The following is a 144,179-nucleotide window of genomic DNA, read 5'->3' on the forward strand; positions in this document are numbered from 1 at the left end:
AATGAAATATAATAAAGAGGCATTTATGTATTTTAAAAGGACAGAGAACAAAAGACAAATAATGGGTTCTTTTAATGCAGTTAATGTTTGACACAGATAGTTTGCTACAATTCTGCTTCAAAGATTAATTCAACCCATTCTTCTCTAATCGTAACAAATAAAGCAGATACATATTTCTAAACTGTAACTTCTAACAATTTAGTATTTTATTGCCTTCTCCATTTTCAAAGAGGGTGTTATCAAATATCTCTTTGCCTTTCTTGAATTTCTAAGTTTTCTAAAAGAGTACTTTATCTGAAGGGAAATTATCCTATTGACACTATGAATTTGCACACAAATGTATTTCAGCACAGACATGTGTCAATCACAGAGGACGTCATGATAAAAATGTCACCTCAGTTCCATTTCCCAATTAGAAAAAGAGTATCAATATGGTGACACTGGTTTAACTAACATAAATGTATGCTAAATGTCTGCTAGGCTTATCTCTATAATAAATACAGGCAATGCATTTGTAGTAAAACCAAAGCTTACTCTATTTCTTGGATCTTTATTAAAATACAGGCATATTATAAATGTTGACTGAAGAAATAACTAGAAATTTGATCTGATGTAATATGATGCAAATTAAGTTTAAACAGTTTGAACTTTGATATTTCTGAATGCATTGTCATATTCTGAATTTTTTTATAAAAGTCCTAGGCGAGGGCTTCCCTGGTGGCTCAGTGGTTAAGAGTCCGCCTGCCGATGCAGAGGACACAGGTTCGTGCCCCGGTCCGGGAAGATCCCACATGCTGCAGAGCAGCTAGGCCCGTGAGCCATGGCCGCTGAGCCTGCGCGTCCAGAACCTGTGCTCCGCAACGGGAGAGGCCACAACAGTGAGAGGCCCGTGTACCACAAAAAAAAAAAAAAAAAAAAAAAAAAGTCCTAGGCAATAATAAACTGACAACCAGTGTCTACTTTCTCTTCTAAAACTCTTATTTCCCCTTTCACCATTGACAAAGGATGCTTCTTAAGTTTATAGGGAATATACAGAATATACACAGCTTTGACTATAAATATTAATCATATAAAAGCTTGCTGGTTAAATTGAATCACAGGATATCATTAAAAGAACAATATTTCCAATTCTGGACACTTGGTAACACCCTAAATATGCCAAAGCTCATGTTGTATCAGGTATTTATTTTCTAATATGTTAGACATGTGATCATGTTTTAAAAATCAGCCGTATAAATGCTGGGAAACAAGACACAGAGTCTTATATAATAACAAATAAGCCATATGTATCTGCAATTTTTAAAAAGGTCAGTTATAAAATTCAATATAGGTTTCCTGCACACAAACTTCTTGGCTAGGTACTAATAAAACTACTTAGAGGATATAACATCCAGACTTAGATTTGTTGTGTTTGCTCTTGGAAGCAAGAGGCAACACTGCTAAAATCCCTCTTCCTTCCATAATTTTATGATTCCACTTTGAAAGGAAGAACAAATTATATCTTTAAAAATGGGTCCAGGAGTCTCAAATAGGAGATAGGAGACTGGTGGCCTATGACAACGGTGGTGTTGTGGAGGTGAAAGTGACAAAAATACCTCTTTACATTCTTGACCAAAACCATCATCTATATCACCTTTTTCTTTTCACAATAGTATGTGGTGGGGCTTAAGGAGATTAAAAGAATCCTCTAATTTTCATCTCTTTCTTTCTGTCTTGGGTTTTCTTGCCTGCTACCTGTTTGGTTTATGGATTGACAGTTTTGATAAGCAAACACCATGTAAAACACATAGGATAGTTCTTTTAAAACAAATCAGTGGTTATGAAAGTCTAATTATCATATTTACTTGTAATCATTAAATCATTTTTAAAAATCTATCTTTCTGCTGTTTTATTCAGTTTTCTCAACAAATTCCGAGCCCGTGAAGTCAATCCTGCTGAAGTAAACATAAGTAAGCATAACTTAATTTTTTCTGAAAACTTTTTGTTGCACACATATAGAAAGACTAGACTGCACATATACTAACACAATATGGTATATATCATAACTAATATACATATATGTGTACACACATACACAACACACACACACACAGACACCCACACACCTGTTAATTCACTGTTGAAATACCAGGGAGAAAGTCCTCTATCAGAGGCAATATAGCATAGTGGTTTATAGAGCACGGATCCTAAAGCCAGATTCCAAATCTTGAGTTCCTGGCTTTGCCACTACTAGTTGTATAACTTCAGACAAGTCTCTGGACTTCCATCTTCTCATTTGTAAATGACAATGACAATTTTACCAATCTCATGAAGTTTTGAGGATCAAATAGTTTGGCAATATGAAGCACATATAACAGCACCTAGCTTATAGTAAGTGCCCAATAAATACTTTCTGTGATGCTAAGTATTATTAATGTTACTATTATTAATTATATCACCGTCTACCAGAAATAGAAGACAGAAGCACAGGTAAGGTTTAAATTAGCTTTCATCTATCACCAGACACTTTGGTTTACAAATAAAAGAAGAGGTAGCCTAGGGCCAAGTAATAAATACATGTGCTTCTAAGCAAGAAAGGAGGGACTCCTGTGGTATAATTTGAAGGATATAACCAAAGTTTTCTTACTCAAATTTGCTTCTCTATCTAGGTGAACTTCAGCAACTCACTTAAGCTTTCTGGGACTCCATTTCCTCACCTATAAAATGGAGAGATCGAAGTGGATGATTATTAAGCTCTTTCTAAACTCAATGATATTTTCTTTGTTATTATTCAATAACAACTTACATTTTTTACAAGATAATGCAAAGTTTTTAAATCCTCAACATATAAATGTCTGAAACAAGACATCTATACTCCTTAGTCTGCATTTTTCTTTCTTGAGTTTTAGCAAAGGACATAAGAGGAACAGTATGGCTTACATAAAGGGAAAGTGGCCAGATTTACAGAACATGGGGACATTATTTTGATGTAGAGATGAGGGCCCCTAAATACAAACTACACGTGCACTGCATCAACCCTAAGGGCTGACAAGCATTCTGGGATGTGTAGAAATCTCCTAGCCAACTTATCAAAGAAAGAAGACATCAAGCAAAAACAGTTAAGTCTTCCATGATTCCTGCAATCCCACTCCTGGGCATATATCCGGAGAAAAACACGGTCCAAAAGGATACATGCACCTCAATGTTCACTGCAGCACTGTTTACAATAGCCAAGACATGGAAGCAACCTAAACGTCCATCGACAGAGGAATGGATAAAGAAGATGTGGTACATATGTACAATGGATTATTACTCAGCCATTAAGAAGAATGAAATGATGCCATTTGTAGCAACATGGATGGACCTAGAGATTATCATACTGAGTGAAGTTAAGTCAGAGAGAAAGAGAAATAGTATGATATCGCTTCTGTGCGGAATCTAAAAAAAAAATGATAAAAATGAACTTATTTACAAAACTGAAACAGACTCACAGACTTAGAGAACGAACTTATGGTTACCGGGGGGGAAGAGTGGGGGGAGGGATAGTTAGGGAGTTTGGGAATGACATGTACCAACTGCTATATTTAAAATGGATAACCAAAAAGGACCTACTGTACAGCACAGAGAACTCTGCTCAATATTATGTAACAACCTAAACGGGAAAATAATTTGAAAAAGAATAGGTACATGTGTATGTATAACTGAATCACTTTGCTGTACACCTGAAACTAACACAACATTGTTAATCAATTAGACTCCAATATAAAATAAAAAGTTTAAAATAAATAAATAAAATTCAAAAAAAAATTATGTCTTCTAGAACACTCACTGTGATCCTGAGAATCATAATAATGTCTTTCTAACTGGAGCAAAACACTGAAACCAACAGAAGAAGGAACCAAGAACTTCTTTGTCAGGATGAAATTCAGTTGTGAAAAGTGTATTGCAAAAAGACTGGGAGTAGGGCTTCCCTGGTGGTGCAGTGGTTAAGAATCCATCTGCCAATGTAGGGGACACGGGTTCAAGCCCTGGTCCAGGAAGATCCCACACACCATGGAGCAACTAAGCCTATGCGCCACAACTACTGAGCCTGCACTCTAGAGCCCATGAACCACAACTACTGAAGTAGGCGCACCTAGAGCCTGTGCTCCGCAACAAGAGAACCACTGCAATGAGAAGCCTGCGCACCACAACAAAGGGTAGCCCCCGCTCACTGCAACTAGAGAAAGCCTGAGCACAGCAACGAAGACCTAACGCAGCCTAAAATAAAATTAAATAAATAAATTTATATTAAAAAAAAAAGACTGGGAGTAGAAAACATCCTGTGTTTTTGGTGAAGACTCAAGCATCACCCCTGTATTAAAGCAGGCCTCATAGTGTGGATAGATCCGTCTTTCTGAATCATTTGAACTTTTTTCATTCTCTTGCTTTTAAGAACATAACCAAAATAGATGTAGAAGAGCATATGCATTTGTGATGACAGCTAAATATATGTCTTATCCTTCCCAGACACAGAACCCCTTATAAGGCAGAAACCTATACTTTGCAGAAAGTGAGGCACATCAAATGGCAGTAGTCTAGTGGCTAATTAAGCTGGGTGTCATGCCAACCTGGGTTTGAATTTGGCTATGCTGTATTTCCTATCTGTGTAGACAAGTCATCCTTTCCCTCAAAGACTCATTTACTCACCAACAAAATGGGAATAATGACAGGGTTGTTGTGACCTAATACTTATGAAAGGCTTAAAGTAGCTGGCAATGGGTATTCATTAGGAAGAATGGTAGCAGTATTATTAAACATTTTTAAACATGGAGCATTTTTCATTTTAGATGCAGAAGTATGGGTATAACAACCCTTCAATCTATAGAGAAAAGCAGTCAAACCACTTGTTTGCATTTAGCAATGGTCTTAGGAAAGCCTGTACTCTCTCAAAATTATCTCAACTTGCTGAAATGGGGGATTAAAATCAACAAGACGAAAGTTAATAGAGATAAATGTAAGTACTGCACAGGAGATTATTACAGGGGAGACTTGAGACTTTTCTTCATGTGAAAAGAACATGAGAATGGGACAAGGCAGCAAACCCAGGATGTACTGATGAAGATACTGTGTCCAGATTAAGGAAGGTAACATCTAGCCATTTGAAGCATGAATAAAGTCTGAGGAAGACTTAGGCAGAAAAAAAAAAAAAAAAGACTTAGGCAGGAAAGAAGAAAAGAGATAAATGTGTAACAGTTTGCTATTATCCCTCAATAGTCAAAACAGTATCATATTCAAGTGGTAGTATACTAATTCTGTATCATTCTAGAGGCCATAACTTGAATCAAGGGAATTAAGAGGAGGCAGCTTTTGCCACATGTAAATTTAATAGTCAAGGTTTAGACTAAACTGCTGTAACAAAGAAACTTCAAAATACAGTGGCGATGGAAGGAGATGGAATGGTCAGTGGTAGGGAGGTGAGTTCTACTCTACAATGTTATCCAGGTATTTAAACTGGACAATCAACCCAGCCATCTCCAACACATGGCTCCAATCCCTAAATCTAAAGCTGTCTCTGCAGTTGTTGGCACATCCCAACTACCAGGATATTCAGGGCAAACAGCTTTGTCTTTAAAGAGATGACCTGGATGTTCTACATATTACTTTAGCTCACATCCCATCGGCCCAAACTTAATTTCATGGCCACATCTAACTGTAAGAGAAGTTTGGAAATGTGGTCTCCAGATACATAGTCATAAACCAGCCAAAAGTCAGTGTGTTGGGGTGGGAGTGAGTTGTGATCATTAATTAAAGAAAGAAGTGGAGAATAAACCCAAAGAAGGGAGAAGTTAGAAGTTTCTGCCACAAGGAAGAGTTATATAAACATTATAGTCATTCAGTACTAGAATTAGCAGTCTTATCAACCTATTGAACTTTCTTAGTATTCAGAATTAGTCATGGATACAATAGAAAATATTCCTGAATTCAACAGTAGATGACACTATATGGCAAATGTGGTTCCTTCTAACCCTGACATTTTGCAATTTTAAAATGGCCCTTTCAACAAGCCCTATCTGCTTAACACACTGTTAGATGGAATTTGAAAGTGACTACTCTAAGCCCTGACATCTCATTCCCCTTCTTGTATCATTAGGGTATATGGCTATATCCTTAACTTCTGTCAGTGTAGATACTATATTTCATTCATCTTCATAATTTAAAGGGTTACTTATTTTTAAGATAAACATAGATGAAATGTTAGCCAAATCTCAGACCTCAATTCAGCCATAACTCATAATATTATTCTTCTAATGCATTTTTTTCAGAAAGTTAGTTTAAAAAAAAGTGGTAAAAAAAAGTTAATAGATTACTTTGTAGCATATATTGGGGTTAAAAAATCTATAGCTACTGCCTTCTTTAACTATTAAGTTATATGAGTTATATTAAGGATCTATTATAAATATCTGTTATAAACCCTGATTTTACAAACAGGTGAAAGTTTCTTCCAAGTGAGATTACACAACTTTTTTAGGGGTAATATGTGAAGGAAAAAATTAAACCTTAATCTTGGCTGAATCTTTCTGAACTGAAGTTGTGACCTTACCACAAAGACATGATTTAAGTCAACAAAATGGGGGCAGAAGGAGGAAATCAGTCAAATTTGTCAGTTTCATTCTACCGGTTACTTCTTTCAAGTTTTGACCTAACCATCCCATAAGCATATAGTCTCAGAAGGCTTACTTTATAATTAAAAATTAAACTTGGATTAAAACTACACAGTGTCTATATGACACTTTTGTGGGAATTAGAGAAGGTGGAGGATGCTTCCCCCAAAGCAATGGCATGTTCAGTTGAGAAAAGGCTGGATTTAGAGTTCCACCCAGACCTTCAACCAGTCATTTTTGTGCAGTACACAAATGTACAACCTTCTGTAGCAGCTCTAAATCATTTTTTTAGTTGAGCAAAGAACTAAATTAAATGTAAAGCTTTTCTTCAAAGGGTTATGTTGTTTCTAATAGAGTACATTTACCCTCTTCTTCAGGTAAAATGGTAAATTGTGGCAAATAAACATGATTGTTATCTGGATTCACTTTTCAAAATAACAGCAAATCCAATGAGAATTTCAAAATAACTCAAGAGTAGATTCTCTGTCTCCTTCAGAAGTTAGGGGAATCTTTACTCTCACTCAGACTTTATCTTTTAAAAATCAGATAAATGCTCATGAAATTTAAACTCTGGTAAACATTGGGAAACTTACCCTTAGTGACTATTTTGATTATTTTCTCACAAAAATTAATTTACTCACATAAATCCTTACCTTTCGTACACTGACAGACTGTATTGGGAGATGAATTAGATACATTTATGATTGAATTTCAAAAGCTAGAAAACGTGTGTATTTATGTATATGTAAATACATGCACAACAGGAATTTCTTTCTCTTTAGAATAAGCAATGTTAGAGAAAATTTATTATTCAACTCCAGACTCAGAGTTGAGTAACCTAAAGAGGACTTATTTCTAAATAACACAGACAAGTATTCAGAATTAAAATTAAATATTTTTCAGAATTTTTCAATCTGGCTGCAAATTAACACATTCATTTTTCCATTGTTTCAAGTAAAAATGATTGAAGTACTCATGAAAGATCATGCTTCATGTGTGATTAAACTGATTTATTTCTAATTCCATTTACTTTAATAAAATGCTAACATTAAAAGAGAGATCAAGGCTTAAGATGCTGACAGGAAGTTTAGTTTGCAAGTAAAATCATGGGAATGGAACACATCCTTGTCTACACCATGATCACTGGCATTTACAGGGAGAAATTTGTGCAATGGGCAGGAAGATTATTGCTAACGCCTTCCAGAGATCATGAGGCTTGCATTTAACAAACATAACTTTATACTTTCCAAGGCCAACCTCTAGCTAGGAGTCAGGATATAGCCCCATGGCAATTAGGCTGGGGACACGGGTTATTGACTGACATACCATGAAATACCACCAGGCCTTAGAAGGATAGCTTGCTGCAGAATGTGCTGACACTTAATTGGGACAGTAAGATCTCCATGGCAAATTGTTATATGTAATTTACACCATTCATGTATCTGCTGCAAACACTCTAATAAAATATGTTATTCTCTAGCACTGAGAAAAAGCACAAACTGCTGTATCTTATATGAAGAGTGCAGGATTTATCTCTACCTATGGCCTTTGGAGTTTTGTTCCTTAGTCTTGCTTAGCAATCTTCATGACCAGTATTTGACTTCCATCCAATATTTAATGTACATACTGATATTTTTTTTTTTAGCATTTCCGTTGTAAGAGTTAGCCTGACAGCCCCTTCTCCACAGGATGCCTAAATGAGTGACACCCAACTGGCAGGGGTAAGTGGGTAATCAAAGTGTCTACAGAGCTCCTTTTATTTGCTTCTTACCCCATACCAACTCTTCCAGTTCGGTAACTGACGTCTTCTCTTGGTAACTTAGGAAAAGGAAAGGAAATGTACAGATGTGGTCATATTAACCCCTATCAAAACTCCTACTCTGATGTATTCTTAAGTTTATTTCTCACTTCTTATGGTGGAAGGAGGGAGTTTACACATGAAGTTCCTCCACCCTCTCTCTCTACCTTGTTGGCAGATTTACAGAAACAGCCAGGACTACCCCAACTGCAGACAGGTTTCTCTCACCACTATAGAGCAGAACTTTCCCAAGTACTGAACTCAGAGAGTCAATAGCATCACATTGATCCTGCCTGAGGAGGGAAACCCATACCACTCCAGGGTCCCCCTAATGGGTCAGGCTCTCACTAACAGGGCCCCAGACCACAGACCTTTCCCTCTTTCTTCCTTTCTTATCAAGCTTTCCTACTATATCTCATGTACCATTCAGGGTCTGATATTAGGTTTGTTGATATCAAAAATTAATTCACACTACAGTCTTAGGAATTCACCAGAGTTTAAAAGTTTTATCTTTCCCCAGGGACATCAACATTTCAAGAAAGACTTCCAGGAACACAATTTCCTCTGTCTACTTGTAAGGCTGATGCAGATCCAGCATTATACACACAGTATTTGGTTCTAAATCTAACTTTTCCTGTCCTAGGCTACGAGCTATGGCTAACCTGAGTGGTTTAAGAATCATTTATTTCACAAAAGTGCTTTGTATGTCTATTACTGCCTAAGCTTGAACTAGTTTCTAATGACTCAAAAGTGAATTATACAAGATTCATGAAATTTAAGGATTTCCCTGTCCCGTAAGATACAGATTATAGATATATTATATATGTATTATTACAAGGCAAGCTATTATTACAACCTCTCTAGTAACTCTTCCTGCACTAGTGAAATTGCTGTTTACTTCTCTGCTCCCTGCCCACACCCTGATGTCCTTGTGGGACAAGACTGTGTCTTACCCATCTTTGTAATTATACTTACTTAACTTCAGGATACAAAACACATTAGGTAAGAAAGGAAGGTGTGGATAGAGAAACTGATACTCAGAGATGTTAAGGGCTTAGTCATAATGAAAATCTACTAAGATCAGAAATGGGTTCAAATCTAAGTTCTTTGGCTCTAGGTAACATGCTCTTACCTCAACATCATTCGTCCACTGACATTCCTTTTAAGGAGTCAACCTGATAGCAATGTACATGTAAGCATGAATGCTAAGCACATACACCTACAGTCATGTCTAGTAATCCACAGATCACTTACATGTTAATTATCTACTTCGTAGCTTATCTGTTAGAAATGATTGCTATCAGAGTGTCTTCCATTTGCCATCGGAATACACCTCTGAACCTTTTACCCGATTATCGCTTGCACAGGAAATGTAGACCACTGAGATTCTAATATTACCCTAGGTGCAACATAATTTAAATAACAAATCTGATGCACTCCCCCATTGCCAACTGACAAAATTTAATATAAATGGTTCTTAAGAGATGCACCCCTGTATTACCACAGATAATTTAGAGTTAATTGTACTTACTGTGTTGTAACTTACATTCAGAGATTCTGTTTTGGGTAGGAGTATTTAAGGATATTGATGTGTACTTTTCTCTCTGAAGCTGCCCACCTCCAGGACATACTGTATAACCTTCACTCTTGGAGGCTCAAAAACTCATATAATCTTAGAAGGTAAATCTGGGAAACGTAGCCCTCTCTATTCGAATGGCCATGATGCCATGCTATGGAAAGCCTTGCTAGTGACCTGCCAATAGTAAAGCTCCCAGGTGAGCAATAGCATCTTTCCAAACACAAAGCAAATTCAGACTTGTCACAAGTGGCCATTTAATCAGGAAACAATTCTCTAGAGTTTAGACATCACTTATGTGATTTATTTTTCAATATGTAAGCTCTCAGGTATCATTGCAAAAGACCAACCACAACGAAACTATAAAATTAAACATACACACACACAGAAATAAGCCTCTGGTGACTTTAAACAACTAAAAAAACTTTTTTTCCACTTCTTTCATCAAACTTTTTCCTATTCCATCCAAATGGAGAGCACCACAGGACATCGTGAAGGTAGCAGAGGTGTCACCAGCACAGTGCTGCTCTGAGAACCACTGGTAGAGTTTTCAGGAAGACTTATGAAGACACAAAGTCTTTAGTCCCTTCAGAATAAAAAGTCCAGTGCACTTGACAATGAACCTGTCATTTGAAACCTTGAGGGTTTTAATTTTATACATAATGGAGTTTGGAAATGAACCTATTGTACAGTTTTGCTCAGAATTCAGATTTATATTATGGACTCCTACAGATGCCCTAAAATGTACTCAAGTAGCAGGGTGTTGATGACATATACTAAAGTGGCAATTCTAATTGCTATCTGTATTGTGTAAACTACTTTAGCAAGCTAATCCAGGAACCCCTTTTCATTCAGTGCTAAAGACAAGCAGCTAAACATATATAGTAGCCCAGCTGGTTAATCATCATCTTGCTCTCACTGAGAACAGTCATGTTTCTCAACACAAGCATATGCAAATTTGGGGTGGGGAGAGAGAAAGAAAGAGAAAGAGAAAAGTATATTCAAGGTTTTCTAAGGCAATATATTCAAGATAATTGCCCTCCTATTATCTGTTTCTGAAGATTACAGTGCAAAGACTAAATAACCCTAATATATACTATATATATATATATATATATATATATATATATATATATATATATATATATAATCACATACAGCAAATATAGTCATTAATTGAGGGAACAGAACAAGTAGGGTACCTGACCATAAAAAAGACAAGATAAGAAACATTAATCAAGCAGCATTTAATCTCCATTTACATCAACTGCCTGTAGAAGCACCCCCAAAACTAATATTTTAACAATCTATAACTAAAGGCTTCAATGCCAATTTATCTCTCAATTTTTAATGTAACATTTGTTCAATGTATGGAACTAATTTTTTTTAACATCTTTACTGGAGTATAATTGCTTTACAATGTTGTGTTAGTTGCTGCCATATAACAAAGTGAATCAGCTATATGTGTACATATATCCCCATATCCCATCCTTCTTGCCTCTCTCTCCCACCCTCCCTCCCTATCCACCCCTCCACGTGGTCACAAAGCACCGAGCTGATCTCCCTGTGCTATGTGGCTGCTTCCCACTAGCTATCTCTTTTACATTTGGTAGTGTGTATATGTCAACGTTACTCCCTCACTTCGTCCCAGCTTACCCTTCCCCCTCCCCGTGTCCTCAAGTCCATTCTCTACATCTGCATCTTTATTCCTATCCTGCCCCTAGGTTCGTCAGAACCTTTTTTTTTTTTTTATTAGATTCCATATGTATGTGTTAGCATACGGTATTTGTTTTTCTCTTTCTGACTTACTTCACTCTGTATGACAGACTCTAGGTGCATCCACCTCACTACAAATAACTCAGTTTCGTTTCTTTTTATGGCTGAGTAATATTCCATTGTATATATGTGCCACATCTGCTTTATCCATTCATCTGTTGATGGACACTTAGGTTGCTTCCATGTCCTGGCTATTGTAAATAAAGCTGCAATGAACATTTTGGTATATGACTCTTTTTGAATTATGATTTTCTCAGGGTATATGCCCAGAAGTGGGATTGCTGGGTCATATGGTAGTTCTATTTTTAGTTTTTTAAGGAACCTCCATACTGTTTTCAATAGTGGTTGTAGCAATTTACATTCTCACTAACAGTGCAAGAGGGTTCCCTTTTCTCCACACCCTCTCCAGCATTTATTCTTTGTAGATTTTTTGATAATGTCCATTCTGACTGGTGTGAGGTGATACCTCATTGTAGTTTTGATTTGCATTTCTCTAATGATTAGTGATGTTGAGCATTTTTTTTTATTTTATTTTTTATTAGTTTCTGCTTTATAACAAAGTAAATCAGTCATACATATACATCTGTTCCCACATCCCTTCCCTCATGCATCTCCCTCCCTCCCACCCTCCCCATCCCACCCCTCCAGGCGGTCACAAAGCACCGAGCTGATCTCCCTGTGCTATGCGGCTGCTTCCCACTAGCTATCTACCTTACGTTTGGTAGTGTATATATGTCCATGCCTCTCTTTCGCTTTGTCACAGCTTACCCTTCCCCCTCCCCATATCCTCAAGTCCATTCTCAAGTAGGTCTGTGTCTTTATTCCCGTTTTACCCCTAGGTTCTTCATGACATTTTTTTTTTAATTCTATATATATGTGTTAGCATACGGTATTTGTCTTTCTCTTTCTGACATACTTCACTCTGTATGACAGACTCTAGGTCTATCCACCTCATTACAAGTAGCTCAGTTTCGTTTCTTTTTATGGCTGAGTAATATTCCATTGTATATATGTGCCACATCTTCTTTATCCATTCATCCGATGATGGACACTTAGGTTGTTTCCAGCTCCGGGCTATTGTGAATAGAGCTGCAATGAACATTTTGGTACATGTCTCTTTTTGAATTATGGTTTTCTCAGGGTATATGCCTAGTAGTGGGATTGCTGGGTCATATGGTAGTTCTATTTTTAGTTTTTTAAGGAACCTCCATAATGTTCTCCATAGAGGCTGTACCAATTCACATTCCCACCAGCAGTGCAAGAGTGTTCCCTTTTCTCCACACCCTCTCCAGCATTTATTCTTTGTAGATTTTTTGATAATGTCCATTCTGACTGGTGTGAGGTGATACCTCATTGTAGTTTTGATTTGCATTTCTCTAATGATTAGTGATGTTGAGCATTCTTTCATGTGTTTGCTGGTAATCTGTATATCTTATTTGGAGAAACGTCTACTTAGATCTTCTGCCCATTTCTGATTTGGGTTGCTTGTTTTTTTGATAATGAGCTACATGAGCTGCTTGTATATTTTGGAGAATAATCCTTTGTCAATTGCTTCATTAGCAAATATTTTCTCCCATTCTGAGGATTGTCTTTTCATCTTGATTATGGTTTCCTTTGCTGTGCAAAAGTTTTAAGTTTCATTAGGTCCCATTTGTTTATTTTTGTTTTATTTCCATTTCTCTAGGAGGTGGGTCAAAAAGAATCTTGCTGTGATTTATGTCAAAGAGTGTTCTTCCTATGTTTTCCTCTAAGGGTTTCATAGTGTCTGGCCTTACATTTAGGTCTTTAATCCATTTTGAGTTTATTTTTGAGTATGGTGTTAAGGAGTGTTCTAATTTCATTCTTTTACATGTAGCTGTCTAGTATTACCAGCACCACATATTGAAGAGGCTGTCCTTTTTCCATTGTATATCCTTGCTTCCTTTATCAAAGATAAGGTGACCATATGAGCAGGGGTTTATCTCTGGGCTTTCTATCCTGTTCCGTTGATCTATATTTCTGTTTTTGTGCCAGTACCATACTGTCTTGATTACTGTAGCTTTGTAGTATAGACTGAAGTCAGGGAGCCTGATTCCTCCAGCTCCGTTTTTCTTTCTCAAGATTGCTTCGGCTATTGGAGGTCTTTTATGTTTCCATACACATTGTGAAATTTTTTGTCCTAGTTCTGTGAAAAATGCCCTTGGTAGTTTGACAGGGATTGCAATGAATCTGTAGATTGCTTTGGGTACTATAGTCATTTTCACAATGTTGATTCTTCCAATCCAAGAACATGGTATATCTCTCCCTCTGTTTATATCATCTTTAATTTCTTTCATCAGTGTCTTACAGTTTTCTGCTTACAGGTCTTTTGTCTCCTTAGGTAGGTTTATACCTAGGTATTTTATTCTTTTTGTTGCAGTGGTAATTGGGAGTGTTTCCTTTGTCTTACAGTTTTCTGCTTACAGGTCTTTCGTCTCCTTAGGTAGGTTTATACCTAGGTAGTTTATTCTTTTTGTTGCAGTGGTAATTGGGAGTGTTTCCTTAATTTCTGTTTCAGATTTTTCATCACTAGTGTATAGGAATGGAAGAGATTTCTGTACATTAATTTTTGTATCCTGCTACTTTACCAAATTCATTGATTAGCTCCAGTAGTTTTCTGGTACCATCTTTAGGATTCTCTATGTATAGAATCATGTCATGTGCAAAGAGTGACAGCTTAATTTCTTCTTTTCCGATTTGGTTTCCTTTTATTTCTTTTTCTTCTGTGATTGCTGTGGCTAAAACTTCCAAAACTATGTTGAATAACAGTGGTGAGAGTGGGCATCCGTGTCTTGTTCCTGATTTTAGAGGAAATGGTTTCAGTTTTTCTCCATTGAGACGATATTTGCTGTGGGTTTGTCATATATGGCCTTTATTATGTTGAGGTAAGTTCCCTCTGTGCCTACTTATTGGAGAGTTTTTATCATAAATTGGTGTTGAATTTTGTCAAAAGCTTTTTCTGCATCTATTGAGATGACCATATGGTTTTTATCCCTCAGTTTGTTAATATGGTGTATCACATTGATTGATTTGCGTATATTGAAGGATCCTTGCATTCCTGGGATAAACCCCACTTGATCATGGTGTATGATCCTTTTAATGTGCTGTTGGATTCTGTTTACTAGCATTTTGCTAAGGATTTTTTACATCTATGTTCATCAGTGATATTGATCTGTAGTTTTCTTTTTTTGTGGCACCTTTTTCTGATTTTGGCGGCAGGGTGATGGTGGCCTGGTAAAATGCCTTTGCAAGTGTTCCTCCCTCTGCTATATTTTGCAAGAGTTTGAGAAGGATAGGTGTTAGCTCTTCTCTCAATGTTTGATAGAATTTGCCTGTGAAGCCATCTGGTCCTGGGCTTTTGTTTGTTGGAAGATTTTTATTCACAGTTTCGATTTCAGTGCTTGTGATTGGTCTGTTTATATTTTCTATTTCTTGCTGGTTCAGTTTCGGAAGGCTGTGCTTTTCTAAGAATGTGTCAATTTCTTCCACATTTTCCATTTTATTGACATATAGTTGTTTGTAGTAATCTCTCATGGTTCTTGGTATTTCTGCAGTATCAGTTGTTACTTCTCCCTTTTCATTTCTAATTCTATTGATTTGAGTGTTCTCCCTTTTTTTCTTATGAGTCTGGCTAGCGGTTTATCAATTTTGTTTATCTTCTCAAAGAACAAGCTTTTAGTTTTATTGATCTGTGCTATTATTTCCTTCATTTCTTTTTCATTTATTTTTGATCTGATCTTTGTGATTTTTTTCCTTCTAACTGGGTTTCTTTTGTTCTTCTTTCTCTAGTTGCTTTATGTGTAATGTTAGGTTGTTTATTTGAGATGTTTCTTGTTTCTTGAAGTTGGGTTGTATTGCTATAAACTTCCCTCTTAGAACTGCTTTTGCTGCATCCCACAGGTTGTGGGTCGTCGTGTTTTCATTATCATTTGTTTCTAGGTATTTTTTCATTTCCTCTTTGATATCTTCAGTGATCTCTTGGTTATTCAGTAGCATATTGTTTAGCCTCCATGTGTTTGTTTCTTTTACAGTTTTTTCCTATAATTGCTATCTAGTCTCATAGTGCTGTGGTCAGAAAAGATACCTGATACAATTTCAATTTTCTTCAATTTACCAAAGTTTGATTTGTGACCCAATATATGCTCTATCCTGGAGAATGTTCTATGAGCACTTGAGAAGAAAGTGTATTCTGTTGTTTTGGGATGAAATGTCTTATAAATATCAATTAAGTCCATCTTGTTTAATATATCATTTAAAGCTTGTGTTTCCTTATTTATTTTCATTTTGGATGATGTGTCCATTGGTGAAAGTGGGGTGTTAAAGTTCCCTACTATGATTGTGTTACTGTCAATTTCCCATTTTATGGCTGTTAGCATTTGCTTTAAGTATTGAGGTGCTCCTGTTATATCTTTACAATTGTTATAAATATTTACAATTGTTGTATCTTCTTCTTCGATTGATCCCTTGACCATTATGTAGTAGCCTTCTTTGTCTCTTGTAATAGTCTCTATTTTAAAGTCTGTTTTGTCTGATATGAGAATTGCTACTCCAGCTTTCTTTTGATTTCCATTTGCATGGAATATCTTATTCCATCCCCTCACTTTCAGTCTGTATGTGTCCCTAGGTCTGAAGTGGGTCTCTTGTAGACAGCATATATACGGGTCTTGTTTTTGTATCTATTCAGCCAGTCTATGGCTTTTGGTTGGCACATTTAATCCATTTATATTAAAGTAATTATCAATATGTATGTTCCTATTACCATTGTTTTAATTGTTTTGGGTGTGTTATTGTGGGTCTTTTCCTTCTCTTGTGTTTCCTGCCTAGAGAAGTTCCTTTAGCATTTGTTGTAAAGCTGGTTTGGTGGTGCTGAATTCTCTTAGCTTTTGCTTGTCTGTAAAGGTTTTAATTTCTCCGTCAAATCTGAGTGAGATCCTTGCAGGGTAGAGTAACTGGTTGTCAGTTTCCCTTTCATCACTTTAAATATGTCCTGCCAGTCCCTTCTGGCTTGCAGAGTTTCTGCTGAAAGATCAGCTGTTAACTTTATGGGGATTCCCTTGTATGTTATTTGTTGTTTTTCCCTTGCTGCTTTTAATATTTTTTTCTTTGAATTTAATTTTTGATAGTTTGATTAATACGTGTCTTGGTTTGTTTCTCCTTGTATTTATCCTGTATGGGACTCTCTGCGCTTTCTGTACTTGATTTACTATTTCCTTTCCCTTGTTAGGGAAGTTTTCAACTATAATCTCTTCAAATATTTTCTCAGCCCCTTTCTTTTTCTCTTCTTCTCTGGGACCCCTATAACTCGAATGTTGGTGCATTTAATGTTGCCCCAGAGGTCTCTGAGACTTTCCTCAATTCTTTTCATTCTTTTTTCTTTATTCTGCTCTGCAGTAGTTATTTCCACTATTTTATCTTCCAGATCACTTATTCATTCTTCTGCCTCCGTTATTCTGCTGTTGATTCCTTCTAGAGAATTTTTCATTTCATTTATTGTGTTGTTCATCATTGTTTGTTTGCTCTTTAGTTCTTCTAGGTCCTTGTTAAATGTTTCTTGTATTTTCTCCATTCTATTTCCAAGATTTTGGATCATCATTACTATCATTACTCTGAATTCTTTTTCAGGTATACTGCCTATTTCCTCTTCAGTTGTTTGGTCCAGTGGGTTTTTACCTTGCTCCTTCATCTGCTGTGTATCTCTCTGTCTTCTCATTTTGCTTAACTTACTGTGTTTGGGGTCTCCTTTTTGCAGGCTGCTGGTTCGTAGTTCCCATTGTTTTTTGTGTCTGCCCCCAGTGGGTAAGGTTGTTTCAGTGGCTTGTGTAGGCTTCCTTGTGGAGGGGACTTGTGCCTGTGCTCTGCTGCATGGGGCTAGATCTTGTCTTTCTGGTGGGCAGGGCTGCATCCGGTGGTGTGTTTTGGGGTGTCCGTGAACTTAGTATGATTTTAGGCAGCCTCTCTGCTAATGGGTGTGGTTGTGTTCCTGTCTTGCTAGTTGTTTGACATGGGGCCCCCAGCGCTGGTGCTTCCTGGCTGTTGGGTGGAGCTGGGTCTTAGCGTTGATTCAGAGATCTCTAGGAGAGCTCTCGCCGATTGATATTACAGGGGGCCGGAAGGTCTCTGGTGGTCCAGTGTCCTGAACTCAGCTCTCCCACCTCAGAGGCTCAGGCCTGACACCAGGCCAGAGCACCAAGACCCTTTCAGCCACATGGCTCAGAAGAAAAGTCAGAAAAAAAGAAATAGAAAAAAATAAAAATAAAATAAAATAAAATAAACACAATAAAATCATTAAAATTAAAAAATTAAAAAGTAGTTAAAAAAAGAAGAGAGCACCCAAACCAATAAACAAATCTACCAATGATAACAAGTGCTAAAAACTATACTAAGATAAACATACATATCAGAAACAAGTCAGTCACAGAGAGCAAACCCCAAGTCTACAGTTGCTCCCAAAGTCCACCACCTCAATTTTGGGATGATTCGTTGTCTATTCAGGTATTCCACAGATGCAGGGTACATCACGTTGATTGTGGAGATTTAATCCGCTGCTCCTGAGGCTGCTGGGAGAGATTTCCCTTTCTCTTCTTTGTTCACACAGCTCCCAGGGTTCAGCTTTGGTTTTGGCCCCACCTCTGCGTGTAGGTTGCCCTCAGCCTTCTGTTCCTGACCAGACACGATGGGGTTAAAGCAGTGGCTGATTAGGGGGCTCTGGCTCAGTCTTCCTGGGAGGAAGGAGGGGTATGGTAGTTATAATTGGAATGTGCAGCTAGCCTGTGGTGGCAGAGGCCAGCATGACGGTGCACCAGCCTGAGGTGTACCGTGTGTTCTCCCGGGGAAGTTGTCCCTGGATCACGGGACCCTGGCAGTGGTGGGCTGCACAGGCTCCCAGGGAGGGGGGCATGTGGATAGTGACCTGTGCTTGCATACAGGATTCTTGGTGGCTGCAGTAGCAGCATTAGCGTTTCATGCCTAACTCTGGTGTCCGAGCTGATAGCCACGGCTTGCGCCTCTCTCTGGAGCTCGATTAGGTGGTGCTCTGCCTTCTGTGGGCACACAGGGAAGGAATTCCCTCTCCTCGTGCACCCCAAAACTATGGTCTCTTGCCTCTTAGTCAGGTCCAGAGTTTTTTCTGGACTCCTTCACAGCTACCTGTGGCGCACTAGCCCCCTTCAGGCTGTGTTCATGCAGCCAACCCCAGTCCTCTCCCTGGGATCTGACCTCTGAAGCCCGAGCCTCAGGTCCCAGCCCCCACCCACCCCGGTGGGTGAGCAGACAAGCCTCTCAGGCTGGTGAGTGCTGGTCGGCACTGATCCTCTGTACAGGAATCTCTCTGCTTTGCCCTCTGCACCCCTGTTGCTGCGCTCTCCTCCATGGTTCCAAAGCTTCCCTCCCACCCACCCTCCATCTCTGCCAGTGAAGGGGCTTCCTAGCGTGTGGAAACTTTTCCTCCTTCACAGCTCCCTCTCAGAGGTGCAGGTTCCGTCCCTATTCTTTTGTCTCTTTTTTTTCTTTTTTCTTTTGCCCTACCCGTGGGGAGTTTCTTGCCTTTTGGGAAGTCTGAGGTCTTCTTCCAGCATTCACTAGGTGTTCTGTAGAAGCTGTTCCACATGTAGATGTATTTTTGATGTATTTGTGGAGAGGAAGGTGATCTCCATGTCTTACTCCTCCACCATCTTGAATGTCCCCCTCTATGGAACTAATTTTTTATTTCTCCATTTCATGTTTGCAGAAAAGATCCAGTGCAGCATTTCAGAATTTGGTTTGGCTCTGCCACACTGGAGTTACCCAAGCCAACAGATTCAGCATAACACAGTGTTTTAATGTAATGATATACCACTGCTTCTCGACCCAGCAATAAGATGAAAATCCAAGAACAGGCATAAAACACCCATGAAGAAATGACAGAGCTTGAAGTCAGCTTGAATAATTTCTGAGTCATAAATTCATGAAAGCGGAGGGAGAAAAAAAGAGAAAAAGAGAAGCAAGGAGGAGGTGGAAAAAGGCAAGTGAGTGGCTCATTCTACCCAACTCAAACACTGAATTTAGGAGCTTTATGCACATTCCTATTTCTTATTGACAGGACTCCAGGTATATATCAACTGACCCACAATCATGGATGCATTAGAAGCTCTGCCTCAACTGTGTTGAGAGGGTAGAGTGTGCCCAGTTTGGCAATCATGCGTTTTTCACTTTTGCTACATATGTATGTGTATGTGCTCAGTTGTGCATAATGGATAGAGGTGCATGTTTTGCACCATTCACATTGACTTCCTCCAAACTTCATTTTCCTTCCCCAGATATCTGCTGCCTGTCTTTGCTCCTGCAGAACATCATGATTTGATGGGAACTCTGTAAATCTATATTTAGTGCCTGGGATACACACTTTTCTCCTAACACCCTCAAGACAGCTGATGAGATCAGCACTTCTGTCAATAGTTTCCAGGTATGACCTCTGGGGAACTAGGCTACCCCTGGAATTTACTTTTCCTTACAGACGAATAAAGCTTGAGGAATACCACAAAACACATCTTTTCTGATTAGCACATCCAGATAGAAACCCTCATATCTTTGACCACTCCTTTCCTTTTTGTCAATATTTAAATTGGAATTTAGGATGGGTATGCTGCTAAAAATCTGGAATTTTTTTAAATTAAAAAATAGGAAATATAATGCTACACCACCATACACATCTAAGAAAAAATGCCTGTCTGATGGACAAATGTGATGTCCCCATTGGCATGCCTGGCTGGTGGTCCTTTGTACTACTATGCATGTAATGTGCTCAGAGGGCCTGTCATCTCCCCCTCCATACTGTAAACCTTGGCAGCTGAAGGCACACACAGCATCAAGAACATGGGAGGCTTTCAGTAAATGTCTATTGAATTAATTGGAAACATCAGGAGTCTCTTTAAATATTGGGGGTCTGACTCCACCTTTCTTGACTGTGTTTATTATTTTTACTTAGGATTATCTAAGAAGATATATCTTTCCATCCCAAGAACTGGATGAGTGTCAGGGAAGAAAAATCAATAGAGAGAAAAGAGAATTCTACCACCACTTCCATGCCCCTGACTTTGAACCCTACAGATTGCTAAAAAGTAGGCAGTGTATTGGGAGCCAGCTACCTCCATTTTGATCTGCAAGCTTAGTTTTAATATTAACTACTATGGCAGACATTAAAAAGACCCAAGAAGCACAAAGTATCTGCAGAGCTAAGCAGCGGTACTCCCTGCACCCAAGGTGAACTTTCTCTATACAGGTATTTGTATACTGGATTTACCTCTGAAGTTAAGCTAGATATGGGGGTAAAAGGGAAATTAGATATCTGAACAACTATTACTTGGTGAGTGGAAGTTGGAGCAATTATAAACAAGCAGAAGAAAACCCAGGTATTAAAGTGCCTTTAAGTGTAGTTTGAAATTGTGTAGTAAGCACCCTAGGGTCAGCACAGCTTTCTGGAATGAAGCATGTCTCTGAACAAAAACTTTTCTGTAACTTATATTGTGTATACCTGCATGTTTTATTTTCAACACAGCACTGTTGGTAAAGAGTTCTGAAAGGCATAAGAAGACTTAAATAATGCTACACAATGAAAGACTAGATGGCAATTAGAATGTCCAAGTTTGTCATTTTTGCTTTAAAAGGAACGTTAGAAATATGATTTCTGTAATGATCTCATTTTCTGAAAGGAATCTGATTGCAGACAAAGGAGTGTTCATCTAGAAGTTAGGGATGTATAGCTTGAGAAATATTGATTTATAGTGAATACTTAGAATCACATTAACCATTGTTCTCCTGGAAATACCAAGTGAGTTATTTATAAACAGCCTGATGTCATGATCAGGTTCAATATCCAGGGCTCACTTCTGTTTTTTGGTGACCTTCTACATCAATAGCTATTCAAATGTTCAGGTGGCTTCCATTTTAGGTTTTATTTATTTTGGTTTACATTTTTTCTCCTTCATAATAGGGCACAAGGTCATTCCTACCTGCATTGTTCCACAAAGGTTATTCAGCGCACATCAGAAGCGTGTGGCCCGTGAGCCAAATATAGCACATGGCTGTGTTTGTTTTGGCTTCCAGGTGTTTGAAATGTATGGATTTCTTTAGATATGGATATGTTTTCCAGTTTGCAAGAGTTCTTACCACTCCCTAATGTTCTTTTTTTTTTTTTTTTTTTTTTTTTTGAGGTACACGGACCTCTCACTGTTGTGGCCTCTCCCGTTGCGGAGCACAGGCTCCAGACGCGCAGGCTCAGCGGCCATGGCTCATGGGCCGAGCCGCTCCACGGCATGTGGGATCTTCCAGGACCGGGGCATGAACCTGTGTCCCCTGCATCGGCATGCGGACTCTCAACCACTGCGCCACCAGGGAAGCCCTAATGTCCTTACCTGCATATTTACAAGTAACTTCTTGGTCTCTGTAGACACTTGATTGGAAAGCTCTAGCCTAGAACCTAGGCTTCTCCTGATGCAAGAAATAGTCCTTATTCCATGCTATTCTTTACTTCACACTGTTCTTGTACTTGACTTTGATTCAATTTAGCACTAAATTTTCACAGGCATTCATTCATTGTTTGTTGAGCTTCTTCTAAATGCCAAGTACTGTCCTGGGCACTGGTGACAGCAGTGTCTACTGGTGATACATCATGCCCGCTCTCACAGAGCTTTTATTCTTATTGGGGATAAGAGGGCACATGGACAATAAATAAATACTTTTAGGTGGTGATAAGTATTATGTAAAGAAAAATAAAGCAGAGGAAGGAGGTCGAGCATGACAGGGGATGTTATGTTCAACAGGGTATTAGGAACATTCTCTCTGATGAGGTGACATCTTAGCACACACCTGAGTAAAGTCATAGGATAAACCACACAGATATCTGTGAGAAGAACTTCCCAAGCAAACACAGGTCTCCTCCTAGAGACAGCTCTATCTTTATACAGGTAAAAGCTTCTAACTCTAGCACACTCTTTTGGTTTCCTCAGCTGAGTATAGAAGACAATTGCTAGTGGTTTTCTACTTAATTCTGTCACTATGTTTTACACATAGTTTTTTAATACCAAGTGGAAAATAAATCAGTAATTTCCAAACTCTTCCTTCACTATTACAAACTTCATGCTTCTGTTATCACTGAAACAATAATAGATAATAGAAAGTTGCTACTATAAAGGAAAGTGTCTACTGAAAAAGCTGCTTTTAGAAAACTCTCCCACCAAAAATCCCAAGGTTACTTCAAACAGCAACAACAATGACTAACAAACAATGGCATGATTATGTAAAAAAGAATCATTACTTTTGCGAGTACCTTTTAAATAATAGAAGAAATGAACATTCTACTTACTTTTTAAAAAAGAGTAAGTGGGCTTCCCTGGTGGCGCAGTGGTTGAGAGCCCGCCTGCCGATGCAGGGGACACGGGTTCGTGCCCCAGTCTGGGAAGATCCCACATGCCGTGGAGCGGCTGGGCCCGTGAGCCATGGCCGCTGAGCCTGCGCGTCCGGAGCCTGCGCTCTGCACAGCGGGAGGGGCCACAACAGTGAGAGGCCCGCGTACTGCAAAAAAAAAAAAAAAAAAAAAAAGAAATGATCCCTGAACTCAAAGAAGTTAGATTTAACTTAGAGTTTCAGTTACATGTCAGAGGCCTGATAATTTTTTATTTGTTCATATTTTATTTAGATTGTAGTAAATGTCACCCATCCAGAACTAATCCAACAACAAAGGCCTTATGCTTTAGGTGTATGCTATGGACGTGTATAATCGCAATCATTTGAAGAAAGTGAAACATGCTATATTCTGAGGAGGACATTTGGAGGGGAAGTTTTGGCTTACACATAGCAGGCTCTCAATAAAATTCTGATGATTGAACAGTAACTCAATTCTTCTGTTCCAACTTGGGAACCAAGGAAGACATCTCCCACAATGAAACCTTTAAGAGTATCGGGAATCTCCATGCTGTACCTTCTCTGACACTTCACACCACCTGGCTCTGCCACAGTCATGGCCAGGGATTCTGAAAATCCAGTGCTACAGAAGGGACTAAGAAGGCAACATAATTATGTGGAGTTTCTGACAGCAGTGAAATCAAAAGCACTTGGCCGCTGTATACAAGAGCCATTTGAAATCAGACATTGTTAATTTGGGAATGGTCTGAATACATATTGTGCGAATACTCATAAGGTTCATGTTAAGTTTTAGTGTATAACCTTTATCCTCTGTAAATCCTGAGAAGCAAAACATTACAAAATGATTTATTCTAGAAATTGAATTGTCAGAAAAAACAATCAACTCTTTCTCAATTTCTGAAGGAAAGCATTGTAACATTTACAGAACTTTTAGATTAAATAAACAAAGCTTAGTTTTGAATGTATTTTTAAAACCAAAAAGGCAAAAACCTTTAAGAAATTTATGGGATCATCTTACATTGAAAAATCGGATGGAACAGAGATAAAATATCCAGTAATGTTCTTTTGTCCCAAAGAACTTTCTTTTAAAGAATTTGTGGTTTGGGGAAGGGAATATAATTTATCACTCCCAAATAATTGTTTTACTTTGTTAAAAATCTATACATCTTTATTTTGATATTTCTAATGGCAACATATATAATATATATTGATAGTTTGTATTCCATTAATAATAAAATCTAAAAGAAATCTATTCAAGTAAAAAAGCTATAAATTTTTTTCTAAATCTAATAATGGCTTATGGATTCTGAGCTATAGCAAATATCCTGAAATTTTAGGTCAATGATATGAATATTCAATTAAAATTTGTAATAATGTGATATGGCCTAAATGTATCCTGCAAGGACACCAGATGTTTGAACATACAAAGACAAAAATTCAGATATACTATAGTTAAAATATTAATTCAAATATAATATGAAATAATATAAAATATTAAAACTTGTTGGAGTCTACAGTCCAGCTCCTTTACTTTAAAATTGAAGAAACAGAAGCCAGATAATTTCTTTCATTCACTTTTACAAGATTGCATAGTTGGCTAGCAGAATAGAACTCAGCTTTTGCTGATGCTTACCACTAAACTGTGCTATCTCTAATTAGGGTACTGGGTTTTTAAATTATTTTTAAATAATAGTGAACTGCTGATTAGGCTATACCTTATTAAAAATGAGAACACCTATTTAGACTTTTCCAATAAGAACTTTTTAAACAAAATGGTATCAGCAGTTAAGAGCAAGAAACTGCCAAAAAAAGGCAAAAAGAAAAAATCTGCTTCAGTATTTTGACCAATTCTGGACTTCTCAATAATTTCACATTTTGTCACCCAATTTAGACATTCTATCCAGTGATGCTAAATCCAGTTAGAAACAATGATGATCAGTGAGGAGAAAATCCTCAATACTAATCAACACAGGATTTTTTGTTAGCTTAAGTTTTATACCTAGTAAACATTGTAGATAACAAGCTAATTCTGATATGGGTCGATTGAATTAAAGTCCACAGACGTTAGCATTTTGAAAGGAAAATGAATTACCATATTTTGGAGTTGTATCAGTTGGCAGCCCTGGAATTTGTAGCCACAACAAAGACCACAATGTACAAGGAAGAAAAGGCACAATGTTAGATAGCATCTACCAAACCAGGCCTACTGCAATTGATTCTGTTTCTAGCTTCTCTCTGACCCCACTGTTACCCTCAAATCCCTCTCAGCTTCCATGCCGAGTTTTTTATTCTGCTGCTGTTTTCTCTCCACATAGCTTCTTTCCAAACCAACATCCATGTTCCACTCATCAACCACTGCTTTAGAAAGCTTCAGGCTGGATGGCCAGGCATGAAGTGCTGGCAGGTGGTGTAGCTGTTAGGCAGCCTTGTGTATCACAAGAGATCTGATGCTATCAAATTCCTTTTCCCCCAAAGACTAAAGAGAGCAAGCCTTTGTGAGCATGCAGGAGGGGGATGAAAACAGTTTGTCTCCTGAGCAGCTAGCCTTTGTCATATTACAAATGAAATCACTTAGGAAATTTAGAGAATTAATATCATAATGAAGACGGGAGTACCCATTAGGGTGGTCTAATGTTGCTCTGGAGAAATGTGATGGATGCCCAGTGGCTGCAAGCCCTTATTTGCAGAGAGTTACCTCTGCAGTTGCCATTAGGAAGATGTCTGAAGCAGAGGATCAGACACAACCATTGCAAGATGAGATAGTGTTTGACTGGTTTCCAGGGAACGGAAGGATACAAGCTTAGTTGTACCTGTCACTACGGCTCCCAGCATTTTCCCCCCTTAATGTCTTTTTTAGCTGTAGGAAGTTTCTCTTTAAAGATTCAGTGCTTTCCTAATGACATAAAGCGAGTAATGGGGAGCATATAAAAATGTTCTATAGATTGCAAATGGATTCAGTCTATTTTAAGACAATGTGTGCCAGCCCTAAAGAATGATTTTATTTAGCTTTACTTTTCTCTTGAAAATAAATTTAGCCCAAAATTCCGAAATGAACACACCACTGGCATCCCCATGTTCATTTAGCTTTCTATGTAAAACATCTCTCACTTTTCATGGCAGTATTTGTGCCTACCCAAAATCTGATCTGCATTTGATGCTCTTCTCTGCACTAAAGCCTAGAATATGGTACTTCCAGAAATTATTGTAAAATGTAATTGAATCCTCCTTTCTGGTACTCAAATCTCTTTCTCTCTTGTACTGCTTGCCAGTGACATCAGTATACATAATTGGAAATGGGAAATTTCCAAAACCCCACATCAATTCCAGACTAGATAAAAAGGAAGGATAATTTCTCTGAGAAAAAATTGGAATGGTGTAAAGGAAGGGAAAGGCTAAATATTTCCTGGAAAGTAAGACTATCTACCTACTTTTTCTCCACTTCACAACTAATCCTTTTTTTTACATCTCTATTGGAGTATATTTGCTTTACAATGGTGTGTTAGTTTCTGCTTTATAACAAAGTGAATCAGTTATACATATACATACATTCCCATATCTCCTCCCTCTTGCGTCTCCCTCTCTCCCACCCTCCTTATCCCACCCCTCTAGGTGCACAACTAATCCTTTTGTCTCTCAGATCGGAATTTTCACAATTAGCATTTCTTGTTACTGTGCCTGCCATCCACTGAGTAATATCCCTTCTCTGCAATATTTTTCTTCCAATGTCTATCTCTTTTCAAGACAAGTTTATAGAGTAGTTCATTCTCTTGATGGAGTCAAATGCAATTTTTTATTTGAGTCTGCTGTAAAGACACAATCACCCAGATTTTGGAAATCTTGGTCAATTATAATTAGGAACAACTCAGAAATTATTCCCAGTTCTTTTCCCAGCATGAAAAAAAAACAAAATAGCTAAACTTGCTTAATTACCAATTAGGGAGCAAACCTGTACTATTGTAGGATTTGGTTCAGTGAATATCCAGGTTCTTTCCATTGAGCTACTTTTGATTTCCTATTCTCTTCTGTATTCAAAACCTTTCAGGACAGCCAACCTAAAGGGTCAATAAAATCTCTTCCATGGAAAATGGTAAACACCAAAAGCAAGGTTCACCAAAAAGCTGAGCTAACTACTGTCTGGGTTGTCTCTGGTCCCTTTTGAAGGGGACACAATTAACTTCATTAATAAAGCTTTATTACCGTTCCAAAACAGTAAATTCTACTCACTCCCCAAACACAAAAGCTTGCTGATGATCCACATGTACACCTTGCATATCCATTTGGTACTTACTACATTTAAAATTTTCATTTCATCACATATCATATGTCTTTAACCTTATCACATATCCAAGTCATTTTCCCCCCAGCTAGATTTTAGTCTCCCTAAAAGCAATACATATTTATCATTATAGTACTGAGTCCAGTATTAAGCAATACATATTTATCATTATAGTACTGAGTCCAGTATTAGGCCTATTGTGAGTACTCCATAAATATTTGCTAAATGAAATCAAACTGATATAACCAGTAAATGCAATGAACTTTCTAAAACTCAATATAGATAAACAAATCCCCTGTGTGGAAGGGAAGGTATATGGCCACTCCTCTGTATTGTTTTACATTTCCTTCTGAACTGTTACATGCAAATTCCACTAATAAAGAAACGCATCGTCCCTAAAGTGAATAAAAACATCCTAATGAAAGTAATGTACCCCACTAGCATTCAGACCCTGAAAACACAAATGTGATCTTGGCCAGAGAAGAATCTAATGAAAACAATCACATTAAACATAGCTCTTCCCTGCTCAGTGCTCAGTAAGTGAGCAGCAGGCTTTCTCTGTCTAGCTTACAGAAAACAGGAGGTAGCAGTTTGCAAGGAGCAGCGTTTTAATGTGATTGGACTATAACAGACAATCTATTTACAGCATGCTCTGGGGAGCTTATAAACAAATGTTGAGTAATTTCAGCCAGCAGTAATTACCCTTGCAGCTGACAAGGATAGCATGAGACTTTCTCCTTCACCTTCAGCCCAGTCCAGAAGGCAGTGTACACAATGCCACTTCTAATTATTTCTGCATTTCTATGGCTAAAGACCAAAGTGTGTTATTAGTGAACATTTTAGAAGCTTTTTAAAAGCTTATTTATTAGGACAATTAAAAGGCATCACTATGACAGCAAATAAAAGGTTCCATTCTCAGGAATGCAGTATCAAATGAGCTTCTGCCCACTTACCTTTAAAGCAATGTGGACTTGTTTTGTGTTGTGTATTGTTAAGAGCTGAGACTAAAGCTTGGTAATAAAAAGAAATAGTATCTGGAATGTATTTGGTTTAATTCTGAGATATGCCTTTTGCTCTTAACAGTTTTTAAGTAATGTAGAGCATATAACTGAAGTTAGTTCTCAAAAAGCATAGAATTTTGAAATGTGTGTGTGTTGCTTGATTACAGAGCCTGTTGGAGATAAAATACACATAGTCATACTATCTCTCTTCTTCTACCTCTCACGGGAGGCACTAGATTACCCTGGCTGGTTAAAGGATTTTATCTGGAGGGGTCACTGATATTGCATCAGTTTGACATAAGGAAGATGTTAAAAATTCAAAGATCTAAAAATAAACCTTTGGCAGATAAGTTCCTAATGGATGCTGAAGGAGTAAAACAATTATGCAGAGCAATCACCCTGAGCGTTTGTAATTAACAATCAAATTACTTCCCAGAAGTGTCCAACAAGAGAACTTTTGTTGAACATTTCTATACGTGCCAAACTACCCCAAAGTAATTGGGGAAATCAGTGAACTGTGGTGTGTGCTGGTTCTCAAACACCACGGCCAGTTTGGCATTCACTGAGCTTCTGTCCGCCTCGGTAGGTTCTGTTCAGATCCCTACGATAGGAATTGACAGCAGGTATCTAATCCCGCAAAGTATATTATTTACATTTTTTGATACGTTACATTACATTACATTCTGTCATGTTGCATTTCATCAACAACAGATAGAATGTTGCATAACTTCATGTGACATGATGACAGATTCTCTCTCACACACACACACACACAAGCACACACACACACACCCCACAAAACTTTTAGAAGGTGGGTCTGAGGGAATGCATTTGAATTTGGCCCTAGAAGGATCATAGAAGCCATCCAATCATGACCAAATCCATGGGTCTTTCATGACAATAACATCATGTTGCCCTGCACAGCGACATCTAAGCTTATTCATTACGTATGTTGCCACTTGTTTGTAAATATTTTTAAATGTGTCATTAAGATATACAATGGACCACAAAAGCAGGTTCTCAATGTTAAACAACAATATGCTGAAAATTGCCTTCCTTGAAAGAAACATCCAGAAGACAAATTAGAGTTTAGCAATACACCATCAGATGCACGTCCCTGCCATTGCTCTGCTCTCACTGCTGAGACGTGGTTAGCAGACGGACAATAATTTTTCCTTGTTCTTTAGACTGGCAGGTGTCACTTTGGCCAGTGTGGGATGTGAGTGATGGATATTTTACAGCTGAAGAAATGAGAATGTAGAAATTCAAGAGTACCTCTGGGATTTCCCTGGTCATTGTGGGCAACGCAAGGGCAGGGCGGGCCGCTGTGCTAACGCAGGACTGCTGGTAGTTGCCACTGCTGCAAGCTGCTGCCGATTCACAGCGTTTTAAATAATATTTCTATTAGCGAGGGTATGTTTCTTCTTTGATGGAAGCATGCAGAAAGCTGCTCTCTAGGCTGTCCATTGTATACTAAACTGCTCTAATTGTTTTCCTGTGCTTTATTCAGAAATCTGGTAAAAGCTATTTCAGTGCAAAATTGCTTACAGACTTAGCACTTTTGAACATGCAAGTTTTCATACACATTAATATAATTTATCAAAAAGCTGGAAGTTTGTTTTCCTCCTCCACCCAAAAGTGTCAAATTATTTTAGTTTTACCAAAAAAAAAAAAAAGAAGGAAAAACTTATTAGAAGATATTTAAGCTATGATAGTGGGAAATAATAATAATAAAAACAGAATGCAATACAAGAGCAAAAATAAGATTATGGTTCTCTTCTACCCGGATGTAATTGGGAACTTATGTTTTCTTGGGTTTAATCTAATTTTTATATATTAAAATTAAAGAGAAATTAAACATTTAAATTACAATGTAAAAAAAGCTAGCTATAAAGCTTCAAGCATATCTAAGCTATATTTTAAACATGGATTTTCAGGCTTACCTTTCTCAATTAGATAAGTTTTTTAAAATATAATTACCCAAATACATTAATATGTAAATTCTGTAGTGTTTGAGGACAAGAATAAATGGTTAAAATCAGCAAAAATCTAAAGATTTTACAAACAAGTTATTCTCCAAAATTTACAGGTATATGTTTAAAATAGAAAGATAAAAAATTACTTCTTTTTAAAATATGATGCAAAACTATTAAGGAACTTATTTTTTTTTAATACTGTTTCTGATGTTAAGATTACAAAGAAAGGAATTTCTCTAGTTAAGTCTGAGTTATCCCTGAAATTTATATACCATAAACACAATATTAGAATTGTGCTTTTTCTTAAGACTATAGTAGCTATACTAAGATATACCCTTGTCCATTAAACTTGTAGAACTCAGAGAGTTCACTCAAACTAATTTGATGTAGAGAGGATACATTTTTAAAAAAATCGAAGTTCTTAGGGCAATTGCTTAAAAGAATCATTATATGCAATGATACACAACAACATGAACACTAGGCTTTAGTTACAGGGATAGTTATCTGCCTTCATTTTGCATTAATTTCCTCCAGACCACTGCTGAAATATTACCTTGCAAAATTAAAATGGAAACCATATGTTGATTAGGGAAAACAATGTCAGGGCACATTTCAACATTCACTGGAAGAGTTAACGCTGAAACTATCTCCAAAGAGAAAGAAGATATGTTGACTCAGATTGATGTTAGAATTTGTTGTTTAATGTCATTTGCCAAATGTTGTTTCATTTTTAAAGTAATTACTTATGTTAAATAAATTGAAGCACGCATGCAAGCAGCATGATATGAAATTAGCACTTTACTGTAATTTTAGGAACACAAATAAGATTTTTCCCCATGAATGGAATAAAGCTTTTCCATAAAAACCAATAACATACTGAAAATCATACAGTCACAATTACTTTTTTCCCTACTTACTAATGCAAAGATAAATTCTTCTTCTTTGGAAATCAAATATTTTCCTAACCACAGTGTTTCTTTAATTAAACTGTATTCTTTATAGTGATCAAATATAATTAGCAGTAACAAGTATTTAATGAAAACAAACTGCTACTCCCAAACCTTTACTACATGTTTTGTCTAAGTCCCACAGATGCTCCAAGGATCCCTGTCTCCATCACAAGTACAAAAACAAGCCCCCTCCCACTTTACCCAACCCTATTTGCCAGTAGCATTTAAAACAACAGTAAAAACAACAACAAAAACTTTTGTAATTCTAAGCACTTTAGTTCACATTACATCTTTCTCCTCTGCTCAAGGCATTGCTTCCAAAGAAGCTTAACACTTAGCAGTCCAAATATTTTATCGATTTCTTGTTTAAAAATCCCATATGATATCCTCATATAATAAAGCATTACCCTGGTATCTTTATTAGTAAGTGACCAAAATAAGAAGAAAAGTGCCCATGCTGGACCCATTGACAGCTAGGTGCTATACTACGTCCTCTGTAATTAATTGTGAGTGAAAGGGGGTTTGATTTTGCAGCCTCGTAAAACTTTTCCCACATGGCTGAACCCGCGGTCAGAAGACGTTAGGCAACGTTAACTGCCTGCACATTTCTGCAAGGCTCTCGAGGAACAGCTAGGCACTGGGGCTCCAATCCTGAGAACCCTGGGACATAAGACATCAGTGTCTACCTTTCATCTTTGCTGAGATTTGGAGTGGGTTCAGACCACAGAGGCTTCTTAATTCTCACTAATTCATTTGCTTTTCTGATTCACTTGGCTTGGGATAACCTGAGAATGATAATGAACCTGCAAGGGGAGGTCTTAGTCCCTTGCCTTTGAATGTGCTCGGCATGGATTGAGGGCTTTCTGTGAATCTTGCAAGAGGAAAAGAATCTTATTAGCACTGATTGCTAGTCATGAGGTTTCCTCTAAAAATTGCTTTTGTGTTTTAACTCTTGCTCGCTTTCTGCAAAGCTGAGTAGCAGGGGAGAAAAGTTAGATTATTTATACAAATGATGTATATTTCTGGAAGCTGGGGTGCTATTTTTGGGGTGTGATTTAAATGAAATCCTAGCCTCTAGCTTTTTGTTGGTCACCAAAAAGCAACCTCAGTGTTTCCTACTCTTTTCTGCAACTGATACTAAGTTCTTTTTGCATTCCCCATAGATAAACACACCCCTGTACCAGAGAGGGAGAGTTTTCCAAAGAAATACCCAAAGCTTCTTTAAAAAAAGAAATTATTCTTAGACTTAATTTACACAAGAGTTGTCAAGTTCAGAGGCACTTCCCGTGGTTTTGGAATTCTGTTGAATTGGCACTTTGGCTTTTACAATTAGTGTGTTGTGGACGTTTAACTTCTACCTAGGTAAGAATTTGTGCTTGAGATGTAAAAGTCAATAAATGAACTGGGCAAAGTGGTGTGTTTTAGTGAAGCAATAAAAAGGGCCATTTGCGTCTACTAGTCTAGCCGAAGGTGATCTTTCTTTAGATCTTGGGATGCTGAACTACTGACCAAATTATTCCCTTGTTCGACTGTAATTGTGCTTTCACATGTTCAGTTGTACAGACTTCCCATGCACATGGTCATAGAAGTTATATTCAGCAGCTGCGATGAAATAGATGCACCAAGCTGCAGAAGAGGGCTTGACTCAAGAATTAGAAAGGGACCTTGGTGGCAGAGCATAGTGTTAGCACACTCTGGTCCTTTACAAAAGGTGTGTAACCTCTGATGTCATGTGCTTATCCCCCATCTGGGGACTCTCTTATCAAGATTTTAAATTTCCTACACAGTCTGAGTGAGCAACCCATGACATCCATACATGATGTTAGTAAATGAGTAGCATGGGCACAGGCCACAAACCTAAGCCATAAATCGTCACCACGTTTTGAGCATACAGAATATAAGAATGCTAAAGCAAGGAAGAGCCCTGGAGCTCATCCAGTCCCACTCCCAGGGATTTAAAGATGACAAAACTCAGGACCAGGAAGTTTGGGAGATTTGTCCAAGGTCAAATAGCTGTTTAGTGATAGAGCTAGGAAGGGAATTCAGTATTCAGATCCCAAGTCCAGTGCTCTGTCTGAGACTGGGCATAAAGAGTGCTAGAATTTCCATGAAACTGTTTTGACAATACAGTGCACATGTTCAAGGGCTTAATGCTGAAGGAAAGTATTTCAGCAGTAAGCTGTCCTCCTAAGCCCACCACTTCTCCATTGACTTCCTATTGCCTGACACCATTAGCTCTGTTTCCATTTTGACTCTTTCCAAGGACACCCCCTTTTATGTCTTCCCTGCCAGAGAATGTCTCCACTTATTAAATAAGTTGACAAATCAGAGATCAAATTTTCACCCATTTGCTTTCTTCATAATCACACTATGCCCCTCTCTCCACATTGGGACTCTCTATTTCTCACTGAACTGGACAAATCTTTACTAAAATAAAATTTATTTACAATTTATTTCTAATTCCACGAAATCACTTGTTCAGTGCAATTTCATAAAATCTGTGATTTGACTTTTTATTTTATATTGGATTATGGTTGAAAGATATTCAATATGAGAAATACTTATGAAAAATGCATAAATGCTTCCATCAAGGAAACACGATCAATTCAAACAATATAGAACAGTGCATGGGTTTGAAAGCTGACAAATCTGGGCTCCTGACCTTGAGTAAGGTATTTAACCTCCCTAAGCCTCAATTTTCTCTTCTATAATAGATAAGGCTTATGAAGTCCTTCAGAACGCCTAGCACATAACAGGCTCTCAACAAATGTTAGCTATTAGTGTTGCTATTGTTGTCATTATTATTATTATTAGTGGCCTTGTTATTCTATTGGTATAAATAATATTTAAAAACATGCATGTATGGAGCATTGCAAAGCTAAAGGAACTGAGGACTGAATGGATTGGGGGACCATTCTAGAGAAAGAGGAGGGAAATAAATGTGAAAAGCTAATTCACGGCTCCAGCTCGAGAGACTGAAAGTGATGACATTACTTGTCACACCCTGAAGGGGTGAATCTTGGAAGCAGATTCTAATGAAGTGGCTTTGATAATTGTGGATTTGTCAGGTGAGGGCAACAGAGAGCTATCCAGACAGGCAACTCCGGAGGCCTGGAAGACCATGAACTTGGTTTGATAACCCCTAGGGGAAGCAGCAAAGCCAATTAGAGCTGAGGAGAGAGCCAAGAATGCACCCTAACCAGGACCTAGAGTCTCCACTGGGTCCAGAAGAAAGTCAAGAGTAGAAGCTGGGAACAAGCTAACTCACCAAGCAAAAACAAGGTAGCACACTTAAAACAGAGCTACAGTGGTATCAAGAGAGATATCAGCAGCCCCAGATATGGAGATTCCCTCAGAAAATCTTGTCTGTGGTCCCCTGAGAGGCAGCAGACGAAGAGCCTCCAAAGACCTGGCAGTTGTCTTTCGTCTTTGGGAGGGCCCTGATGACTCTGGAAGAAAAACAGAGTTTTAGAAGGGGAAGTTTGGGGTGGCGGTCATGGGAGGAGAAAAGATGGTGTGTGCCTTAACATTCACAACTGAGGTGGGAGTTGGAGCATACAGTAGAAATGACCAGCCAAGAAAAAAATATGACCAAAACTTAGCAGGAAATTCAGGAAATTATTAGGAAGGTCAAAAAAACTAACATTTATTGAGCATTCACTATGTGCTGCTCATTCTCACTTAAACCTATTTATCCCATGCAGAAGGCATTATCATCCCTCCTTTTGAGATGCAGAAACTGAGGAGTCAAGAAGTTAAGAAATGTATCCAAGTTCATATAGCTCAAAATGGAAGAACCATATAGAATTAGAATTGATATCTGCCTCATATCAAAGCTCTTTCCATCCATCCCTGCTGCTCAAAATTGAAACCGTGAGAACGCACAAGTTCTCTGAAGGACAAAAAAAAAAGGTAAGCAAGAGTCAAAGAAGTCAAGTAAGTGTTTAATGCTACAGTGATTTCAGGAATTAGGACTGATAACACACTGTTGGGTTAGGCAATTAGGAAGACACGGGTGACCTTGGGAAAAGGAATTCCTGTAAAGTGATGAGGCTGGATGCCAAACTGTCAGCGAGGGGGTGGTGAGGGAATGATGGCTGGAATAGTAAAGTGCCCATTGGAGAAACTTGGCAGTAAAAGTAGTAACTCCAAGGAGTACCACAAGCTGGAGACATCTTTTCTTTCACTAGAGATGTGAAAATATTTGTGGACAGTGACGATAAAGCCACTAGAAATCAATGTTCATTCACAAAAATGAGGGAATAATTACAAAGTGCAGTTATGCAGAAGGAAAAGGAAACCTCTGCCTGGTAAAACTGTCCTTAAATAGTAGGAAAGAAAGAAAAGAGAGCTAAAATTATATAGACTTACTGAGGTGGTATGAAAGACACAAGTATAGAGATATTTGGAAGTTTGGGTGAGATGGAAAATAGGAAAAACAGGGACTTCCCTGGTGGTCCAGTAGCTAAGACTCCGTGCTCCCAGTGCAGGGGACCCGGGTTTGATTCCTGGTCAAGGAACTAGATCCCACGTGCTGCAACTAAGAGTTCACATGCGGCAACTAAGATCCTGCATGCTGCAGCTAAGACCTGGCACAGCCAAATAAATAAATAAATATTAAAAAAAAAAAAGAAAATAGGAAAAACGTGTCAGATACCTTTGATCAGTCAAGTGAAAGACAAAGTATCTGCTGTAAATGAGATGTCTTGAAGTGAATCTGGGGGCCCAAAGACTGTGGATGAATAAACAAATGAATGAATGAATGAATGACATAGGAGAAAATCTAGAGGCACACTTTGCGTAGTGTCAGAAGGGAGAGGATTCACCAAATAGACAGAATCTCATTATTAAGTGAATCTGAGTACTGAACAGCCCTATGTGTGTTGAAAGTTGGCAGGTCAGAGCTGTTATAAACTGACCCTTTTAGGGCTATACAATCCACCTTGTAAAATGCATCCCACTGTAGCCCAAGTGGGAGACACAGTGATTATACAAGCAGCATCAATCTGGCCTCTTTGAGATGTGGCACTTAATATGTTGCATTGAAACCAAGACAGATAAAATTGTTTGCAGCCACCTTCTCCTCCTACCATATACAGAATAAACGGCCAGTGCATCACTTCCATAGGCAGAATATAGCAGACTCTGTCTTGATGCCTAACCTCCACCGTTAAAGCAAAAGCCTATTGTTAAATCTATATTTATTAGAGAAAAAAAGAAATTTTCCAGGACGCACAGTGTGGACATTTAGAAAAAATCTTGCCCGGAATGAATAGATTTAATAACTCCCTTTGAAAGGGCAGGAAAACCTGGCTAATATATCAACCTAGCTATTAAAGAGATGAGGCAGAGTAAGGAGAGAGGGGGAGGGCTTCTGTTTCCTTTTTCTTTTACCCTCAAAAATCTATGACAGATCAACTTCCCTTTATTGATAGAGTATTATCTAACAACTCAGTCAACATCCAAAGTACATACTTGAACAAGATAGGAAAAAAGAAAATGACCTTTTCATCAGTCTTAACACTGAGTTGCTTGAATTCTAAAATTCAAATCTAATTTTGGGAAAAGAAAAAACTTTTTTCTCAGTACTGATGCCATTTATTCTGACGCAATTTGGGGTTCAAAAGGTTCTGTTAGCCTGACATTCTAGACACATCCATGAATTCAAACTTTTTCAAAAACACTTCTACAGAGGCACATGTTGATTTAGGAAGTGTCCACATGACAGTAAAACAACCAATCAATTCAGTGAAAAAAAAATCAATTGATTCAATAAAAACATCAAACAGGCTGTTTGCTGTCATGAAGATCAAACTACAGTTTGACAGAACTTTTACTTTTTAATCAATGGTATTGATGTCCGTAAAACAGTCCATGTTCACTGTATGAAAGAGGACCAAGTTGCTATTTGTGAGGTTATTTCAAGAAAAGAGCACAAATGAAAACCTCAACTTCAGGGCAGAATTTTAACTTCCACTTTGCATCTCTTCCCATCATGTCTAATTTCTTTATTATTAACCTCCTTCAAAAAGAAATTTGTTTTGTAATGTGGTGCCATTCATTATACAGCACGATATACTCAGGTAATGTTGCCATCATAGTGAACAGCATCTTATATGTTCATCTTTAAAAGAAAGGTGGTAGACTTTCACCTTCCTTTCTTTAATGCATCCTTCTTCATCCTTCTTGGCTGATATGTCTAGAATTTGTAGCATATCCATCATTATCTAACTGCCAACTGTTTTCAGAGGAGCTGTTGCTTTAAGCTCATTATTTCTTCCAATTGGAGAATCTGCAGAGCCTCTTTCTACAACGCAGCAGCCAGCATGGTACATGTGTACAGATGAATGGTCGGGTTGTCCTTCAGAGACTCTTTGTACCCAGCTTTGCTCCCGAACTACAGCGCATAATGAGCAGCAAATGCATACTCACGTGCCTTAAAAGTGTACAGTGAAACCGTTTAAAAAATGCCAAAATAAAGACCACGTTCCATAAATAAGCTGTTAGTATAACCATGTAGTTCCACAGGGTTTCCTACTTAACCTAGGAGTTTGGGGATTATCATGACTCTTCTATAATTAGTTTCCTCAAAACTTCCTTGAAGTCGAGTACAGTTGATTGGGCAGTTGCCTTTCAAGAGGAGTTATATGAGCTACACTTTGGGAGCATTCCAAATAAATCTGAGAGCAAATGATGAAAGAACCAACATGCAGATTGTGGGGAGAGTAGGCGAAGACTCTATGAATGTTATTAATTTAGAAGTCTGTGCAATCCTACCCATAGGCACTGAGTTACAATCAGAGAAAAAGATGTGTGTCCCATCCCTTTCTCTATAACTCATTATTTAACAACTTAAGTTAACAGATATAGATGTTTCAGAGTTTCAGAATGCAATTTTTGGATTTTTTTTTTTAAGACTGAATGGTGCTTAGAAATATTGAAAATGTAAAATCTGATCTGTCCTGATCTCTAAAGCCTATCTGGGGACATGAGATAATGGGGAGGAGATCTGCAAATAATGCGAGGTAACCAAAATAAAGCATGTTTTTCCCCTCCTTTTCTCACAACATGGGTCAAAACAAATATACGTTAACACTCCACCATGATCAAACCTGGTCTTGTACATTATGTACTGTTATTGTTTTCATTAAAACAAAAAAAAAAAGAAAAGCCAAGAGGATTAGTTATCTCAGCTGTAAATATCTGAGTTACAGAAACACAGCTGGAGAGGCATGGTTTACTCCCATTCCACAGTCTTTCCCATGGTTAAAATCAGCAAGGCTCTAATGAGGTCTAAAAGACAAAGACGTATCGTCACTGACTCCTGCCATGCTAACACTCAAGTGCACCGCCTATAGTGATCTAGAGTCATTCTGGATCTTTAGGTATTGATAACAATTCTTTATGATCACATGAATGGATCAAAATCATTTGTTACCATGAAAAATATGAATCTACACACTATGATGTTAGCAAGACTATTAAGAAAATCTGTCATGGAAAATAAACAAAGGCATTATACCCTAAGCCATCGGGTGTTAAAGTATCAAAAAGGACAATCAGAAAATAACTATTTTTAACCTCTCAGCAGGACTATAAGCTGCTGCTGCTAATAGTTATATATACATCGGAGAACTGAAAGATGGAAGCTGTTCTAAAATTTTAGATTTTGTCACAATATATCATTCTATTTTAAAAATACATCAATGGAAGATGCTCTTCTTTTGAAGACATTTCTGTGCTGCTTTATACGCAAATTTCTTTTGTGGATTCTATTTATCTTCTGGCCAATTCTTTTTAAGTCCAAAAGTAAGGAATGTCCCAATTTCCTAGGTTCTTATGAAAGAAAGAATAAGCTATCTATAGTAGTTCAGTCAGTAAATATCATGTTTCTATGAAATTTAAAGGCCATGGACCAACTAAAAGTTTTGATTGTAGAAAATATCACCAATGAAACATCTCATTTAGACTCCATATAAGTAATGAGCAGTTGAAGGTGTGTTGGAAATGTCCTTTTAAATATGAGGTCATTAAGAAGATGCTTACCTTTCATGTTTTTAGTTAAAAATTTTATTGAGATAATTGTAGGTTCATGTGCAATTGTAAGAAATAGCACAGAAAGGTCCCCTCCTCACACACACTTTGCCCAGTTTTCCCCACTGGCAACATCTTGCAAAACTATAGCATAATACCACCATCAGGAAACTGACATTGATACAATCCACCAATCTTATTCAGAGTTCTCCAGTTTTACTTATACTCATTTATATGTCACTTTATGTTTTAAAGATTTCAATATTCCAATATATGAATTATTTTTATTACACTTTGTTAGAGTATGTGATGGGTGGGTGCCATTTGGTGCCTGATTCTAAAGTTAACCATCTCCCTGGTTCTTTAAAATAGCTAGTTATTATGTTTGACCAAATTTAACTTCAAGAACTGATTTGTCACATGACAGTGATGGTAGCATAGTCCAAGACCAAGACAAACGTTAAACAAGAACACATAAATGTTTACAAGCAATGTGGCTTACTTGCCCCCTCCACCCAAGAAACTGGGTGCTTTGAAGAACACTAAAAATATGAGATAGATCTTTAAGTTCACTCCTGTGTGCAGCAATGGGTTGATTTTTGTCATTATTTTTATTGAGTGCCCTCTAGGTATATAGTTCTATATGAGTGAAAGGAAATAGTTTTATGAATAGAGACACATCTGGAGGACCCAAAGTCCTGAATTCTTGGCTGAATCCTATTGCAAACCTCCTGAATATAATCCCCAAATGGCAATTTCGATTTTCCCTGTTTCTCCACCTGTGAGTTAAAAATTGTGCAGTGTAATAAGGCAGAAAGTACTGACACAGTAAAATGGAAAAAAAAGTCATTCAGTTTTTTCTCCTCTGCTTTTAGAACATTCTGTCCTCAGTCATAATAACAGTAAAACCTCACATTTAAGTATTTACTATATGCCATGTTCTATTCTTAGCCCTGTTTATGCACTACCTACTTTCATTACTACCACCCCCCAAAGTAATCTAAGAATTAGAGACTGTTATTTCCATTTCATAGATGACACAACTGAGGCCTGGATCATTTAACTTACTCAAGGCCATGCAACTGGTAATTGGCAAAGTGGGATTTTGAATTACAGTTTCTTACCCCAATATCCCTGCCTTGCTCTTACCCACTACATTGTAATGCTTTCCTCTCTATTGTCCAAGTGTTCTCTCCTACATTGGGTCAAAAGGAAAAAATGACTTCTGGGAGCTATCGTTGTGTTCTGAGGACAGTCACTGAGATTTCTCTACATTGTGAAAGCACTACACAGGGATCTGAAAGAACTAATAATATGAGAAGAAACCTCCCCCAACCAATCCACTTCTACCTGGAACAGGAAGACTAAAAACAAACAAACAAACAAAAAACCATGAAAATTAAGTTTCTCAAGACTAACTCTGATAATTCACAATTCTGAAGCAAAATTACAGTTACAGTGCTAGTTTGAAAAAAAATAACACGAAAAACCCTAGTGGGTGGTCATTTGCACACCACTTGATAACCAGCAGGAAGAGTAAAAGTAGAGTCTTTTTCCAGGAAAAAACCATAGGGTAACTAAATGGTAGGCACATGCATATCCTATGCTTTAATCCAGAAGCACTGAATTTATGAATCCTCAGAGGCCTTTTAAAAGGTAGAAGAAGAATCCAGGGCTGGTAGTCTTCAGAGGACACTGTGCAGAGAACAAAGCCCTGGATGGCATCAAATCAAGGGATTCCACCCCCCTAAGAGGTTATAATAAATCTCAGGAGAGACACCCCACAGCACCAAATGGATCTCTCAGGGCACATACATAAAATGCCTTCATTCCTAAGGCATCAACATTCCTGCCTAAAGAGCCTTCATCATAAAAGAAGGTAAGTACACTTCTGTCAGACTCAGGGACCGGCTGCCTGCAGCCTGCAATCCTGAAAATAAGGAGTCCTTGCAGCGCGGGGTGTTTGATGAGTAACTCAGCAGCAAACTGAACCTCATGGCCGGAGACTGCTGGTGTGCACGCCCCATCGTACAGAGAGACAGATGGAGGTGATGAGCTGGGGATGGCTTCCAGTACAGATGGGGTGTGGGAAAGGTGGCTTGTTAATAACACTGCTGCTCCAAGCAACTTCTTGTCAGCAGTCAAAGTTTCAGGATCATGGACCTGTGGCTTCTTGAAAATTGCTGCAGGGCTGACATAATTCCTAATGTAATTCCTGGTGTCGTTCCATAAAAAAATAAGAAAAGTCTTACAACACTCCAAAGGGTTATGGTAAGGCCAGTGGTATGAAGTGACTGACATTTGATGAAATCTTCTAGTCTTGCAGTATTCATACTGTTCAAGAATGAGATTTTTAGAACTGATATTCACGTTAACCACACCTTTTTTTTCTTTTTTCTAGCAGAAGCAATCAATCCCAAAGCACTTTCTTTTTTGAGATCTTTTTCTAAAAAGATTGTCAATGCATGCTGCAAAGCAATTTTTGATGTGAGAACAATCAAGTATGTGGCTCATTGTAGAAGGAGTTCATTTTCAGACAAGGTATCAGGCCAGAGTACTGAAATTTCTGCACTAGGTCAGGTGATCTTTACTTAAAAATATGATTAATACAAAACCAAATAGGAAGATTAATTTGAGCATTGTTGGAATTTGACAACGTAATTACACACTAGCTTTTTTCTCTCACACTATCAAAGATTATACTCTTACAAAATGATGATATTCTTTTCTTTTCAAAAACTACAAATCATAATAAACATTCTAAATATCTTCATGGGATAAGCCATACTGAATAAATGTCTTACTGAGACATTTCTTACTGAGAAGGTTCAGAACTGACAATGAGTATGACAATAATTTTTAACTAATTTATTGATCCTACAAAATGGACAAAGTTTAAAGTTTCTAGAAACGTTCAAACTGGAGCTTCCTTTTGTCAAAAATTAGATGCTGGTATTCAGATACTGATAAATTATAAAATGTATTCCATAGTTTCCCTTTTTCTAAAACTACTTTTTTTTTCCCTGCCATTGTGAACTTTAACAGATGGATATCACTAACAGAGTGCTAGATAGAGGTCCACTTATATCCCTAAGAACTAGAAAACCCTAGCTTCTCAATGCTTGAGACTATACAAAAACAACAATAAACCCTTATATTTTTGGTGAAGCGTTCATATAGGTCAGCCACACATTAGCATGGAAACGTATTTCTCTAACCAAATGAGTCAGTCATTTGAAAATATTATTGTATTATTTAAAGTTATGTCACCATTATGCTGTTTTTAAAAAATGGTTGAGGGGAGGATGTACAGGGTGTACACTATATCAGTCCAAAACGTACAGAGAAAAATGCTGGTCATTCAACTAGATAGTTGAATGTGAACTAAACCATGAGATGAAATTAAAAGACACAAAATACGCACATGGATTTTCACTTACTTGAAGACCACCTCAGCACAAGGGAATGTTAGCTCCAAAAGAGTATGGTTGCTTCTAAAGCTAGAGAAGACAGACATCTACCTGATTTGATCTCAGTAAACGTATTTTATTTCCTATTTTCTTTGCCCTCTTTTAAAATCAATAAACATAATTCATTTTAAATGGATTCTGGATTCCGAGTTCCAGTTCCTCTTCTATTGCATGATACACATATGACTTTGAGTCTTTCAAGCTCTAGGAGTTTCAGTAATTCATGTTTAAGTAGTCTTGGGGATCCCTGGAAGAGTAAAGTGAAATAATGGATACTACATATCTTTGATATCTGTAAAGCACTATGTATATACAGATTGCTTATTATTATGATTAATATCAAGATTTAGGATTAAGGCATTTGACCCAACAAGAGGCTACTATGTGCATAAATTTACATGATAATAGTAACACTTCATTAGGTTAGTATCAATGGGGGTAGTTCATTAGAATCTGTAGGAACGGTGCCAGTTGATTAAACTAATGCTGGCTGAACACATCATATGTACTGGGTGCTATGGGAGGCCAGTTAACATACAGATGGCACTTAATCCCAAACTAGTACCATTATCCCCATTTTACAGATTAAAATATGAAGGTTCTGAGAGGCGGAGTGTTTGCTCAAAGCTACTTAATTGTTAGATTTTAAAAGGAATTATCTACAGCTAGAAGCACCACCAGAAATAAACAAAATCATACTGGATACCTAAAGTCAAGTTACATGTTCTGACCAATGTAAGAGTATTAAGGTGACAATGGGACGGCATTGTTTTGTTTTGTTTTGTTTTTTGCGGTACGCGGGCCTCTCACTGTTGCGGCCTCTCCCGTTGCAGAGCACAGACTCCGGACGCGCAGCCTCAGTGGCCATGGCTCACGGGCCTAGCCGCTCCGCGGCATGTGGGATCTTCCCAGACCGGGGCACGAACCCGTGTCCCCTGCATCGGCAGGCGGACTTTCAACCACTGCGCCACCAGGGAAGCCCAGGAACGGTATATTTTTAAATTGGTTCTTTCCTGCTTTAAGTGTAGTACATAAGAGAGAAACATTGCTTCCATCCCTGTCTCTCCCTAAAAATTAATGTTATTACATAAAGCCACCTACTATGAACTAGTCGGGATCACCAGAGGGGAAAAAAAAATCTATAAACTGTAGTCATGCTGTATGCTAGATATCTGTTGGGAGTGACTGCAGCCAGAATCTGTGGGGTCTATGTGGAGTGCTTCAGAAGCACAGGGCTAGCAATCAAAAGTTAAAAAAAAAAAAAAAATTAAATAAACATAACCTACTAGGGCATTTTATCAAGCTGTAAGACAAATAGACTTCTTTTTTAAAAGAAAAAACGTTGACATATTTTTCTCTTTCACTTAATCTTTGACTGCCTTTCAGGTGGGGGAAGGGTTGAAGTTGGAAGTGAGAGCAAAGTGATGAAGGAAAGCAGCCAGAGTCTGTCTCTCTAATATTGCTGCTAATCTGCTCCCTGCTGCCAGCCCTGCCACTCAGCAGACTCCTAGGGGCTGAGCAAGTATTACGGAGAGCCAGGAAAGGGAGCTGTGGAGGGAGAAAAAAGAAGAGAGAAGGAAGAAATGGATGTGGTTGGGGGAAAAGGAAGCAGTAAAATCTTGTTTGTAGCAGACAAACATGTACTCCCCCCCAAATCCCTAATTTAGTCATGTTTCAGTTCAGTGTCAATCTCTTTTTATGTATGTATGTAGGTATCTATTGGCTATATATATATTGGCTATATCTATCTTTCCAGTTGGCTATGTATTTACTGTAAATTATAAGTGACTTCTCACTGAGAGCATGTGGGCTTATTATTTTTTATTCATATTTAAATATTTCATCCCCAACTAGCTAGGTATACATACATAAATAGGCACACACACTCTAGATTAAAAAATCAGATAAATCTACTTATAAATAGTTACTAATCTGCTGCTCTCTGCAATGTTGCCAGTTCACACATTAGACCCAAATGATCTGTTTTGCTTCTGGACCTTTGGTTTCACTGAAAGATGATGAAAATGATGTGCTGCTAGAAGGTAGCCTATTAGGTTTTCGTCCTAAGGACACTGAAGAATAGGAGACAAGTAGGTGAGCTAGAATCATACTCTTGCTTGCTCATTCCCAGTTAATCTGCAAGACTCTTCTCTGGGATAAATCATCCGACAGGACTCTTTACTATGGAAGAACAGCCCAGCAGGTAATACACACAGTCAGTAAGCTGCCAGCTTGTTGACAGCCAGTGGGGTGGATTTCATACTCTATGGGGATGTCAGCTTCTAGGGAGTTCAAAAAGAAGCCCTAGTGAAGACAAACTCCAAGATAGTAATTTTGCCTGTCAGGAATGCATACCAGCCACATTTAGCAGTGGCCTGACTTGTCCAGACTCTAAAGAAGATTTTGAAAGGACAGGAAAATCACCCAGGATTCCTTTTCTAGCCATTCCCAGCCATTCCCAGCCATCAGAAACCACAGCCTTAAAATCAAGCTGGTCTCAGCAGGAGAGCAATGGGTCACAGGAAGAGAAATTTCCATGTGGCAGGGGCAGACGGTCTACCTGGAACTCTACTCACTTCCAGTGAGCTGTCTTCATTTTAAACCTGAATCCCTCTCCTCCTCAGAATGCTTCTTATGGCAGGTGAATCCACTCTCATCGCAGCTCACGACACATTCCACTACAGATTTTTATATCGTGCATAGATTTCTAGAAACTTTTTCTTAAGAAAAGGCTAGAAATGACAAGAAAAGTCTTCTGAATAAGAAGAAAAGAAATTTTCCTTGCAATGAAAACCTATGTTCACCCCACAAATACACAAAATATTTTTACTTTCCCTCAGTGTCTTGATCTTATTAGAGACAGACAGAAGGCATTTAAAGTGCTTAATTATAAAAAGCAGTTACTAATCAAAATGCGAAGGACCTCACTTCTCTACAGTTTCTACTGACTTGAAATTTTTACTTTACAATGATTAGCAAATAAGAATATTTCTACAAACAGCATTAAATTGGATTTTTTTTCTTCATAAAGAGAAATGTCACATGGATGGCAGTTTAGCAGTGATTGTCCTAGATTCTTAATTTATGTAGATTATCCGCCTTAATCAAATCAACCAAGTTTTGTGAACATGGTCCATGTACCTGAACATGGAGATCAATTTCTAATATAGAAACTGGAACATACTGCCTGTAGTTATTATAAGGCATTGTGGATATATCTATAAAGTGATTTTTTTCATAAGTGGGTTTCAGGTAGATAGAAAAATAAGTAGGTAGAAGACAGATTAGATAGATGACTGATAAAGATAGTAGGTAAATATTGATATATATATAGATAAAACTAGATATAGTGATAAATATTCCTCACATTTTACTTTCATGTGCCATTAGTGCATAAAGGTCATGTATTTGAATCTGGAACCAGCAAGTGAGACTGTTCTTAACCTCAGTCCTAAACACCAGTATTTTATCCTCACCTTTGAACTACCCACCCTGGCCTGCCTTATAAGGCATCAGCAGTATCATACATTCTCATTCTAATCTGGCCTTGTTTAGAATTAGAACTCCCTGGAGGATAATAAGCATTTGCCCTAAGGCGATGGGCGGGGAAGGTGGTGGGAGACAGGGCAAAAATATCATGGTGCTTCAGGAATTCCATCAAATGGCCCAACTTCAGGGCAGAGGTATTCTAATCTCGATCCTATCTGAACAACAATTAAACTGTACTATTTGCTGAGCACTATCTTTGCATTTACTTAGTATCTATATTTTATTCATGTATTTATTCTTAATGATTGCTCCATTGTTCTTTAGTTGTATGGAGTTAGTCTTAGCTTGTAAACTACTACAGGTAAGAGAATATGTTAGTCTAACCCTATCTTACCCCCATTCCATCTTTCAATTCTGTATTTAAAGAATAAGCACTTGATAATATTATTTATGGGTTTGGTTAAATACCTTATTATGATTTTGGAGCATATCATATTCTTCTACCTTAGATAAGTGCCAATACTGTAAAGCTCTCTTTATTTATCTGGGATTTGATTATTTTTTCCTAATTCTAATAGGAATATAAACCCTTCCATAAACAAAATGCTTAGCAAAATACCTGTTAATAGCAAGGGCTCAATATATGTTAATTAGCCTTTTGAGACAGTATCCATAGTGGTAAGTTCATGGGCTTCAGGTTCTATCATTCCCACATTAAAAACTCTACTATATAACCTTTTGCTGTTTGAGCATAGACAAGTCACTTGATATGTCTACAGGTAATATTACATTCTTCATAGCCTTTGCCATGAACTAATTCATGTGCAGCACTTAGTACAGTTCTGACTGTATGCCACAAACTTAAAAAATACTATCTTCCCAATAGTTTTTGTCAGGCCATCTAACACTGACTCTCCTTTTGGAGACTTCTGGAACCTTTTCTCTTTTCTATTACAACCCAGGTTTTTTTCTCTCCTTCTGTTTCTGTGGCCATCCATTCTGATTCTTCTGCACACACTTCTCTTTCTCCCCTGGATCCTTAAATGTGCAGATTCTCTAAACTTCTGATCTCAGAACATTTTTTTTCACAATACATTCTAGATTTAGACCACCTCATGAACTCTCAAAGGTTGCATTTCTATGTCGTCATGTATGACCTTGCTTCACAAATCTCAGAGGAAAAAAGATTTAGGCAGGAATACCTCCACCCTCCCCCCATAAAATCTCTAAGCCCACCTGCATCTGCCCTGTCCTCATTGTGACACTTCTGTACAACAGAGGTGTAGTTTTTTCCTACAAAAAAACAAAGACCAATTCCTTCACCTTTACTCCAGATCTCATCAGCTTCAGCCTTCTCCGAGACTTTGTTACATCTGTTTTCATCTCTTGTTCTACTTAACCTCTCCCTTTCTACTAAATTCTTCCCCTAGGTGTTCAAGTATGTTTTAACAGTTCTTCCATTTAAAATAAAATGCAACCATAATAAGCTTCCCTTTTCCCCACATCTCCTTCCAGTTCCTGCTTTAATTTTTTCTCTTTTACAATCAAGCTTCTGGAGGGTGTTGCCTATTTGCATGTTTCCTCCACTTCCTCATCTCCCATTCACTCTTCAGCTCAATCCAGTCTGACTTTCGGCCCCATCACACCAAAACTATTTTCCTTAAGGTCACCTATGATATCCGTGATGATATCTAATGGACATTGTTCTGCACTTATCTTTCCTGACTTATTAGAAACATGTAAAATACTGGTCTACATAGCTTGTTTTGCATGACACCAGACTCTCTTGGTTTATCTCAGACACTTCTACATAATTTTAACTCCACTTTGACTAGTATCACCTTACCCTCTACCCTATCTCTAAATGCTGATGTGCCTCAAGTCTTGGCTCAGATCTGTCTTCTCACACTTTAAATACCTTCTGCATGCTATATATTTCCATATCTCCATAACTGCCTACACCCTGTATTCTGAGCTCAAAAAACTTGATAAGCTACCTACTTATTATTTCCAATTAGAATTGTTATAGGTGCCTTAAACTTATATTTTCAAAAACTGGGCTCTAACTAGTTTTAAAGGTTCCCAGCCTGGTACAATGGCATCTCCATCTACTTAGTTGAAATAAGAAACAGTCTACTCAATTATTCTTAAAAGAAATCCTCTTTCATACCTCCTTCTCTCTTATTTTCCATCTATGATTCATCACCAAATCTTCCAACTCTACCTCCACTTTTCCTTTACACTACTACCATGCCAATCCATTCACTGTCATCTCTCACTGGTATTATTATTATTATTATTTTGGCCATGCTGTGCAGCTTGTGCGATCTTAGTTCCTTGGCAGTGAAAGCACAGAGTCCTAACCACTGGACCACCAGGGAACTCCCTCTCACTGGTATTTCTGATATAACCCCGTAATTAAACTATCTCCTTTTTTGATCTCCATCATCCACCCCACCTCCTAGAAGCCACACAAAAAAATGCAAATCTTGGGCTTGCCTGGTAGCACGGTGGTTGAGCGTCCGCCTGCCGATGCAGGGGACGCGGGTTCGTGCCCCGGTCTGGGAGGATCCCGCATACCGCGGAGCGGCCGGGCCCGTGAGCCGTGGCCGCTGAGCCTGCGCGTCCAGAGCCTGTGCTCCGCAACGCGAGAGGCCACAACAGTGAGAGGCCTGTGTACAGCAAAAAAAAAAAAAAAATGCAAATCTTAAAATTCATCTATAATTTGCCACTCTCTTAAAATAAATTCTAAACTTCTTAGCATGATCTAAAAAGCCTTGTATGATCGGGTCTCTGACTCCCTTTACAATTTCATCTCAGGGTTTTTCTCTCTTTTATTCTCTAGGCTTCAGCCACTCTCAGATTCTTTGAGCTCCACGAATACTTACAGCTTTCTCTAACTTCAGCATTTCCATACATGCTGTTCCTTCTGCCTGAACTACCCTTCTATTTTTATTTCTACTGCTAACTTCCCATTCAGGCCTTCATCATCATTCTCCTAGACCGACTGAATGGCCTTTCCGCATCCAATACTGGACTTAGTCACTGCATTCTCTACATTGGAACGACTGAGACAGCATAATGGTTAGGAGCATGGATTCTGAAGCCATTATGCCTTGACAAAACTCTGGCTCTGTTTTTTCCTAACTTTGACTGTTACCAAATTGCTTAACCTCCTTGTGTCTTATTATAAAAGGAGGATAATAATGATAACTACATGTGGAACTATGGCGAGGGTTAATGAATTAATATACATTACACATGTCCAGCAATGCTTGGCACTTACTAAGCACTCAAATAAATATTAGCTAGTACTATTGTATTGTTAAGACTAATATTCTAAAAATTCAGACTAAATCATGTCACTCCTGTCCATGCCCCCCCCCCACTGCCAACAGAACAATACTCAGACTCCTATTTAAGACACTCAACAATCTGAACTCAGCCTATATTTATCACTACCCAGTTCAATCTTCCTAAACTCCAAAAATACCAGATAAATTCAGTGTCCCCAATTACAACATGTACTTTTATGTTTCCATGCCTTTGATTATGTTATACTTTCAACCTGCAATGCCTACTCCACATCTTAAAACACTTATATATTCAAAGTCAAGACTATTTTCAAGGATATCCCTGAGTCTCTTAGGCAGAGTTACTTACTTTTTATTGTGTCTCCCCTAGCACTTGTGCCTCTATTTAGCACTTATTTTGGTTTGCTTTACATTATTTATTTCATTCTTTTCTGCTTCCTTACCAACTATCCCCAATGATGCAATAAGCCTGAAAGCTCCATTATAGTAGCAGCCATGCCTTAAGCACCTCAGTGTATCACACAGTATTGGTAGTGGTATCTGGCAAGTTTACCAGCCAGTAGCAGATACTCAACAGTTATTTGCTGACTTTAATTGAAAAGGAATTGAGTAGTTTAAGGATTTGATAAAAATAAGACACTTTGCCTTTTTGGAGACACTACCTAGATAGCATAATGATAGAGTAGTACTTATTATTGACATTATTGCCAACTATTTAATCATACCTTGTATCAGTGGAAAAAAAACATTATTTTAAACACTCTGTTAATATAAACTATTATTGGGAATTCCCTGGTGGTCCAGTGATTAGGGCTCCGCACTTCCACTGCAGGGGGCACGGGAACTAAGATCCCGCATGCCACACAGCACAGCCAAAAAAAATATATATATATATACACATATATACATACATATATGTATATATATACTATTATTTTCTAATTTAAAATAAATTATCTTATATTATGAATATTTAGCTTATCAGCAAACTATTTCCTTATAATAAAGACCAGGGATGTGATAGCAATCATTCAAGCATTTTATATTTTAAACGTTGACTAATAAAGCATTCTGAAGCCATTTTTTCCCAAAATAAAAAAGAATGCTTTGTTCACTCTCCTACGTAATCTGTTTACCAAATTTCAGAACAGTGAGAGGTTTGACTTTTTCTCTTTACAGTGAAATTATTAACCTGAGGAAATGCAGTATCTTCAGGGGTTAGTAATGGAATCCTGAACAAAACTTTGAAATTGCATAGAGATGTAGTGTCAGTTAACCAGAAGTTTTTATTTCCCCACTCCAAACTGCAATTTGTCTCTATTTGGAGCAGGATTTTTGTCTTTTTGGCAACCTCTTTGGCCAAACTTGAATATAAGCATCCAGTGCTCTTTTAAAATAGTTCAGCAAGGCCAGAAAGGAAAATTGTGCCAAACAATCCTCCTCTTCCAAGACCTATGATGCTTGATTTTTAGACCCAAAATCAGTCTAGTCAGGGTATCTCCTGGCTAGGACCTCATCTCATTATTTTTTCAATTCATATTGGATCCACTGTTAAGCTATTTTCAGTCATACATATTGACCTAGATTCTCCCACAGTGTAAGCCATTCCCCAAGAGTATGCTAGGTACTTGAGGAAACTGCATTAACACTTTCAGGTATGGTATGATAACTGGTTTTCTGATGGGTGAAAAGAGCTACCTCCCAGGATATTAAAAGGTACCTTCATATCCTGAAGAGGATTTACTCAACTTTGCTAAGTGTCTGCTGTACAAACCAGGGGAAACTCAGAAACTAGGAAAAACTGTTCACTAAATAGAAGGAAGGCAAATGTTTAGATAATAGATTTTTTAAATCTTCTAACAGAAATTACAGTGAACGTTTATAAGCTAGCTCCTTATTACAGAAAAGTCTTTGACTCAATACTGAAGTTAGCACAAAATTAAAGTCCTATTTTGAAGATCATAAATGATAACTTCCTCCGAAAGCATCCTTCTCCCAGTCTCTGCCACCCATCAAAGGGTCTTCTATGATCTTTTAAAGGTGGTGCTTTACTTTCTCTCAATTGAGCCTTAAAGCAGGTATGTATTCATTTTTTTAACCACATTATTAATTAGTAGAGAAACCCAACTCAAACTAGCTTCAGCATGAGTAGCTGATTGTTGTTGGCTCTCCTAACTAAAAAATTCAGGGATAGATGTTTGAAGAATGGATTTAGGGGTTCAAATACCACCCAGCTCATTTGATCTTTCCACTCTTTCTTCATTTCTTCACTTCTCAGCTCTTCTTTCTTCTGTTTTTGGCTTCATTCTCTCGTGTGTTCTTTCTTCACAATGGTGGCCCTTGTACAACCCCAAGCATATCAGCTTAGCAAATCAGCAAAAAATAATGTTTCACTAAAAGTCCCAGCAATGAGTCTCAGTGAACTGGCTTGGGTATTTTTACCTTCAGTATTTCACCCATACAGTGTACCTTCTACACTGGGTAGACTGAAAGAGAGTAAAGCATAGTGGTTAGGAACACCCACTGAGGAGCCATCATGCCTGGTTAAAACCCGGCTCTGCCCCTTCCTGTGTGACTTTTGTCCATCCCTGAATGAATAACTGCAGCCAGAAGACTGTATGACCAGGCCTGCATTACGTACCCACCCCTGGGCAGGTACAGGTAGAAGTAAGATCTGTTCCTCCTAGTTTGAGATAAGGGAAAAAAAAAAAATCAAGAAGCTGTTATAAGAAAATGAGCAGAGATAAACTACAGGTGTCTATTAAACTGCTTTGTGAAAATACTTGACATGCATCTTATGGTTAAATACAAAATGAATGCTAAAACTGTAGATATCCACATCATCATTTTCTCATACTGTATAGTTGTTGCTTGTTTACAAGCATATCTCCCTCAATAAACCCTGTGCCTCTCATGGTCAGAAGCTGTTTCTAGTGAGGCAAGGAGTATCTAGTATGTGGAGAGATTTAGTAAATGTTTGCTGAATATGGGAAAAGTGGCTCCAACTTTAAACAAAATACTTTCAACAATACTTTTGCAAATACACTTGCACATTCATTTTACTCCCAAGATATATGTGGCAATAGTTACTTAGAAGGAGACCACACAATTCAGTAGGATTTAATGGCCTTCCTTTAAAAACAGTACTGATGGATACCACTATCTTTGAGGTTTACTGCTACTTGAAAAAATGCTGGTACGGGGACCATGGAGATGAATTAGAACTTGACTTAAGCTAAGGCTGTTGATGATTCAAATTTATTACCATCAAAAAAGTAAAAAGCTGTTTACTTGCTTCTTTGAAATATGCCAGTAGGTTTAACCCTGTCCTAAGCTAAAATTTGTTCTCTCTTCATTAGAATCTCTTCTAGGCAGGAACGGAGGTGTACACAGAGGTCCACAGTTAGACTTGAGTTTTCAGTTTTGGTGGCATCCAATTCTTATGACTCCAAAATAAATTTGCTGACTAGGATTATCCATTCATTTTACAGCTTAACTTCCTTTTAAAAATGACCACACAGAAGCTTCTATAAAGATCCGGCTTGGAAACAGGCAAGACAGGTGCAAAATGCTCTTCTGAGGTGCTATATAAACTCCTCTAAACCTTGAAGAGGTTATTTGCTAAACATCTAAAAGAGTTAATGATCTTCCAAAAGGGAATAAAGATCAAACTCTGTGTCCTCCAAGCAGCACTAATGGCCCAGTACACTAAATCTTATACTCTTCTCTAAGTGACTTCAGTTTCTTTCTTTTTGCCTATTGAGAGCAAAATCTTACCCCTTTAAAAGGGACAAAGGATGAAACTACTTTTAGATTGCATTAAAACCATATGCTGCCCAGGAAATTCAACATTAGCAGGCAGTAAATTACACTTTTAATCTGCTTGTTGTTCCTGGGTGTTGCCACAAACATATTGCAGTATGTGGTACCACTTAGTGGCTGGATAACCTATCTGTGCCGTTTGGAAAACATGTTGTATTAATGATGGACTTCGGTGTTAACTCAATCTCCACCCCCCCAAGCTGGTTTAGATCATAATGCATCATTTTATAAGTATGAATAATAAGCACTTTAGTGCAAATTAATTTAGATGCCACCCCACCCCCATTTTGCAAAGTGAAATTAAAAGAATTTTTTTTAGCCTAACCTCGACTGTCTATTAAAGTTGTGTATATAAACAAGCCAGGTTATCTTTTTCCTTGTGACAAATGTTGTTTTATCTAACAGCCGCTTTCCTAGCAGTTCAGTGTTCCACCACCCTAAATTAGGACACTTTATCTTAAGGCTTCATAATCTTATGAGACTATAATTGGAAAGTTTATAAAAAAAAAAATCCTGCTTTGTAAGCTTGGCAGCTGAGATAGGAGGGAATGAGAAGGGCTACAGCAGAATTACACCATCACTGCTAGCCTGACTCTGCTTGACAGAGCCGTTTAATATTTTGACAAGACAAAATATAAAGCAGCATTTTATTCTGTAGAGACTTCACTAGACACAAGCATGGAAGTGCCTGTGATCAATAAAGTTTGCGGTGGAGAGTGATTTATTTACAGCAGGGTATTATGTAGAGAAAGAGCTGTGATATTTCCACAGGCTTTGACGGCATAATGGGCCCCTCTCAATCCTTACATGGAAGGGTTAGATTGTCATGGTTGCTCAGGCAGTATTCAAAACGTTATCTGATCAGCCTTAAAGACTTCAGAACGAGACAGATGATTAGTTACCCTAAACGATCCTCATCATGCAGAAATTGATGATTTAATATAGTCAATGACAGACGATTCCATTTGTACTAGATAAAGTGTCTGCGGTTTGTATCAATCATAATAGAGTTATTATTGAGCATAAAAGAAAAGCATGTTTAATATCATTAATTCCAGATATGTCGCTTTCCACATCTGGCATTCATCCATAGACCAGAACCACTCCAGGCTATCATTCCTGCCTCTATGCCAGCAACTCCAGTGTTTTTTTGTAATTTCAAAATGTTTTTCAGCACCTCCAGCTAGGCGCAATAACAGTTTACAGATTACCTATGTCATCACATTTTGACAAACTTCTCAATCTGATGTGACCTTCATCTTTAGCCATCTGCTTGCCTCTGTTTCTACTCTTTTTTGATAAACCTCCACAGCTTAAAGCTGTAGTAGTTTGTTCCATACACTGTATTTCTAGGTCAACATTTCACCTGTGTAAATCCAGAAACACAGACTTCAGTGTAAAGATGGTGACCTGGGTTCAGGTCCCCAGGTACCTGACTCTCCCTCACCCCCTTAGTTATATTTTTCATCATTCATGTCAAATTCATTTTGATTGTGTGGAGGAGAAAGCACACAATCAGAAAAAAGGAAGTACAAGTGGGAGTTGGGGTGATGGAAGAGAGAGAAAAGAATAATTAGTAAAACTGAGAAGTTAGAAAAGATAGGAAAAAAATGTCATTTCTAAATTTGACTTCTCTGAAAACAATGTAACAGTGGGAAAGCCATATAAATAATGAAGGAAGAGACACAAACTCTCTAGGAAACAAAAGTATGGTTACCTAAATTATATGCTGTTTCTTTTTTATTTTAAATATTTTAATTTCCAAGTGATATGTTGAAATAACAAAAAAAAAGCCCAGCTTCAAATATTGAGCATCCATTTTTTAGGGAGGAAAAAACTCAGTAAAAACAAAGAAGTCTCTCAGATATAAGTTACTTCTACTCATGAATGTTTATGCAGTCCTCAAGGCCGTAGAAGACACTAGGGTTTTTTTTTCTTTTTGTAATAAGAGTTGATTTGCAGATAACTTTTTATGTATTTACTTAACAAATACTTATTGAGCACCTACTATGTGCCAGACACTGTTTAGGCACTGGGGATACATCAGTGAACAAAAGAGACAAAAAGCTCTGCCCTCATAATGCTCACATTATAATGCTGATTACAGATAAAAGGGATTGTGAGAAGCTAAATGGTTAAAAGTAGAACATTTTAAAAGATTAAGGATAGGATCAAAATAACAAACCTCAGGAAAGATAAACAAAAATCAAGATCTCCCTCTACCTTCATAAGTATTAGGTGTTAGGCATACGTACATTGGGAAGCGAAAAAAAATGTCATCATTCCTAGATGAATTTAGTCCAACTAATTATCAATTATCAACACTAATATATTTGTTTCCTCTCATTTTGCTTGGCGGGGTAAAGTAAAAGAGATTAGTACTTCCTCAGGGACAAAGAGTAAGTTTTCAAGTTTAGCTCCCATTGACTCATCAATATGCTTTAGTTATCCCTGCCTCAACATGACTGGTTTTCCAGACAACGTCCAAAATCTTCTCCATGTATGAACACTCCTTGTTAATTATAGAGGCAACTAATAGATTATGTAAGTACACATATAGCTTTTCAATTCTTTTATTGAAAACTACTGATGACATCTAAGGTGTAAATATTAAAGTATTCAGGGGAATAACTTAGCAGATTAGCCAAATAAGATTTAAGTATACAAATCTTATGAAAGACCCTCTATAATAGTAAAACATTCAGATTTCTAGTATTGAAGCTGGGCTCCAAAATTTTCTAACTATTTGACAAACTCTAAACCTCAGGTTTCTTGTTTTCAAAGTAGGAGAAAATATCTGCCTTGCCTTCTTGCAAAGGGTTACCTTAGGGGTGATTTTTAAAAGTCAACTATTTTGCAATAAGAAAAACCTGAGATACAACCTAGTCGAACTCCTCCATTTCATTAATGATAAAATAAAGGCCGGGAAAATTTAAGAGACTTAATCCAGGTCAGTCAACTTAATAGCAGAACTGAGATTAGATCACTGTTCTCAATTTCTTATCCAGTGATTTTTCTTTTCCTCTATGAGATAATGTAGTAAAAATGCTTGGAAAACTATGACATGCAGAAAGAATATGGTATTATAATGATGGAGCAAAATGATGTTATCTTTCTACACCTGAGTTTTTATATTTGTCAAAAAGGCATTCCTGAATATCTCATAATGGATTCTATTAAGAATTAAAAGGAAATTTATGCAAGAAACATTAGACATCTGATAAGAATGATTTCACACCTTGTATAAAATTTTATATGCAGATAAGACTAATGAATGTCCCTCAATAATCATGTTAATAGATCATGCCAAGTTTGACACTTTAGTTCTCTATCTAATAATTTATTCAACTGCCAGTATCAACATCATATTGGTTGAGTCTTATAAAATAATAAATCATGGCTGTGTTTTATTTTATTCCCATGACTAAGGTTAGGTTTTAATATCTTTCTGATGATCTAACACTCTCAAAGCAGACAGCAGACACCAGTAAACAAATACACTGTTATTTGAGAAAGACTTTCTGTTCATTGATGGGTTTAGCCTTGACACTAAAATGTATATAGAGAAAGTGTCACTCAACTTTTGACATGTAAAATGTTTGTGTCAGACTCAGAGCAGTTTCAGAAAGCAAGTGACCATAAAGTCACCTAAAGCTAGAAATCAAAAGCTTTCTGAATCAGAGTCTAAGAAGAGCACCCTTTGGTTCTGTTTCAAGCTCGTTACTGATTTTATTTGACCATTAATCAATTCATCTGTCCTCAAAATATTTTATTATTAAACTTTTTAAAAGATTTTTTTGATGTGGACCATTTTTAACATCTTTATTGAATTTGTTACAATATTGCTTCTTTTTTTTATGTTTTGGTTTTTTGGCCATGAGACATGTGGGATCTTAGCTCCCCAACCAGGGATCAAACCCTCACCCCCTGCATTGGAAGGCGAAGTCTTAACCACTGGACCACCAGGGAAGTCCCCTGTGCTCAACATATTTTAAATGCCCACAACTATTTGCCTGCCCCAAAATCACTGTGTTGACAATTACTATCTAAATAAGATTTTAACTATATAATTGTAAATTTGCAAGTATAAAGAAAATGGAATCTATATGGTAAAATCAAGGCTGTAGTCCTCCATTTTACTTCACAAATCTAAAAGGTTAACTAGATCCACTTTGAATTTGATCAGTGGGCATAGATATTTAATTTAGAACTAAAATTATGCAAAAAGTCATTCTGATGTAAAGGGAGGAAAATGCAAAAGGTTTTCCAATCAGTTTTCCACTTCTGAACAACAGTCATTATAAGTAGCAAATAATGCTTCAAATAGAAAAATAAAGAATTCTGGTTTGGATAACTTTTCTCATTTCTCTTTTAAAAACAAGAATGCAATTTTAAAATGCTTTAAGTTTCTTGTCTGTAGTTACAAGCCAGCAGGAAACCTGAAGTTCTAATCTTTAGAAATTTCTCTTGGCACATACAATTTTAAAAATTAGGGCTAATTCTAAAATTTGTTATTTTATCAGTAAGTGTTTTGTTGTATATGGATGTAAGGCATTACTTTTTTTAATACTCTGTACTCTGATTTCCCTCTCATTTTTGTATCTTTGTTTATGATATACCTTTGTCCTAGAATTTTTTTCTTTTCATCTTCTCCTATCAAAATACTGCATTTCCTTCAAGTGCCAACTTAAATCTAAATTCAACCACAAATCTTTCTCTGGATGCTTCAGGTTTATTTATATTTCTTTCTTTTTTTTTTTTTTTTTAAATTTCTAAAGCAATTGTGGTCTACGTTACATCCTCCAGGAGCATGCATTATTCCCTAAACACACATTTAGTGCCTGGCCTAAACATAATTTGTATTAGGCACCAAGACTAACTAAGAGGTTAACACATGAGATAGTATTCCACCTTATGTGGTAAAAGACGGGAAACCATGCATCTGGTTAACTCAGAAGAAATGTTTTTACATATTATCTCATTAAATCTTCATAGTATCTCAGTAAGGTAAAATTATTGTCCTATATCTCACCTATATCATTGCTGAGAAAACTGAGGCATTAAGAGATTAGGTTACTAATCCAAAGATTCCAGAGATAGATTGCTTCCTAATCATTCTAGGTTTACAAACCTCATCTCCACAACCACCGTGATGCCCCAGCTCTCTGAGAATTTGGGGGCTATTTTTTAAATTCTTTTCCATTCTACGACTTGCTGGATAAAAGAATATACAGTATGTTCACTTAACTATTTATTGACTGATTGCAGAGTATGAGTTCAATTCAAGTCTTAGTGAAGATCTAGATAGATTTTTGTCAAATACATATCATAGTTGTAATGTTTTTCTGTATTACTAATAAGGATATTAAAAACCATTTAATAGTCTAATCAGTACTCTCATAAGACTGAAGGAAAATGCAATAGATAAAAAACTGAAAAAGCAAAACAATAACAAAACCTAGATTCTTTTCTCTATGATAAAGTTACAGAAATATACAACCATAAATTCATTTTGGAATTTTGCAAATTTAAGAGGTCAAATTCACAGATACCCTATCTTACCTGTATACCAAAAAAAATCAGAAAATTCTAAACCTTTCAAGCAATGTACATTTCAAGTATAATAGCAACTTAGATATGTATGTTTACTATCTTAAAGAAAACCAGGCAATCACCAAAGGCAAAATTCCTCCTTCAGATCTCTATGAACAATCTGGACTCAAATTCTGTACTTTCTTTAAATGGAAAAAAAAAAAATCTCATTTAAGATCAACAAGAGAAACGCAAATCTGAAATATGGCTCATTATCCTTTAATGATACTTCATATTATATGTATATTTTCACATATTCACATATATATTGTTAGTAAGCAAAAATATCAGATGCCATTTGAATGTTACAATAACATTACATGAATTCAATGATAAAATTACTAAGGGAAAAGAAAAACTGTGGGAATGGAATCTCAAGCGTTACAGATATATTGGGTTGGCCAAAAAGTGCCTTTGGTTTTTAAGTAAAAATAAAAGACACATTTTTCATTTTCATCAAGAACTTTATTGAACAACATATACACCCTTTTGTTCCACTACCTTCTGCCATTTTTCAAGCAACTTCATAGTTCTATCTTCCCAAAACTTTTTATCTTTTTGAGCAAAGAACTGTTCCAGGTGCCTTTTACAGTGTTCCAGAGAATTGAAACTTTCCATTAAGAAAATTTTGTAAAGACCGAAATAAATGGAAATCCGAAGGTGCAACATCTGGTTGAATACAGCAGACGAATAAGAACTTACCAGTCAAGCTGTAACAGTTTTTGCCTGGTCATCAAAGAAACATGCGGTCTTGCGTTATCCTGATGGAAGATTATGCGTTTTCTGTTGACTAATTCTGCATGTTTTCATAGAGTGCTGCTTTCATTTGGTCTATCTGGCAGCAGTATTTGCTGGAATGATCTGTTTGGTTTTCCGGAAGGAGCTCATAATAGAGGACTCCCTTCCAATCCCACCATATACACAACAACACCTTCTTTGGATGAAGACCGGCCTTTGGTGTGGTTGGTGGTGGTTTATTTCACTTGCCCCACCATCTCTTCTTTTCCACATTATTGTACAGTAACCACTTTTCTTCGCCCATCACAATTTGTTTTAAAAACAGAACGTTTTCATTATGTTTAAGTAGAGAATCGCATGCGGAAATATAGTCAAGAAGGTTTCTTTTCTCTTAACTTATGTGGAACCCAAACATCAAAATGATTAACATAACCAAACTGGTGCAAATGATTTTGAATGCTTGATCTGGATACTTTGAGTATGTCAGCCATCTCTTGCGGGGTATGACGTTAATTGTTCTCAATTAATGTCTCGCTTTGATCGCTATCAACTTCAACCATGGAGCATTGTCCAGCGAGAAAACTCCAGCATGAAACTTCACAAACCACTTTGACACGTTTGATCAGTCACAGCATCTTCTCCATACACTGCACAAATCTTTTTTTTTTTTGCATTTCAGTTGTTTTTATCTTTCTTGAAATAATAAAGCACGATATGCCAAAAATGTTGTTTTTCTTCCATCTTCAATATTAAAGTGGCTACACAAAAATTCACCAATTTTGACAAGTCTTCTTTTAAATGCACGCTGATATGACAGCTGTCACATACGATCTAACAAAATTGTTTTGAATGAAGTTGAAGACAACTAAATGCTACTAGAATGCTTACGGAAAAAAACAGAACGAACCTTTTGGCCAACGCAATAGTTATGAAATATTCCTATAAACCATGCCATATTCCTAGAAATTAAATTTTTATTCCTGCCTAGTCTCCGTATGTGTCAGGATTAAATTTTTTTTTTTTTTCACGGTACGCGGGCCTCTCACTGTTGTGTCCTCTCCCATTGCGGAGCACAGGCTCCGGGCGCACAGGCTCAGGGGCCATGGCTCACGGGCCTAGCCACTCCGCAGCATGTGGGATCTTCCCGGACCGGGGCACGAACCCGTGACCCCTGCATCGGCAGCAGGACTCTCAACCACTGCGCCACCAGGGAAGCCCAGGATTAAATATTTGAGTTTCACACCAAAAATAAACTTTACCTCTCTAAAATATTAAAGTAAAAATTAAAAGTAGAAGTATGTAAAATTAAAAGGAAAAAGTATATTATTAATTATCTGTATATTAGACGTCATTTAGAAAATATTTAATCTCAAGTTGCCTTTTTTATCCCTGACACTCAGTACCCTATGTATCTATTTCTCTTTTGTCAGGATCAACATGCCTGTGAAGGCTCTAAACTGCCAGGTGCTATGGCAGAGAATTACACACATGCCACCTGGCCCGTCCTCCTAAGGTATGTAGATATAGTGACTAAGGGTGAGCTTGCAGGGCTTAAGCTGCCTCAGTTCAACTCCTGGCTCTACCATTCATTAGCTATGTGACTTGGTATGGATTACTCAATTTCTCTGGACCTCAGCTCCACGATCTTAAAATAAAGCCAAGTACTTCATGTCTCATGAGCTTGCCATAAATATCAAATGAGATAATGCATATAAAACACTTAGTACAATGCCAGGCACATAAATAAATGGTCAAGAAATATTAGCTGTTATTACTACTATTATTAGCCAATAAGAGCTTATCAGTAAAGCCAACATGCTGTTAGGGATTAAGTTCTTCAATAGCAAGGTCATGTCATAACTAGTTTTATATTCTTGATGCATTAGTGAATGTGGATTGAATGACAGGCTAAGTATGTGAATAAAACCAATGAATGCAAATATATTTAAGATATAAGATATACATATTCATGTACATATATACACACATATACACGGTAAAAGACATATTATACATACATAATATAAGATATTTGGTAACATCATCAATTACGTAGATTTGGTCAACTCATCAATTAAGTGGAAATAATAAGCAAACCAGACGGATATTTGACTGAATTGACCCACTGACTGATTAAATTCATAGGTTTATTCTTGTGGTTCAGAGTGGTAAAGCCTCACTAATATTTAAGGAAAAGAAACATAATGTCAATTGAAAAAGGAGAGTGAAGCATTTAAATCATAAGTAGAGCAAGGATAAGCATACAGAAGCTAAAGAAGGGGGTAAACAGCATATTTATACACTGGTGGGAGAGGGGAGATTGAAGAATATGGCCACAGGGAGTTTAGGCAAAAAATGCAAAGTAGAGGAGGCAAAGGATTTGAAAGTATAAATTCACTTTCTTTCATAAGAATAGCATTAGAAAGGTGAACATACTGTCTTGGAAATATTATACCAAGCATTCCAAAACCACACATAAACAAATACTGAGGTAGCTAAGTATTTGTTCCTAGAAAGCAATCCCTCAACTTTAAGCCTTACTGAAATTATTTGTGCATTAAAGACACACACACAAAAACATGCATGCAAGCAAACATGTACATACACACACATATTCTTGGTTGCCTAAACTAAAATTTTAAACCATTCTCAAAAGTACTGAAACTATACATTTCAGTACAAACAAACAAGAAACACTGACAACAACAACAAATCTAACAGATAATCTATAAAACAACCTCTGTATCTGGTTTTTACAAATTAGTAACAGACAAAAATCTATGTTCTTAATGGCAACTCTGGCACAGATGTGATTGTAGTGACTACTACCACTCACATATGGTATTAATTTTTCCAAGGTCAGCTATTAATGGCCCACCATCACAGATAATTCCACTTCTATGAATTTTTTTGTATATTTGAATTTTATTTTTTTATACAGCAGGTTATTAGTTATCAATTTTATACATATAGGTATATATGTGTCAATCCCAATCTCCCAATTCATCCCACCACCATGCTCCCCCCCAGCCCCCCGCTTTCCCCCCTCAGTATTCATACGTTTGTTCCCTACATTTGTGTCTCTATTTCTGCCTTGCAAACCGGTTCACCTCTACCATTTTTCTAGATTCCACATATATGTGTTAATATACGATATTTGTGTTTCTCCCTCTGACTTACTTCACTCTGTATGACAGTCTCTAGGTCTATCCACGTCTCTACAAATGACCCAGTTTTGTTCCTTTTTATGGCTGAGTAATATTCCATTGCATCTATGTACCACATCTTCTTTATCCATTCGCCTCTTGATGGGCATTTAGGTTGCTTCCATGACCTAGCTATTGTAAATAGTGCTGCAATGAACACTGAGGAGCATGTGTCTTTTTGAATTATGATTTTCTCTGGGTATATGCCCAGTAGTGGGATTGCTGGGTCGTATGGTAGTTCTATTTTCAGTTTTTTAAGGAATCTCCATCCTGTTCTCCACCGTGGCTGTATCAATTTACACTCCCACCAACAGTGCAACAGGGTTCCCTTTTCTCCACACCCTCTCCAGCATTTGTTTGTAGATTTTCTGACGATGCCCATTTTAACTGGTGTGAGGTGATTCCTCATTGTAGTTTGGATTTGCATTTCTCTAATGATTAGTGATGTTGAGCATCCTTTCATGTGTTTGCTGGTAATCTGTATATCTTATTTGGAAAAATGTCTATTTAGATCTTCTGTCCATTTTTGGATTGGGTTGCTTGTTTTTTTGATAATGAGCTGCATAAGCTGCTTGTATATTTTGGAGATTAATCCTTTGTCGGGTGCTTCGTTTGCAAATATTTTCTCCCATTCTGAGGGTTGTCTTTTCGTCTTGTTTATGGTTTCCTCTGCTGTGCAAAAGCTTTTCATTTTCATTAGGTCCCATTTGTTTATTTTTGTTTTTATTTCCATTTCTCTAGGAGGTGGGTCAAAAAGGATCCTGCTGTGATTTATGTCAAAGAGGATTCTTCCCATGTTTTCCTCTAAGAGTTTTATAATGTCCGCTCTTACATTTAGGCCTTTAATCCATTTTGAGTTTATTTTTGTGTATGGTGCTAGGGAGTGTTCTAATTTCATTCTTTTACATGTAGCTGTCCAGTTTTCCCAGCACCACTTATTAAAGAGACTGTCTTTTCTCCATTGTACATCCTTGCCTTCTTTGTCATAGATTAGTTGACCATAGGTGCATGCATTTATCTCTGGGCTTTCTATCCTGTTCCATTGATCTATATATGTTTTTGTGCCAGTACCATACTGTCTTCATTACTGTAGCTTTTTAGTATAGTCCGAAGTCAGGGAGTCTGATTCCTCCAGCTCTGTTTCTTTCCCTCAAAATTGCTATGGCTATTCAGGGTCTTTTGTATCTCTATACAAATTTTAAGATATTTGCTCTAGTTTTATAAAAAATGCCATTGGTAATTTGATAGGGATTACACTGAATCTGTAGATTGCTTTGGGTAGTATAGTCACTTTCACAACATTGATTCTTCCAATCCAAGAACATGATATATCTCTCCATCTGCTTGTGTCATCTTTAATTTCTTTCATCAATGTCTTAGAGTTTTCTGAGCACAGGTCTTTTACCTCCTTAGGTAGGTTCATTCCTAGGTATTTTATTCCTTTTGTTGCAATGGTGAATGGGATTGTTTCCTAAATTTCTCTTTCTGATCTTTCCTTGTTAGTGTATAGGAATGCAAGATATTTCAGTACATTGATTTTGTATCCTGCTACTTTACCAAATTCACTGATGAGCTCTAGTAGTTTCCTGGTGGCATTTTTAGGATTTTCTATGTATAGTATCACATCATCTGCAAACAGTGACAGTTTTACTTCTTCTTTTCCAATTTGGATTCCTTTCTTTTTTTTCTCTGATTGCCATGACTAGGACTTCCAAAACTGTTAAATAATAATGGTGAGAGTGCACATCTTTGTCTTGTTCCTGATTGTAGAGGAAATGCTTTCAGTTTTTCACCACTGAGAATGATATTTGCTGTGTGTTTGTCATATATGGCCTTTACTATATTGAGGTAGGTTCCCTCTATGCCCACGTTCTGGAGAGTATTTATCATAAATTGGTGTTGAATTTTGTCAAAAGCTTTTTCTGCATCTATTGAGATGATCATATGGTTTTTGTTCTTCAGTTTGTTAATATGGTGTATCAAATTGACTCATTTGCATATATTGAAGAATCCTTGCATTGCTGGGATAAATCCCACTTGATCATGGTCTATGATCCTTTTAATGTTGTTGGATTCTGTTTGCTAGTATTTTGTTGAGGATTTTTGCATCTATATTCATCAGTGATATTGGTCTGTAATTTCTTTTTTCTGTAGTATCTTTGTCTGGTTTTGGTATCAGGGTGATGGTGGGCTCATAGAATGAGTTTGGGAGTGTTCCTTCCTCTGTAATTTTTTGGAAGAGTTTGAGAAAGATGGGTGTTAGGTCTTCTCTAAATGTTTGATATAATTCACCTGTGAAGTCATCTGGCCGTGGACTTTTGTTTGTTGGAAGATATTTAATCACAGTTTCAATTTCATTACTTGTGATTGGTCTGTTCATATTTTCTATTTCTTCCTGGTTCAGTCTCGGAAGGTTATACCTTTCTAAGAATTTGTCCACTTCTTCCAGGTTGTCCAATTTATTGGCATAGAGTTCCTTGTAGTAGTCTCTCAGGATGGTTTGTATTTCTGTGGTGTCTGTTGTAACTTCTCCTTTTTCATTTCTAATTTTATTGATTTGAGTCCTCTCCCTCTTTTTCTTGATGAGTCTGGCTAATGGTTTATCAATTTTGTTTATCTTCTCAAAGAACCAGCTTTTAGTTTTATTGATCTTTACTATTCTTTTGTTTCTCTTTCATTTATTTCTGCTCTGATCTTTATGATTTCTTTCCTTCTGCTAACTTTGCATTTTGTTTTTTTCTTCTTTCTCTAATTCTTTTAGGTGTAAGGTTAGGTTGTCTGAGATTTTTCTTGTTTCTTGAGGTAGGATTGTATTGCTATAAGCTTCCCTCTTAGAACTGCTTTTGCCGCATTCTATACGTTTTTGGATCATCATGTTTTCATTGTCATTTGCCTCTAGGTATTTTTCGATTTCCTCTTTTGATTTCTTCAGTGATATCTTGGTTATTTAGTAAAATATTGTTTAGCCTCCACATGTTTGTGTTTTTTAGGTTTTTTTTCCCTGTAATTGATTTCTAATCTCACAGTGTTGTGGTCAGAAAAGATGCTTGATATGATTTCAATTTTCTTAAATTTACTGAGGCTTGATTTGTGACCCAAGATGTGATCTATCCTGGAGAATGTTCTGTGCACACTTGAGAAGAAAGTGTAGTCTGCTGTTTTTGGATGGAATGTCCTATCAATAGCAATTAAATCTATCTGGTCTACTGTGTCATTTAAAGCTTGTGTTTCCTTACTAATTTTCTGTTTGGATCATCTGTCCATTGGTGTAAGTGAGGTGTTAAAGTTCCCCACTATTATTGTGTTTCTGTTGATTTCCTCTTTTACAGCTGTTAGCAGTTGCCTTATGTATTGAGGTGCCCCTATGTTGGGTGCATATATATTTATAATTGTTATATCTTCTTTTTGGATTGATCCCTTGATCATTATGTAGTGTCCTTCCTTGTCTCTTGTAACATTGTTTATGTTAAAGTCTATTTTATCTGATATGAGTATTGCTTCTCCAGCCTTCTTCTGATTTCCATTTGCATTAAATATATTTTTCCACCCCCTCACTTTCAGTCTGTGTGTGTCCCTATTTCTGAAGTGTGTCTCTTGTAGACAGCATATATACAGGTCTTGTTTTTGTATCCATTCAGTGAGCCTGTGTCTTTTGGTTGGAGCATTTAATCCCTTCACGTTTAAGGTAATTATCGATATATATGTTCCTATGACCATTTTCTTAATTGTTCTGGGTTTGTTTTTGTAGGTCCTTTTCTTCTCTTGTGTTTCCCTCTTAGAGAAGTTCCTTTAGCATTTGTTGTAGAGCTGGTTTGGTGGTGCTGAATTCTCTTAGCTTTTGCTTGTCTGTAAAGCTTTTGATTTCTCTTTCTAATCTGAATGAGATCCTTGCCGGGTAATCTTGGTTGTAGGTTCTTCCCTTTCATCACTTTAAATATATTGTGCACTCGTTTCTGGCTTGTAGAGTTTCTGCTGAGAAATCGGCTGTTAACCTTATGGGTGTTCCCTTGTATGTTATTTGTCATTTTTCCCTTGTTGCTTTTAATACTTTTTCTTTGTCTTTAATTTTTGTCAGTTTCATTACTACATGTCTCAGCGTGTTTCTCCTTGGGACTCCCTGTGCTTCCTGGACTTGGGTGGCTATTTCCTTTCCCATGTTAGGGAATTTTATGACTATGATCTCTTCAAATATTTTCTTGGGTCCTTCCTCTCTCTCTTCTCCTTCTGGGACCCCTATAATGTGAATGTTGTTACGTTTAATGTTGTCCCAGAGGTCTCTTAGGACATCTTCATTTCTTTTCATTCTTTTTTTTTTAGTATTCTGTTCCGTGGCAGTGAATTCCACCATTCTGTCTTCCAGGTCACTTATCCGTTCTTCTGCCTCAGTTATTCTGCTATTGATTCCTTCTAGTGTATTTTTCAATTCAGTTACTGTATTGTTCATCTTTGTTTGTTTGTTCTTTAATTCTTCTAGGTCTTTGTTAAATATTTCTTGCATCTTCTTGATTTTTGCCTCCATTCTTTTTCCAAGGTCCTGAATCATCTTCACTATCATTATTCTGAATTCTTTTTCTGGAAGGTTGCCTATCTCCACTTCATTTAATTCTTTTTCTGGGGTTTTATCTTGTTCCTTCATCTGGTACATAGTCTCTGCCTTTTCGTTTTGTCTGTCATCCTGTGAATGTGGTTTTTGTTCCACAGGCTGTAGGACTGTAGTTCTTCTTGCTTCTTCTGTGTGTCTTCTGGTGGATGAGGGTATTTAAGAGGCTCGTGCAAGCTTCCTGATGGGAGGGACTGGTGGTGGGTGTTGCTCTGATGGGCAGAACTCAGTACAACTTTAATCTGCTTGTCTGCTGACGGGTGGGGCTGAGTTCCCTCCCTGTTGGTTGTTTAGCCTTAGGCGACCCAGCACTGGAGGCTATAGGCTCTTTGATGGGGCTAATGGCGGACTCTGAGAGGGCTCATGCCAAGGAGTACTTCCCAGAACTTCTGCTGCCAGTATCCTTGTCCCTGCGGTGAGCCACAGGCACCCCCTGCCTCTGCAGGAGACCCTCCAACACTAGCAGGTAGGTCTGGTTCATTCTCCTACGGGGTCATTGCTCCTTCCTTCTGGATCCTGATGGGCACTGTACTTTGTGTGTGCCCTCCAAGAGTGGAGTCTCTGTTTCCCCTAGTCCTGTTGAAGTCCTGCAATCAAATACTGCTAGCCTTCAAAGTCTGATTCTCTGGGAATTCCTCCTCCCGTTGCCAGACCCCCAGGTTGGGAAGCCTGATGTGGGGCTCAGAACCTTCACTCCAGTGGGTGGACTTCTGTGGCATAATTGTTCTCCAGTTTGTGAGTCACCCACCCAATGGTTATGGGATTTGATTTTGTTATTGCGCCCCTCCTACCATCTCACTGCAGCTTCTCCTTCATCTTGGGATGTGGGGTATATTTTTTGGTGAATTCCAGTGTCTTCCTGTTGATGATTGTTCAGCAGTTAGTTGTGATTCCAGTGCTCTTGCAAGCGAGAGTGAATGTACGTCCTTCTACTCCGCCATCTTGAACCAATCTCTCTATGGATTTGTTTCTTGTCACAGCAACATCAAAGGAAAAAAAAAGCATGTTAACAGTCAGCACTTAAGGGTTGCTGAAGTGGCAGATGGTTCAGTTCCTTTAAAACAATGACTCTCGTTTTACGTTGTGTGATTGTAAGGTAAAATATTGTCTTACCTGAAAGAGGCTTTGTCTATAGCTGAAAGGAAATAGTGTTTCTATTCTTGAAAGTGAAATATGGATCTGCAATTTTATGAGAAAGTGTGTCATTCGTCATCGAATATATTCTGAGTATATTTTTAAAGTTATTTCTGTTCTGTCTTATAAAAGATATTATGGGCTCTGCTCTCTACAGTTCTCTGTCTCTGTCTCTCTCTCTCTCACACACACATACACACGCCAAAATCATGCTCTACAGCTGGTATTCTGGTATCCAAACCTTGGTGATACTGAATCTGCAATGTGTTTGAAGAAGAGGTGTCACATTCTTCACACTGAATGGAAGACTGAATCAATCACTAGAATGTAGTCGGTCTACCAGGACTGAAGTACCACTTATCAAAATACAATTCCATGAAGATGGATATTTGTAGAAAATAGATGTAACAAGACACTAAAACAACTGTTGCATAGTCATTAGGCTGAAGTAGAAGAGGTAGAAGAAATGCTGTAAGGAGTCACCTGGAAAATAATATCCAGGAGGACATCCTGGATACCCAGGCCTTTATAGTATGAATCTTTCTGAACCAAATCTTCAAGCCAACATGGATAAAAGAAGAACAAAGAGTGAGTATACCTGCAAGAAGGATCTGCAGTTATGAACGAAAATTTCTAAAGTGAGTCCAGATCTCAAGATCCATTGTGATCAAACCTATGAGATTTCTGTTCTCAATCACTGTCATGCCATCCTCTGTGATAAAAATTAGCAATGTGTATCATCATATTTGACCAAATCATGATTAGTTTGAGGAAAATTACTAGCTAGTATAAAGAAAAATATAGAAACAAAAACAAAATAAATTCGGAAATCTAAATAATAGGCATAGAAAAATATCTTTTTTAAATGGTTTGCTCCTCAAATGAATAAAAACATACTTCCATATTTTCATTTGCAATGAAACAAGTTTGACTTCTGGCTTTAATCTATCTTCCACCAACTTAAGACTGTCTCATAAAATAAATGGATCCAGAGAGGCTCTACACAGGGTCCTGCTCTGGAACTCACTATCATTCCTACTTGAACTCAATTCACTTCAAGTTTTTCCACTGTACCTGCTCCTCCTTTTTCCTCTATCACAAAAAAATCACTGTGCCAGCTGGCAGCCTCTCACCACGTCTTTTTTTTTTTTTTTTTGGTGGTGGTACGTGGGCCTCTCACTGTTGTGGCCTCTCCCGTTGTGGAGCACAGGCTCCGGATGCGCAGGCTCAGCGGCCATGGCTCACGGGCCCAGCCGCTCCACAGCATGTGGGATCTTCCTGGACCGGGACACGAACCCGTGTCCCCTGCATCAGCAGGCGGACTCTCAAACACTGCGCCACCAGGGAAGCCCTCACCACATGTCTTAAGATGACCAACTCATACCACAAATCATAGACTTATTTCTGACTCTTCACAAATGCCCAGGTAGTTTACGTCTTTGGATTTTGAGCATTTCCAGCACCAATCTGGTCTTCCCCACACTAAATTCCCCAATCATTGTTGAAATTTTTCATTATTACCTCCCCAGCACAGGGCTTAACATCTGTCATAAGAGGTATACTCAATGTGTTTGTTCAATCAATGAATGGGTAACTCCTACCATAAAATGGTCTGCAATACGTATTTTTGTCTAATTCTAAAAAAAGGTTTTGTGTTGCATATATTAGGTTAGCTTTCTCTCTGAGCCATCTAATTATACACTGTCTCTACTCTTTACTCAAGTTTAAAATCTTTAAAAGCATGTTCACACCTCTATACTGATTTATTATGCCCCCAAAGCTAATAATTACCCCAATCTCAGGTCCTCTGTCTTTAATCCTGATGATTATAAAGTCCACAAGGAAAGCAACTGTACAAATGCCCTCTACCAGTCATTATGACATAAGATCTAAATGCAGGACTTGGGTCTTTTGGAAATTAATCTGTGAATTATCCAGTCTAAAGGTAGTATGTATGTGGTAGATAATATGGTCAGAAGCTGTACTCATTGGCATGTAGAAAGCATTCCAGTGAACCAGATGTAGGCTTGAGGAGTCCACAATTGAAAAAGTTGAAAGAACTTTAAGGCACACAAGAACACAGCTGACAGTTCAGAGATATTAATACAAATACTCCATGAAAAAGAAGTCTTCTATTACCCTTCATTGATGTTTGTTCACATTGTATTTCATGCTGCACCAGAAATTAATATGTATCACTTCATTTATTTTCTGCATGTTTACATATTTCACCTCACTGATGAGCTATTACAAACAACAGGTCTAAGTAGGAAACCCTGGTGAGTTTAGAGGCACAGAATTGTACAATTAAAGCAGAAAGATAATATGTGTGTGTCATACTCACTTATTGTAATGAATGTATCAATGACAGCTTTGAGGAGGTGTTATTGTTTCCTAAAACCAGCGCACTCCAACTATATGGACAGGAAAAATTCTTTGCTACTTTGTAGAAAACAGTATGTGCTGAAGCTAAGCTATACTGCAAGGCTAATGTTAATTGGCTTTTTAATGGCAAGATGGTTTGCAGCATACTGTGACACAAAAACTCTCTGCCTTGGTGGGATTTCTACTTCTAATCTTGATAGTTCTGGAACAGAGTCTTCGGCTTCTCCCTTTCCACCCCTACATACACACACACACACACACACACACACAAATACACAGCCTAACATTCCCAATTTCCATAATCTTTTTTTTTTTTTTCTTTTTTTTGCGGTAAGTGGGCCTCTACACTGTTGTGGCCTCTCCCATTGCGGAGCACGGGCTCCGGATGCACAGGCCCAGTGGCCATGGCTCACGGGCCCAGCCGCTCCGAGGCATGTGGGATCTTCCCGGACCAGGGCACGAACCTGTGTCCCCTGCATCGGCAGGTGGGCTCTCAACCACTGCACCACCAGGGAAGCCTCCATAATCTTTTAAAACCAAAGCCTCAGGTCAGGTTAGTTCAATACCTGCAGAGAGAACCTTGAATGACGTTTAAGTCAACCTTGGAAATAGCCAGTCATTTCTTTGCTTAGAATGAATACCAAGCATGTCAATTTCACTTATTTTTAAGTAAAAGCGCAGGCATTGGAAAGAGAAAAGGTTGATAATGTTTTTTGTTTTTTTGCTGCTATTGCTGTTTCTTTTTTGGAGACTGTTTTGAGTTTTGGTTGTGTGTGATTTATTTATAACCTGATATATGGAGGCTAAAGTCTCCAATACCTAATACTTTGAGTTTATAAAATCCTGCTGACCCCGATAACACAGAAAATTCTACATCCTGAGAAGTCGATTTCTTGAACTGTTGAAGAAACTGACATTTTATTAATTCCTAATAATTAACTGTTTCCAAATACTAGTCTTAGTTACCCAAAAGAACTGTCAATTCTTTGAGCATAGGGCAAAATCTTATTTATTCATGGGAGAGACAGAGAAGGTAATAATTACAGTATAATGTGATAGAACCTATAGCATACTGATAAAAAAGAGTCCAAAACAACTGTGCAGAGGGCTGCCTGGCAAGAACTGTGACCCTATATCAACGGATGCAGCCAGCTCATGTTGATCCCTCAGGGAGGATGCTGAAGCAATAAGTAGCTGGATTTTAGTTTCTTTCTCCTCTCTCATGCCCTACTTATGATTACCAAGTGGCGGCTCAACCAGAAGCTGGAGAGCAAGAAAGCATTTGTGGTAGTCCATGCAGATCCACCTTCCAGAGCACAAAGCAGGTGCTTAAGGGCGGAAAGTAGACCTTGAAATATAAATGAATAATAGCCAACACAAACATAGACTTGAGGGTGTAAGTTTAGTTTCGCACATAACAGGTGGCATGTGTTCACAGGATATTCCGATGGGGACAGAAATCCAGGATCTGGAGTTCAGGAGGAAGATCTGTGCTAAACAAATGGATTTAGACCTATTAAACTACAGGTAGTTGAAACAGTGAGAGTAGATGTAATAACCAATGAAGGGTGAAAAAAAAAACAAAAGCCAAAGGAAGAATCCTGAATAACTCCAACAAGGAAACAGTGCACAAATGATATAAAAGGCAGCACTGACTAGGTGAAAACAGAAACAGAGGTTCCAGTTATCATGAAGTACTGGGAAGAAATGGTCAGAAGGGGTAAATGCCGTGCAGAGTTCAGACAAAATAAGGATTGAAAAATCCTCATTCAATTTAACAATGAGATCACCCGTAATCTCAGTGAAAACAGTTTGACTGGAGAAGTGGGGATATAAGCCTACTGCAGTAGAAGAAACCTAGTGTCTTGGTGATCCATAGAAATTAGAGCCTAAAGCTAATTGCACCAATGGGAGGTGCAATCCCAAGGCAGCAAGACTGAGAAAAAAAGAATAAGAAGCAGGCAAGAAAGAAAGCAAATATAAAGAGGTGCATTGTGAACAGTCTACAGATTTTTTAGAAATCCAGCCAGCTGCTCGGTGTCTGGATAAGCCATATGGAACCACCCACAGTGTGGAACGATCCAACAGAGGGGGAATAAAAGAGAAATTTACCTGCTGGATCTCCTCCTACCCAACCCTCCATCCCAGTTGTGCTACACAGTCCTTCAGGGCAGTCAACGTCACACAGCTCTGCATCTGAGTCCTAAGTGGTGGAAGAAGCCAGAGCCTTTGTGGATCCAGTCAGCTCAGATCTTGACACTGGAACAGCTGTGACTCTTTCCTGGGAAAGTGTGATCATGGCCAAGCCAGTGCCCAGTCCTTGTCCTGGGGGATTCCCAACAGACAATAGGTGAGGAGACAGCTTTGCATATGGGAGTTCTCCACTGAGCAAGCAGCCAAGAACCTAGGAGGCAGCAGGGGCCGAACAACTATGGAGAGGTACATAAGGTGAATGGAATACAGGTAGTAAGTGAAATCTGACAGGGCAGACAGCTGCTTCAGGAAAAGTGAGAAGAGAAGGGTAAAAGGTAAAGAGGACTCCAGGAAAGGAGTATGACATAGTGGGAAAAGCACAGAGTAGAGCCAGATTGCTTGAGTTTAAATCCTTGCTCAACCTCTCACTACCTGTGTGATCTTGAACAATTCATTTGACCTTTCTGTGTGCCTCAGTGTTTTTCTCCATAAAATGTAGAAATAATATCCAGTCCATAAGGTTGTTATGAGCTACTATATATAAAACACTTAGAACTGTGTCCAGCACATACTGGGAATTATTTTAATGTTTGATAAGGATCAAAGGAAGATTCTTTTGTTTCACAGACACTTGAACATCTTTTCATGCTGAGGAAAAAAAAGAGAACTTTAAGGGAAACTGAACATACAGGACAGATTAGGAATTACTGATGGAGAAAGCTATCAGAAAGGATAGAGTTTCTTGGTTAAGTAAAGGGATTAGTGCATAATAGGCACTTACTGATTATATGCTTGTTGATTGATTAGAAGTAAGTATTAGATCAAATAAAGTAATCACATATGATTTACATAAGCAGTATTTGTAGTATTTACTAGTCTAACTTTTTTTTTTTAATTATTTTTTTTTGTGGTACATGGGCCTCTCACTGTTGTGGCCTCTCTCGTTGCGGAGCACAGGCTCTGGACGCACAGGCTCAGCAGCCATGGCTCACGGGCCCAGCCGCTCCACGGCATGTGGGATCTTCCCAGACCGGGGCACGAACCCGCGTCCCCTGCATCGGCAGGAAGGCTCTCAACCACTGCGCCACCAGGGAAGCCCTAGTCTAACTTTTTAAATGTTACATAATAATGGAATTCCCTGTAGCCGTACACATAAAGGCCTGGAATAAATACTGTTTAATGAATGAAGAATTGAAGTAATGATTGAATGAAAGTTAATATTTACTGCTCTGCCCATTCAGTTGCTACCTTTTCCAGCCCAATCTGTCCTACAGGATCTTATGTCTTAAATTAATACAAAGCAAGGGAGGCATAATATTCTGTGAGCTCAGACTCATCAGCCACTGGAGCCTGGAATTAATTTTATAGTATCTGATGAGCCTGCATTACACACTAAGCACTCACGTATCTATCATATTATATACAGCCTTTTCCTCGGGCTGCCATGCTCCCTAGTCTGTGTGTCTAGGCATCTGCCTTAAGTTTCCTGTTCAGAGCTCCAGTTACCTTCCAGAATTAAAGTTCAGCCCTAAACTTCAGCCCATGTATTTGAATCTTTGGTTTCCTTTCTATCTTCTGTCATAGTAGGAAAGGCTGGACTCTGTCCCTTGACCCTATCCAGTGCCTTGGTTCCCTCTCCCAATGACTGACAAGGCCAGAACATGATGCTACTCCCAAATCAGCTGAGCATGGCCATTACCTTAATTTCTTTCCAGCTGGATAATGGACAAAACCAACCTGCATCATCTCAGGTTCACCAGGTTTCTTTGGAAATTGTACTAGACTGTTGTTTCCTCTCTCAAAAGCCAGCACTAAAATTGGATCACTTCTCCCAGCCCTTGATCTTTGCAGCTTCCTCTCCTAGCTTCCTTATCTTCCCCACTGGCCTATTTTTGCAGTGGAGATTCCAACATACCTGATGATCAAGCCCACTTCAGGTAAAGTATGCCCACTCAAAGCATGATTTTGTGCTTCTCTCAAAGACAATGTGAAAACGTTAATTCATCAACTCGTTATTGTATACTTGCATGTAGAAGTACTTAGTGTTTATGATCCTAAAAGGCACACAATGTAAAACTGTATATTAGATTCAATGGACTACACTGAACAATTCAATGGGCAACATTTTTAACACTCCACAATTTTTCCTCTAATATCAAGCTGAACACCAACCAAGTACTCAAGTTCTTTCTGTGGACAGCCTTCTGATTCCAGAGGCAGTTTAATATATTGGAAAGTGCAAGGGCTTTGTAGTCAAACAGCCACGGGTTCAAATCCTATTTGTGACTTTGTGTTACTTGGGGCAAGTTACTTGGTCTCTCTGAGCCTCACTTTCTTCACTGTAAAAAGAGGGTTGATAAATACCTGCCACAGAGGGTTGTTTGAGGGATAAATGAGATCACAGATCAAAAGCACTCGGTCCAGTGCCTGCACTCAGGGAAAGGTAATTCCCTCCCTTTTCTTTCCTTTCTCCTAATATGAACTAAAGATCAAACAGACTTCAGTATTACTCACACTCAGTTTTATTCCTGAAGACATCCTACAATTTTTATAAGCCACCCCAATATCAGAAATATGACTATCAAAACTTAATTGTTGGGCTTCCCTGGTGGCGCAGTGGTTGAGAGTCTGCCTGTCGATGCAGGGGACATGGGTTTGAGCCCTGGTCTGGGAGGATCCCGCATGCCGCGGAGTGGCTGGGCCCGTGAGCCACAACTACTGAGCCTGCACGTCTGGAGCCTGTGCTCCGCAACGGGAGGGGCTGCGACAGTGGGAGGCCCGCGCACCGCAATGAAGAGTGGCCCCCACTCGCTGCAACTGGAGAAAGCCCTAGCACAGCAACGAAGACCCAACACAGCCAAAAATAAATACATAAATAAATAAATTAAAGAAAAAAAAAACTTAATTGTCTGAGTTTTCTCCATGCGTAGACTAAGCAAATTCAAGCAATTCCATAAATTGGAAGCGTTTTAAGGCATTTTTAAACAGAAGCTTATTTATTTATTTACTTATTCTGCAGCCTCTGGTCATTTTGAGTGTGCAATCAGCCTTATTGTTATGGCACAATTTTGCAGCTGTGAATACAAGGCATATATATATATATATATATATATATATATATATATATATATATATGTAAGGTCCCTTTAAAACTGAGGGGTTTTATATTCACTTTCTCCCATATTGGGTATGTTTAATCACTTCAACCAAAAACCTAAAACCTGAAAAATTTTTCTTGAATGCATCTAATGGTCAGGACCTTCTCTGACTACCAAAAAAATCATATGCATTTCTTTACATGATCATGGAACAAATGGATGTGTCCTGTACCTAGGAAACAGTTTATGAATCGATCTCCTTTGTGCATCAAGACAAATTACAAGTCATTGTGTTTCCAGTGATGGCCTCAGATATCTCTTTATTAAATCTTGTGTCATCATCCAGGCTATCAAATTCATGACTCTATCTCCTAAATTTCACATTTGCTTTGGCCCATGTGGAAATTTGGTCCCAAAATTCTTTGAGATGCGACTTATTGATAAATGCAGTCTGTATTTCCTCCCCTTGGGCTCTTGTAATTATTTGAATAGAGCATGGTGTAAATGACTGGCAGCTTTCATTTCTCAATTATTTTGGAACATTTGCTCTTGAAACCCAGCCACCATTCTGTGAGGAAGCCCAAGGTGTCTCATAAGATGTCGAGATGCAGAGGAACCAAAAGCCAGAATCAACTTGCCAGCCATGTAAACAAACCATCTTAGAAGCAGGTCTCTATCCTCATCTGAGCTTCCCCAGCTGTCCCTGCAGAGCCCTGCCAAAATTTTAGATTCATGCACACAATAAATGATTACTGTTCTTTTACGACACTAAGTTTTGGAGTCCTTATAGATAACTGGATCAATCCCCAGAAGTTAGACTTTCTATTGAGAGGAGTTTAGATAATATCTGGAATGTAATCAATGGGCTATAATCATTTATCTTTAGAAGGGATATGCCTTAAATTGTCTACATAGTTTCTATCTCTTCACTTCTCCCCTCTGCCATTAACTCTCTGATTTCCTCTACTACCTTTCCCTTTTAATCTTACATTCTTGGTATAGTGGTCTCTTCAGAGCTCCTCATATATACAAAACATGCACCCAACTCAAGAACTTTGCATGACTGTCCCTCTAAATCCTCTTCGCCCAGATACCCTCTCAGATCATCTCCTTCAAATCTCAGCTCAAATGTATCTCAATGAGAACTACATTATTTAAATTGCAAATTCACTTCTACCAGAGGACTCACTATCTCTTCTATCCTGCTATAATTTTCTTCATAACATTCATTAACTTATTATTTATTTCTCCATCAGTAGAATGTAAGATCAATAAGGACAGGGATTTTTTTTTTTTTAACATCTTTACTGGAGTATAACTGCTTTACAATGTTGTGTTAGTTTCTGCTGTATAACAAAGTGAATCAGCTATATGTATACATATATCCCCATATCCCCTCCCTCTTGCACCTCCCTCCCACCCTCCCTATCCCACTCCTCTAGGTGGTCACAAAGCACCAAGCTGATCTCAGGGCAGGGATTTTTGAGTTTGGATTTTGGGGTTTTTTTCCTTTTTAGTTCACCAATGCATTCCCAACAACATGGTATTTGGTGTTCGATAAATATTTAATGATTGGGACTTCCCTGGTGACACAGTGGTTAAGAATTCACCTGCCAATGCAGGGGACACAGGTTCGATCCCTGGTCCAGGAAGGTCCCACGTGCCTCAAAGCAACTAAGCCTGTTCTCTACAACTACTGAAGTCCACATGCCTAGAGCCCATGCTCTGCAACAAGAGAAGCCACCGCAACAAGAAGCCCGCGCACCACAAGGAAGAGTAGCCCCCGCTTGCCGCAACTGGAGAAAGCCAATGCACAGCAACGAAGACCCAATGCAGTCAAAAATAAATTAATAATTAATTTTAAAAAACTCTATGGAGCTAAAACATAATTTAAAAGAAAATATTTAATGAATGAATAGGGAATACACAGAGATCAGCTACTGCTAAATGATAAATGTAGCAATCAGCTCTTGGTAAGGAGTATAATATGCGTTATCTTTCTAGGTGAGAGATGAAATAATCAGAGCTCAGTGGGGAAGGATGGGTGAAAAGAAACACAAAAAGTAGCAGATCCTAAGTTTGACGGAGGTATCTAGAGGTGTGCAGCCTGGCGGCCAACCCATAGAGTCACCACAGTACAAAATAATTCCTGCCTGCAGTAAAAGGCACAGAACTTTAGTGGAGTGTGAGATAGAGGAGACTATGCCTGTATAGAAGTGGGTAATGAGGCTGTTGTGATGCTGAGTCTCTAACACATTCTGAGAGAACTCCACAATTTGTCAATTTAGAATGTGACATAATTGGAATTAATCAGTATGTATTCTTTGGTGTCTGGCTCACTCGCTCAGCATCATTTTCCATGTCATTCATGTTGTTATAGGTAGCTATAGTTCGTTCACTTTTCATGGCTTGGTATTTCATCACATTATTATATCATAATTTATTTATTCTTCCATTAATAAACACTTGCATTATTTCAAGTTTTGCTCTTTTATAAACACCACTGCTAAGAACATTCCTGTACATGTATCCTGGTACACATAAGCTTTTGGTACTTCAGGGAAGGTACCAGAAGCACAACAGCTGGGTCACAGGAATGAATATCATCAAGTTCACTGATAATATCAACTTTTTCCAAAATGGTTGCACCAATTTTTTATCACCATCAGCAGTGTATGGGAGTTTTTGTTGTTCCATATACTCATGAACCCTTGTTTGGAGTTGATTTTTTAAAGTATTTTTTTCTTCTCCCTCCCTCCCTCCCTTTCTCCCTCTCTTTCTTTTTGGTTTTTGAAGAGCACTTTTACATTTTTTTGTAGTAGAATTTATAAAGCTTTTCCTCTGTGGTTACTGTTTTTGTGTCTTACATAGGAAACCCTTACCTACCCACAAATGAAGAAGATTTTATATGGTCTCCTAAAACCTTTTTTTGGTTTTACCTTTCACATTTAGGTCTCTAATCCATGCTAATTAATGTCTGAGTACGAGTCCAAGATCTAATTTCATTTTTTTCCAAATAGATACCCAATTGTTTCAGCTCCATTTTATGTACAGTTTTTCTCAACTGTTCTGCCACGTCACCTTTATCATAAATCAAAGGTCCATTTATAAGTCATTTCTGAATTCTGTTCTGCTCTTAGAATTGTGAAATCCAACGATATATCTAATCCTGCAATAAAACCACATTGTCTTAATTCCTATAGCTTTATAGTAAATCCTGACATTTAATAGACTATATACTCTTATCCAAGATCAGCTACTTAAGGGCCCACTGAAACATAAAAATGCGGGGCTTCTTGTTCAAAAGTTATTAAGAATTTGAAGATGATGACAGCAGAGTGTTAAAAGCATAAGGCCCTTCTAAATGCAGGACTCTGGACAACTGCACAGGTCACGTGCCCATGAAGCCGGTACAGCTTAAATGTCAGTGCTCATGAATAAAGTTTTATTGGAACCAAGCCCTGACCATTCCTTAATATATCATCCATGGCCTCATTTCTGTCACAATAGCAGAGCTGAGTAGCTGCAAAGAAGTCTGTGTGACCCACAAGTCTAAAATATTTACTATCTGGCCCTTTAAGAAAAGTTTGCCAACCCAGCTTAAAATTTCAAATATAGTTTTAGAGGAATAGGGAAGAATTTATGGAGGAAGTAGAAGTTGGGTTGTGCCCTGAATGATGAGCAGTATCTGATATGTTAAGATTAAAAGAAAATACCTCTTAGACATGGAGAAAGCATGAAAAATTTGTAGTTTCAGGAATAAATGTACTGAAATCAGTCCAGTGAGGAGAATGACCTACTAACACAGAGTACGCACTTTGGGAAATACTAGAGGATAAGACTGTAGAATGAGGATGCATCCAGAAAACTCTGGAAAATAGGGTCTAATTTTTAAAGAACTTTTCCAAGAGCAAGCAGACCACATTTAAGGATATTTTATTGTAAGACATTTATATAAGACATAATTTTTGTCTTGAAAGATAAACTGAGACATGGTAAAAACTGAGGATGGACATGAAATCTTAGTACCCCTATTCCACATTATAAATCACCCTTTTGGCTTAGATTATGGTTTTCATTAGTGTTACCTGGCATCTAAGATACAGTTGGCCCTCTGTATCCATGGGTTTTGCATCCACAGATTCAACGAACTACGGATAGGAAGGCTGACTGCATTCATTGTTCTACACCACTTTACATAAGGGACGTGAGCAGCCCTGAATTTTGGTATCCACGGGGGGCTCCTGGAACCAATCTCCTGTGGATACCAAGGGAAAACTGTAATTCCAAACACACACATACACACATTTCTATATAACCTATCATATGACTCTCCCTATTCATATTCATCAGTATGAACCCAGAATAACTACTTAACATTTTCCTTACCTCAGGTCAAGTGCCCCTAAATGAAACAGCTACCCCTACCCATGAGTCTTCTTATATGGCCCCTTTTGAAGGTCTTAAGCTACCACTGCTTACCTCTCAACTATAGGCAGGCAGAAGGACGGTGATCACATGTCAACTTTATTGGACAGTTTGCCTGTACTCCTCACAGGGTTTGAGGTCCTCTGACACAAACTAAGCCACTCTATTCTGTTTATCGACACACTGGCTGAGCCAGGACGCTATTGTTATTCTGTACCAAAGCTGTCCAAAGACCAAACCATAAAGTAGGAAAACCTGTATTTGGCACTATCTCAGCATCCTTTATGCTTGCTCTCTCATAATGTGACAACTAGGCTTTTCTCAGCACTCACAGTCTAGATTCTCTGCCTAGTAAAATAAATTTATTTATCTTCTTCCCACCTATATCAGCCTCCTCTAAGATGTTAATGACTGATGGCAAATTAATGTGTTAGGTACTGGGGGGGAATCTAAATTTTAACAGGGGATTTCTAAAAGAGCATTGATTTAAAATTTAAAAAAAGAACAAATAAATTTTAATAGGAAATTTTATACAATGCAGTTGAAATGATACTTGCAAGCAGAGTTCTTTCTATCAGTCTTCAAAAAAAAAATCAGGCCATGTACCAACTGTCATCCCCTCTTACCTTTATATAACAGCCTACCTAGCAGTCAACGTGCATTGTGTATCTAGAAGTACAGCTATTGCCTAAGGAACTCCTCTGGAGCTTAGTGGCTTTGAGGCTGAGTGGGCTCCTGAGACCAATCTGGAAGTCACACTACTTAGGCTATTAAAGTAACCCTCCACGTACTATAATATACTGTTCACTCAAAAAGGAATATTTATAGGGCTTGTAGAAACCTCTAGGCTCCATAAAATAATAGATTTGCATGCAGTACCCAGTTCAACTAAATTCCCTCACACTTCACAGGAGAAATTCACTTGCTGAAAATCATTTATTTGGCTTAAGAGTTTAATTATTCATTTGGTTCTGGGCTGCACAAGGAAAGCAGCAACGGCTCAGCTGAGCAAGACAGACTTTGAACAAGGAAAGAGCCCACACAACTGTTTCTAGGTCTTTTCATAAGACCGAATGTCAGCAAAGAACCTGCTGTAATTCATGGTGTGGGGCCCATGTGAAAGACTGAAGATCTCGCTAGTATTTTATCATGAATAGCTGTTGTCCATGAATTCAAATTCTTGAAACAGGAGGGAGAAGAGAAGAAGGAACTTTTTTTTTTCCCATTGTGCTAGGTCCTTTAAAAAAAATCATGAAGAAGGTATAGCCACAGGTATCACCAATTTAAAGATGAGGAAACTCTAGGAGAGTTTACAGAAGCTTAGAGAAGCTAAGACACTGGGCCAAGGACACATGACTAACTCTACCATATGTGTTTCCTGGCTTCTCTTGACTTATTGAAGGGCTCTGTTCACTTCTTTGGGCTTCTGGTTCAGGCTGCCAAATAGTAATGCTTTGGAATGCTTAGCCGAGTAGCAGTTAATAGACATCATAGAATCAGCTCAAACATACAAAAGAGGAAAAGAAAATCATATATTATGATGTTAGTTATTAATCTAAGCAGTCTCTCTAAAATAAGACCTGCCATTTCCATAAACTGATCTCAAGTTCTAATATCCACATATCATTTTAAAAAATAAAGTTAACTACCATTAAAGTAGATATTGGGAGACTTCTAGGTGCCAGATAGCATACTTTGTCTTTAATCTTTCCAACAACAAATTAGGGAGCCCCATTTTACAGATGAGGAAACTGGCCAAATTACCTGCCTACTAGTAAATGGGAAAATGGGAATTTGAATCTAGGTCTCTCTGTCTCCTTTGCCCAGTATTTACCACTGCACCAAGCCCTAGGGTATAATATTGCACCATCTTTATTTCAAAGTCCATGGAAGTTTAGAAGTTAAATACTAGCAGATATTTACCCCCAACAGCATGAGTCAAACATCTCTGTGCACCCATTCTATGTCATTATCAGTGGAAATGCACATGTTTAACTTTTCCTGTATATCCAAATGTGCAACCACCCTCATCAACGAACACCTGAAACTTCAGCCTGTCTAGATGCCCACCAGCAGTCCAAAGGCTTGCACCTATAAATGATTCTGCTAGTTTCCTGGAGTTATAAGACCCAGTTCCTGATATCTGCTCCCTCACCTTAACTCTTGAATCCTGAGTCCTTTCTGCATTAACCTTAGCAAGGTGCCTTGAGGCTGAAAGGGTCATTCTATCAGGGCTCTTTAATCCAGTGGGACATATAACAGATGTATCCCTTTAAATAGCATCTATACGCCGATGACTCTCACATTTATACTTCAACTTCAGCCCTATCCTGAGTTCCAGATTTATAATATTAACCGCCTCCACAATATCTCCACTTGGACATGCACTAGGCATCTCGACATAATATGGCCAATATAGAACTCTTGATTCCACACAAGGTCTCCATCTAAATACATTTTCAAGCCCTTTCCAGTCCTTCCATAATTCAACAAATGGAGACTAGAGAAGTACCACTCTCCACCAGCTGATCAGGTCAAAAATCTAGAAGCCATTCTTGATTTCTCTCTTTTCCTACCATCCCATATCCAATCCATCAATATGTCCTATTGTACCTACCACTTCTTACCAACACTGCTCCTAAAACTAAATTCCAAGCCATCATCATCACCAGCCTGGACTACAGAACTGTTCCTAATGGGTCCCTCTAACTCCACCTTTGTACCCTACAACTCATTCCCTACACAGCACTTTCTAAAATATAAAGCAAATTATGTTACTCCTATGCTTAAATACCTCTCATGGATTTCCATTATGTATACAATAAAACAGAAACATGTGACACTATCTATGAGGTCATAAGTGATCTTGGTCCCACCCACCTCTCCAACCTTATCTCCCTGTAATTTCCACATTCTTTTGCTCTCTTGAAAAGTCCAAATGTGTTCTTCTCTCAGTGCCTTTTTACATGCCATTCCTCTATTCGAAGCACCTGCCCTCCTTAAAGAGACCTTCTCTGGCTTCCTCAGGTAAAGCACCCCTTCACCTCTGTCGCTCCCCACCATTTTACCCTGTTTTATCTGACTGAAAGCACTTATTAGTAAACAGACTTAGCTTCTTTATTCATTTATGTGTTTATTATCTATCTTGCCCATCGCCCCCATTAGAATATATGTTCCTTGAGAACAGGGGCGTGACTCTTGTTCTCTGCTGCATTTCCTGTGCCTAGAACAGTGTCTGGAACATGGAAGGCACTCAGCAGATAACTGTTTACTGACTCCTGGATAGCTCATTCCAGAAAAAGAGATATCAGACTCTAATTTAGAGAAACACTGGGAGAAGGAACATGAAGATGAGAGGCTGCTACTTGCCTTGACTTCAAGTGAAGAATGTATGCTTCATGTTCCACTGGTATCAAAGGTCAGGATTCTTTCTCACAACTAGCACAAATAGAGTAAGAGTCAGTGACTGCTCTATTTTCCCAAGTAATAGTTCCTAAGAGGTTTCAGCCCTGATAATCAATTTATTGAGTTTTCCCTCTAGATTTTGATAGAATTAGGCCTCTGTCACCATTTCATGGGAGAGAAGTCCTCTCAGAAGTAGTCTTAATTATGAAGCCATATCCAGTCCCACTAAAGATCTCTAATGAGTTCCTAGGATTGCTGCCTGGGTCAGCAACCACTGTTCCTGAATGCCATGTGAATTCTGACTCCTGAAACTTGTGGGTGAGATATTGGAGATTACCCTAAACAACCCACTAGAATATGAAGCAGTCCTTAGGTCTTTCATGGTCATTCCTGCAAGGAGCTACCACCATTGCAAGACACGGCTCCTGAAGACACTCACCTCCCTAGAATCTCTGCTAGATGCTCCACACCTGCCTGTGAGGATCCCACAGGAACACAGTAACCATGGTGGCTTCCCTGATGAGGGTCAGGCAAGCGTTACAAAACCGGTAATTGAAGAAACTATTCCATTTCTGCAGAATTAGAGATAGTTTTACCTCTAATCTACTTTCATACATTATTTTATTAATTATATGATTTATGGTTTTCAGTGGAAAGCAGAACAGCGTTGTTGGAAAAGCAATTGTATCTGACAACTGTGTGATCTTGGTCAAGTCATCCAACCCCCTCATACCTTAGTTCTGTAAACAGCTCTGCTTCTTGTTTATAGTGACACTAAATGCTAGTCCCAGCTTTGCCTGAATGATGGGCCTCCTGTGCTCCGTAACTACTAATTTCATGATGATTATCACCTCCCAGCCAAAAGTCTTGGTTTCTGTTACTATGAAGTTATTAATATTTGGTACCAGATGGTATTTTCAAAATAACTTGGATAAATTGCTATTGAAATGCTAATGACTGTCAAGTTTATTCTAAAGGACCAATTCATAACACCGTAACTCAGGGTAAAATCAGAAGACAGCTGAAGCACGCTGAGGGAGGTGAACAAGAACAAAAATCTCACAGCCTAACATATAAGCAACTGAGCAGCTTAACTGTTACCATTTATATACAAGAAAGTACAATGAGGATTTTAACAATACACACACACACACACACACACACACACATATTTTTTTGGCCATGCCACATGGCTTGTGGCATTTTAGTTCCCCAATCAGGGATCAAACCCAGGTCCTTGGCAGTGAGAGTGTGGAGCCCTAACCACTAGAGCACCAGGGAATTCCCCCAATAAGACATATTTTTTAAAATACCAGTTCCTGATTTTTTTTGTTGTTGTTGAGGTACGCGGGCCTCTCACTGCTGTGGCCTCTCCCGTTGCGGAGCACAGGCTCCGGATGCACAGGCTCAGCGGCCATGGCTCACGGGCCTAGCCGCTCCACGGCATGTGGGATCCTCCCAGGCCGGGGCACGAACCTGTGTCCCCTCCATCGGCAGGCGGACTCTCAACCACTGCGCCACCAGGGAAGCCCCTACCAGTTCCTGATTATTAATTTTAAAAGTGAATATTTCTGTGAAAAAAAACCTACTGTTAATGAAAATATTGTAATTTAGTACCACTTCAAGTTTGGTCCTCAGACCACCACATCAGCATCATCTGAGAGCTTGTTAAAAATGCAAATTTGGGGTCCCCAATCCAGACCTTCTTAATCAAAATACCTGGGTTGGCCCAGTAGTTTTAACTCTGACGAGTTCTCCAGATGATTCTTACACACACTAAAATTCGAGAAGCACTGTTAATGCACCAGCATCCTGATAACCCTGGGATCTCAAACTTAAATGCTTATGGAGGCAAAGCCAGTAATAAATGAGTGACTCAGCCCAGTTCGGACTTGTGAACTGGAAAGCTCAGTTCCCATTTAAAGGAAAAAGCTGCCATGCATCTTTGGCTGATGTTATCTGGAAATGTGAGTCCATCACATTTTCCAATATTTCAAGGGAGGCCACACATCTAAAATTTCAAGTAAAAACTGCATTCTGAAATGCTATCAAATAATGAAAAATTTTAAACAATACTCAGGTAGAACAAAAGCTCTGGTCACAGTGTGTGTGGGATATTTGAAGAATAGCCCAGAAGTCAGTGTGGGTATTTCATGTGAGACAAACAGGAGATGAAGCAGGGAGAAGTAGAAGATAAAATTGGAGAGATAAAGACCAGAAGGTATAGAGCCTTGAAGGCAAGAAAGGATTTGGATTTTTCTCTGATGAAATGGGAAGCCATTGGAGGGCTTTGAACAGACCTAAATGATATAATCTGATTTGTATTTAAAAGAATTTCTCTCATTACTGTTTTTTAATGGCAAAGCCAGGACCACAACTAGATCTCCAGCATCTCATTGCAATAATACCCATAGCTATGCTCATGAAAAACTCAACTAGTTGGTGTTAGATAGAGACCTCGGTACTAGTTCTGGACAGAAACCAGTAATACAGGGGGTTCCTGGCTTCCTCTAGTTTGTCATGAGCACCTCCAATGATGCCCTGAAATATTCGAGGCAGCCAATTCTATTTTCGGCCTCCTCTATTCCTTGGAACTAAACCTGAGTCTCCTTTCCTTTTGCCTATCCACGTGTCCAATGTTGCTCTAGAATTCAGATCTAGGAAAAGTAAAATCCATCCTCCATATGATAATGCTCCACTTTTCACTCAGATTCATTCAACTTTTCCAATTTAACATGGTTTCATGTTTCCTCTCAAAGTTCCTTTTAAAGTGAATGCCAAATTTTAAGGACAAATGCCTGGTGAAGTCAGGTCATCACAGAGTGAACCAGAACTTAGTCAGGATATTGTGGTTCTTGGCTCATCATGCTATTTACTCCTATAGCATTTGTTGTTAAATCAAATTCTTAAGTATTTTTCTTTTCCAAGATCCAGAAATTGTACAGCAGATTTTTCTGATGCAAGTGTAGGATTCTACATTTATTCCAGCTACATTTAATTTTGATAGAGCAATGTTGCCAGCTATAAATTCATTTTAATGTGACTGCTACCCAAAATATTTGTATTCTTCTTAGTTTTGCAATATCTACAATTTAGATAAGCATGCCATTTGTGTCTTCAAGTCATTCATATAATGTTGAATAAGACAAAGGCCACTGACAGGTTTGGGAAATCCTCTAACCTCATGAAGGCACACTACTGTCCTACAGCCATGACAGACATTAATTATCTACTATGGTAATCTTCTCTACAGAACTTGAGTCTGGTTTTAAAGTCCTAAACACAGCACTCTTTTTTTTTTTTTTTGCGGTACGTGGGCCTCTCACTGTTGTGGCCTCTCCCGTTGCGGAGCACAGGCTCCGGACGCGCAGGCTCAGCGGCCATGGCTCACGGGCCTAGCCGCTCCACGGCATGTGGGATCTTCCCGGACCGGGGCACGAGCCCGTGTCCCCTGCATCGGCAGGCGGACTCTCAACCACTGTGCCACCAGAGAAGCCCCACAGCACTCTTGGTAGCCACTAAACAATGATATTTAGCACTTGAGATGGCAATAATTTGACATCCTGAGCTCAAAACAAAGCACAGTAACATGCTTCAGATTCACATCTATCATATTTGCTGTGGCATGCTATTAAACTTACTTTGCATTGTGCACTGTTAAGTCTTGTCAAGTTCAAAAGTACTAAAAATCAACTTTTAAAGTTTCACAAAACATGTTTTGTTTGTCTGATTGCTAAAATTTTTTAAATGGAGACTCATTAACCCTCACCTGGACCAAGTTTAAACTAATGTCATTTCCTCAGGCTGTCTCCCTCTCCAATCCATTGTCTACATCATCAGCAATTATCTACTTTGACCCATAATCCATTTCATTCAATAAACACATTCTGTGTTTATCCTGTGTGTCAGATATAGTGGTAGATTCTGGATTACAAATGCAAGAAAAACACAGCCCTATTTTCAGGGGCCTTACAACCTACAGGGAGACAGACACACATAAACTGTTCATTACAATGCAACATGGGATAAACAATGATTTTTTTAAATGCCCAATGTAGTAGCAAGACCATCTAATCAAGCACAAATGAGACATAGTTCATAAAGAGCTCCTTGGAGGTACTGAGTTTGGCCTTACGAGTGGAGTTAAATTCGGTGGACATGGGAAGACTGAAAAAAGCATAAAGACAAGATAAGGTAAGAAAACAGTAAGGACTATACTGGGCATATACCCAGGGAAAACCATAGTTCAAAAAGACACATGCACCCCAATGTTCACCGCAGCACTATTTACAATAGTCAGGTCATGGAAGCAACCTAAATGCCCATCAACAGAAGAATGAATAAAGAAAATGTGGTACGTATATACAATGGAATATTACTCAGCCATAAAAATGAACGAAACTGAGTCATTTGTAGAGACATGGATGGACCCAGAGACTGTCATACAGAGTGAAGTAAGACAGAAAGAGAGAAACAAATATCGTATATTAACACATATATGTGGAATCTAGAAAAATGGTACAGATGAACCAGTTTGCAAGGCAGAAATTGAGACACAGATGTACAAAACAAACGTATGGACACCAAGAGGGGAAAGTGGGGGTGGGGGTGGCTGGTGGTGGTGGGATGAACTGGGAGATTGGGATTGACATGTGTACACCAATATGTATAAAATAGATAACTAATAAGAACCTGCTGTATAATAAAAAATAAAATTCAAAAAAAGAAAACAGTAAGGACCGGTAAGACAGCCTGAAAAAGTATTAAGGGATACATTTTGATAGGCCTGGGTCAGAAATGAAAAGTCTGGATGAATACCTTGAACTATTTCCATTAGGTTATGAGAAGCAGTTGAAAGGATTTAAGCAAGGAATGACATGATCAGGTCTGAATTTCAAATGACTCACTGAAAGCAATGTTGTAAATATAATGAATAAGGCAAGACTAGAAACAAGGAAACTGACTTGAAGATCATTTCAGTAGTCCAGAGAAAAGATGAGTGTCTGATATAAGACAGCAGAGGTATAGAGGTAAAGAAATAGAAAGATTAGAAAAAAATATACAAGTATATATAAATATAAAGTAACAAAACTTGTGTGATTTGACATGGAGAAGCAAACAGAAGCATTAAGAATAGGTGTTTCTATTTGAGCAACTTGGATGAATGGTATGGTCATCAACTGAGAAAGAGAACAGAGAAAAGAGTTAGGAACAAATTAGAGCATGTTTAATTTAAGATGTGTGGGGACATCCCAAGTGGGTATGTCTTACTAATAAGACCTTTTAGTCTGAAGTGTGAGGAGAAGACAGGGCTAGAGATTATGTGGTTAGTTCTTCCCCATGGCCTTTAGGATAATGTCAGACCTAGTCTGTCATTCCAAGACTCCTCTTAACTCTACATACCTACAATTACAGATACTATGCCCCTAATCACGTCAACACGTTTTATTCCACAGCCTTGCATCTTACCTCTACACTAGAACCGCTTTTCCCTTTAAACTCCTGTACACATACATATTAGACATAGTGTGAGGTAATGGTCTAAGTTCATCTATTTTGCATATGGATATTAAATTTTCCTAGAACCATTTCTTGAAAAGATCTTAACTTTCCTATTAAATTGCGGTGTCAATATTGTTGACAATCAATGGACCATAAATATAAAGGTTTACCTCTGACCTTCCAATTCTGTTCCACTGTCTCATTGATCTTATAGCAATACCACACTGCCTTGATTACTACAGTTTTAGAATAAGGTTAGAAATTAGATAATATATAAGGCTTCCAACTTTGTCTTTCTTCATCAAAATTGTTTTGGCTATCCTAGGTCCTTTGAATTTCCACATAAATTTTAGAATCAGCTTGTCAACTTCTAAAAATGACAACAAAGTTGTTCATTATATTCCCTTACAATCCTTTTAATGTCTAAGGTTGGTGAATATATTCACTCTTTCTTTTCTGATTTAGCTAATTTGGGTTTTTTGTTTTTTGGTTTTTTTTGCTTTGTCAGTCTACCTTTAGGTTTATTAATTTGTTGAACTCTTCAAAGAACCAACTTTTTTTTTTTTTTCTTTTGGCCATGCCACGCAGTTTCAGTTCTCCAACCAGGGATTGAACCCATGCCCCCTGCAGGGGAAGCACGAAGTCTTAACCACACAAAGAACCAACTTTTAACGTCACTGATTTTCTCTACTATTTTTCTTTTTTTTCTATTTTTTTATTGATTTCCATTCTGATCTTTATTATTTTCTGTTCAATTTACTCTCCTTTTTCTATATCCTGAGGTGGAAGCTTATGTTATTGATTTAAGGCCTTTCTTATTTAACAATATAGACATTTTTTTTTTTTTTTTTTTTTTTGCGGTACGCGGGCCTCTCACTGTTGTGGTCTCTCCCGTTGTGGAGCACAGGCTCCGGACGCGCAGGCTCAGCGGCCATGGCTCACGGGCCCAGCCGCTCCGCGGCATATGGGATCCTCCCAGACCGGGGCACGAACCCGTATCCCCTGCATCGGCAGGCGGACTCTCAACCACTGCGCCACCAGGGAGGCCCCAATATAGACATTTAAAACCGTAATTTTCCTCTAAGCACTGCTTTACCTGTATTCATACACTGTGATATGCTATGTTTCCATTTTTATTCAACATGTTTTCTAAATTTTCTTCTGATTTCTTCTTTGGTCCATGGACTACTTAGAAATGGGTTGCTTACTTTCCAAATATTTAGAATTTTCCTAAAAATTCTTTTTGTTGATGATTTCTTATTTAATTTCATTATGGTCAGAAAACATACTTTGAATGAAGTCTATCTTTTAAAATATACTGAAAAATTGGGACTTCCCTGGTGACGCAGTGGTTAAGAACTCACCTGCCAAGGCAGGGGACATGGGTTCACGTCCTGGTCTGGGAAGATCCCACATGATGCGAAACAACTAAGCCCATGCACAACTACTGAGCCTGTGCTCTAGCGCCTGCGAGCCACAACTACTGGGCCCACGTGCCGCAACTACTGAAGCCCACGCACCCCAACGAAGAGCAGCCCCCACTCGCTTCAACTAGATAAAGCCCACAGGCAGCAACGAAGACCCAACACAGCCAAAAAATAAAAATAAAATTTAAAAATAACAAATAAGGGCTTCCCTGGTGGCGCAGTGGTTGAGAGTCCGCCTGCTGATACAGGGGACACGGGTTCGTGCCCTGGTCCGGGAAGATCCCACATGCCGCAAAGCAGCTGGGCCCGTGAGCCATGGCCACTGAGCCTGCGCGTCCAGAGCCTGTGCTCCACAACGGGAGAGGCCACGACAGTGAGAGGCCCGCATACCACAAACACACACAAAAAATTAATTTAAAAATAAATAAAGAAAATATACTTAAAAAATTGTTATGGTCTAGTATTTGGTCTATCCTGGAAAAAGTCCTGTGTGCATTTGAAAAAAATATGTATTCTGCTATGTTGAATGAAGTGTTCTAAAATTGTCAGGTCAGTTAGGTAGACAGAAGTGTTCAAGTCTTCTATATCCTTGCTGATTTTCTGTCTAGTTGCTCTATTTTTTGAGAGTAGCTGGAGAATTTAACACCAGGTTGAAACTTCCAACCATATTTTTTTCTAACCATAATTTATTTTTTTTAAAGAATGGATGCATTTATAAATTTATTTATTTATTTTTGGCTGCGTTGGGTCTTCATTGCTGCACATGGGCTTTTCTCTAGTTGTGGCGAACAGGGGCTACTCTGTTGCAGTGCGCATGCTTTTCATCGCGGTGGCTTCTTTTGCTGCAGAACACGGGCTCTAGGCTCACAGGCTTAGTTGCTCCGCAGCACGTGGGATCTTCCCGAATCAGGGATCAAACCCACGTCCCCTCCACTGGCAGGCGGATTCCTAACCACTGGGCCACCAGGTAAGTCCCGTCCAACCATAATTTTTTAATTGTTTTATTTCTCCTTCAATTTTGTCACATTCGGCTTAATGTATTTTGGGTTTCTATTGTTAGGTGTGTTTACATCTATAATGGTTATTTGTATATTTCTGATGTTGACCCTCTTATTATTATGAAATGTCCTTGTTTCTCATAATATTTCTTAAGTTCTATTTTTTCTGCTATTAATATACCTACTCCATCTCTGTTACGATTATTGTTTGCATGGTATAGCTTTTCCCATCTTTTTGCTATCAACATATTTATGTCTCTGTATCTAAAGTGAGTCTCTTACAGAGCATATAGTTGATTCTTCAATTATTATTCAGTCTGACAATCTCTTACTTTGATTGGTATGTTTAATCTATTTCTATTTAATGTAATTACTGATATAATACGATTTATATTTGTCACTGTATTTGTTTTTTAGTAATGTCATATCTTTAGTCTTCTCTTCCTTCTTTTCTGCCTTCTTTTGTGTTAAATATATTTTAGTGTTATGATTTAATTCCTCTGTTAATATTTTAATCTGTTTTAAAGATATTTTCTTAGTGGTTTCTCTAGGGGTTGCAACATGCATCTTAATTTATCAAAATCTATTTTAACACTGGCTTAATCTCAGTAAAATATAGCAACGTGTTCCAGTAGAGTTCCATTTCCTCCCACCTTTTTTGTGCTATTTTTTTATCACATCTAGATATGATACAAACTAACAACAGAGTGTTATAACTATTACTTTATACAATCATATCCTTTAGAGAAATCAAAACAAGGAGAGAAAAAAAGATATAGTTGGGTTTTAAAAAATATTTACACATATATTTTCCAGCACTATTTCTTCTGCGGATTCAAGTTACTGTCTGGTATAATTTTCTTCACCTGATGAATTTCTTTTAGTACCTCTAAGGTAGGTACACTGGCAACAAATTCTCACTTTTTTTTTTCTTTCAACACTTCAAACATGTCACTACACTACCTTTTTGCCTCCAGTTTTTCAGATGAGAAATCAGCTATTAATCTTACCATGTTCTCTCAGTTTTTAATATTTGATTATGATGGGTCATGAATCTCTTTGTCTTTATCCCAATTGGAATACACTGGGATTCCTGAATCTGTATATTGTTTAACAACACATTTGAGAAGGTTGTTGGCCATTATTCTTCAGATATGTTTCCTATATCTTTCTCTTTTTCCTCTCCTCATGGGACTCTCATTATGCATATGTTGGCATATTTGATGTTGTCCTACAGGTCTCTGAGATGCTAATCATTTTTCTTTAATCAATTTTCTATACTTTCTTCATTGGATTATTTCTATTGATCTATCCATCTTCTATTGATCTATCTTCAAGTTCTCCTATTCTTCCTTCTGCCATCTTGTATCTGCTATTGATCTTACCTAGTGATCTTACCCTTCCATTACTGTACTTTTCAACTCTAGAACTTCCATTTGTTTATTTTTATGTTTCTATTTCTGTATTAAGATTTCCTATGTCATGAGTTGTTATCATATTTTCCTTCTTTAAACATGATTTCCTTTAACTATTTGAAATATTTAAAATACCTGCTTTGAAATCTTTGTTAAAGATCTAGGCCCTCTTAGAGACAGTCTATTGACTTGTCGCTGTTTTGTCTAAGTGTGGGTCATACTTTTCTCTGTATGGTTCTTTATTTATGTTTGTTAAAAAGTAGATATTTTAGATTATATATTATAGCAACCCTTGATTTTTTTTTCCTGAGGACTGTCATTCTGAATATATTTTCTTTCATTTTTGTGTGTTTGTTTATTTTAGAATCTAGTCAGGAATTAATCTGTGGAACCTGTTTCCCTCATAGTGTGTGGCTGCCGATGTCTCTATTCAGTATATTTTATACTAATTTTAAGTTTTAGCCTGGTGTCCAATGGGTCACCCCCATGTGTATCTGCATAGTTTAGTAGTCATCCAATGATTAGACAGAGGTGTTCAAACTCCTCAAATCAGTAAGTCTTCTACATTGTGTGTAGGTTAAGGATCAAGTCAAGGTAGTTTTCAAGTCAAGGAACTTGGTGTTTGACTTACCTCTGGCTCAGATTTCCACTTTACATCTCCAGTCTAGTAACTCAATCTTTTTCCTGTTGCTGTATTCCAGTTTTCCTGTCTCAAAAATCTGCCACATATTAATGTCTAAGGCCCAGTCCTGTTCTTGAACTGAAAGTCTAACCTTGTATTCATTCCCGGCTACACCCTGACACTGGCTGCTTCATCCAGATAACCACCTACTAGCTATCAATAATCTCTTCTGATATTGGGTTTTCTCTTTTATGCCTATCAGTTCATGGTTTGGCCTGTGTCATAAGCAACTCAGCTTCCAACCTAGTTGAATACGGTCAATAAAGAGAGGAAATTTCAGAGACAGACCATTATCATGGTATTTCTTATGCCTGTTACAGAGTGGTGTTTTGCTCTTTACAATCACACAAGTGCTTGTGGCATTAAATTAAGTGAAATGACTACAACTGTTTCCCTTAATCATCTCCTTAATTCCATGTAAATTTTTAAATTCTCCAAATGTTAAGGAAGTTTTGTAATTTCTGAGCCTATTTTTGATATACTGCTTATCAATCAGAGAAAGGCAACTTAAGAGTGGTAAAAAACTTCATATATGCACACATACACATTTACAAATTTATGTTAAGTGCTTTAAGTTATAGAAGTAAAATATCATAATTAAATAAAGAATCTCCTTCTGTTTTAGCAATGGGTTTGGCCTTAGTAAGTAACCATCATGGCAGCAAATTATTTCATGTGTATCTTCCACAAAGATTATTCTTTCCTGGAATAATATGCATATTAATTAGTTCCTACAGCACTTGAGAGACTTCTGTTTTATTCCCACCAGTAAGGTCAGAAAATGCAGCCACCTTAGTTAGCAGCACATTTAAAAATCTTGAAGCAAGTTGTGGTCACAGAAGAGACTGGGCACCTCAAGGGAAAGGCAAAACCAAAGATAAGAATTTTTCACAGCTCTGAAATGATACCATGTGACCTAATCAACACAATGCATTTGTAGCATCCTAATCCCCATTACCCACAATTAGAATGGACAGTTCTATTCAATTAGTATGTGGCCAGGGTGGGTTTAAATTTAGTGTTGAAAATATAGGCATGCCAAATTAAAATTCAAATATTCAAATGAGAAGCCTCAAGGGAATTTAGATTTTTTTTAACGACTGGTACCAAGCTATGTATAATAATATAAGAAATTTGCCTAATAGAATTTTAGACTTGAGTTATGATTTACTCTAAGGTAAAAATGCCAAAATGACCTCAAATTTGCCCACAAACTGCTAATCAGCTTTCAGATTTTAGAGGTTAGGGATACCCTGAATATAGAAACCTCCATGCACAAATCAACAAAAGATTTCTTTTCCATTTTTATAATACAGAAATGACATGCTGATGTTCCCCAAAGTAATATGTCTGCACTTATAATCTCTGATTTCTGAAAGTCTAAACTTGACCAAGTGAACTATACATATACATAAGCTAATCTGAAACATTTTGAGTTAAGCCCAAAGAGTTAAATTATGTATTTGAGTACAGTGAAATACTAAATTGCCCTAAATTTTCCTAAAATATTAAAATGTCATTATAATATAACAATAAACTCAAGGCAAATAATTCCAAAGTGTAAATAACTCTAGAGTGTGGTAAAGGTTAGCAGGAAGGTAAACTCATATTTGGAGAAGCTATACAAATTGGTTTTGAATATTATGGTATCAGTTTCTTGATCAAATCCTGTATACATACACCACTTGGGAGTGAACTAGATGATTCTTTAGCATAAAGAAAGAATACCATTATATATTACACCTGTAACCTGAAGAAAATAATACACTTCCAAAGCATCATTATGTATGTTGAGAGGAATGAAGTAGCAAAGTGACCAAATGTGGCAGACATTCTTATACCATGGGTCTAGAGACCTGAGTTATACTCCTTGTTTTGCCACAACTAACCTTGGGAAAGTAACTTGACTCTCTGGGTTTCGGTGTCTTCAACTGAACATGAGGTTATTAGTATCAGATGATCTAACAGAGGTTCTAAAATGGCGACCTGTTGTGTGGATCTGGCCAGTAGATATATTTGGTTTAGATTGGTGTTTTTAAACAACAACAATATTTTTAATTAAAAGTTTTCACATAAAAATTCCCTTTTTTTCTTTTAACTCAAAAATCTGTCCCAATTCAGTGCTGAAATTACCATATGGCAACACTTAGCTTGAGCTGGGTAGTGACTGCCCTCTACAGATGCAAGCTCCCTTTAGTTCGTTTCAGTTACACTCTTCAGGTTTTTTTTTTATTGAGGTAAAATTGGTATAGAACATTATATCAGTTTCCTGTGTTCAACATAATAATTTGATCTTTGTACATACTACAAAGTGATCACCACAAGTCTAGTTACCATCTGTCACCATAATAAAAAATTGTTCCCTTCCACCATTTCGCCCACCTCCCTCTACTCTTTAGTCTTGAACATGCATCTGCAATCACCCAGCCCATTTTACTCATTTACTGCATCTGCCTAGCCCTGTAGGCATTTGATATTGCGATCTCTAATTCAGTAGATCCCTTCAGGCTCTTAAGATTCTGTGATTCTTCACGTTAATAAAAATACATTAGCCTGTTATTTCCTAGAATAGTAAGCTTCTACTTAGATAAAACCAGAGAGAATGGGTAAGAGAATAGTTATGCTCTAGTGAACATACATTCAAGGAAAACTGGAGAATGGAGTATTGCTCATTTGGATAGACTTGGACTATCAAGGCAAAACATGAGCTCCCTGGGAAATGTGGACATGGGGAAAATGTCACTTACAATTTGGGCAAAAAAGAGCAAAAATAAATTTTGAAATGGAAGAAAGGAATAATTTGTTTTAACAAATGCCCTTTTGAGGCCAGACATGGTGCTAGTCCCATGTTATTACCTGATTTGTTAAACCTCATAGTCTATGAGCTGCTAGGTATCTTCCCCATTATCAGGACAAGAAAATTTAGGCTCATAAAGATTAAGTAACTTGCCCAAGGTCACACAACTAATAACCATCAGAGGCAAAATTTGAATCTAAGTCTAAAGCCACAGTTCTTTCCACTACAACACCAGACAAACATTTACTTCCTAGCTTGGCCTATAGTCAACAGACTTGAGAGATATGGCGTGGGGGAGAACGAACTTACCTTGTTTCATTTGCAAGAATATGACTAGGTTCTGCAGTTTCATTAAAGATGCCCTTTTCCAACACATATAAATATATAAAACTTGGACCCTAAATCAATTAACAATTAAAAACTGAAACTTGGAATACCTTCCCCTAAATTATAGTAGTATCACATAATCAGCTATATCAGTGAGCCTAAATATCTTAAGGTCATTCATTCACCTTCAAAAATTTAGATGTTGCTATTTCTGAAAGTAAGAGTAAATCAAGAAGACATACCTTATGGTAATTTTAAAATATCAGGAACAATTTTGTGAACACTTACTAAGAACTTGTCTTATTTCATCCATTTCATGGATATTCATGTGAATGCCTATTCAGTCATATTCAGTTTACACAAAATTGACAATTACGACAAAATCCTTCTTAAAGTATGCACTGGTGAAAATGTTCATAGACATAATAAAAACCTGAATACCCAGCTTCTCTGAATTTTTATAGAGTACTGGGGAAAATATATATTATAATGTGTGCCATAATTCCCTTGATCTCTCTTGAAAAAAGAGGGACTCTAATTACATATGAGATCAGAAGGAGACAAATACTATTCAAGAATTGCCTTTCAATTTTTGAAGTATGGTTGTGTTTTTTAAAGGTTCATTGTATTCCTTTATGGTCATCACTAATTGCAATGCAATCTCAGAAAAATAATTCAGCATATTTATTCAGTCATGTTTCTCTCTTACAATGTTATGCTGTATCAGTAGTCCACATGTTTCTAAGATACTCATTGAATTAGACAATCAGCTGTACAAATACCTTACACAATGAATTCTTTTTCTGCATTTTAAAGATGAGGAGTATAAGAAACGTTTATTTATAATCCAAATTTAAATCCCTTTTGCTTTAAAAACAAGGCCAAATAGCAAAGCCTCTTCTACTGTTTGTGCTCTATAACATCTCTTGATTACTCTGACAGAGTTCCAGTCACAGGTTGTGAGGCAGAAAGAGGATTTTCAATGTCCAGCAGCTAAATGTGTCAGCCATGACATTTCTGAAAGTTCTATTTTTATATACAGAGAGAAGGAAAAATCACTTCTTTGTATCTGTCCCTTGCAAAATCGTCAGTTTAACTCCAGCTTTAGATATGTACAATAGTGAATGCATTCTTAGTTAACATGACAAGCGACTGACATTTTTAAACTGGAATAATGCAAGTAATGAAAACATAATCTACGCAAGTTTGTCCCTTCTGCATTTATTCCCTCTTTCAGTCATAAAGCCTGTTAAAATGTAGTTGAAATAATACAAAATGCAATTCAAATCTCACTATTGTCCTAATCCTTTTTTTTCCTACTCTTATACAGCTTATCTAAAACTGTTGAAATATAACTTGCTTGAGTTATAATATTATGTGAATTAAGAATCTGTATTGTTTGGAAGCTCTTTTAATTGGTCTACAGGGAGGTTTTCTGTATATATTAAAATGATTGTATGTCTGAATTATAACGAACCTACCTTTAAAATTCCTTTGTGTTTAAAAACATATTAGAGGCAAAACATTCTAATACTTCTTGGAGTAGGCTTTATTGCTAAAATTATTGGTTTGGCAATCTTGGCATAAATGGAAATTTCTGATAGGCTGTCATATCAATGTCAGTGGAGCCCAGGAATTTCATGGCTCTGGCTGTTTTCCTTATTTTTATTTATAAATTCTGTTTCATAACAGCAATAAGATGCTTCAGGCCTTGCAGTTCTGGGGGATTATTGCACTTGTCAGGTGGTAAAAATCACTGGACCCTCTGCCTGGTGACTTGGAACACCACTAGAGGCATGTAATCACTGAGAAATGCAATTCCTAGAATTTCTTAATATTTTATAATGACATATTTAACTTTTAAAATAAATTATCTATTTTGAAGGCTGGAGGTGTCATAAGAGTATTCAACCAGCAGCTAAGGAATGGAGAAAACGTAGATCACAGAGGCAGAGAGAAATGGCCAAGCAGTGACCATCTTACAGTAAATCCTAAAGGATATAAAAATCTAGAATAAAGTATATTTTATATGAAAATTGAGAAACTGGCTATGATTGGTCAACATATTTGTATATTAATATAAATTGTTTTACCATAATATTCTGTTTGTTTTCTTCCTTACAAATAAATATTAATATGTTTATATACAAAAACATGATACAGACTGCAAGTATAAATACATGAAGGTCATATGTGAAAAAATGTAATTTACTTACACTGAAGGAAAGGCTACACACTATTTCTTTCTATTAAAAAAGTCCTGGGCTTCCCTGGTGGCGCAGTGGTTGAGAGTCCGCCTGCCGACGCAGGGGACACGGGTTCATGCCCCGGTCCGGGAAGATCCCACATGCCGCGGAGCGGCTAGGCCCGTGAGCCATGGCCACTGAGCCTGCACGTCCGTGTCCGGAGCCTGTGCTCCGCAGCGGGAGAGGCCACAACAGTGAGAGGCCCCCGTACCGCAAAAAAAAAAAAAAGAAAGAAAGAAAGAAAAAAGTCCTACCTGATACAATTAGCATAATACTTAGTAAAAAATCTTGAAAAGTATACTCTTGAAAAGAAGCAGGCTAATTTCTTAAATAAATGGAATGTCAAATTGACTCATATAACAGTGGAGAGAGGTTTAAAATTAAAATTAAATTTCTATTTCTAAATAATTGTTTGGAAGTAAATTCCTGTAACTTACCAATTGTTCTAAATAACAATGTAAACCAAAGGAGACCAAATTATCTTTGCAGGGAAAGAATACCAAAGTTTTTCTTGGAAAAGGGCCAGTTTTAGGTAGGGGGTGTTTATGGCCTGGGGACTTACTGTAGCAATAGAAAAAGATTAATAATTTGCACATGTTAGATTCTTGGAAGGCAGGATACAGCTGTAAAGAATTAACCCCTCTTGAGAGATGTAAAAACACAGAGCAGCTGAGAGGAGACCTATTGGGAGGGACTAAAAACTATTCAGGCTACAGATGTCCTCAAAGTGAAGCAGAGAAAGTACTTTTGGGAACTGACATGCTTTTGTCGTTGCTTATAAATGGGCAGATAACTTAAAAAAATTTTAGACAAAAGGAGCAAATTGTGCTCAATTAAAATGTATTATTGAAATATTAAGTAAGCACTATAATGAATTGTTTAAAGAAATCACTACTACAATGCTTTTCTCAAGGATGACCTAAAATAAAAGCCACTCCATTAAAGGAAAGTATGTACATCTGTGTGATGAGGCCCTATACCTCTAACTTTCTGAAATGCCGCTTCATTGACTGACAAAGACTCATTTTTCAGAATACACAGACCTAAAAAAATAAGTAATCAAATCAAAACATTTGTCAATGACTAAATGAGAGGTCCAAATTCCATTTTAACTGAAATTGGTGGTTGATTTTTGCTTCATGGAAGAGAAAAGTGGCTGCTATGCTTCAATGAAAGAAGCCCAACATAACTTTTAAAAAAATCTTAAAACACAGGTTTAAAGAGTGAAGATATTACTGAAAACATTTTATAACATCTGCTTTAAGTAAATCTCATTCATCATTCCAATTTCGTTTAAGCCTGAAGCAGAGATGGAAAAAATACACACCCGACTTAATGTATAATTCAGTACCTTGGTGTTTCCTTCAAAATAATACGCCAGTGGTTCTCAAAGTGTGGTCTCGGGTCCCCTGGGGGTCCCTAAGACTCTTTCAGGGGCCCCACAAGGTCAGACTTATTTTCATAATAATACTAAGACTTTTTTTTCTTTTTCCACTTTCACTGTCTCATGAGAGTTCACGTGGACTTTCCAGAGGCCACATGACATATGATGACATCATCACTCTGGAGGCTAATGGAACGTGTATGCATGTGTATACTTCTGTTTGGGGGGATTTTCTAGGTAAACTCTTTGGGGTCATCAGTAATTTTGTATAAAGTAGTCTTGAGACCAAAAAGTCTGAAAGGTATTAAAATATGGTCATCTGGCCCACCTCACAACAACATCCTTGCCTGTATCTTTGATGTTTTCAATGCTTTCTACATAGTCTTAAGCACATTGAAGTTGATATTATTATGATTAAAAAGTGAACATATCTGTTATATGTACATTTAAAACTCTGTCCTTTAAAAATCAATGAAAGAAAGTTGTGTCATCAGCTTATAAAATATATAAAAGTAGAGCTGCTGTCCTAGGGAGAAACACAGATCTGCCTATGGGCTGGCTCCATAGACTCCACCAGAGTTTCCTGAACTTCTACTGAGACATTATGAAAACTACCATGTTGGATTTTCCATATGTGTATGTGTGTGTGTGTGTGTGTGTGTGTGTGTGTGTGTGTATAAATATATATATATATATAGAGAGAGAGAGAGAGAGAGAATTGTTCTACACATATAATTTTATATGATTTCAATAACAATCTGATGAGGTATACGAAATAGATAGTATCTCACAATAAATACAAAGAAATTGAGAGGCTTGGAGATGTGAAATAAACTGTCCAAGGGCACACACTAGTAAGTGGTCTGGCCAAGCCTGACACCAATGTCTTCCAATTCCACGTCCACGGCCTTGTCTCTATACCATTCTAGCTCTACCTGGGATTTCAAGCTGCTCATAAACTTAAGCCTAATTTTTATAACTATTATATATTTAGCTCTGTTCTTCCCTAGGAATGGAGAGAGGAGAGAAGAGCCCTCTTTACTCATTCTGAGTTTTTCTCAAGAATTGTCTTCCAAATCCCTACCTTGGCAAGCACCTCCGTGAAGACAAAATTTACTAGGGAGTTTTCTGTTAACACTGTTCCCCAAATAGAAATAGCAAACAAGCAAATAAATACAAGAGGGAGAAGAGAAGAGGGTAATCATTTAGGAAAGGTATGTCCCAAGATGACAGTGATTCTGCTTAAATTCCCCTCCTTTTTTTTGCCCAACCCAGTGCACATACTGCAAGTTGAAAGAGAGAGGTATCAAGAATTTAAATTCTTCATATATTATACACACATGAGGTTTTAAAAAATAGTGTATTTTAACTGAAAAGTATGCATCTTACACCCTTATTTCAGGTAAGTAAATAAACACGACTGGACGAACAGCTTTCTAAGGTCAAATAGGCAACGAAACAGCTAAACAAAGTTAAAAATTAACAAGGCAAATCTACAGTACAGCTGATTTAATCACTATACTGTTTTTTTCCCTTCATTAGGCAGTTGTTACCAGACCACCTTTCCCTTTTCTATAAATTCTTCTTCATTCCTCAACCTCCAACAATGATACCCCAACTTTTATTTGCAGCTCAGTTATGTGTTTGGTGGGGGAATAGGACTTCAACAGCAGTATGATATTTCTGAGGAATAGGTCAGTCTCCTACTGAGTTGGAATTTGCAAACTTCTTGGGGTTGCCTGGCCCAGATATTTTTTGCTAGACCAAGAACTGAACATGGTCATTATTTCAGACTTCAGAGAAACATTCACAAGCTGGTCTGATTTGTCTAAAGCTACATTAAAAGCTCCTGAATACCATTCCGATTAACCAGTGTATTTTGAATAATTTTTCATCGAAAATAGCACCACACACAAATCAAGTAATAGAAGCATTTGTCAAGCTGTGTTAGTTAATAGTAACTAATATAAAGATTACAGAATACTCAGGGAAAATTAATCTAATGATTTAACACCATCCTATGTTTAATTAACACAATAATGTTTTGCATACCAACTCATTCTACTGTCTAAAACAGCATTTTATCACACAAAATAGAATAACAGTTGACTTATACAATATTCTTTATCACCATGGTGTTTTACACTATGTATCTAATGTACTGTTAAAAAATAAACTGAGGCACATTAAAAACTTTGAGTTGTTTTAAGCAAAAATGGATTTAAATCAGGCAGCATCCAGTCTAGCACATAGAAAGGAACTCCAAGGAGCTGTACAAAATGAAACACTTTTATAGGCAGATGGGAGCAGGAACAAGGAAGTTATACTAGGCCAAAAAGCCAGTTGGTTATTGCAGGATTACTTTCCTTTAGGGATGGCAGGGGTCTATCAGGCAGATTGCCTAGCTAGTGCTCACATGTGATTCCTATTGACTGATTTAGGATCCCCTTTCTGGGAGAACCAAAACTGTAATTAAGTCTCAGCTTGGTGAGGTAAGGCTTGGCATAAGAGATTCCATTCTGAGCTTGTCTTGTTTGTAACAGTACGCAGGGACTTTGCCAAGTGGCTAAAATGTATTACCCCATTTTACAAAGGCTAATAATAGACAAAGAAGTTAAGTAATGTTCCTGGAGTCATAGCATATCCCAAACAGTGGTACTACTGAAACTGAAGGAGAGAATTTTTGCTTTCCAGTTAGGTTCTCAAGCTTCTATGTTACTTTGTAATTGTCTTACTATCGCAAATGTTTTCTATCCAAAGCATTGTTTACTGAATATCTACGATAAGCCAGGGAATTTTACATGTTGTCTCATTAAATCCTCATAAACCACCCTGCTATAAAATGTTTACTGGTGAGTCCACTGAAGTTCAGAGATGTTAAGTAATTTGCAGGCGACTGAATCAAGATTCTAGTTCCTAGTTCAAGAATCTACCTTTCACTACCTTGCCCCACTTTCCTCCACTACAAATCTGAAAGAAAAACATTTCTGAAAACAACCACGTGTGAATGATCCACAAAGGCTAATACATCCAAAGACGACTTAACAACAATCTCTTCTTAAGGGAAAACAATAAAATGACAATTTTTTAAAGCAAAAATAAGTTACTAGAAAAAATGAGAAGTGATTAAGAACAATTCATTTTAAAGCAGGGATCAAAATTTAGCAAATATATATAGATGTCTTAGTATGTCAGGCATTATGCTAAGTCCTAGCCTCACAGGGCTTACTTTCTAGAGTATTTTGATATAGAAATAAGGAGATATAAACAAGAGAAACAAGAGTAAGGAAAAATTAAATACAAACACCTGTGGTCAGAGTGGGAGCCAAGAACCAAATGAGGCCGGCAAGAAAAACTCCGTCACGCTGTTTCACGAAAATTTTCCAAATTACTTTAAGTCACAGACAATTGAAAACTTGCTGATTTTCACTAAGGAAGAATAAGCTTTAGTTTCAAAAATGATTGTTTAATGTGTTTCTTTACCTCAGGGAAGCCCTCAGCCAAACAGAAACATCGCGAACGGAGCGCACGCCTACAGAAACCCTCTGGTAGTTCCCATTCCTTTCTCTGATTGGTTCCTCCCCGGACAGGAAGTCCCGCCCCCCCCGCCCCGCCGGCGGAAAGGCTGGAGAACGAATTCAGGTGGAGATGGAATTCTGCCGGAGACTGGAGCTCGTGAGGTACAGCAGTTAAGTGCTTAATTGTGGTTATAGCTTCATGCTAAGTTTATCAGCTTTTTAATTTTTCAAATAACTAGTCTGGTTATGGTAACAACTTTACTACCCTGACGGTACCTGTGGAGCCTTTTTAGAGGTTGAAAGGGAGAAGAAAAAGACTGCCTCGTTCCAGGCAGCCACCTTAGTGCGTGGGTCAGCCCCGTGGAGCTGGCTGGTGGCGCGGGGAGAACAGGGTTTGGGGCAGAACTCTTGTAACTAGATGGGTGAAATACCCCTATTAACTTGCTGTTGTGACAACACTATTTGGAAGGAGTTTGTTTTGTATGATATTAAAGCAGTATGGCCAGACTTTAGCTGACTAGTAACAAAGTAGCTGAAGTAGCCCCAAAGTAAACACATTAGCTTTACTAAAAAAAGACTGGAACATTTACCTACAAATACCCTCTTCAGTTAAGCGCTTCCTGAAGAGGACACAGAGATCTGTTTCTTTTTCCAACAACAAAGCATCAGACATTTTTGCTTGGGAAAAATCTTTGAATATTTGACTACTTTAATTTGTTTTTTTAAATTGGGGATTGGAGAAAGACTTAAGCTCAACTCAGTTACACCCCTTGTTCGCCTTTGTAATTACTGCCAAGAGAGAAACTAAGTTGCTTCTAGCTCTTAGGCTGCTTGGGGAGGGGGGCGGGCTGATGTTAGAGTCCCCTTGAGATAATGATTCTTCTGGGTCAGTCAGAAGAAACAGTCTGCAACAATGGCAATCCCCAGGGTGACACTTCTCGAGGGGGCCTAGATTCAGCTGTCAGTCACCTTCAGCCCAGAGCCATCAAATCCATTTACACAAAAGCTGGTTATCACAAACCTTTTGAAAAGCTAAGTAAAGAGGAGATTTACCCATCCTTGAATCTTCATTCTTTTTTCTTTGATTCCCTCATTTCCCCTATCTTTCCTTTATTTCCCCAAGTACCTCTGGGAACTTCTGGGATTTTTCCCCTTCTTTTGTTTCACCCTAGATCTTACACTATTGTTATCTTAAAGCTTCAGCTTAAGCTTGAATATAACTCTCAAGATATACAGAAATAAATAACCATACTCTTGTATGAAAATTTTAAATTCTGATAAGTATTTTTGTCTCCAAAAGGATAGGATTTTCTGGGGGTTGAGAAAGGATTGTTTAATGTTATAATGTTGAGAAAAGTTCTGTGAGTATTTTAAGTATTTCAGCATATGTTTGACTATGCATGTACATCCCTTCCTATTGTATACATACCTTTTTATTTTTGTAATTTTTACACTAAAGAGACTATAATATAAAAGCTTGAATCAGCTTGCAACTGAAATGATCCTCAACAACTTATACAAATATGAAAAATTATTTCATTGTGTAAATATAACTGAATTTCAATTATCACAGTTCTTTCTGTGAATTCTATAACTTTGTAATTATAAGGAACTGATTTCCTTTCACTAAGAAAAGGAGACATTCTGGTCATGCTCTAGAAATTCTGATTTTCTCTGTGTAATGGTATTATTATGAACATTTAATTTAACAAATTGAAAGAGTTTTAATTAGTGAAAAGTATAAATAAAATACTACATTAAAATGTAAGTTTATTTTGTTGATGTGCGTATGATTGCTAGAATTAGACTAACAAACTATTGCCTAGTATAATGCCTTAAAGGAGCATTTGTAACCGTAATTAGTTTGTCAGTTATAAGAAATTTTAGTGTCATGACTGTGGATGGAAGCCACATAGCAAATAGCCTAGGCTTGGTAGAGATATGAGGCCTGGTAAGAAGATCAGGCCAAGGAAAATCCATACTTAGAGCCAAAAGACACTTTATAAAGAACAAGATAGGGGCTTCCCTGGTGGCACAGTGGTTGAGAGTCCACCTGCCGATTCAGGGGACACGGGTTCATGCCTCGGTCTGGGAAGATCCCACATGCCGCGGAGCGGCTAGGCCCATAAGCCATGGCCGCTGGGCCTGTGTATCCGGAGCCTGTGCTCCACAACGGGAGAGGCCACAACAGTGAGAGGCCCGTGTACTGCAAAAAACAAACAAACAAACAAAAAAAAGATAGTTCACATGCAGTGGCAAGCCATGTCACTAAGGCCAGTACTAACTACTATTCCATTTGCATATGATATAGCCCAAGCTAGTTCAGCCCTGATCTCCTTCTAGTTACTACCAAAAGGGTACCAAATATTCCACTGAAAAATAATTGGGTGTTTCATTTATTCATTCAACATATTTCTTGATCATTTACTACTACTTGCCAAGATGTAATAGTGAAAGGATCTTAAGTAACTTACTGTGTAGTGGAAGGAACCAGCACTAAGTGGGTTTTTGAGGATGATCAAAAATAAACTGTTGTCAAGTGAACATTGAAGTCTTACTTGTAAAATTAATTTGCCCATTCTGACTATATAACAATGTTCACCGTGTCCCAGGAACATTGTTAGAATTTAAGGACATAAAAATCAATAAAATAGGGACTGTATCCCAAGATAGTGTCCTACTTCACTAACTTAGTATAAGTGACTGTTATCTCTTCAGGAACCCAGGCCTGCATGGTTTGGATCTTGCTGATCTCTTAGACCTCTTTTTAGGTGCTCCATTTCCCTCACATCCCATTCTAAACACATGAGTTTTGGGGGTTTTGTTATTTGCTCTCTGCTGTTGAAACATGTCATCTCTTTTTCTCCTCAGGGCCTTTGGGATGATTGTGGTTCAAGTTTATAAAATTTTATTATATAGTTCACCTCTGTACTTACTATGAGGAAAGTAGAGGTATTAGCTTTTATGGGTGGATGTTACCTGTAGTGGGAATTTTTGATCTCTTAATCCACTGGATCCTGATAACATTGTATATTAAATGCATGCAATAAACTCTTCATACTGTCACTCATCTGTTTGATAGGTTTTACTAGTTGATTTTTTTTCCTGTGTCACTATCATTACCACAATTGTGTATCTCAGTACAGATTATACAATTGTGAAACATTATTTTGTCTAAATGTTATTGAAATTCAAATATAACAGTTCTTTCTGTGAGTTCTGTAACTTTGTAATTAGAAGAAAGTGATTTCACTGAGAAAAAGAGAATGGTCATGCTCTAGAAATTCTGATCCTCTCTGTGTAATCTCTAGATTGTATAGTGTTCATTTCCTGAGGCTTTTCTGACAAATTACCACAAATCAGGTAGCTTAAAACAACAGAAATTTATCCTCTCACAGTTCTGGAGGCTAGAAGCCTGAAATCAAGGTCAGCCATGCTCCTCTATAGGCTCTGGGGGAAAATCCGTTCCATGCCTTCCACCTAACTTTTTGTGGTTGCCTTTAATCCTTGGCATTCCTTGATTTGTAGCCATATCACTCTAATCTTTGCTTCTGTCCTTTTGCCTCCTCCTCTTTTGTCATGTGTCTCTCCTCTGTGTGTTACTTTTAAGAACACATTATGGATTCAGGGCCCACCTAGGTAATCCAGATGGTCTTCTCAAGAACCTTATCTTAATTACATTTGTAAATATCTTTTTTCCAAATATAGTAACATTTAGAGTTTCTAGGAGTTTGATGTGGACATATCTTTGGGACATATCCTAGAGTTTCTAGGAATTTGATGTGGACATATCATAAACATGTATTTAACTCAATATATATGGGAATTTATTCATTTGATATTTCTTATTTTTCGTATGTTTTCATTTTGAAAACAAATTATTCATGATGCCTTAATACAGCTTGAATGACTAATATATATATTCAACACTTAGCTTAAAAACTGTATTTAATCTATCAGATTTTATGATTAGGAATTTCTATAAAATTTTGATGACCTGGTTCTAGGACTATAAGAATTTCACTGAGGAAAATATTTGGTTCATATTGGGTGTAGGAAATCATATGTCCTTTGTTGGCTCATTTTCATAATCTAAGAGGAAGAGGCCGAGGTAATGACTATCAAAATCAACCATATGTTACAATCATTTGTTTGAAGCACATTGATAAAGAATTAATGGTTTAATAGGAGAAAAATACATTAGAGAAACATATAAATTTCAGGTAACAATAATTGGGGAAATTAATAAGATGAGCATCCATTATGGTTGTTTATGTATATTCTTTTAAATTTCTTATACTTACGAGGTAGCCTTACTTATAAAAGATTAGAAAAACAAATATGTTTTTTATTGTACACATATATAAAAATCATTGATAGAGGACTTCCCTGGCGGCACAGTGGTTAAGAATCCACCTGCCAATGCAGGGGACATGGTGTGGTTCAATCCCTGGTCCGGGAAGATCCCACATGCCGCAGAGCAACTAAGCCCGTGTGCCACAACTGCTGAGCCCGCACGCCAGAACTACTGAAGCCCACGCGCCTAGAGCCCGTGTTCCACAACGAGAGGAGCCACCACAATGAGAAGCCCGCACACCACAACAAAGAGTAACACCCACTCACCACAACTAGAGAAAGTCGACACGCAGCAACAAAGACCCAACGTGGCAAAAAAAAAAAATTATAATAATCATTGATAGACATATACCCTGGTGTTTGTTAGCTGAAATACTGACAGATTACAGCTGAGCTGATTGTTTCCAAGGATTACATTTTCTCTCTTTTTTTAAATTATATTTAGCCAAGATTATCTTCTTTTGGAAATGTACTTGGAAGTTAGGAATTAGTGTGAAGAAAGAATATTAGGGAAGGAAACAATGGTTTAGAGAATGATACTTTGAGAAAAGGAAAATAACATTAGAAACAAAAATATAATGGAATTCAAAACAGCTATATTATATATGAAAAAATGTATAAAAATACTAGAAAAACAGTACTTAAATGGAAAAAATTCACAATCAAATGCACTGTTTTGTTTGATTGGAAAATAAAAGACAATTTGTATTTTTAACTGAACTCTGTAGAAGGTTATGGTCATCTCAACATGAAACATAGTATCAAAGCCATGACAGTGTACAGTTTACACAAACCTTTTTGTCGATTAGCTAGGAGCTATTTGACCTAGCCAGAGAGTTTTTGTGTCTCAGATTTTCATTTTTACAATGGAAGACTATCTATCATCTGTGATTTTTGTGTTGATAATGAAAAAAGTGATTGATATTTCCATCTGGTAGCAAACCAGGCACTTAGGGAGGCATATTAACTATATCACAGCAGTAGCAATTCACCAAATCAGACTTAAGTTGCCTGGAATAGTTTTTCTTTCCCTGACCTCCAACCCTCGAATATTTGAGTTATTAATTTACTGGCAAGGAATAATCAAGTCATAGCTGAACAATGTAAGGGAATTCTGGGAAATGGATTGAGTTGAGAAAGATTTTCTGTTTAACAAGGATTGCTCATTATAGATTATTCTTCAAAGGAAAAACAGACGATAGGGTTAGAAGAAACTGATGAGATCAGAAAAGGAAAATAGATTATGTATATGGTGTGTGTGTGTGTTGAGAATCCTTGACACAGGAGTGAGCAAAAACAAAGGGATATGTTGGAATCTATTTTGCAGCCTTAGCTATATTGTCTCAATCTATTCTTTATAATCATTTCCAACTCTCTGTTTTTCTCACACACCAACAGGATTTACTCAATGTCATTTCCAGAAGTAACACCTCAAGAAACATTTTCAGAAACAGTTTGTCAATTCCAGTATACTGATGCTTTTAGCAGCCAGAAAAGAATTTCTGAAAATCATTTCAAAGCCCAAGGTTTCTGAAAATACCATGAGCCCTTTTTTTTCCCCCAAACAAATTGTATACAGTGTACACACATTAACATGGATGAAGAAAATTGGTAAAATGAAGCCTAGAGACTAGAAAGCATCAGTGTTTCATCATTTATGTTTGGATGTCTCTGACTTTTGTCTAAAAATCTTGATTTTTCTTTCAGTTATTTTTGGAACAATTAAGCTGTATTGAGATCCTTTTGTAGTTGACAAGGTTTTATTTGGAAAGCTAGAATAAAGGTTTTCTTTTACAAAAATTTATTTACTTGGCCAGTGAAGTCCACTCCCTCCAAGGTTTGCTTTTACTTTTAAAAATATTTGTTCCTAGGTTCTTAAAAATCTAGAAAGTAAAATAAACTCCTTGTGGAATATAGTTTACATGGATTTTTTTTTTCAGTGAAAGGGTGGTACTTTTTCCATTTTAAAAGAATCAAGTATATTACAAATGAGGGAATCTGCTTTTTATTGAATGTATCAGTATATATAAACAAATATTTATATAGGTATGTGTGTTATTGTCTTTATTCCCTTATTTCCAAGGAGAGATGTGTATAATGTATAGTTTAATCATTCAGACCATAATTATAGCCCATGAGTATGGAAAAATCATGAAAAATCTGTTGGCTTAAATTGAAAGTAAAACCCAGGTCTGAGATCTTAACCATTTAAAACCTTGAAATCTCATAAATAAAGCATCGTTGAGCCTGGTCCCATCTTTCATAACAGCTCTCCAGAGAAAATCCTAAAAGCCAGGGCACTCTAAGATGAGCTGTGGATGATTCAGTAGGTGGCACAATTTTCACTGAGTCAGTACTGAACTGATGCCCCAGCATGGTATGAGGGGGCACTGCACTGCTGGAGGTGTCGTCTAATGGATGAGGGTAAAACCAAGGTCTTGACCACCAGCAGTTATTAAAAATCCCATGGCACTTTTCAAAAGAGTAAAGATGATGTTAAACCCTGTGTCCTGGCTAATTTCCAAATTGGGCAATTATATTCTGCCTACTTAAAATTTCTCTGTAATTTTAGTTGGATAATATATTCCTCATCTTCTGTCCTATGCTTTTGCTATTTCCAGTTTAGAGGTGGATGCATTTCTGTGGTGAGGGAAGTGTTGCTTCTTTGCAAGGTCTGAGATCAGGGGATGAAAGGTACAACATACATCTATCAGAACAGGTGCCATATTAGTTTGTTTCTCTTGTGATTAGGCTGACTATAAGAAAATTGTCAAATAAGTGTCTTTAAATATAGCCTCGTCAGGTAGTCAGAGGTGCTACGCTTGCAAAGGTTTCCAAGATGGGTATTTTAATTCTATTAAGTTGTGACTAAGAAATGAGGCTTCTCTTGAAGAGAATATATTATGTAAATAGTAACAATTTAAGCATAAAATTATAGACATTTAATAGGAATAATTAAATTTTCCAACATTTGCCTAGCAAGACCTATCATAGTCACCTAAAACATTAGTTACCATATCATTTTTCACTTATAATGTATTAGAATTTTGTCCAGATCAGTAGTTGTTAAGAGAGAAGGTCACTGTTGGGGAACAAATGGAAAGTATTTCTTAAAAAATAAAAATAGGGCTTCCCTGGTGGCGCAGTGGTTGAGAGTCCGCCTGCCGATGCAGGGGACACGGGTTCGAGCCACGGTCCAGGAAGATCCCACATGCCGCGGAGCGGCTTGGCCCGTGAGCCATGGCCGTTGAGCCTGCGCGTCTGGAGCCTGTGCTCCGCAACGGGAGAGGCCACAACAGCGAGAGGCCCACATACCGCAAAAATAAATAAATAAATAAAAATAATAAAATAATTGTTGGTTAGCATGCCCTGGATTTTGGGAAAACCTGTAGAAAACATTCCTAAGGAAAAGACCAATAGTGGGACTGTGTAAGGCCAGACCCTCACTTCCCAACTGTGTTTCCAGCTTTAAACAATACTCTGCAATCAGCCCCATAGGAAAAAACGTACATTAGGAATTTAGTGTCATAAATGGTAACATTTACATTTATCTTGACTATTTAGATGCTTGGCTAGAAAATGATAAAAACTATCAACAACTCATTTTTCTCAAGTACAAAGTATTTTTCTGCAAAGGCAAAAGATCAGTCTAATCTCTTAGCCTTCAGTACTTTCATATATTACCTTTTTTTTAACAGAATCTTTCCAAGTCTTAAAATGTTGTAACCTCAAATGTTTCTATTTCTAACAATTAATGTTAACTCTATTACAAAGACTTTTCCAACTAACTTCAAGTCATTCTGCTTTACAGATATATTAAAAACTTATCTTGTGCTTATTAATAATAGAGTTAATACAGGAAAATGCTTCAAAGCAAAAGAAATATCTGGCAGCATGCAGAGATAGTACTAAATACTGTAGTAAATAAACATAGTAATTCTGTTTGCATAAATGCTGTGACTGCCTAATAAAGAAATCACTTGAAAAGGAAATACCATCTTTAGAATTTGAACTTGCCTTCAGCAGAAAATATTATAATGTTTTTAGCCTAGCTTTGACAACTACAACAGACTGTACTGAGTAACAGTAAGAGTTCACTTTGTAATAGGAAAAGTAGTCACTCTGATCACTTTGTCTTTTTAGTATGCAACCCAGAGGATTCAGAAAAAGATTACATTTACCATAATTAACATATATGTAAATGGAGATCATGGCTATGAATGATAAATTTTCATAGCAATTTAAATCTTGTACAAATTAATCAACCATACAGACACTTGATTAATGAAAGGCAGTGTCACTTTAAAATGCAACATGTTAATATATATTACTGTTATCACAGATCAAAGAATCTTTAAGTGTAAACCAATTAGGACAAAGTTCAATCTACATTTTTTAACAGATTTAATTTCCTTGTAATTATGATGACAATTTGAAAAAATATGTTGTTCCACTTTATTTACTAATTTTAGTGAAAAGTTGTGCAAATGAATTTTGGATGTTTCATCATAGTGAATGGATTCCCAAAATATAGGATTACAGTACAGTGAATGCACAAAAACAATGATAAATTGGATGCAAGATATTTATTCCCATGTCATGCTAAATTTATAAGTTTTCTTCTAATAATTCCCCATTTTTGCTCTCACTGAGAGAGTTATGTTAAACCGATTACTAAATGACTGATATTCTCACTTGGTACAGTGAGATGAGATTTTACTAAGAGCTGTTTTTCTTGGTCTTTGAGAGATAAAAAGTGAAAACTCATGTAGACTTGAATTCATTGAGAATAGTTTTTTTTTTATAGTGAAAATGAATGCCTAATTTCCAGAAAAAAATCTTTTTAAAAAAATATAAAATTTACAGTTAATACATAAATATATGTTCAAAATTTAAGGTCTGAAATATAGTTTCTCTATAATTATGTTTTTTGCAAACAGAAGTTAGGCATAAAAACAAACATACTGCTTTGCAAAGTCAATATAGATCTATTTTACAAGGGAAACCCTACAATTGGTCATTAATTTTTATCAGTAAATTGGAAATCTAAGCTGTTGCCAAATTTTACCACTTAAACCAGTACATCATAGAATACACTATTGATAAAGAATTGATAAAATAACAAATAAAGAAAGAGAGCAGCCTGTACTAGACAGAAAGATGAAAAAAATATGACACTGAGTTCTTTGTTAAACTCCTAGTAGCAAACTATGCTCAATACGGCTAATAATTATTGAGCATTTTCTATGTGCCATATGCCATATTAAGAACTTGGCACTTTAAAAATATGCATTTGTGATTTAATTATTAAATCATTTAATCCTGATAACACTTCTATAAAATAGAATTATTACTTCACTGAAATAGTAAAACTGGAATTTTGATCTTAGTCCTCATTTCAAAGTTTGTATTCTTTAAATACTATGCCATGCTGTCTCCCTATGACTATGTAGCGTTGTTTATCCTTATCATTATATCTAGCCTCTTAAACAGTCTCATCAGAGCTATAATGCTACTGATGTTGGTACAGGACCACACTTTGAGAACCACTACTAATGCACTACAAATTCTGTAAAAGATTTAAATAGCACTACAGTATCATGAATAACGTTTAACTCAGTCCATTGGAATTGTAATAAAGCCTGCCTTTAATACACCTCTCCTGGAATATGAGAAAAATAGATGAATAGATAGATAAAATATTAGCAAGCCTATTTAGTCATTAAGTGAGCATTTAATACTTAGCCAGGATCTGCACAAACTGCTAGGGATACAACAGTAAACAAGGCTCCTATTCCCAGGAGTATACAGTATAGTGAGAAAGGCAGAAAAGTAAACTGCCAATTATAATACATTGTGGTAAGTTAAGAGTTAATTCATGATGCTGTGGGAGTGCATAAGACTGCCCTCAAAGATACAGAAAAAAAAAATTAAACTCTGTAAACTTAAGCTGTTTTGTACAGCAGAGGTATATATGGGAATTCTAGGGAATTCAATGCTGCAATGTTAAAGTCATTAAAGGTGTGGCTTTAAGAAAAAACCTTCAGGCAAGGCAAGGATTGCAAAGATCATAGACACTACCCAGTTGAAGATTATCCAGGCTTTTAATGAATATTATAGAAAGAGATGCTGATCATTATATTAGTTAAAATCACAGAAAACCCCTAAATAAAAGTAGTTTAAACAATTTTGTTTCTCTCACATTCATTAAATTAAGATTAAAGGAGTCCAGTGCTGCTGTAGCAGCTCCATAAAGTCATAAAAGATGCCAGCTCCTTCCTTCCAGCACAATACTTCACCACTCCTAGGATTTGGTCCTCAATCTCATGGTCCAAGGTGGCTGTTGGAATCTAGCTTTCATATCCATCTTCCAGGCAAGAAAATGAAAGAAGAAAAGAAAAAAGTTTCAACCCTCTTTTGTTTTTAAGGCGACTCTCCTGATGTATCACTGAACACTTTCCTATATACTGGGTTGGCCCAAAGGTTAGTTCAGTTTTTTCTGTAAGATGGCTCTAGTAGTATCTTTAAGTTCATTTGAAACAATTTTGTTAGATTGTATTGTGACAGCTGTCATATCAGTGTGCATTTAAAAAAAAAATCAAAGTTGGTGAATTTTTGTGTGGCCATTTTAATATTGAAGATGGAAGAAAGAAAGCAACATTTTTGGCATATTAATGCTCTGTTATTTCAAGAAAGGTAAAAGCACAACTGAAACAAAAAAGATTTGTGCAGTGTATGGAGAAGGTGCTGTGACTGATTAAACGTGTCAAAAGTGGTTTGCGAAGTTTCATGCTGGAGATTTCTCAATGGACGATGCTCCACTGTCACGTAGACCAGTTGAAGTTGGTAGCAATCAAATCGAGACATTAATTGAGAACAATCAACATTATATCAAGTGGGAGACAGCCGACATACTCAAAATATCTAAATCAAGCACTGAAAATCATTTGCACCAGCTTGGTTATGTGAATCGCTTTGATGTTTGGGTTCCACATAAGTTAAACGAAAAAACCTTCTTGACGGTATTTCCTCATGCAACTCTCTACTGAAACATAACAAAAATGTTCTGTTTTTAAAACAAACTGTGATGGACAATGAAAAGTGGATACTGTACAATAATGTAGAATGGAAGAGATGGTGGGGCAAGCGAAGTGAACCACCACCAACCACACCAAAGACCGGTCTTCATCCAAAGAAGGTGATGTTGTGTATATGGTGGGATTGGAAGGGAGTCCTCTATTATGAGCTCCTTCCGGAAAACCAAACAGATCATTCCAGCAAGTACTGCTGCCAGTTAGACCAAATGAAAGCAGTACTCTATGAAAAGCATGCAGAATTAGTCAACAGAAAACGCATAATATTCATCAGGATAACGCAAGACTGTGTGTTTCTTTGATGACCAGGGAAAAACTGTTACAGCTTGGTTGGGAAGTTCTGATTCATTTGCCGTATTCACCAGGTATTGCACCTTTGTGTTTCCATTTATTACGGTCTTTACAAAATTCTCTTAATGGAAAAAAATTTCAATTCCCTGGAAGACTGTAAATGACAGCTGGAACAGTTCTTTGCTCAAAAAGGTAAGAAGTTTTGGGAAGATGGAATTATGAAGTTGCCTGAAAAATGGCAGAAGGTAGTGGAACAAAATGGTGAATATGTTATTCAGTAAAGTTCTTGGTGAAAATGAAAAATGTGTCTTATTTTTACTTAAAAACTAAGGGAACTTTTTGGTCAACCCAATACCTCACTGGCCAGAACTAAATCAGATGGCCATAAACTTAGCAGCAAATGAGGCTAAGTAATGTAGTCACTTAGATAAGTGATCAATGTATTCACCTAAAACATGGATTCGGTTAATAAAGAAAACAACTAGTAGTGTCTGTCACAGTCATGATTTAGTTTTCTTAGCTCACAGAGGTGGCAATCACTATTAGTAGAGAAAAATAATTTTTGATTTTCTGCCTTAACCTTCCCAAAGACACTCATTCCTTTTGAACGGATTGAAATCTTTGCAACATTATCTGTTTTGAAGATAGGGCATAGATTCTCACTACTTTCTGATTCTGAGATATAATCAGTAAACATAAGACATCTTTTAGTTATAAATTAAGAGTCTTGAATATGTGTGGAAAATAATATTTACTTAGCATTCTTAAGATTAAAAAAACTAAATGCTTCCTTTTCATGACTCTTGAATGTCAAATTATTAAAATTGTAATGGTAGTATAAATATGAAAGGTTTGATAATTAAATCATTTTATCATTCATTTATCTGTTCATTCTATACATACATACTGAAGGTACCAGGCTGTGATCTAATTGCTGAGAATACAGAAATTAGTAATACAGTTGAGGTATATGATGGTGCTTACATTCTAATGAGAGAAGAAAGATAATAAGTAAATATAAATGTTATAGTTTCATATATTTTAAGTGACGTTATGGGCTGAATTGTGTCACCCCAAGATTCACATGTTGAAGCACTAACCTCTACCTCATAATGTGATTGTCTTTGGAGATAGGGCCTTTAAAGAGGTAATTAAGTTAAAATGAGGCCCTTAGAGTGGACCCTACTCCAATCTGATTGGTGTTCTTATAAGAAGAGGAGATTAGGACACACAGGGCAACAGGATGCATATGTACAAAGAGATGACTATGTGAAGAGGCAGCAAGAGGGTAACCATCTCCAAGCCAAATAGAGGCCTTCGAGAAAAACCAACTATGCTTGGACTTCCAGCCTCAAGAACTGTGAGAAAATAAATTTCTATTGCTTAAGCCACTCAATCTATTGTAGTTTATTATGGCAGCCCCAGCAAACTAATACAGGTGCTAAAATGAAAATAAAATAATAACTGGAAGATTATTTAGATTGGTGGTCAAAGAAAGAAACTTTTTTTTATTGAGCTATAGTTGATTTACAATATTGTGTCAATTTCAGGTGTACAATAAAATGATTCAGATATATATAGATATTTATATATTCTTTTCCAGATTCTTTTCCATTATAAGTTATTACAAGATATTGAATATAGTTCCCTGTGCTACACAGTAAATCCTTGTTTATCTATTTTATAGGTAGTAGTGTGTATCCATTAATCCCATATTCCTAATTTATCCCTCCCTCCACCTTTCCCCTTTGGTAACCATAAGTTGTTTTCTATGTCTGTGAATCTGGTTCTGTTTTGTAAATATGTTCATATGTATTATTTTATAGATTTCACATATTAGTGATATCATGTAATATTTGTCTTTTTCTGACTTACTTAGTATGATAATCTCTAGGTCCATCCATGTTGCTACAGATGTCATTACTTCATTCTTTTTTATGGCTGAGTAAAATTCCTCTGTGTGTGTGTGTGTGTGTGTGTGTGTGTGTGTGTGTGTGTATTTATTTATTTATTTATTTATTATTTATGGCTGTGTTGGGTCTTCATTGCTGCGCACAGGCTTTCTCTAGTTGCAGCGAGTGGGGGCTACTCTTCACTGCAGTGCACGGGCTTCTTGTTGTGGTGGCTTCTCTTGTTGCGGAGCATGGGCTCTAGGTGCGTGGGCTTCAGTAGTTGTGGCTCACGGGCTTAGATGCTCTGCTGCATGTGGGATCTTCCCACACCAGGGCTCGAACCCATGTCCCCTGCATGGGCAGGTGGATTCTTAACCACTGTGCCACCAGGGAAACCCATGTATCTTCCTTATCTATTCATCTGTTGACAGACACTTAGGTTGCTTCCGTGTCTTGGCTATTGTGAATAGTGCTGCTATGGACATTGGGGTACATGTATCTTTTCAAAGTACAGTTTTCATCTTTCCTGGATATATGCCCAGGAGTGGGATTGCTGGATCATATGGTAACTCTATTTTTAGTTTTTTAAGGAACCTCCATACTAGTGGCTGCACCAGTTTACATTCCCATCAACAGTGTAAGAGGGTTCCTTTTTCGCCACACCCTCTCCTGCATTTATTATTTGTAGACTTTTTGATGGTGGCCATTCTGACGGGTGTGAGGTGATACCTCATTGTAGTTTTGATTTGCATGTCTCTGATAATTAGTGATGTTGAGCAGCTTTTCGTGTGTCTGTTGGCCATTTGTATGTCTTCTTTGGAGAAATGTCTATTTAGGTCTTCTGCCCACTTTTTGATTGGGTTGTTTATTTTTTTGATTTTGAGTTGTATGAACTGTTTGTATATTTTGGAAATTAAGCCCTTGCTGGTTGCATCATTTGCAAATATTTTCTCTCATTCCATAGGTTTTCTTTTCTTTCTTTTTTTTTTTATAATTTCCTTTGCTGTGCAAAAGCTTATGTTTGATTAGGTCCCATTTGTTTATTTTTTAAATAAATCAGCTTTTAAACTGAGACCCAAATGATGCAAAGGAATCAACCATATAAATATCTGAGAATGTATGTTCCTAGAAGAAGAAACATCTAATGCTAAGACCCATTTTGTCATAAAAGAAATAAGCAGGGCTTCCTTGGTGGTGCAGTGGTTGAGAGTCTGCCTGCCGATGCAGGGGACACGGGTTTGTGCCCCGGTCCGGGAAGATCCCACATGCTGCGGAGCGTCTGGGCCCGTGAGCCATGGCCGCTGAGCCTGCACGTCCGGAGCCTGTGCTCCGTAACGGGAGAGGCCACAATAGTGAGAGGCCCACGTACCACAAAAAAGGAAAAAAAAAAAAAAGAAAGAAGCAAAAAACCAAACTGGCACATAATAATTTTCATCATCAAAAAATTGTTTACTCAGTGACTATCTGTTCATGGTGCTATGGAAGGCTTGTAGAACATAAATATGAAGTGATATAGCAGGCCATTAATAATGTTATAATAACTATTTCATTGTGCATATGCTTGTCATTGACCAGTGTCAAAATGACTTTACAGTTGCAATTACAAATTTAAGGAATTTATTAGCCATTAGCCAAATACTTATTTTGCTCTACAACCACTAGTACACTAATCTTATACAAATAGTTTTGACTATAGAAAGGAGCTCTTTTGGGTATGATAGAAACAAAATTAGAGCTTGGTTCTAATTCAGACTTATCTTCTTAAATGAGCTTTTTACAGAATAGTCATTTGATACCTAAGAATATAAGATATGAAATGGTTTCATGTTCTCTCAAAACTACAAGTGAAAATGATGATCATTATTTTTGTGTTCTTTTTTGCCAAATATTATCAACTTGAATTTCACATCATGACTTTTTAAAAGGCTATTATATTATGTAAGAGCATCTTCCTCAGTTCTCACTATCATTTTTTTTGTTGTTGTTACTATTGCTTCCACTCAAATCCTAGAATTTTTTACAGATAAAAAGTAATAAGACAATGCTTTACACATTATTGGAATTGGCAAGCCTCTTATCATTGTATGGTGACAGACTTGAGCAAAAGAAAGCAAGCTGTAATTTAGTCAGTATTAATGTAAACAAGCATTTTATTTAGAAAGGAATAAAAGCGGCCAAAAAGAAATGCATTTGTTAAGATGAGAAAAAGTTGCAAGAGCCAAATTCAGAGTACCTGCATATGCCTGATTAGTAACAAAATTCCTAAATGGGGGGTGGGGGGGAAGGCTTATATTAGATGAGTTGCCACAGCTCTTTAATGGCTAAGAGCAATTTTGTAAATATGACACATAGGCTAGAAAATTCTATATATTTTATGTATTGCTTAAAATTTTCACTATGTTACATGTTTGTTGTTTTTTTTTTTTTTGCGGTACGCGGGCCTCTCCCGTTGCGGAGCACAGGCTCCAGACGCGCAGGCTCAGCGGCCATGGCTCACGGGCCCAGCCACTCCGCGGCATGTGGGATCTTCCCGGACCGGGGCACGAACCCGTGTCCCCTGCATTGGCAGGCGGACTGTCAACCACTGCGCCACCAGGGAAGCCCTGTTACGTGTTTTTATTTTTTTTTCCTCTTATGTCAAAGGGAACATTTCTAATTTATACCTCACATCTTTTTATAAAAAAATTAAAATAACAACTCTAAACAGCAGTAGCTCAATTTAAATCCCATTTGGTGGTCCCTGTATAGTTTTTAATATCATGCAAAAAAAGTCATCATAATTTGCATCCCATCAACTATTCCCTTAACTCTAAAGAGCTATCATGCCACTCCTAGAGTAGGTCTCTAGGGTTGAAGCCTGTTCTATCACTCCTATGCTAGATCTATTTGGTAGTAAAATCAGGGTTACTAGCCTGTTGCCCCTTACCTGGGAAAAAAAAAGTCTGTATTAACCCTGTCTTCACTCTTCTCAGAAAACTGATAATAAATTTTGTCCTTTTACTCTCTGCTCTTTTTAATTCCTGGCATTCCAGAAGTTTTTAGACTTGCCTTTCCAGCTCTTTCCTGGAAATGCTTGAGCTGTTCTAATGGTCTAATGTTTTCCAATTTATCAACTTTGGGCAGTTTCTTTTTTTTTCATGGTGACTGTCTGTTAATATTTGTCAAATTACCAGCAGCTATCTCTCAACACATTCCTACAAATTTCATCTCTCCATCTGTTTTATTTCTAAGTCTTTTCTTTTCTTCTTTCTTCTTTACCTCTTTACCAGTCCACCTATTTCACCTGTAAACATATTAATAATCTTTCTCTCTCTCTCTTTTTTTTTTTTTAGAATTATCTTCTAAGGTGTTTCCACATCTATAACTTACAACATAGTAGCTTTGCTGACTTAACCAAAATTATGCTCGAAAGCATAACCTTTGCAAAATATCAACAATACCAGTGAATTAGAGAAGTTTTATGAGATCAAAACTGAGTTATTTAATAATATTGGGCATCTGGTAACCTTAACATAAACCATTATTTTTAGTTCTTTCTGCTCAGTATCTACTCACAAGCATAATATTAACTTTTAAAGTATTAACCTTTAAATATTAACTTTAAAAGTATTGAAATGGGGCTTCCCTGGTGGCGCAGTGGTCGAGAGTCCGCCTGCCAATGCAGGGGATACGGGCTCGTGCCCCAGTCCGGGAGGATCCCACATGCCGCTGAGTGGCTGGGTCCGTGAGCCATGGCCTCTGAGCCTGTGCATCCAGAGCCTGTGCTCTGCAACGGGAGAGGCCACAACAGTGAGAGGCCCGCGTACCGCAAGAAAAAAAAAAAAGTATTGAAATGAAGAATAGAATGATTACTTATTTATAATATCTCCAAAAGATTCTAATCATCTAGGTGGAATGAATTATAGTATTGAATCCCTATTTGTTAGTTAATTTCTTATGGCATCCAGAAAATATGGCTGCTGTCTTATACTGATGGAAACCAATAGCAACCATTGCCTGGCTCTGCCACTTAAGACCCATCAGCTGATATAATTGTATTTTCTCTCTGTATTACTAACTGCCATTGTTGTAACTGCTCTTAATGAAGGCGATTTCCCAACCAAAATACTGACATATGCTATGGAGAATACTTTTAATTACATTGACAACAACCCCTCTGATCACTCTAGGAGAGGATTTGAAAAACGTATTTTTAATGCATCCTTACAAGTGAAACACAATCTTCAGAAATTGTGATGTCAGAACTTGAAATATATGTATAGATTTTCCTGAAATCCACCTTTTTGTAAGTGTAGAATAATAGTAAGGTCATCTATGATCCAGATTTATTTCTCCAACATGGTTACATTTAAAAACTCAATGGGGGACTTCCTTGGTGGTACAGTGGTTAAGAATCTGCCTGCCAGTGCAGGGGACATGGGTTTGATCCCTTGTCCAGAAGGATTCCACATGCGACGGAGCAACTACATCTGTGTGCCATAACTACTGAGCCTGCACTCTAGAGCACGTGAACCACAACTGTTGAGCCCATGCGCCACAACTACTAGAGCCCGCGTGCCACAACTACTGAGCCCCTGTGCTTCAACTACTGAATCCTGCGCGCCCAGAGCCCGTGCTCTGCAACAAGAGAAGCCACCGCAGTGAGAAGCCCGCGCACCACAATGAAGAGAGTAGCCCCCACTCACCACAACTAGACAAAGCCCACACACAGCAGCGAAGATCCAATGCAGCCAAAAAAAAAGGGAAGGCATCTAAAAACCTTGTACAGCAATCTTTGTTTTCAATCAAGGAAACCTAGAGGTCTGTTAGAACTATTAAGATGAATACAACTGAAGATACCGTATTAAGACTCTTGCCAATTTACACCAAACAGTTTAACGCTATAGATGCCAGTATAGGCACTTATTGTTCTATAAATAGCAATGCATCATTATTAAGAGAGATGTTTTCTAATGAATGTTGGATTTAATAAGAATTTATTCTTTCATTTGACATTTGTCTCCTTAAGCATCTAGTGGAAAGCTAGCTTAATACTAATGCAAAAGCTTAAGCTTTGACTACTAAGTTAGGCTGGCAAATGATTCTCTTAAATTGTCTATCACTTCAAAATTTGCATAAAACACATAAACTATAGATTCCTTGCTTGTCTTAATATTTAATATTTGGATCCACTTTATACATTTTCATTTGTTTTTGAGAAATACTGTAACTTACTAAGAGTTCTAATGTAAGAGAGGTGATCTGCTACTAAATCATATTTCTTAATTTCTTAGGTTTTGATTGTTACCATTTCTGACAACTTTTACCAAAACTGACATGTCTACATGCTTATGCATTAGGATAAGTCTCAGTTGCCGTGAAGAACTGTAAGAGTCAATCTAGTAACTTTGACAAAGGACTATTATTCGGTCATGAGAAAGAAGGAAATCATGCCTTTTGCAACAACATGGATGGACCTGGAGGGCATTATGGTGAGTGAAATTAGTAAGACAGAGAAAGATACATACTGTATAATATCATCTATATGTGGAATCTATAAAAGCCAAACTTACAGAAACAGAGTAGAATGGTGGTTGCCAGGGGCTGAGAGGTGGGGAAAATGGGGAGATGTTGATGAAAGTAAAACTTACAGTTTTACAATGAATAAGTTCTAGGTATCTAATGTACAGCATAGTGATTATAGTTAACAATAGTGAAAGTTGAGAGATCTTAAATGTTCTCACACACACCAAAAAATGGTAATTATGTGAGGTGATGAAGGCGTTAACTAACCCTGCTGTGGTAATCTTTTCATAATATATAAGTGTAGCAAATAAACACATTATACACCATAAACTTACAAAATGTTATACATCAATTATCTCTCAGTAAAGCTGGAAAAAAATCTAGTAACTTTGTCTGAAAAATTGAGACCAATGACTATACAGTTGAGGAGGCTGTTGTAGATCTTCAGTGAGTAGTTATGAAAGCATTTTAAAAAGTAAGAAGCTACTTTGGAGGTTTGAAGTCATTGTTTCATCTTTGGAGGTCACCAGAAAGGTTGCAAAAATATTCTGAATTTGTCAGTAGAAATCAAGTAAAAATCATCCTTAATAGCATAAAGCAAAATAGCCTATCTTTATGTGTAATTTCGTTTAAATAAATGTATACTGCACACCTATTACATATATTACTTAGTGTTATGCTGAGAATCTGGGGAAATCAAAGAACTGAATGAGACATGGTCCTGGCTTTCAAGATAATTTCAAGATAGTAACAAAGACAGGCATAATGATAACTATAATTCAAGGGAGAATAAAGGCATAATCAATGTGCATTGAAGTCAAAGGGGAAGAGCAATTAAGTCTGACTAGGACAATTAAGGAATACTTTATAAAGGAGATACTACTAAGTTTACCTTTGAAAAACGTATGAAAACTTAAATTGGAAAGAAGGAAAGAAGGAGAATTCCAAGATGGAAGAAGTAGTGCAATATGGAGATAAGAGTGTGCTTGATAAATTTGAGGTATGAAGATGCAGGTAGTAAAGAGCTGGATGACTAAGCATGGAGACACATAAAGTTGATGAACCCAGGTTTTAGGAACATACTCCAAAAACGTATGAAGATGAATTAAGATGAATTGGAAAATCAACAAATAAGATTAGTGAATATTAATAAACCATGCAAGAGGTCCTGAGCCAGGAAAGTATCACAGAAAATGAAAAGGAAGAAACAGGTTTAAGCCATATTATTGACATTGAATCTACTTGAACTGAATGAAAGACTTGTAGAATGTCACTGATTTCAATTGGCAGGAGTCTAGAGAGCATATGTAGGAGTGAATTATATGAGTGTAGACCAAGGAAGAAAAAATGTTAGGCTGGATTAGGTTGATAAGGGTTTATTCACTCAGGATTTGTGATTTAATGTGTTGTCTTGAGAACCTAGGAGTGGTGTTAATAGTCTCTTAGGTTGGCTATTCAAAGTCTAGACTCAATCAGTTGGGGCCAATCCAGTGAGGCTGAATAACATTACTTCCCTGGCACAACATAGGGGCAGAAATCAAGCCTCAGAAAAATGGTAACACTGGAAGGGGTTTATTATGTGTAACCTGATCAGCCAGTCTTTATTTATATTACCCAAGAAGACCCTGAGGAAACACTCTTTACCAAGACCTTAAGGAATCCTTTGGTAAGGAAGAGTTCCAGTATCCTTGAAAACTGAAGTAATGCTCTATGGTGGTTATTCTCTCTATGTGAGAGGTGATGGTAGGGCATGGAACAATGGAATTGCATTCCTTGATGATAGTGGAAATAATAGTGCCAGACAGTTAGAGGCCAAGTAGGGGTGCTTATTCATTATAGACTAAGTGGACACAATTACCATAATAAGCCACAGAGACAAAGTAACAATCAGAATGTTTTGACCTTTGGGGATGTTTGGTGGCATTGATCATGGAGCCTTTAGAAACAAAATAAAAGGGCAGCCAACTAGGGAGCTTCTTGGCATATGTAGGAAGAAAAATCCTAGGCCTGGTGGGCATAAAATTAACTTGAGTTATAATAATAGGGATTTATTTCTTATCTTGTTCCTAGATTTAAGCTACTTTGCAGACCTACAGATCTTTATTTGAGAAGGAGGCCAGGCCCTATAAGGAATGACCTGGCAATAGGGTCAGAGATATATAGCATGACTCTTTTTCCACATCTGCCTCAGAGGTACCTGCAGCTATTTAACAATGACTGTGCCTGGAGAGGTGGTTCTTAAACTTACGTATGCATCAGAATCACCTGGAGGAATTTTAAAACATGGATCCCTGGGTCCTACTGATTTAGTAAGTTTGGGGTGGAAAAACCAGAGTTTATATTTCTAACAAGTTCTCAAGTGATGTTGATGTTACTGGTTTAGAGACCACACTTTGGGAATCATTGCACTTGAGAAGGAAAGCAGATAGACCTTGTGGGGTTATTAGATATTGTTTTTTAGATGACAGTAAGGACTGGAGACCTGAAATACCACTGAGGTTCAATGGTCAGAGTTAGGATTTATGAATACCTGGTAATAAATTCTGTATTATCAGATGGCCCAAGTCCATTTTCAGAAGGTGTCCAGAGAGACTTCAGATCCATTTTTTTTTTCCTACAGACCAAGAATATATAGTAAGAATAGGAAAATTTTGTAACAGAGAATTCCCTGATATGGAGTGAGTTCTGTTGCGTAATAAGGGCCAAGTTGAAGCTCCTGGAATTGTCCTCCTTTGCCAAGATAAACCAAAAGCAATACCTCATCCCAAGAGTATGTGCCACCCCAAATACTTAAACAGTTACAGAGATGGTGAATGCTACGATATCCTCATTTTCCCCACTTGCTTGGTGGCCAGTGCAAAAGTCAGATGGGTCTTTGAGAACGAGGATATATTTTCAAAAGCTTAATTGAGTGATGATGCCAATCACATCTGACATTCTCAATGTAGTATCTTTACTGGAGGAAATCAATATGGCCTCTGACACCAGTGACTTAACAAATGCATTTTCCCCTTTCCTCTGTTAGTAAAGATAAACAGAGGCAGTAGTTTCCTTCACAAGGCAGGGATATCAATATGCCTTTACTCTCTTGGCCTACCCTATGTCATCTCATCTCTCTGTCTTGAGAGAACTTGATTGCCTTGATATTTCACAGAATAACATGATCATTGGCCTTGTTAAATCAAAAGAAGAAGGCATCTTAAATAGGAGACATGAGTACCAAACAGTTAGAGATAGATCCCATGAACATGCAGGAGCCTGTCACTTTAATGAAGTTTCAGAATCCAGTGATCTGGGTCGTGTTAGGGGATCCTCTTTAAAGTGGAGTTGATTTGATGCACTGCCCTCCATGATGAAAGGAATACAACGCTTGGTGGGCCTTTTTGGATTTTGGAGGAAATACATTTGGGCATGCTACTCTCATGTATTTAGTGAGTAACCTTAAAGTTGCAAGATTTGAGTGGGACTTGGAGCAAGAAAAAGCACTACAACTTGGCCTTATGACCTAGCAAGCCCAATGGCATTAGAAGTGTTTGTGGCAGACTAGCACATCCCCTCAATTCTCCACTTTGTTTTGTGCCCCAGGAGGCTAAACTATATGGACTGAATAACAAACTCTTTTGCCCTCAACATGGAACCTTTGGCAGTTTTCAGTAGGAGAATCAGAATAGACCCATAGAATTTTGGAGTAAGGACATGCTCTCTTCTGCTAATAAACTAAACTCAGAAGAAAAAGCAATGACTCATTTGCTACTGGACCTGATAGAAACTGAACACCTTAACAATAGATACCATAGTACTGCGCAACTCAATAGCAGATCTTTAATTGGTGTTATCTAATTCATGGAACCACAAAATTGGAAGTGCACAGAATAATTCTATTATAAAGTGGAAATGGTATAAATGATGTCTTCCAAGTTCGGAAGGCATAAGTAAATTGCAGAAGCAGGTGGCTCAGATTCCTGTTGTACTAGCTTGAACTGCTTTGCCACCTTTCTCTCAACTCATACCTATGATCTTATGGAAAATTCCTTATGACATGTGTCAACATAGGTCTCAGTTAATTAACATAATGTTTTATGTTAATTAACTCTGTCCCATGCTCCATTGCTACGTTATATGAATAACATTGGTGATGGCTAATGTTTTAGATTTCAGGTGGTAATATGACCAAACTGATATCACTCGGTTGACAATATGGCACCTGATGGGACTTTGTGTGTTGTATTAGTTTCTAGTGGCTGCCATAACAAATTACCATGAACTGGGTGGCTTAAAACAACAAAAATTTATTCTCTCACAGTTCTGGAGGCCAGAAGACCCAAATTAGTATCTCTGAGTCAAAATCAAGGTGTCAGCAAGGCTGTACTCCCTTCAGAAGCTCTAGAGGAGAAGAATATTTTCCTTTCCTCTTTCAGCTTCTGGTGGCTACCAGCATTCCTGGGCTCATGACTGCATCACTCCAATCTCTGCTTTTGCCTTCACATCACTTTCTCCTCTGGGTCTGTATCAAATTTCTCTCTGCCTCTCTCTCATAAGAAGACTTGGAATAGCATTTGGGGCTCACTCAGGTAATCCAGGATAAAATTCTTAATCTCATCTGCAAAAACCCTTTTTCTAAATAAGGTAATTTTACAGTTTCCAGGAATTAAGACCTCATATCTTTGGGAACCATTATCCAGCCTACTACATATGACCTCTATCTTGGGGACACAAATTTTCTACCTGTTGAAGCACAATTATATACGTTGAGATGCAAAAAGGTCGATCGTCCTATATAAATTCCATCTGTTCCTCCACATCCACTGTCTACCATTCTCTATCTCATTCTGTGTTCTGCGAGACTAAGCTGTATAGACTACATATTAAGCTTTTTTGACCTTTGGCTTGTACTTGAGTTGACCCCAAATGGGGATCATGGTGAGAGATGGAAGGGAGAGAGGAGGGTGAGGTCAAAGTATTTATTTTCCTATCTCCCTCCTATACCCCCTCACTAAAGACTTTCTGCATCCCTCTACCAAAAGGTATAACTCCTATTTGACAGCCCTCTCTCTACATAGTTCTCTTTTCTTGTTTCCTTTAAGTACTTATTCTTCTTGCTCCCTCAGGCCTCAGAGAGGTGACAGAACAGTGGTATGCTGGTAAATATTTAACAGTGATATGCTGGTAAATATTTAACAGCTAGATCTCTAAAAACAATATGCATACATAGACAAATAGATTAATAAGTTTGTAAGTTTGTTTTAAATTTTTCTGATACAAAGGATGTGTAGAATACAGTTTACGAGTAAAAATTAAATATACAGTAAGATAAATTCCTTACAGCCAATTGATTTTCACAGAATCCTTTTGTTAATTTTTGCTGAACTCTTACAATTGATAAATAAGTGTAGGTCCAGCATGGATTTTGGTTGATATTTTCATTTATGTTAATACTTGTGATGAAAGTGAAAGAAAATAGATTTTGGGACTTGTTTTTAAATGATGTGAGTGACTTCCTACCTAAATCAGATAATAGTTTTTGACTACTGGAAGAATATATTACCAAATTTTTAATTATTATTCACAATGTAATGGCTACAGATGTGAAACAGTTTTAAATATAATCTGCATTATTAATACTTTATCACTTTGTCAAATCTATGCTAATTTCTGTGGTGTAATTTCTCCATCCATGGCCAATTTTAAGCTAACAACGTATCATTGAATGTAGAGTTGGAAAGAGATGCAAAGTAACCTATTATGTATTATTTCTGTCATATATTTGTAATAGACATAAATCTCAAGGATACATGTAACAGTAAAATGTAGTAAAATAATTGAGAAATGATGGATTTTGAATATTTATTACTTTTCCTTTAAATGTAATTTATTTAATTGTAAGGTTATAGAACTTAATTTTTATTTTATTTTATTTTATTTTTTTTTTTTTGCGGTACACGGGCCTCTCACTGTTGTGGCCTCTCCCGTTGCGGAGCACAGGCTCCGGACGCGCAGGCTCAGCGGCCATGGCTCACGGGCCCAGCCGCTCCGCAGCATGTGGGATCTTCCCGGACCGGGGCACAAACCCGTGTCCCCTGCATTAGCAGGTGGACTCTCAACCACTGTGCCACCAGGGAAGCCCTAGAACTTAATTTTTAATAATAGCTGTTTGACAAAGACTTGCAAACTTACAAAACTATAATAGTCTGTTTTCACTAGCCAGTGCAAGCCTGCGCTGCCACACCATTGTAAAACAGCTCTGCTGTTATTTATCGCAGGGTACTGTATTATCCCTTATGGTATTCTATATCTTGTCCATACCTTGTAAATAAATAGTTTCTTAATTAAACTCTCCTCAAATTACCAACATAGAATGTGCCATCTATTTTCTGCTAGAGTCTTGGTGGATAAAAGCATATGGATGTTATTTAACTCTATAGAAATGAATGATAATTTCAAGGAGTGGAAAGAAAAAAGGAGGAACGAGGCCTACAGCACCCCAAATTTGGAGATGAAGAAAGAGAAGGAAGAAACAATAAAGGAGACTGAGAAGTAATAGCCTATGAAATAGAAAGAAAAACAGAATAATGTGGTGTTCTCGATAGAAAGAGAAGAAAGTGTTTTAAGAAGGAAGCAATGATCAACTCTGCCAAATGCTTAGAGGTCAACTAACATGAGGACTGATAACTGAACACTGGCTTTGGCAAGATAGATTGTTGGTAACGTTGATATGTGTGCTTTCATTGGAGTGGTGAGGGTGAAAGTCTTGTTATGGCAAATTAAGAATGAGAAGTGATTAAGTAGTGACAGCAAGTATAAGATATTTTTGTGATGAGTTTTGATGTTAAGGGGGAGTGGAGAAAAAGTGCTTTTAGCTGGTGGGAGATGTGGAACTGATCATCCACTCTAACACGAAGACAGGAATATTATACATGGGGACGAATACAAATAGGTTGTCATATATAACTGTTGGGATATGATGTGGTTCTTTTCTGACTGCTTCTGTTTACTCAGGTAAATATTAGGCAACGTCATTGGTTGAGAGTGAAAAAGAATGGGGTGTTTGAGGTTTAAGGAGCGAGAGATGTGAAATAATTGTCATTGTTTTTGATTTTGTGATATTTTACTGAGAGAGCACAATTGAACACCAAAATGTAGTAGGATTGCAAGGACAGTGTAGGGAGAATAAAACCTCTGCATGCGCAGGTCCTTGCTCATTATTTGGCATGTATGTATTAGGAGATTCATTTATTTATTCACAAATATTTATCCTGTGCCTACTGTTCTAGGCAACACAGATATAGCAATGAACAAAATGGAAAAATAAAAAAAATCCTGCCTGATTTTTGATATGTTAGTGCAGAGATTGGCAAATTTTTTCTGAAAAGAGGCTGATAGTACCTATTTTAAGCTTTGTGAGCCAGGTGGTCTTCGTTGTAACTACTTGACTCATCATTGTAGCACAAAACAAACCGTAGATAATTCGTGAAAGAATGGACTAGGCTGTATTTCAACAGTACGTTACAAAAACAGGTTGCAGGCTGGATTTGGCCCATGGGCCATTGTTTGCCAACCTTTATGTTAGAGGATGATTGGTGAAATGAAGACAAAGAATGGAAGAGGATGGGGAGTACTTGAGTGAAGAGTTTCATTTTTAAATGCAATGAGCAGGTGAAATCATTCTGAGAAGGTGACATTTAAGCCAAGGCTAGGAGAAGGTGAAGGACTAAGCCACGTAGATGAGTGTCCCAAGGAGAGACTGCCAGTGTAAACGTTCTTCTTCAGCAAGAGTGTATTTTGTGTTTGTACAACATCAAGGTGGCTGAGCAGAATGAGTGAATAGAAGTACTAATATTAGATGAGATCGGAATTTAAGAGGAAGGAGGATAACTTAGGGCCTTGTAGACTACTGTAAGGACTCTGAGTGAAAAGAAGTGTCAGTAGAGATTTTGCGCAGGGAACTGACATGATTTGAATTACAGGATTCCATAGTTGCTTTATTGAGATTGAGGGGGGCAAGGCTGGAATCACAAATAAATTTTGCTTGAATAAATGAGTAAATGAATGAATGAAAGGATGAAGGAACAAACAGATGAATAAGAATGCATATCACTTATTGATTATTTGAGATTGGAAATATCAACTGGGGATTCAGTGGAGGAGATCATAGAAGCTAAAAGTAGGTAGGTATAGAATGAGGGAAAAATTGTGACTAGAACTTTAGAGAAACAGATCAGAGATTGACAGGGAAAGAGGAATTAGTGAAGGTGATAGAAAAGAAGTAATTAGAAAGATCTGTGTTTGGTATTTACTAAACCAGACACATGTCCTTGAGAGGGAGATTAAGTAGAGATGGACTGATTACAAAGTTTTTCTTTTTCTTCAAGTTTTCTTGAGAAAACTTAAATTTGTTAATGAAAAGAAGGAAAAGGGTAGGAGGGTAACTTAGATAAAAGTTAAAAGATAGGAGTAGAAAGCTGTAGACCTCAGAAGAGTTAACATTTTTCTACAGCTTGCTTCATATGAGTATGCCAACCAGTTAATTTCATTATGAGCATAATGTCTACTTACACAATTCATTCGTTCAGTAATGTTTATTGGCCATTGATATTTGCCTAATCACTGTGCTAGAAACTGATCTCTTCATTACAGTCCAACACATTCTGCTGGAAATCAGTAATCATGCTGACATACAATGTTACCAATCTACAAGAAATTCTGGAAAATTCTAAGGAAGTTAAATCAATATATTTATGTAACTGAGCAAAATTAAAAGGTTAAGTAAAATATCACTAGCTTCTTGCATTTCTATTGCACTCTATCTCCTTGGGTACCACAGTCTTTCCAAATATTAACCAAGGAGTTTGTAGATACTATATAATGAAGCCAGAAAGTCAAGAGCAGAGTTGAAACAAAAAGTCATGTAAGAATGTTTATTAGAGTGGCAGAAATGGAATTCAGGTCACATAATATCTCAGTTCTATTTACTCATTTATATGTTCTAGGAAGTGTCTTATTTTTAAATATGCATATAAAAACTTGTAATTTTTATTAAGAAATTAAACATGTTTTAGTGTTCCTTGATTTTAAACCTCTAAATGTAGCTTTCTCTGCCACTGTCTAGAGGTAAGCTGGCCCATGTGACCTTTTACTATAATTTTCTTACACATAAAGTCAGTAGCCCCAGATTTCAAATTTTTTCATTATAATACAGATTTAAATCTTTGAACAGTAATATTGAATAAACTCTGGAATGACTTTGAGCTCTAGAGGCTGAGTGTGGTAACCTTGAACCTCCCATAAATTGGGGAAAACCTCTAAAACAACCAAAACAAAGCTCTTGACTTTCTAAATATAACGTTTTTTTGACTCCTTGACTTTAATTGTGAACTCTTGTTGTTTTTCCTTGACTGGTTTGCCACTATTATTTGAAGTTAACCTTTTCTCTACTTAGTTGAAAGCGTGCTTCAGTGGATTAAAAGACAAAATTTCATTCCTTCTAATTAAATCTCAGAAAGTAGTTAAGATGTGTCTGAAAAACAAAAATACATATGCATGTTAATTTTCCTAAATTATGATCAAGGATGATGAATCCTCCCTTTAACTATTTGTCCTTCCTTTTTAGTCTGACAATAAATTAAGCATGTTTCTTAAATTCTAACTTTACTTCTTTAGTTTTATCTCATCAATCTTTACTTTTATTTTGCATTCTTTCAAACCTTTTTCTTTTTCATTCTGTGCATGTGACTTTTAAAAATTAAAAAGTTACGCATGCTTTTTGTAACAAAATCAATCAATATAGAACTGTGTAAAATAAAAAAAGTTCTGTACTTTCCCTAATCCCAAACCACTTCCTAGAGGTAATTATTATGAAGCTTGATAATGGAATAGTGAACATGTCTCTAAACTGTTTTCTCTAAATATAAACATACACACATTCACACTCACATATATTCTACAACTTGTATTTTTAACTTATTATTGTGTATGGCACAAATAAACACTATTATTAAGTGATTGAATGAGTGGCTAAATAAGTATATAACCTCATGAGATACTTGAATATTTTTTTAAAATAGCTATGATATTGGAAAACTTATTTTCTTCTTTTTTGTATTATGGGAATTTAGTACAATACCTTTTTTTTTTTTCCCGCGTGGCATGTGGGATCTTAGTTCCCTGACGAGGGATCGAACCCATGCCCCCTGCAGTGGAAGCGCAGAGTCTCAATCACTGGACTGCCAGGGAAGTCCCTAGTACAATATCATTTTAAACTTTTAGAAAAATATTTAATACCCACGTTAGAATTCAGACAAACATTTGACAACTGATAATTTGACTTCTTTTGTTGTTCTCAGAAAGATTGCTATTAGGTGTTTTGTGCTTAATATTTGTAAACTATTCAAGTAGCTTCAAAATGTAAATTAAAAAATACAGCAGTGATAAGAGAGGTATAGATAATGATTTCATTAAATCATGTCAGCATTTTTAACATGTCATTTACTGCCTGTTTCTAAATAGACCATTTTGACATTATATAATTTTGAGTATAGATCCAGTGTATTCTACTGCAGTAATTCCTATAAAGAAACATGGGGAAAATGCAGACTTTGATACTGTGTTTTTGCCAGTTATGAGCAAATTACATCCATTTGGCTTATAACACATATGTTATATCTCTTCAGAATTTATTCTATATATATCAAAACATTAATTTTGAAATGGTAAGCTTCTGTAAGTGCCTTAGAATTCATAATGCGTGGGGTGCCTTGCAACCAAATATATATTCAGTTCCTAGCATTATTGGTGTTTCCAGTTTCAATAACTATAATATTATCACCTTTGGACTTTTATGGCATCTTTCATCCGTGGATCTTAAAGGGCTTTACAAACATTAATTCGCACAGCATTCTTGTGAGGCACAGAAATATCATTAACCCCATATTACAGATGAGGAAACAAGCACAGAAAGGTTAATAATACGTGCACCACTTTCTACTTGTACAGTGCCTTTGATTCAGGGATCTCTAAGTACATTGGAACCTTTATGTTGCTGGTATAGGAGAACAGAACTAAAAACAGGCTTATAGGTTAACTCATGGCAGACTTTTACAATATAACGCGTAGTTCTAGAAATTGCCCCCTTAGTATAGATTAATAATATAATATTGAACTATATTCGTGTAGTTTTCAATTGTAATTGGGAATCATGAATTCAGATTTATCCTTAACTTTCTCTCTAGTTTGAAGGAGTGAGTAGATGATTATGCAACATGGGCAACAGACTATATAAAATGGCATATTGTACCAAAAAAAATAAATAACACCTCAAAATTAATTAACAGACAATGACATGATACCAAGCTTGTTGCTGTATGCTTTTTAGGCATTAAAGGTCAGTTGTTTACATTAAAAGAGCAAATAAACAATCTAAGTTTCATCGTATATTTTTATAGTTTTCATCATCTTTGTTCGTTTTTTCATGTCAAAACTAGTTATAACATCTTTCTTTCCTACTATGTAGAGCTCAGTATGCACATATTTACATTAAGATTCACTATGGTTAAAAGACAAGGGGCCCAGATCTGAGTCACCCAAAACCAGAGTTTTCTCTGTCACTGATCTCTCTTCCTAAAAGCATCAGAGCACAGGTTTCCAGTGCATATTCATAAAGCTTTCTCTTTTTCATTCTTTTCACTGTTGGAATTTACTAGGGATCCTTTAGTATTATTTCCCTGCTCCTTGCTTGCCATCACCTTCTTAGAAGGATTGTTTATAGCATTTGTGTCCTGATGGGCTCAAGGTACTGTGCTGGGCACTGGGAATGTAGTGGTGTAGAAGACAGACTGATTTAAAGGAGTTTATAATCTGGAAGTGGAGACAGACATTAAGGAAGAAATTATAATTGTATTAATTACATGACCACGCAAAATCTCTGTGAAAAAAAGCTATAAATGGTTAACCCACAGGCTGGCAGCACAATTGTCACTTAAGAGAGAACTGGAATAGTGAGTCTATTGTAGCAATGATTCAAGGGAAAAGAAGATACCTTGATTGCTTGATTACTGTTGGCAGATCCTGAAACCTGGGATCCTTGGATAGAGACCAGCTGGGCTGGGGACCTGTGCTTACTCATACAGGACAGGCATTTGTAGCTTGACATATCTCAGAAGCGCCTAAGATAGGCTGTAAGGAAGCTAGCTGGGAAACTTGTATGAAAATGTAGATAACTGATATGTTAGAAAGAAAGCTGGTATAAGAGAAAGAAGAAAAAAAAATTTCTTTGTTTTTCCTTGTCTTTCAATATGCATGTATCCTCACATAGATCTCTCCTTCACGGTCCAGTTGCTTCTCCTTAGGTTTGTATACTTTCTTCCCTCATCAGTTCTTTCTGGGAATCTCCTCTCTAAATCTTTCCTTCATCTGTTCCTTCTTCAGCCTGATCTAGCAATGAGGAACTGGTGCTGAAAACTCTTAGCCCTTTTTTTTTTTCCTGTCTTAATATCGGCTTGCTTTCATCCCTGAGTGGGGAAGGATTGCCATTGCAGGACCAGTCTTTTAAAGGTGTGGTTGTGGGTTCCAAAACAGCTTTGCCTCAGACCAGCACAATTTACCTTAGTTGTGCATAAGAGATCTTGGGGTGATAGGTAGGCACAATAAGTCTGAAAGGAACGTCACTCACAGTGTATTTCATTGAGAGGTGACAAGAACATCTCCATCAACATATCCAGATGGGCAGTTGGGCACAGAGACTTGAAGTGTTATGCTTAATCTCAACAAATTAAGTAGAAAACTGCATTTGTTTTTAAGGACATCTCCTCAATATTGGCCTGGTATCATCGGTAGGCTGAACTATTTCTAATGTGACAGAAGTGTAGCTTTGCCCTCCCTTATGGGATTTCGCAAACGTGTTAAGTAGGCAAAAGAGAGATTGATGAATAGGACTTCAAGTCAGGCAACCAGAAAAGGATGGGAAAGAAGCAGATTCAGTTTGTTGCTGTGCTCTGTACAAATGGAACTCAGTTCCAAAACATGGTCAAACACGGAGACTTTAAAATCAGAGTTGGTTCTAACCCCACTAAAGCTACTCACACATATGTGTCCTCATGCAAGTTACTTAAACTCCGAGCTTAAGTTTCTTCATCTTTAAAATAGGGTTAATATTACCCACCTTATATGATTATTGGAAGGCTTAAACTATAGGTGCAAGTGTTATAAATAGCCCCCAAGGAAGTTATCATTTGCCATTTCTTATATGAAAATTATACAGCAGGACTACAGAAATAACAGTGTCATTCCTCTGGTTATACGGGGACTCTAAAAATGAATGAAATAAATTCCAATTTATAATCCCTAACTCAACTACCAAGATAAAATAAGTGACCAGATCTTAAGCAATCTTTTCTCTGCTGTATTATTACCAATATGTTCGTGCATGAAATGTTTACAATTGATTCATATCATTTATTGATGCAGCCTAATGAATCCTGTTATTCCATATTTGGATCATCTTATGTTTTAGTTTTCATCAAATGTAAGTTACTTACCCAAGGTCACACAGCTACCCAGTGGTAAAATACAGAACAAAGTGTAGGTGTTATATGACTTTTAACCTAGGGCCTTACCTACCAGATCACACCGCTTTTGAAGACACTTAACAGGCTTATCATTCTCTAAGCTTGAGAAAAACCTCACTAATATCATTAGAACATTCCAGGTCTCCTTTTCCATATTCATTTATGTACACCGATCAGCTCATTTTTTTCAAATGCCAGGGATGTATTGCTCACTAGAGGAACTTCAGTACCCAGCAGTCTTTAATGTAAAAGGCAAACCTTTCCACTAATGAGCAGTTTGTCTAGTGTTCTTAACCTTATCAGCAGCTCCTCAAGTGATAAAGGCTTAACTATCATGCACTGAAAGGTGTTGATAATTCTCAATCTTCATGCAGAAAATGGCTCTTTTGTCACTTCTTAGAGTCTACTGTTAAACTTAGCACACTGCTTACAAATTACCTTTCCTGTTCTGCAAGGCAGTCAGCTGGAAGTATTGGTGGGCCGGCAGCAGGTGGAGCCTCCTCCTGTCAGGACAAGAATGATACCTGCTGCTTGATAGAAAAGGAACCATCTGCAGTTTAATGATGTAGACCTGTCCCAGGAAATGGACTGAGTTTAAAGACAGCATAGAGGAAAGAACATTAAAAAAAAACCAAAACAGGAAAAATGAGATTGAGTATTTAAGACTGTACAAATAGAGTTGAATGCTGGAGGTTTTATCAGCTCAAACATTACTACCTAGTGACTAAAATTATTTAACTCCTTTGCTACTAGGATCCCCTAACCACAGTGGGCCCTGTAAATCGGGCCCACAGCTCAGAGGGCCTTTTCTTCCACCAACTTCTGGAATTGAAGAATACAGGACAGCATTGTCTCTGTGTTGCTGCAAGAGAAACAATAAAAGCTTGATCAGCTGAATGCTTAAATATGGCTGAATGTTTGATGAGATGAAGATGTAATTTTGTCTATGTTCCCTAAGGATCTGGATTAAATATGACTACAGGGCCTAATCAAATAGCTAGTCACTGAACAATGGTCCCAACTGCATTTTTCATTCCAGGCATGCCTTTCTCCCCCCACCCCACCCCCACTCAAGTACATTACTTATTCACTGGTTTGTCAGCAGTGTGCATTATTAGCGCTTGAGAGATAAAACTTTAAGTGTTGCTCCCAATTAGCACAACAGTGACCACGCACCATGCTCTGTGCTTAATGCCTGCTCTCAGAGAGGAGCTGGTTTTGAAGGTCTGAGGTGGAGGAGAAAAAAAATGAAACAGCTTAAGCATTCATTTTGAGTGGAGAGACAGCTCCTATTAACATTTAACAGCATTTGTGCAACTTGGTGCGGAGGTTATGATGCAAATGAGGAGGAATTAAAAGTGGCCAGGGGTTTGTCATTGATGGATTGCAGTCTGGCGGTGTTCACACTTCTGCCGTGTCCATCAGAAGCGATTACTGTGTAATTAAACCTTATTTCTCTACTCTTCAGTGCATAATTACTTTGTGAATGTAACCATCATCTAAAAAAGCTACCAAAATGCTTTAGCATTTAGTCTAGCAGTCATTTCCCTAGCTTGTGTCAGATATAACCATCAGACAGTGCAAAAGAACTGTCACTTTTAATAAGAGGCAAAAAATTAAATGAAACAGTATGCTTATTACAGGAAAATTAGGCGTTCAAGTGGTAGAGTCCTTTTCTGCTATTTGCATAATTTATTCTTTTTTGTCCCTCACACCAGAAGCTTCAGGCAATTTTCTTCACATTTAAATAGATCGCACATTTAAGGCTACTTAAGGAAAATTATCACTTTGCATATTTTAATTGTTGTAAAGAAAGTGAATAGAAGAGGTCTGCAGCCTGGACTCTTGAGTCAGTCAGATGCTCAACTGTCTGATTCTGGAGCTCCCCACTGCTGCACTAGAGATAACCCTACAGTTCACAGCCATCCACTTGCATTTCATCAGCATGCAAATGCAGCTCCAAGCACTACAATAAGTGGATCTTTGATATTTACAAACTAGCCACTAATAACTAAAACGTAATTTGTTTGACATAATTTTAGATTTTCTTATCGCTGTGCCTTTTTTTTTTTTTCGTTTTTAAGAGAAAAACCTGATCCTTTAGGTTTAGAAAAACGAACAGTCCACTCAAACTGGATAATGTTCTACAGGTTCTAGAAATGTGCTTTGCTGCAAAATTATGTCCTTTTATTTTAACAAGTCAGTCAACTTTTCAAGTTCTTTATTTTAGACTCACCTTTAATAAAATTAAAAATTCAAATAAAAATTACAATAAAAATTCTGTCTCCTTTAAGAATTCTGTCGAATCGATGGTGTTTCAAATAAAAGATTCAGTTACCAAGGGAAAGATGTAATGTTTCAATATGTTTGTGTTGTAATTCAGAAAGATGAGATCAACAGCGCAGGGCATTGCAGAGCAAAAGCTGTAAATAGGCTAATGCCAGTACAAACTGTTAATTATGAAACGGGTGAAAAAGTTAAAAGAAGATTCCAGTGAAAACTTTGATCAAAACATACTTGGCTTATTTATTCTACTTAAGTGGGTTTAAAAAAAATCTCAGTGGTATAATTTGCTTAGTTTTCATTACCAATTAAAAAAAAAGAACATTCCAAAGAGACAGAATACTGAAGTCTTCATTTTGACAAGACAGCAATGCTTTAAAGTATATTAAGATGTGAACTTGATTAACTCAGCAACACTTTTGTTTAATTGCAAACAATTATATGTTCCCTTTGGCTACTGGTCAATTTCATTTACAATGCCATTGTCCTCCATAAGTGCAAATTCTAAACACTAATGAATATCTGAGGGACTATAGTTAGCACACGTTTGTAGACACTAAGCAAACATTTGTCTTTAAAGGTAGGTGAAGTAGGTCTTAGTTTACAAAAACTATCAGTGTACGGCAAAGTAATATAAAGCAGTGCATTATAGAGACTAACAAAAGGTTAGTGTTAGATATGAACTTGTAATTTAGAGAGGAACCTACCGTCATTTCAATCTGATGTGACTTTCAGTATAGTCTTTTGCTTTAAACTTTAAAATCTAGTACAGCATTATTTTAAAAGTCAAAGGGTTTTTCTACCTTCAGAACTGTTTTCCAAATGTGTTGTTTTTTTTTTTTTGCTTATTATTTTTACTTAAAATACTTGATGGGGAAAAATTAAGTGAATTCTAGAAAAAGTAGAAAAATTTGAAAAGGTCTTCACTATTTCCCAGAGGTAATGTGCAGCTGACGACTTTCATATCTGATTCTAGCATATAGAGTAGAAATGAAAGAAGTTATTTCCAGCAGCATTCTTTACATCACTGAGCACTTGGTTAAATCAGTTGGCTCAAAATTTCTCATTTTGATTTTCATCTTTTTCTCTTTTTTGGAGATGAGCTTTAACTGTGTTGCTTTTATACACGTTTAAAAGAGGAGTTGCACATATTCTTTGACTCTGCTTACCATGCTCCCCCAACTCCCACCACTGCCAAAATGACAATAGCCAGAAATAAGTGACCTCTCCACATAGTTGAATATATCAGAGAATCAAATGCAGTGATGCACATTTCTGAACATAGTATCCTGTGTTTACCTGTTAATATAGAATTGCTTTTGTGGTTGGAAAATGGAGAATATATCTATTTCAGATGACACTTCTCAGATACATTTCTTGAAAGCAGAAATAAAGTATCTCATAATACAATGTATACTTTTAACATACTTCCTAATGAAGGAGGGCATGATGTTAGGTGAAGATGAGGGGGAAATTTGAAAGTATATTTCTTCTAAGCAGTTGTAAAAAGCTCATTTGTCTTTATAATATTCTTTTTACAAACTTGCTTTCTTCTAGAAACTGGAGATAATAATAATGTACTAACTCATATAGTGGGGGATGATTGCAAGTAAAGTTGGCACTACCCTGCATGATATACCTAAAAAATGTAAACTGTTATCTCTAAATCAAACAACTATAAAAATGTGAGTAACAGTATCAGTCTGTAGGTCAAAAATGAAGTCCAAGCAACATGGATGGACCTAGAGATTATCATACTGATTGAAGTTAAGTCAGATAGAGAGAGACAAATAGCACATGATATCACTTATATGTGGAATCTAAGAAAAAAATGATATAAACGAACTTATTTACAAAACAGAAACAGACTCACAGACTTAGAGAACAAACTTATGGTTACGGGGGGTGGGGAAGGGTGAAGGGGAGGGATAGACTGGGAGTTTGGGATTGACATGTACGCACTGCTATATTCAAAACAGATAACCAACAAGGACCACAGGGAACTCTGCTCAATACTCTGTAATAACCTAAATGGGAAAAGAATTTGAAAAAGAATAGGTACGTGTATATGTATAACTGAATCACTTTGCTGTACACCTGAAACTAACATAACATTGTTAATCGACTTACTCCAATATAAAAAAAAATTTTTTTAAATGAAGTCCAAAAATTTCTGGCACTCTATTCTTTTAAGGACACCATCATGATTTCTGTACAATGCCTAACAGTCATCTCTATGTTCAATCACTATGACATATATATATAAGGTCAGTTGAGACTTTAGACAGTATAATGATGAAGAACACGGACTTTTGAGTCAATAGAACTGAGTTAAAATTCTCACTCCACCATTTACTATCTGTTTCACTTTGGATAGACTACTACATTTGCTAAGATTTAGTTTTCTTCTCTGCAAAATGAACATTTAAAACTTATAGGGCTGTTGAAAAAATATGAGATAAAGCACTTGGCACTGTATCAAGCCTATAGTAAATATCCGAAAATAGTACTGTTCTCATTACTATGATATAGTATATTCACCTTTTTATATACATAGCTGTGATGATGTAGAACTCAGATTTTGCCTCATTAGCTTTCCTTAATAAGAGTAAGAATACTTTGAGTTGTGAAAGTCATACATTTTTAAAATAATGTGAACTCAAATTCATTACACATTTATTTTTAAATTTATAATAGATTCCTAAATATCTACTAATGTATCTTAGTATAATTTATATTTTCAAACATGACATTTATCATTTCGTTAGACTTAAATAATTTTTTTATCTTAGCATTATAAGACATTGTAGTGGAAATAGTATTACCTACTTATTTTTCTTTTTACCAATTTGTTACTTTTTATTTGACTTTTTTTTCTTAAAAATAATTAGCCTTTCATTCACTGAGACCAGATGTCTATAAACAATAATAACCTTAAAATTTTGGATCTCCAACTGAAGACATTTGTTTATTAGATTTGCCGTTCCAAAAACCTGTCACTGACATATAACAACTTTTCTATATTCTATAGATTAGAGAGAATAGCTTAGAAAATTCTCCATCGCAACTGCACTTCACCAAAGCATTTGAAAAGGATATTTAATTATACCTATTACCCCCTTTTACCTCCCCAGTGTTGTTTACTGTCACAATAATGTTTACTGTCACAATAAGCAGTATCATTTGCATTGTTACTCTGAAGATATTAAACATTTTTATGAGTTTGGTTTTAGGGGAAATAAAGATATTGGGCAAATTTTATGATAAATAAAAATAAAACACCATTTACTTGATAAAGCCCACTTAGCTCATTTCTGTTCTTTCTGACCTTCCTCCTCTCTGCCTCTCCCACCTTCTTCAACCTTCTTTGAAATCCAAAACCTTAAAGAACACCAGGAAGAGTAAAAGAAAATGTTTAAAAATGAAGTGGCAGGTATGTGATGAATCCACCTCCTCAAATTGGTACAAATTGGGTCAATTGGGATTTTTAGACAGTATAGAGTTAACTCATCCCATATATTTAAGAGTATTCCTACTTAAATTGTGTGAATTCTATCCCTTACCTGATCACCCAACCCTATTCATCAGAAAGAGATTGTGTTTTCCTAAAAATAATGGTACAGATATGGATCCTCCAGCTTCACAAACCATGTAGAGAACAGGTTATTGAAACTGTTCAACTTTGGTCAGGAAAGAAACTAGCACTAGGTGGTAATGTAAATGTCACTGTTGGGAAGAGGTTAGATAATCGTTAAATTTCAGTGGGTGGGAAAGACAATTTTGTTATTTTGGCCATTGACCTGAGTGTCACTTACTTAAAATTAAAACTTAACTACTATAGTAAGGTATTGGTTTATTAATATAATCCAGGCTCAATTTTTACATTAAGACTATATTTTTTAAAGCAGTTTAAGGTTCACAGAAAAATTGAGAGGAAAGCAGTTTCCCTTTATCCAGGCTCAATTTTAAGTCAATCAATTTAACTTACATGCACCACAGTTTTTGTGTATGTAGTAAAAATATGTTAACTAGTAAGAATTGGTAGAAATGATTTCCTAAGGCTCATAATAACTGCCCTATTAATGATGTGTTGTCTTTATTACTTTTTACAGAACTGTGTAGATGAAATGCATTAAATAGGACTGAGTGAATATTTGGTTACTTAATATGACTCATATTTAGATGAAGTCTTAAACTTTCTCATGGCATTATTAGAATAATTTAGCTAAACATCGGGTGATATGATGATATAATAAGGTATTATAACAGGGATGTAAATATTATCATTATGGTACTTTATTAGTTGTGCTATTTTTCATAATTTTTTAAACTTGCAAAGTTTCACTAAAAATGGATGAAATTGAAGGAAGAGTGAGGGTAAAAAGAATGATCTAAGCTATGTATGTATGCATAATCTTTTTATCACATCAGTGACTTTTCTTCATTTTTATGGCATCAACATTTTTTAAAGATCCTTGTTCCAAATTGAGTTGTGCAGCATTCAGTACCAAAGTTAATTGGAATCCAAGCCTTTCTGCTTAAGTAATTGTTTAGGGCTAACAATGATTTAAAAGTAATTAAAATGATGTTTATAATACTGCTTC

This window comes from Hyperoodon ampullatus (assembly GCF_949752795.1).
Source record: "Hyperoodon ampullatus genome assembly, chromosome: 8".
Classification (NCBI taxonomy): Eukaryota; Metazoa; Chordata; class Mammalia; order Artiodactyla; family Ziphiidae; genus Hyperoodon; species Hyperoodon ampullatus.